General features: G+C 42.8%; 3 protein-coding genes across 7 annotated transcripts in view; 2 read left to right on the top strand and 1 right to left on the bottom strand.

The window, feature by feature from the left end:
• Positions 1-11,916: 11,916 nt before the first annotated feature.
• TMEM213 (transmembrane protein 213) lies at positions 11,917-20,048 on the bottom strand. Its single transcript, XM_017681064.3, has 3 exons — positions 19,904-20,048; positions 16,741-16,812; positions 11,917-15,845 (listed from the first exon to the last, which is right to left on the bottom strand). Exons 1-3 carry the CDS (start codon positions 20,046-20,048, stop codon positions 15,676-15,678), a joined length of 387 nt encoding a protein of 128 aa, XP_017536553.1. The 3' UTR covers positions 11,917-15,675.
• Positions 19,965-90,488, top strand: ATP6V0A4 (ATPase H+ transporting V0 subunit a4). Of its 5 annotated transcripts, none has more exons than XM_017681061.3 (21): positions 19,965-20,099; positions 41,575-41,708; positions 42,732-42,810; positions 43,091-43,185; positions 48,894-49,019; positions 49,473-49,567; positions 51,010-51,136; positions 53,149-53,231; positions 54,343-54,436; positions 56,502-56,714; positions 58,159-58,309; positions 58,843-58,982; positions 60,137-60,294; positions 63,310-63,403; positions 66,820-66,938; positions 68,952-69,168; positions 72,916-73,017; positions 76,962-77,090; positions 79,692-79,809; positions 88,739-88,910; positions 90,091-90,488. In XM_017681061.3, the coding sequence occupies exons 2-21, from the start codon at positions 41,592-41,594 to the stop codon at positions 90,182-90,184; spliced, it is 2,523 nt and encodes an 840-aa protein (XP_017536550.1). In that variant the 5' UTR covers positions 19,965-20,099; positions 41,575-41,591; the 3' UTR covers positions 90,185-90,488. The 5 variants fall into 5 exon arrangements, with proteins under 5 accessions (XP_017536550.1, XP_036850466.1, XP_017536549.1 ...); XM_017681060.3 differs by lacking the exon at positions 19,965-20,099 and adding an exon at positions 20,239-20,348; XM_017681062.3 differs by lacking the exon at positions 19,965-20,099 and adding an exon at positions 39,994-40,199.
• An 11,165-nt stretch (positions 90,489-101,653) lies between these two features.
• Positions 101,654-143,655, top strand: part of SVOPL (SVOP like) — a 62,147-nt gene continuing 20,145 nt past the window's right edge. The window contains exons 1-13 of the mRNA XM_036994492.2: positions 101,654-101,735; positions 101,903-101,994; positions 105,026-105,124; positions 108,378-108,449; positions 110,109-110,233; positions 112,393-112,456; positions 114,573-114,698; positions 116,341-116,469; positions 123,080-123,153; positions 125,915-126,120; positions 126,789-126,900; positions 127,554-127,635; positions 129,560-129,649. Coding sequence (XP_036850387.2) covers positions 101,654-101,735; positions 101,903-101,994; positions 105,026-105,124; positions 108,378-108,449; positions 110,109-110,233; positions 112,393-112,456; positions 114,573-114,698; positions 116,341-116,469; positions 123,080-123,153; positions 125,915-126,120; positions 126,789-126,900; positions 127,554-127,635; positions 129,560-129,649 — 1,353 coding nt within the window. The remainder of the gene's footprint in view (positions 101,736-101,902; positions 101,995-105,025; positions 105,125-108,377; positions 108,450-110,108; positions 110,234-112,392; positions 112,457-114,572; positions 114,699-116,340; positions 116,470-123,079; positions 123,154-125,914; positions 126,121-126,788; positions 126,901-127,553; positions 127,636-129,559; positions 129,650-143,655) is intronic.

Consider the following 143,655-nt stretch of genomic DNA (forward strand, 5'->3'; position numbering starts at 1 on the left):
AAGAGCGCAGAGGGTCTGGGGAGGGATGTAGACACTGGGTGAAGCTATCACTGCAAACGAACTTGATCTTGATCTGCTGCAATACGGGAACAGAATCCCTGACCACACTGTTAATGGTTTCACTGAAACAAGAGGAGGAAGCGGTGCTGTGTGTTTGCAGTGATGCAGTGAGAAAATGACCTGGTCTGGGAAGGGCTACAGAGGAACAGATCGGTCTGGAGGGGAGAAGGGGGGAAGAACTGCTGAAGGACCAAATGTAAAGTCTGAAAAGAGTGATAAGAATTCCATCAAGGTTTATTGCTTAGAGCAGATCTCAATGGTCAGCTGGTCAGCAATGCTAAATAAATCCTTTGTGGAGCATAGTGGGTTATAAATAAATTATTTGACTTCTTTATGGCTCCCTACACATTTTTCTCATTTAATTTCAGAGTATGTTTTTATTTTGGTGGCATGTGACTTTTGAGCAGCAGACTAAGCAGGTTTTTGCCAACCAGATTTTTCAGGGCATGAGGCCTGTGTGCCAAGCATCACAGGTGAAGGTACGCCTGAAGGATTTGGGCCAAAACAGGTAATTCTGTGCTCTATGAGCCTCCCATTTAACTGTGTACAGGGTCAGTGTTTACTGCGTTTGCACAACTTCTTAGTGCTCCAGTGACCAAACCAATCACTGGGACACCAATTTGCATTTGCAGTAATTTACAAGTTAATCATTAAGTAAACTTCTCTATCCCTTTCATTCCAGATTCTTAGACATGAATGAATTTGTTGGTTGGAAGGAAAGCTGGTTAAGGTTCTGGGCAGGTGGGGAAGGGGGCCTCCAGTCTTAGCTACCACACTACTTCAGCTCTAGTTGAGTTTCAGCCATTTCATTCTACCTCTAGAACGCGTCTCCAAAGCCAGTCTCCAGACCCTCCTTACCCACTTTTGTCCCAGGCAGGTGTGTGAGGAAATCCACCTCTGTACCTGCACACAGACCATTTGAAAACAGAACATACTTTTATGGGATGGTAACTTGAACTTCATTTTTGCATTAATTCAACACATAACAGATATTCGTGTTAACAGGTGAGAGGGCTTTCTGTGAGCACCTGCTATAATGTACTGTAAAATGTAATAGACTTAAACACTTACTATCTAATGAACAGGAGTGTGTGTTGCAGGTTCCTTTCGAAATTCATGGAGGTGACTTTGGGTGTTGAATCCAGGACTCCTTTCTCCAGTATTAAGAAGGCTTGAAAACCGAAACCTCATGGTACAATCCTAGTTCCATGCTTGTGTTCATAATAGTACACTTGAGAATTTATCTTAAAAACATGCAATAGCATTGAAATTTAGGAGAAGAATATTAAATGCTTTTGGAGACGTGAAACAAAGTGGGGAATCAGTGAGCAAGTGAGAGAAAGATTGAATATTTTAATCTGAGGCACCTGACTCAAATTGTTTCTCAGGGGTAGATAATTATGCGGTTCCTGCATTGCCTTCTGCCTCCAGGCTTTTCTGCATTTCACATTTAAAGAAAGAGTGACTAGGTAGAAGGGACAGATAAAAGTAAGTGATGTAAGTCCCTGATTCCACAGAACCTTTCTGGACAACCTTCAGCATCATGTATAGTGTCTTCTCATGCCCCCCAGATTTCAAGCATTCGTAACTTGACTCCCTAAGTGTGCAGGTTAGGAATAGTATAGGGCCAGCTTCAAGCCAGACACCCTGCCTGTTCCTCTTGTACATGTGGGGAAAGGAGGAGGATGCTCCATCAATTAATACAGTTGCTCTAACCAGAGGAGAGTAGAGACAACCGTGCCCTCGTCCAGAGCATGGTCTTTGGAGACTGGGGGGTTAGTGGTACTTTCACTGGAAAGGAGGCTCAGCAGAGCTGCTCTGGGATGCCCACCTGCCTCCTCCTACCTTGTCAAGGTCATGTTCTTCTGCCTCTTCGGCACTCTCAGTCCTAGATTATGAGTGTTACTGTACGAATATATGCAGAGCAAATTGAGGCCACCCGTGGCATCAGTACTGCAACTTGAACTTGACAATCATGGTTTGCTGGTCTCAAATGGGCACTTAAATTTCAGTATGGATATATGATTTAGTAATTGAGCCCTCCCTTCTATTTGTCAGTTATGTTTCTACCCTTCAATTAGCTGCACTGTTTTCTAATGTGCTGTAGTTTTGAAATAATTTATGCAAGTGTTTGGTTTCCATGTTTACAATTTATACAGCTTTCCTAGCATTTTAAATGGAAATGTCAATAAATACTATGAATTGGTGTCAAATGATGTTTTCTGTTTATTTCCTTTGCAATGTGATTGTTTTCTCATTCGTAAAATGTAGAAGTTAAATGATATAATCTTTTTGTCCTCTACTTTTTGTGTCCCTGGTGAGAACACCTAGTACTTTCATTTTCCAAGGAATTAAGTGGAAAGCAGTGTATTCAGTGTGTGGAATTTGCAGAATTTTTTTCACTTACGTTGGTGGGTGCCACTCCCTGTTACTCTCTGTGTTCTGCTTTTCTGCCACCCACCAAGCAAATGGATGCATCCACTGAGCAGATTCATTTTAGAATTAAAAGATTAGGACTCTACAATCTAGAAAGATAAACGAGAAGATCAAGTCTGTGCAATCTTGAGAATAGGCTAAACCTGGAGCTGTTTACGAAACCCAAGAAAATAACTCCTTGAAACTGAGAACAGCAGAAGGAACTAAAAATCACAGTGGAATATAATGAAGTGAAATGTGGAAACCTGGATAGGATCCTGGAACAACACTGACAGCAAAAAAGGATATTAGAGGAGAACCTGGTGAAATCCAAATAAAGTCTCAAGTGTAGGTAACAGTATTATGCAAAGGTTAATATATTGGTTTTGCTAACTTTACTATGATTACTAAGACTTTAAAATCGGGAGAAGCTATGTAAAAGGTATGCAGAAACACTTTATTTGTGCAGCTTTTCTGTAAATCCGATTTTTTAAATGTAAGAACAAATGGATTTGGCACAGGTGAAGCCCCCAGTCCTTCTGCAGAGGCTCTTACCCTCTTGGCTTTGGCGTCCACACCCAGTACTTCTCAGGGCAGCCAGCTCCTGCTGACACTGAAACCAGTTAACAGCTGCCAGTCTCAGCAGATAGAAGCCTTCATGAGGGGGTGTTCACAGGACCAACCAAAAGGAGGATTTGAACCTAAAAATTCAGAGAAAATAAACAACTATGAAAGAGACCTTAAAGTATGTTTCAAATGTTTAAAGAGGTAAAAAAAAAACAAAACTATACACACACACACACACACGTTTAAGCACATTTAACAAAACCAGAAATTAATCCTTGAAGGAAAAATAGAAATTAAGAAATATACATACATACATTTACATGTATGTATATACACACATACACAATGGTCAGGTACTCATATTAGACATAGCTGAAGAAATGATTGTGACAGTTTTAATATCTTTATGTTTCAATAAATACAGCAGACTGGTACAACTTGTTCCCCTAATATTTTATATGCTCTGAATGTAGACAGGTTCAAAATGACAGAAGAACAAGGAGTTGCTAGAAGCAGCTAAGGCTTAGAAAAAGGGTTAGGCTGGTCCCATGCTCAGAGCCTGAACATTGAGTTGACATTAGTATGAATTTAAACCATAATTGGTATTTCTTGTCCCTCTCTTCTGCATTGCACCTGCCAAGCACAGCTTAAGGTAAAAAGAAACAGTAGCACATGCAGAGAGAGATCCTTTGGTCCAGCGTCTGAATTAGGTAATCAGTGAAATGTGTCTGTTGTTCTTGGACCACAGCATGTGCTATTTATCTAGTAACCTTCCTTTAAAGACTGCCCATACTTTGCTTGCTACACCTTTCTGGGATTTAATTGGGGCAGACTGTTTGATTTATCTGGTGTTGGGGACTTAAAAAGATACAGCCGTAAGTCCAGGTAGCCCACATTTGTGTAATTAAACTATTGGTTGTTGCTTTTGTGCCAAAGATAGAATTACAGAAACGTAAAACAACATAGGTGGAAAACGTGTAAAGTTCTAGAGTGGCTGGGTCATGGATGATTATATCAGTATCTTGACAATCCACATTAGTGTAAGTACTTAGATTTTGATTTTGTGATGTGATAATATACCTCCAATGAGTGGTTTCTTTCAGCACTTTAAACTTCTGAGATTTTTCTAAAGGAAACAGTAGAGTTTTTTTTTAAATGGCTTAAAAGTTAAAACAGGGTTGTTGCATCTCAGTACCAGTGAATGTTGGTCTTTCTTTTTCGCACTGTGGCTGCTTTGGAAGAGCGGCGGGGATGGTCCACTTTTAGCAGAATCCAGAAGTAGAGATTCCTCTTAGATCTTCCCGAAGCTGCGAGTGAGAGACCAGAGTAATCACTGCCTGGATTTCAAGTCCAAGAACCAGGATGTGTTTAGATTTCTGGTTCATGTTTCCCTGATGCTGTTATTTCTGGATTTCTTGTGAGACAACTTTTATACACAAATTTGGAGTAAACTTAAAAAATAAAAGACATAATTAACCAAATTTAAATCAGAACTTCCTAATACTATATGTAGCCCGATAACCCTCCTTTTTTTGTTCTACCTTTCCTCATCAAAAAGAAGGCAATAAAAACCACCATCACTCCACCATCGGCGATAACTGCAATCAAAACTTTAGTAAGTTTTAATATATATATATATTTTTTTAATCTCAGCTCTTATTCATCTTGCTTTGTGATTGGGACTGAGCAGGAAGATTTGCTTTCTGATTTTACGATAAGCTGTTGATTTGGACTCCAAAGCATTCAAGAGCAGGGACAGGGCTAGGAGGAGGAGGAAAAAGAATGGGAGTTTTGGGATGTAATCTGGAAAAAAGATGGGGAACCAGGCCTGGGGATCATCAGCCATTTTCTAACTGCTGGAGGGAAAGGGCACCATGGCTTTGAGAGACCCTCCCCTTTGGGCCCAGTTCTGCACTCCCGTGGGGGCGGCACTGCCCACTGACCTCCTGGCACATTTCATGGAATTTTGCAAGGGCTTCCTAGTGTTTGTAGCCACGACAGAGGACTTCGTGGATGAGCAGGTAACACTATACCGCCTCACAGGTGGTGCAAGTACCTTGCGATAGAGTTCCAGCTCTTTATATGTTGGTCTGAAACCCAGAAGACATGGCATTTAATTCACAAACACACATAAATGTGTGCCACCCAGACATATAGTTCTGCCACAGTGCTACCCAAGATTGCTCTGCAACTTAAACAGTCCTCAACATTTGGTGAGATTCCTTCTAGGATTTGCCCTATGCATTTTATTTTGTTAAGATGAGGGACATACTATATACTCATTTTCTATCTTTCCTTTTTTAACATTGTCATACACATTTTCTCATGTCATTAAGGATTCACTTTTGCCTATCATGTTATGTCTTATATTGACATTTTTTCTCAAATGCTTGTGTAAGTTATTATTTATAGCTTCCATGCATCTGAGTTTGTTTCTTTAAGAAAAACATTTCTTCCTTTAACATCCTGATTATGTTTGTTTCTTATAAAAATGTTGTAGTTGGCACTTCCAGTTCCTTGAATATTTTGGAAAAGGAATTGCTGATTCCTTGACCAATCTTGTGTAAACACAAACACTGTAATTAGTTCAGGAGTTAGAAGTTGGAGACGAGGTGTGGGCATGGTAGGGTGAGGGGCCTCTTCTGGGTTGTCGACTTCTCACTGTTTCCTCATGTGGTGGGAGGAGCTATATGTATATATTTTTTGGTGTAACTTAACCATTCCCCTAATGTTAAACATTTGGTTGCTTTTGATGTTTTGCTCTTATAAATAATGATGTCCTAAATATCTTTATGTACAAACTGACTAATATTCAGATTATTTCCTTAGACTAACTTCCCAGAAGTGAAATTACTGAGATGAATGGTCTGAGTAGATTTAAAGCATGTAATTCCATTTTATCAATTATTTTTCAGAAATTCTGGGCCAGTTTATACCCAATGTCCATTTTGAGAATACATCTTATTGTAGCCTCACCAGCATTGAGTAATTGAACCATATTTATATATTTAAAAGCTATTTTATTATTAGATCACTAAAAAAGCTTTCATAGATATTTTACACCTATATAACATCCCATAGTAATATTATCTCAACATTCCCTTGTTCTTTGATATTTGGGGTTCTTTTCCCAATATGTTACATTATCTAGAATAGCAAATGATTGTAAACAACTATTATTTTTCCAGACTCCTAGCTTTTTTCCTTTGATTTATTTTTTTATGAAGGCAGTATTTTCTATCAGATATAGGTCATAAGATATGGATGTTTTCTGTACATACGGATTTTAAGGGGTACTCTCATAGTGTGATGAACATCATTTACTGGAAATCAAGCAAAGACATAAACCTTGCCATGTGTTAAGTGGATGTGTGTGTGTGTGTGTGTGTGTGTGTGTGTGTGTGTGTGAGAGAGAGAGAGAGAGAGAGAGAGAGAGAGAGAGAGAGAGAGAGAGAGAGGAGAGGAGGAAATGGAACCCACTGGCGTCTAAGGTCCCTTCTGGCTCTGATTCTGTGACTCACTGTATTGTCCCAGCATCCAAAGCAGTCTTGCTGATGAGGATTTAAGGAATTCCAACTCCTGGAGAGGATCAGAATTTTTTTTTTTAATCCAAGCTGTGCTGATGTGACTTCAGCATCTCCCATTATACCTACAGATGCAGGTAAAAATAATTTATGTAAATCACATTAAATGTTAAGCTAAACATCTCTGGGTAAAAATTTTAAAATGTGTTCACCCTTAGACCATCATGGAGGTCTGATTTGCCTTACGTACAGATTCCTTCCATCCCGCAGATCTTACTCACCTGGCTCCTTGCCATCCCCGCTCCTACACCGGGTTCTTCCAGGGGAATTGCCCTTGGGAAGCTGGAGATGAGAGGTTCTTTCGCTCCTGTTAAGCTGGCTGCCTTCCACGTAACTTTATCCAGAGATGGGTTGGAAGGCTGCCGTCTCTGAATGCAAAGTGCAGGTGCTAGAAGGCTATGGAAGGTTCTGCCAGTCTCCTGGAAGATTTAACTCTTGCAATGGTCGACCAAGTCTGTGACAATTAGTTTAAGATTTTTAAAACTAATTTTTAAAGTTATCAAAAACGCTTGCCTCCCTGGAATTTATATTCTAGTGTTTTATAGAGTAAAAACTGTCTGAAATACCTTGTAGGTCACGACGACTGGGGTTTTCTTACTGTCTTAGCATGGAACTGTTACCAGCCTCAATACCTGCTCCATTGCTTGTCCTCATTGGTTGGACAGACTTTTATTTTTAGAACTGACCAGGAGCTACAGGAAACACACTGAGGTCTCACTCATAGTTACAAGTTCAGTGGCAGAGTTGCTCTCTTGAACAAAACAGTTTGTCCACATTTCCCCAAACCTGGCCCAATCCTGGTGTATGTGAAGGTGAAACATCCACTTTGGAGCCAGGAATCTAGTAACAGTACCATAAATTTTATTTTTTAATTCAGCTAAAATGCACACTTGCCTGGAATTTTATTTATAGATAACCTTTAAAAAATTACATTAAAAGAAAAATTCTAACTGTGCTACAACTCAATAGCAATTCTGTCTTCATATTCAAAATAAAATGAATTCAGTAAATCGAATTCAGTATCTACCTGTAGCTGCTTTGCATATTCTTGGGTAAGGCATGGATTGATGTCCATCCTGGAACAGGGAGATAGACACAATGAAAAGTCAATTTCGATTTCTGGAGCAATGTAATGAAATATCCATATGCCAATTTAAAAAGCAAGTTATCCCATGATACTTAGTTTAATGAAGAATGGGTTTCTCCTGTGACCCAGCATTACTGCACATGGCAATATTTCCCAGGGAAATATATTCACAGGCCTGTAAAGCAAAATGGGAAGGATTTTCATGGCGGTGTGACAGCCAGTCCAGGAGTGCATCTCACAGAGAATGGAGAAGGGAAGTGGTGGCCCACATGGTAGAATCCTGTGCAGCAGCTAGAAGCTCCGGCCATGTGGACAGAGCACGGTCAACAGACCTTAAAAACATGACTGTTGAGTGAACAAAGAGGCAGGATAAGATGGAGTTCATATGAATTCAAAATACTGAACTTTAAGAATTCTTTACATTTTGCAAGAGCTCATATAGAGCCCCGTATGATTACCTCAGGGGTCGGGAGCAGGAGACTGACAGGAAGGAATAAAGAGTAAAATGAGAGGGACCTTGCAGAGACCAGTGATGACAGAGCCACAAGAACTGAGAGCCGTGGCGAACTACACCATCTGCACAAGCATCCAGAGAAGCGGAGAGAAGACAGGCTATAAAAGGAGTAAAACTTCTCATGAAGAAAAAGGCTGGCTCTTACCTTGGCTGTGCATGGTGCGTTTTTTCCAAAATAAATAACAGGTACAGTTCTTTCAAGAATAAGTACTTAAAACTTTTAATTTATTCAGTGATCCAAAAAATGGACTTGGTAAACTAATTTGTGTATTAAAACTTGGTGTCAGTGCATAAGATACCAAAGATATCCTTCCATGCGTGGTCTTTTGTTGACGATTTTAACTTGGTGCATAAAATACCACACTTCTCTGGAGTAATAAGATTCTTCCAGGTACTTGTAAACCAGTTGTTTAAAAAAATAGACTTTATTTTTTAGGTTTTCAGGTTCAGAGCCAAATTGAGTGGAAAGTACAGAGATTTGCTATATACCCCGTGCCCCCCCACATGCACAGTGCCTCCTATTAGCGACATCTCCCATCAGAGTGGGCCATTGGTTACAATTGATGAACTTATATCAGCACATCATGATTACCTGAAGCCCGTAGTTTCCATTAGGGTTCAGTCCTGGTTGTGTACATTCTATGAGTTTGGACATAAGCTGAATGACACGTATCCACCACTACTGTATCCTATAGGATAGTTTTACTGCCCTATACCTCCTTGGTGCTCCACCCATTCATCCTTTCCTTCCTCCTGACCACTGACCTTTTTACTGTGTCTACAGTTTTGCCTTTCCCAGACTGTCATATAGTTGGCCTCTTACAGGATGTGGCCATTTCAGATGGGCTTCCTTCACTTAGTAGTGTGCATTTAAGTTTCCTCCATGTTTTTTCATGGCTCGATAGCCTAGAAATCAGTTTTCAAAAGAATATTTTATCGGAGCATCTCCAAAGTATAATTTAGTTACTCCCTGTATTTCATATATTGCTTAAATAATACAAAATTTGGGAAAGAAGCCACTTGCTCAACTACATGAAAACAAATATTTGCTATTCTTTATAGAACCATTTTGGCTCTTATTCTACTTGGTAAAAATGAACATGTCATAAAAGAAATATGACAATTGTATTTTTGGTCCTGTCTGCTTTATGGGGAAGAAGAAAGGCTCCTGTGTGCACCAAAATCTAACTCCGCATTTGCACAATCAGATGGTAGTGCTGCCTGCACTAGCGCTCCTTGCTTCAGGGCACTTTATCAGTCTGGCCACAATTGATTATTGTTACCAAATAAAAAAAATTTTTTTTGGCCTTTTCAATACAGTTTAAACAACATATTTACAAATATGCTGTGTGTTTTGTACCGGACAAGCCAGTCATTGAAGCCAAGTGTTACATCTTCTGTGCTGTTAGCTTTTTCTTAGGTTTTAGCAGCCCTTAGGACACCTGTACACAACCTTTAAAAGGTGCCCATTCCTCAAGGAAAACTCAGTAAGTGCTTTACGAACACCCTGAGCCAGTTGGAAGGGCTTTGCAGATCCTAGCGGGGAGCAGCCTGGGACCCCCTCACTCACCAGCTCCTGTGCAGCCCAGACCCCAGCACGCCCTGTGGTGTTCTTTACATTCTCCATGTTCCTCTCCCCACTGCCATCTAGACCCCGGGGGGGTGGAAGCTGCTGGGCAGCATCAAGTGGTAGGCCGCAGGTGGGAGAGGGAAGCAAGCTCAGGGACCCCAGAGCAGGGCCAGGATAGGGTGCTGTGCATGCTCCTGAGTCCGTGCACAGCCATGTGTACAGTGTGGTTTATTAGAGGGGTTTACTAGAAGGGGCTTTTTGCTGCTCCAGGACTTGATTGAGAGGCTGAGTTGCTATACCCTTACCCCTACTGCTCCCAGCTCTCACACAGATAGGTCTTGGTGGAATGGCACCTTTGTGCAGGGCACAGAATATGTGTGACCCTGGGGCTGGCATCTGTCACCTCTAGTTGCATTTCCCAAGGAGAGTCCACCCTCTTGTGGTGCCTTTGGGCGATATATGTGATGTGGGAGATGGGCCGCAGGGAGGAGCAGGAAGGCTGCCTGAGTGTCCTGTTGTGGTGGGTGACTTTCCTCAAAGCTCCGTGGGGAGCTGTCCCCAGACCGTTGATCTAATTGCTCCCATGCCTGTGGTCCATATATTGCAAGCTCTTGAGCACTAGGCTATGCTTGGTTTAAAGTTGTAACTCTTTTTTTAAAAAACTCATACCCCTTGTATTAGTTTGCTAGGGTTGCTATAACAAAGGACTACAAACAGTGACTAAGAGCGATAGAAATGTATTGTCTCATTGTCCTGGAGGCTGGGAGTCTGAGATCAGCATGTCAGCAGGGCTGAGTCCTTCTGAGGCTGTGGGGGAAGAGCGTGTTCCCTGCCTCACCCCTTGAGTTTGCTGGTGATCTTTGGGATTCTTTGGCTCAGCCCCATCTCTGCCTTCATCATATGTTGCTCTTCCTGTGTGCAGATCTGTGTCCAAATCTCCCCTTTTTATGAGGACAGATTGGATTAGGGGTCCACCCTATTCCAGTGTGACCTCATCTTAGCTAATTATATCCATACTGACCCTACTTCCAAATATGGGCACATGCTGAGGTTCTGGGAACTTGTACATATGAATTTTGTGGGGACACAATTTAGCCCATCACACTCCTTCTCAGCAGTTTTCCTCATTTCAACCTGGTAACAGGAATCTCCCAGGTAGAAAGATCTCCAAGGTGTGAAGAACAGGACAAATGTTTCAGTAGAGTTCCACAAATAGTCCCTGTGGGAATAACCAGGACTGCCCATATGAGAACAAGCCAAGCTCTTTATTCCAAGCTGGCTACAGGAAGGAGTCAGCCACCGTCACTTACACCTGGCAAGCCTCAAAGGCAGACAGGGAGTGGGGAGGCTTTGCAGTGGGAAAGGGGTGGGCTTCAGGGCTTCTGGGGTGCCCTGATAGGGGGTTGTTGGTGTAGGGCAGCTGACTAACTAGGTGGGCTAACTAGGAGGGGGACATCCTGTCTGGTTGATTAGGATGCATATTTGTCTTTCCCTGGTTGGAAAGTGAGGGCAAGAATTAATTTAACTGAAGCCCCCACCCCGCCCCAGATCCTGCTGTTTGGGCCAATTCCTGCACAGGCTGGTGGCTTCCTGCCTGATGGCTGCAGATAGCAGTTTGCTGGGGACAGTGAGTTAGCTTTCTGACGTGGTTGCAGCAGGTTGTGGGTCAAAGCTCTATTTTTATGTATGGTCTGCCTCTTAATCCATTTGTGAATTCAGTCTCCCACCACAGAATTAACTTGTTGGGTTGAATTGCCAGTTACTTATTTCCACAAATGACTTAAATATGTATAATTATGAACTTATGAAAACAGTAATTTAAATTCTTTCTGACCTTAAGACCCCAAGTTTTCCCAAGAGTGTCCTCCTTTGTCTCCACACCTCTACGGCTTCATTGGTTATGTGCACAGGCCATGTTCCTGGGTCTCCTCCGACTCACTACTTCCTCAAACACCTATTGAGGTTGTGCTGCGTGCTCATGTCTTGGGTAGGCAGAAGGGACCAGAGGATAAAGACACAGTCCCAGCCTTCACAGAGACCAGTGAGAAAGACAAGCAGGTAGATGTTATAGTCCAGTGTGCTTGGCTGTCAAAGATAAACGGAGCTGGACACTAGGCAATGTGGTAAGGAAAGATTTTAATTGTAATAATATAGTATTGCAATAGGGAAGAGTTTCCAGTGTGAACTGAACTTCGATTTGTACAGAGGCAACTGGGTGGTTTGCAGGGAAAATGTGGGAGTTAGGGGCAGGGCAAGCAGGGGCTCAGCAGGGTTCAGGGAAGTGAGAAATTACAGCTTTTCAGCATAAATGCTGGTCAGGCCAGCTGTGTCTGCTAGCTGCAGTCATCGAAGTTAGGAGTCTGTTCTCCCTGGATTGGGAGGCAGAGGCCCTCTCCCTCATGATGATTATATTTTAAAGGTCCTGAATTGCAGATAGACGGATGGATGGATGGATGGATGACATAGATATATACATATCAAAGGGATAGAGACAGGAGTCACAATTGTAAGCCCTTTTCAGTAAATGCTGTAAGAAAAGCTGGTCAGGGCCTTTTGTCAGGTGGTGTTTAGAACAAATGGTAAATTCTTTTGGCAGTCTTGGGTTTTCTCAGGCAGATACTTTAGGGGGGTTAGGGTCATCCCAGGGGTGTGGCCTTGAGCTGCTAGAAGTTGTGTTAGTGTTTGTTTAAGTCTATGGGGTATAGGGGGAGTGAGTGCACAGGATCTGTGTTGAGAGTCTGTGGTTCTTATAGGCCAAGTTTGGACCTAGTTTAGAGGGCCTGGAGGAGCCTGGTTGGAGTGTGGTCAAGGAGAGTGTTGTCACATTGCCGCCCTGCAGGTGAGCACAGGCTGCTGAGGCAGGGGGTGTGTGTCCCCACCCAGGGAAGAGGAGACAGCTTGCCTTGGAGGGCCAACCCCAGTGCACCAAGTGAACCCAGTCAGAGCAGGGTAGGTCCAGGGCGATGGGCCTCAGATGTGTACAGTGAGAAGACCCTCTTTAAAAAAAATGATACAAGGTTAGGAATATAAATTAGGTAGAGGACGGGTGGGAGAATATATGCAGATAAGGGGACCTAAAGGTTTAGTTTCTCTTGGTTCTCAGTATTTTTGTGGAAAAGAGGCTCAAGCCAGCCTAAACTTATTTTTGATTAACCTTGCATAGTATAACATTTCATTTTTAATAGAAAATCATATATCTGGCTTATTTGTCCTTAGGTATCATACATATAAAAGGAACAGATGAAAAAAGGATGATTTTAAAAGCCACATAATTGTGCCCCACCTGATAATCTATTTCTCCTTAGAACATTTTGGTGCAACATGCCCTGAACAGTATGGGCTCTGTGTATACAGTGTGTAATGGTGCAGAGGACAGTGTCGATTGCTAAATGCAAAATTTTTAAATGAAAAGTACAACTACTGTTAGGTGGGTCCTGCTGCTTTATACTCAGAAGCTCTTCAAACCCTCAAGTTGATACTCAGTTTTCCCTTTCAGGTTTTCCTTTTTAATTTATCGACAAATCTTTGCTTTGATAGAATAAAGAGGTTCTGGCTGAGAATAGATGTGAGTTACAGCATCTGGGAAGCATGAGCAGCAACTATTCTTTCCATTTGCAAAGAAAAGAGCAATTGTTTGGATTTGGCCTATCCTTCCTCTTGTGCAGATGAAACTAAAGCAATTCACAAAATGCCTGAATTTTGATTGGTGGCAGTGACTACACATAGTTTGCTTCAGTGTAGTCTAAGGCCTTAGGGACCTACACATCACCCCAGACTGGGGAGGATCTCAGACGCCAACTGGTGCTCTGACTTTCCGCTTTTTAAAGCAGCAAATGAAAAATTACCCAGAGGTCTGACAAATGAAAGAGGTAAGAGCCAGGCTACTTTGCTTGCAAGGAGGGATGGGCCTCATATCCATCCCCTTCCAGGCAGTACCTCAGGTAGCCCTTGGAGCTTCTCAGCTGAGGTGGCACCCACTGATTTGGCCCAGTTAACTTCTCCACTTAGAAAGTAGATGCTCAGCAAAGTAAGTTGGCTTGTCTCTGTTCATGTTGGCCAGAACAATCTTAATTTCCCTTCCTTCTTTTTCTTTTTTAAGCTACCACTTTTACAATTATATTTTGTCACAGTTTTATTTCAAAAATGTTTGCAGCTGTTAAATCAAAGTGTGCTCCTTACCAAATATTTTTATCTGTAAGGAATTAAGCCATCGCATATCATGGAAACTCTCCTTGAATTTCTGAAGAGTTGGGACACATGCTCACATCCACATCCCCAGCATCGTGGGGCACTGTGCAGACAGACCCTTTGTCCCCTTGGTCGGTAACACTCAGGAACAATATATCCATCCTGTTTTACTGGCTGAGCGCCTAAGATCCTGAAGCTATCTGGCTCTTAGGAACTAGCAGAACAAGTGGGCCATCCTTCAGTTCCCATCATCAGGGAAATTTGCTTAGACTTCTGGGCAAAACAGTTGGGCAGCTCTGAGTCATTTGCCACTTCTAGAAAATGTTTCTTCTTATTTCAGAGGCTTCTTACTTTTCTTTTCTGTATTATGATTGCTTAGAGTTGATCCAACCTCATACACATTTCCCCAGAAAGGGCAGAAATTGTCTCATAAAGAGTTATTTTGTCCTTTCTTCCTTCTGATGGACTCACCCTCCTCTCTGACCCCACAGTGACGTGCACATCTTCACATGGTGTGACTCACCGATAGAGCAGGAGCCCAACCCACTGGCTTCTTTGGAGGCCTATTATTTCAACCATTTGTAGAAGAATGGATGATCTGAATGCTGAGTGGTGCCTGTTAAGTTTATCTAGGGCAGGGACTCATTCGTTCACCCATGCATGGACAAACTTATGAGGAGCTTTCTATGCCCAGGAGTGTGAGGAAGTATGAAGTGATCGTGGAGGTCCATTCATGCTGGCTGCACCTCGGGGCAGAGTAGAGTGCCCTAAGAGCACCAGGTCCCCCCAGGACCATCAGGCAGGCTGCAGGCAGAGCATGCACTTGAGCTGGACTTTGAGGAATGGCCTTCATTCTGGAGATGGATTGGAAGGCAGCCACCCCAGCAGAGGGAATGGCAGCAGAGAAGTGGAAGCCATGGGGAGAAGGAGGGTCCACTCAGAGCCCTTACTCTGGGTGTGCCAGGAGACAGACCCGGGTGGCCGATGGAACTCGGGCAAAGAACCTAAAGCCAGGCTGGCATGTTTCTATCATTAGGTGTCAACTGAAGGCTGTCAGCTGGGGAGCGACCACTGCTCTGGCTGCTGCCTGGGGGACTGGTGAGCTCGGAAGGAAGACCCTGAAGGCAGTGAGAACGGAATGGAATATTCCTGAAGTAATGCAGGGATGATGCAGGGAAGGCCAGAACCCGAGTGTGGGCGGGGAGAATGGGACAGGGTAGTCCTGGAAGATACGTTGAAGAATGAAAATGGCAAAGCAGTGGGCATGGCGGTGAGGACAGGGTGAGCCTCAGAGGTGAGTCTTATGTTTTGAAGTGATGGCGATGCCCCTGACTGGAGTGAGGGGCAGAAGACAATGACCTGTTTTTGGTGAGAAGATTATGAGTTTAGTTTTGAGTGTGTGGATGAAAGACTAAGTCTTATGTTTCCTGTGCCCTTCCCTTGGGGCTCAGAAGAACTTCCCGTAGTGGCTCCCTTGAGAAAGGAGATTATTGGGGCTCAGACGGACCAAGGCAGCACCCACCCTGTCTTATTTGGATCCCCCTTTCCTTCCTCCTTCCTTTTTAAATGTAACTAAAACTTAAAGGTGAAAATGACTTTGAAATGCCAGCAGCCACATTAGCAATGCTCCTCTCCAGCTATTAGCCACAGTTTGGTGGCAACAACATGCCTGGGGCCACAGTCCAAAGTCTCATGCTGCTAAATCCTTGGGCTCATCTGGAGAGAGCTTCATCAGTTTATCCACGCAGAGCAAGATGAGGGTGAGAAACCACAGACTCCAGCCAACGGCAGCCGCGATCCAGCCGTATTCATCCACTCCTGCGTGGCAACATCGGGCCGCTTGGGGGCAGAAGTCAACATCTGGTGGGGAAGGGAGAGCAGGGATGACAGGGTGCATCACACCAGCCCCCCAGTTCTTTCTTTAATACTGAAAGAAATTAGTATTTCTTTAATACTTATAATAGCAAAAACAACGAGAATATGATAGCTAACGTTTACTCAAGCATGCACGTACTATGCTAAATGGTCTACACATGCCGCCTTATTTCTCCCCCAAAAAGTGACAGGTACGGTTGTTATTCCCATTTTACAGGAAGAAGGTAAACCTGTAACTTGCTGAAGGTTGCTACATGGCAGAACTAGAACTCAAACCCAAGGCTGAAGGAGTTTAAAGCTATGTTCTTAATCTCTATGTTTTATTGCCTCTTACTGTCCTTTGTAAGTGCCTGGAAGTAAACACATTTGGTCATTTAATGAAGGCAGGATAAAGGGAGCCCGACAATGAATAAAGGAGAACTTTCTGTTCATTAGACCTGCATAACAATGGTTGCTTTGTGAGTATTGGCCTCCTCATGCTTGGAAATATTCAAGCCAACGGATGGACCGAAATGTGCAAAGGGAACTAGAGCAAAGCTCCTGCACTGGGCAGAAGTTGGACTACTTGATTTTTTTATGGTCTTTTCATTTCCAAACTTCTATAAGCATGTGAACCTGGGCCATATCGGGCTGCTGTCCTGGGGAGGGGTCATTAAAGCCACCTTTACCGAGGACTGTGAGCCTAGACTGGGGCAAGGCTTTTTGGATGTGCTCTGCAAGTAATTCTGGGGCCGGGAGCAAACCACCCCGGCGCACAGGAAGGCCAGGCAGGCTTACAGCCCACTGACGACACCTGACACCAGAAGGCAAGGAGGCTGAAGTTTCCCTCCCCGATCCAGGGCCAGCTCTGGGGTGAGGGCAGTTGCCAGGAGGAGCTTACTGGGGCACTGCTCCAGGGTCCCATGGTCTTGGTGGTGGGTGGCCAAGGATGAGCTTTCGCTGCTGTTTGCTTCTGGAAGAAAAGATAGAAGATGGTCTCAGGCAGTAGGAAAAGCCATTCCCAGGCGTGGAGTTTTAAGTCTTCTTTTGGGAATCAACGTCGAGTATTAGGAAAGTATTTCGGGAAGTCCAGTCTAGGTACACTGAGACTTCATGCAACAAAGCTAACCCTCTGTTAACTGAACTGTCTCCCCAAATTCATTTGCTGAAGTTCTTACTCACAGTGATGCTGGGAAGATAGGGCCTTTAAGAGGCAATTAAGGTTAAATGGAGTCTCGTGGGTGGGTCCTAATCCAGGATCAGCGGTGTGCTTGTGGAGGAGGAACAGACACCAGGGATACCCATGCAGAGAGAAAAGACCATGAGGGGTCACAGGGAAGGTGGCCCCATGCAAGCCAAGGAGAGAGGCCCTTGGAGCAAAGGAGCCTGGGGACCCCTCGGGCCTGGGGACACCCAGAGCCTGCAGAGCTGTGAGGAAAGAAATCTCTGTTGTTTAAGCCACCCAGTCTATGATGGTTTGTTACTGCAGCAAACTAATACACTCCTTTTTTTCCTGTCTCCCTGTTCTCGTCAGTTATGTTTTACCTTCACATCTCATTGCTCTTCAGTGACTGAGGGCCTGTGGCAATCAGCTTGCCAAACACTCTACTTTAGCTGCTTTCTATGCAGATAGCTACATCTAGAAAATAGTTTTTCTAGTATATAGTAAAACAATCACTTAAAAATCTCAAGTGCCTCTTCATAACTACCTTCAATTCCCTTCAAAAACTTGAACAAATAAACAATGAAATCTGACCTTGGGTTTTTTTTTTTAGATCTCTGTTGGGGTTATGATGGCACTCCTCAGGCAGTGGGTTATCAAAAAAATTAAACACTGTATCAGCACGTCCAGAGGTTGCTAGAATATTCAGCACTTAGATTTCTCCCTTGATTCATAAGCAAGGAGCATGATGAAAAGAACTTTAGCAAGAATTCTCAAAGTTGTATCAGAGTCTGGAGTGTAAGGTGGGGTCACAGAGATGAACATACCCCAGGGAAGAAAAGCCATTTCCTGTGCTCTCATAACTGAGGTTGAGAAGATAGACTATCTAGGTCCACACTGTCCAATATGGTAGGTGCTTGTGCCTCTTTAAATTTATTTAAATACAAACTTCAACTTCTTGGTCATATTAGCCACATTTCAAGTGTTCAAACATCCCATGCGACTGATGGCTCTCTAGCGGAAGCACGGCCCAGATATGAACATTTCCATCATTAAAAAAAGTTCTGCTAGACAGTGTTGATCTAGGTAGATCAAGACCGAGAGACCCATTTTAAAGAATCATTCTGGAAGTTATATTGTTGTTCTGTTTCTTTGGGAATGCAAGAAAAAAAGAAGTTTGGAAACTCTCAAGGCTCCACCAGCTCTAGGTCAGCCTGTCCTTGAAAGGACCTTGTTGTCGCACAGCAGGACAAGTTAGGAAGAAACTTCTTGCTTAGCCAAAGCCATGAAATTGCTGCTTAGACTGATTTTATGCCACCCATTCCTCAGGCCACCCCAATGTCCTGCCTCAAGTACAATAATTACCTTGATGCAGTCTGATTGTTACTGTAAATTATTTACAAGTAAATGGCTTGGAGCTTGGTCTTTATTTGTTTTGGAGAAACTGATTCCTCAACATTGAATTTCCCTTATGACCCAAATAACTTCCTTGGCCCTGGTTTTCATCTCCCCTACGCCCTAGAGTGGCAGTGGTCCCTGTCTAGAGCAGGTGAGCAGAAAAAAACCTAGTTAATCGGATGCTAGTGTTAGGTTAAACCATATGAAATTGCCATTTCTAGAGGTCAAAGATTGTTCAATATCAGAAATCTTTTATGGTTCAGATGGAACAGCCTACTTAGGAATTCTTAAGAATTTAAACCTCACCCTCCTCCCTCATAAGTAGAGTCAGCGAGGGACCAGTCCCACTTGGGGTCACTTCCAAAGGAAAGGCTTCTAGGAAGTCCCAACAACCTGTGCAGTTGGATTTGTCAAGTTTTTTGAGGCCCTGTCCTAAGCAAGGCACAATGAGGGTAACAGAAACAGAGGACTCTTATGCTGGAAAAAGAAACGAAGATGCTAACAGTCATTGAGTGTTTACCATGTACTAGTCTATTAAAAATTCTTTACATGCAGTGATCTCATTTCATCTACAATGACCCTATGTAAGCCCTGTGATTATCCCCACATTATAAATGGGGAAGCTGGGGCACAGAGAGGTTGTTCGCTCAAGGTCACACAGCTAGTATGTTGTGGAAGCCGAAATGGAGTTGTGGCTCAGTGGCTTGAAAGGCCTCTGTCTGAACCTCCAACAGAGAGATGAGGATGAGGCAGGTACAGACTGGAGGAGGGCCACAAGGACGGGTCTTGAGAGGGGGAGAATCTGTCGGGGAGCAGGACAGACCCTCCGAGGGGCGTGGAGGAGTAAGAGGAGAGCCAGGGGCAAAGCCAGGAGCAGGAGAGTGCAGCTGAGGTCTCTGCGGGAGGTGTGGAGCCAGCCCGGGAGGGGACGGGGGCTGCGCTCAGTCCCTCCAGACTCGGGGAGAAAATGAGGCATTAACCTGAAGGCGCAGTGCAAGGAGGTGGGAGCATGGTAGGCGGGTTCCACAAAGGTTCTGTGATAGCTGATGAGGCAGAACAGAGTCACAGGAGGGGCAGAGGACCTTCGGAGAGGTGTGGGGACAGGGCTGGGCTAGGAAGCAGAGGGAGGGCTGCAAACCGCAGCAGCCACGAGAAACAGCAACCAGAAGATGTCATTTCAGGCCAGTTTGGGCCCCTAATGTGAAGGACTATTAGTACATTGCTTTTTCCTCTTTCTTTGGGGCAAAGGCCAGTAGAGGTGGCTGCTGCTGTCTTAGCCGAAGAGTTGAGTATTTGAACTTGGTCTCAGGTAAACTTAAGACACCTGCACCCCACCCCACCTACCCCCTCCTGCCTAATCCTTCAGATGAGAAAGGACTATTCTCTCTCCATTGTGCAGGACCAACCCTAGCCAAGGAAGCCTCCTCCTCCTTCCCTCCTTCCCTCCCTCTCTCCCCACCCTCTCTCTTCCCAGTGTGGCCACGAATAAAGCTCACAGCTTTACCTGCCAAGCAAGCCAAGCGGAAGGAGGCAAAGATCAGGCTGAGGACCAGGGCAGCCCGGGGTGCAGAGGCTCGGTGCTTCGTGCTGCAGAGGGAGGCGTCTGTCTGCACCATCCCCGCAGAGGTGTGCTGGGTGTTCTGTGCCATGTGTCCCGCGTGGCCGCGTCCTGCAGGGGCTTGAAAGCAGTGCTGTCAGAGGTGAATTTCTGCTCTTGTGTTTGGGGGAAGAGAGGAGGTGGAGCAAAGGAGACTTGGCTGTCACGCCTCACTCTCACCTCTCTAGAAGGGAAGCCCAGCTCTGTTGGCTGGGGAGAGGAAGGGAGGGGTGATTTATCCAGTTCTTCCTTGAACTCACATTTGTCACCGCTGAGGAAAAAGAGAACAGGATCGGAGATTCGTGCCCTGCTGGTTCCCTGAAGATGGGTTTGCGGACACTTCCATCTGCAGGTGTTGCCCTGGATTCCCTATTCCATTTAGTCCAATATTTACTGAACACCTACTGTGTTCATTGCACTTTGCTGAAGTCTGGGACTGCCTGCTTTTAAAGTGCTTTAATTACAAACACAGATTAAAACACAGAGAAGTATTTTAGGATTGACTAGGGAAGGTCAAAGTACTTTGGTTCTTAGCAGCAGGAAGCCACTTCTGCCAATGGGATGCTTCGTGAAGAAGACGGCATTTGAGCTTCAAAGATGGCATATCCACTTTGAAGGATGGATGGATCTTTTTATAGGCATAGAGGGCATTGTTGGGAGAAGGGACAGATGAGCAAAGGCCCAGAGGTAGGAGGTGCTCAGAAGTTCACTGTGACTGCAGCACAGAGAAGCGGGGTGACTCAAGGAGGGTGGGGTTGGGGTGGGGGTGAATGGAGAGTGATGAGGCTGTGCATATGGTGCACCAGGCTGGGGAGTTTGAAACAATCAGGAAGCTAAAGGGAGATTTTGTGAACATTTTGAACTAAGTAGGAACTTGAATGGAGCTCTGCTATCAGTCTGAAACATTTCTTGACTACCTACCTTGTATATGAAAGACATCATCCTGGGCATTTGAGACTCAGAAATGACTAAGACATGATCTCTACTCACAGTCCAGCAGGAAGACCAAGAAGTAAAGAAATAATTGTGATGCAATATTGCACAACTCAGATATGGGTGTCATCCACAGTTAGGGCAACACAAAAGAGCAAGTAGTTAAATCTGCCTGAGAAGTAAAGGGGAAGGATTCACAGAGAAAGTGACATTTGAGCTGGGTATTGAAGTTTGCATCTGCAGATGGAAGTTGATGGGTCTTTCAAATAAAAGGGGTAGTGCACAGAAACATGAGAGAATTACATGCATGTAGGCCTGCCATGTATGGATATGTGCACTGTGTTCCTGTACAATGATGGGTCTGGTTAAGAGGGTGAGAGATAAAGTCTAGCTTATTCAAAGTGATGTGGAAGGACATAGAAACTATGTTTAAGCCCAGAATAGGTTGCCTTATTATAATACCTCAGCCTAGAGGAACCACTCATTTCTATTTTGCCCAAAGGTACAAATTAATGATGGCCTTTACATTCTTGGGTTTGGGGACTGTGGGTAGAAGTGATTTAGGAAGGTTAATCTTCCGGTGATAATACAAAAGTCTAGTTTAGATCTACTGCTTGGTTGAACATTCAGCAATCTCCAAGTAGCTGCTGTGTGCCAGGCCCATGGTATGGGATTGGAGTCTGAGGTGGGTAAGGCAACACAGTTCCTGTCCTCAAGGAGCTCAGGATCCAGTGAGGGAGACAGACAAGCAGAATATTGACAGCACAATGAAGTAAGTGTGGTAAGGATGTTTCCCAAAGAATAGGAAAGTCATGGAGGAGGGTTGGGGTCTAGGAGATTCAGAGAACATTCCACAGTGGAGATGCATTTGGCCTGAGCCCTGAAAGATGCGTAGTTCATCAGGCAAAGAAGGGAACAGTATATATGGGATCTCTGAGGATGGGCATGTGTCCCTCGTTTGGGGAGTAATTACTGTTTTGGGAGCATGGGGTGGGGTCTCTGAGGGTCTGGTTTGACTAAGAACTGATTGTAAGTGGTCCTGAATGCCAGACAAAGGAAACTGGCCTCTCTGCCACCACTGAGGCACCCTATAAGGAACTCATAAATGTGGACACTTTTGTATTTTGGAAACATGGAGGATATGTTTATAGAGGGCAGGCCTGGATTCAGAAAGATCATCTAAGAAGCAATTGCAGAAATTCCAGACAGAGGTCAAAAGAGCCCTGAAAGAAGAAGTTGGGGCTGAGAACAGAGAAGAGAACAGGATCCAGATGCGTTTAGGAGGCCAGAGCAACTGAAGGGAATCCAGGAAAGGGCATCCAGGATGAGGGCAGGTTTCTGGTGGGGGTGAGCGGGTGGCCAGGAGGCCAGGAGGCCAGCCTCCGGTGGAATTCCAGGCCTGCCTCTTCTTGGCTGAGTAAATTACACATCTAAGCCTCAGGTCCTTTATCTGAAAAGTATTAGGACAGTAGTAGCGTCCATCTCAAAAGCTGTTATGATGACTTAATGAAGTAATTCATGTGAAGTACTTCACCTGGCACTAGCCCATGGTAAGTACTCAGTAAATGCTGACTATCATTTTAATAGAAAGGTCATCAAAAAATAGACTCTATGGGAGAAAAGCAGTTTTAGGGCAAAATAATACTATTTATGTATTGATTTATTTGTATCCTGTCTTGGTCCAGAAGTTGTTTAAGGTTGTGACATACAATTAATTAAGCTAGGAAAAATAAGTTTAAAAGAAATGAGAAGAAACGAGGCAAAGAGGAAGTTGGATGAGTGAGTTTAGAGCACAAAACAGCATGTGTGTTTTCTAAGCTTTCTGTGTGAAGAGGGTGACGTGATTACCTACATGATTCATAGGCTCACAAGACCAAGACAGCAGAAGCACAACTGCCCTGGATACTAAAACAAGAGAAAAATTCTCCCCTCGGGCCTTCCCGGAGATGACATTGCTTAAGACGATGAACACTGTTCTTGACATTTTTCTCACAGTAAACCCTGCAGTAAGCTTTGTAGTGTAGGACTGATTTATCCAATGGGCACTAGTGATCCCAGCAGTGCATAGGGTCAACAATATTTTCAAGGGTCTCAAAAATGCTTGAGATCTGAAAAAAATGTTCTTGCAGCCAAAATAAGAACAGCAACAAACTGTGCAATCAAAAAGAAAAAAATTCGATTTCAACAGTGAAGTTATACAATGCGTTTCAAACAGTTAAACAGAAACAATATAGGATGTTGGTGCATTTTAATATGTTTGATTGGAGCAGATTGAATCCTTTCAAAATGATGGCAGCCTGGGGCATAGATAGATTTGAACCTGCCCTGCCTGGAGTTGGGTTGGTGGTTTGAATAGCATCCACTCAGGCAAGCTCACAGCGTCATATCAAATCATATTTGAAAGCAGTTCTGGATGCCGGGCATATAGAGGGCAAAGACTCTGGCCCCTCTCCTTCTTAGTACATTGTTACTTGATTTGGGACTGTTTTAGATTAGATGTTATAAATCAATTAAAAGTCAAAATATTCTCTTAACAGATGAAGGGGTTTTATTATCTTTAAAGGAGGATAGACTTGAGTGGCCTCTGGTAACTCATTCATTCCCTAAGGCGGGGCTGTATGGCACCTATTTTATGAATGTCGTCATTATTAGCTGCTTATTTATTTATTTTTCTGCAAAAAACCCAATTTATTATCCCAGGAGAGGGCCCTCCCTGGGGCTCATATCCCAATAAGTAAATGTCTGTCAGTAAATAAAAGTGGTCTGTAAGTAATGCCCCCTAGCTGAGGGTGAAGGTTCTGGCTTTTCTTGGAGAGTGGGTAGGAGGCAGCTAGGACAGGAAGCCTCCAACCGCAACTTGTTCCTGATTCTCTGGGGGATTCAACCCCAGCGAGGCACCAAAGGGAACAGGGAGTGTTAGCTGCTCTTTAAAAAATATGAGTTATTATGTAACTAATAACTTCATGAAGCTGGTTACCTCATGTGGTGACTCTGATGCATTTTACACTAGGTTTACTTTGGAGAGTGTACCAGGAAATTGCATTGCTCAAAGCGAGACATTCTGTGGGAACATTCTCAAGATTTCCTTTTTTTTTTTTTTTTTTTTGTGGTTGAGATAGGTGTTTGGTTACACATACTTAAAAAAGTCCATACTAAAATGCCAGTGGCCAGGCCTCATGGTGGTAGGCAGGGTGGGGTTGGCTGAGAGGGTGGGGCTCCAGGGACCTCACTGTCTCCAATTTTATGTTTTCCTTGATAAGCTTTCATTTGAAAAAAGAGGAGAGGGGGCTCAGCTCAGTGATTCTTGCACTGCCAGGTTGACAACCAGCATTCGGTGGCCTGGGGTGCCACCTGTGGAAAGGGTACTGCATGCTGAGGAAACCTCCCTTGTGATTCCATTAGGCCCCTCTATTGCCTCTTCATCTCTGGGAAAAGACCCCTGGCCTTTGAACTTGGGGCTTTCATTTCCAGTTCATCTCCTCTGAGGAGGATCATGGCGCTAACCACTACTGCTATTCCCTAACTTGGAAGCAGAGATGGGACCCATTGGCTTTTCCTGCATGTGGCATTGTTTTCACAAATCAATCTCTCATGAGACTGAAACATCCAGATCTTCACCTGAGCATGTCTTAGTTTGTGGAGGAGCTTAACTCCACTCACCGCTGTTACGGGGCTGTCATATGGAAAGAATGAGTGTCCTTTTAAGGAAAATGAAGATCTGCACAGAGTTCAACTCTGAGATTATGCCATGGAGTTGATAAAAGTAACACAGTGAACAAGGACTGGAGCTCACCATTTGGACCGTTTCTGAACAGTTCCCAGGGTGGGTCACTCAAGACTGCTCTTCATTCACAATTACCAGGGGGGCAGTGGGCCCAGGGCCCAGGCAGAGGTGGGGTCAACAGAAAAGAACGGACTTCTTCTCGGCTAAGGCCATCTTCCACCTGGGCCCTGGATCTCATTCTCTCCCATTTTCTCACATTGAACTGTGATCTATGAACACACTTTGATGATTTCTATTTTTTGCTCTTCATTAAGGACCATCATACTGCCATGTTTTATAAATGTTTGGCAGTGCTTGAAAAGAATGTGTCTTGCAGTTGTAAGGTTCAGTGTTCTATGTAAATTCATTGGATTAAGAGTGCTAATGGCATGGTTCTGATCATCTACATATATATATATATATATTTTTAAATTTGGTCTTCTAATTTATTGAACAATGAGACATGATTGTGGATTATAATATTCCGTTTTTATCTCTAGTAATGCTTTTTGCCCTGAAGTGTACTTTGATAATACTGTAACTATGTAGCCTTTCCTTTGCTTAGTTTTTACATGCTATACATTTTTCCATCATCTTTCAACGTTCCTAAATCCTTACTATGTTTTAGATGTGAACTTTATAAAAACATAGTGTAGAATTAAAAAAAAAACAGTGACAATCTTTTTTAAAAGTTTGGCCACTTAACCTGTTTACATGAGAAGTATTTATTTACTGACTTGGTTTTGGTTTGAATCTCCATCTTACCAAGTGCTCTACGGTTTCCCATCTGTCTTATATCCTTTATTCTTTTTTCTCCCTACTTTTGGATTGAGTTTTTTGTTATTCCAGTTTTCAGAGATTACAGCATGCAGTGCTGCCTTATCTAAGTCTAATAATAATTAGACACTTTCAGCGTCTTCATAATGTGAAGACTTCTAACTTTAACTCTACTTATCCACTCCTGATTTTATACCATTAAAGTCATATATTTTAACTATATATGGTTATAACAAATATATAGCTATATATAGGTATAATATTTTAACTCAACAACCATTACTGCTGTTTTATACGGTGAATATTTATTTAAGTTTATCCACATATTAACCGATTTATTGTTCTAATTCCTTTCTGCATGTATGGTCTTCCATCTGGAATCATTTTCATTCTCCTTGAAGAATATCTCTTAGTATTGCCTCAGTGGAGTGATTCATACTCTCAGGTTTTGTTTGTCTGGATATGTTTTTATTCTTCCTTCATTCTTGAAGGCTGTTTTCACTGAGTATAGAATTCTGGTTGACAGATAATTGCTTTTTAGCACTTTGAAGATATCATTCTGTTTTGATTTCCATTGTTCCTGTTGAGAACTGTTCATCTGTGTTCCCTTGTTGGTAATTTATCTTTTTTTTTCTTTGATTTTCAGCAGTTTTATTCTGCTGTATTCAAGTATGGATTTCTTTTTATTTGTCTTGCTCAGGTTTGTAGACAATTGAATATGGAGTTTGATGTCTCATCAGTTTTGAAAAGTTCTCAGCTATCAAATACTACTTATGTCTCATTATTTTGTTCCCATCTGGTACTCTTAATTGCATGTGGTTTAGACTTCCAATTGTATTGTATAATTCTCTTACCCTCTTCTTTATTCTCCATCCTTTTGTTTTCCTTTTTCTTCTTAGTATTTTCTTCTGTCCTATTTTTGTTATTCAATCTTCAATCATCTGTGTCTAATCCACTTTTAGAGCTACCCATTGGATGGTTAGTTATAGTTTGAGAATTTCACTTGTACTACTTTAAGCAGCTTTTTATTATTCAGTTTTGTTTTTTATCATCATCAACAGAGTGAACATAGTTTTTTAAAAATCCATGTTTGATAACTTTAATACTTGCCCAATCCCATTGGTCTCTTATTAAACACAAAATGAATCTGACCACATTCATTCATGTTACTGTGTTTCCTTGTGTACTTGGTTATTTTTCATTGTGTGCAAACTTGTAAACTGCACACAGTTGCTTGTAGAAGTAACTTGAGATATTGGAGGACCTGGGATGAGATGTGATTTTTGTTTTGTTTTGTTTCGGTTGCTTTGATCAGGTGCTTGGGGGCAATTGCGATCTCCATCATGTCAAGCTAGTCTCAGAAATTAAGAAGATTTGTGGCTAAGTCGTAGAGTTTGTAATGGAGACTCTGGAAGGATCAGTTTATTTTGGTCACTTTTCCTTCTATGGTGCAGCTCTTTGGAAATGTTCTTCTTCAATGAAGTAATAGAGATGAATACAAAAAAGTGTATATCCAATATTCTCCATCTCACCATTACAATATATGTAAAAATGGAAGCTTAGGAGCAGTTTATAATAGAATAAAATATAGCAATTAAAGTAATGTTTTAGAATAACAGTTAAGTATTAGAAAAACTTGCTATATAATACAGAGCCAAAAAAGCAGAATATGAAACTATGTATTTGGTAGTTGGTAGTAGGATCCTAGTTTTGTAAAATAGATGCATATACAAAGAAAAAGTTTGGGAAGCCTCCTATCAAGATGTTAGCAATGGTCATATCTAGACTTGCACTTTGAGGTGATTTTTATTTTCTTCTTTATACACTTTTTTATGTTTCTCAAATTCTGTACAATGAATGTGTATTACTCTTATAATTAGGAAATAAAACCAAGTTAATAGATTTAAAAAAAATAGTATTTCACAGGCAAGCAGTACAGTCACAGCAGAGCAGTTAGACTACATTTTACAGTGTCTGGTGGCTTGGGAAAGTTTTTCAATGTCAAGGAATCTTCATTTCCATTAAAAAAATCTTAATTAAGTTTCAAGTTGCATATGGTACAGGGAACTGCCACAGACTGTACAGGCACACCCAAGACTGTTCAAGACATAAAGAAGGCTAGAAATAACAAATAATTTCAGCAAAAACAAATAATTTCAGTGTTGGAAAGGGACCTAGAGGCCTTCTGGCCCAATCCTTAATGTAGTAAAAATGCTCTTCTACAAAGAGATGTTGAAGGGTTTGGTATAGATGTGTTTGACCTCTCCTGCCTCTCAAGGTTGTTACTTGGACTTCTGCTAAAATGCCTCAAGTGACAGGTTTCCACTAGTGGGATAGCTGTGTTAGGAAAGTTAGTGAGTTACTAACATCAAACAAGTAAGGGCATTTTAAGGTGAGTTAATAAATAATTAGAGGGGAGGTCCTGTTCAGTTCATGACTCTCCGATTGGCATTTCTTTCCCTTCAATTCCCTGTCTTACCATTTGTGCAAAATATTTCTGTTGGCATAGCCATGCTTGTGGTCAGATTCATTTTGTGTTTAATAAACAGAGATGTGTGTTCTCAAAGAGCAATTTTAAGCTAAGGTTTTTGGGAAATAAGCTGCATGTTTGTGATAAACAGCCAATTTTTCTTACTCAGTTTTGTCCACATGAAACTGAAAAGGACCAGAAATCCAAGTCAGAGATTGTTAGACCCCCTTCCAAACATCTAACTTTTTCTCTCCTCCCATGTCCTTCTGGCCTCTTCTGTAATATTCCTTCTCATTGTCTCTCTGTTCCTCATGTCTCGTGTCCAGGATGCCCTTAGACCCCTGGGCTTCAACACAACCAACCCTGAGTCAGAAGTCCTGGATTCTGGTTTTCACATTGTCACTGCTTTTGTGTGACGTTGAGGGACGTCATGTAACCTCGGTGATGAGGCTACCCAAGAGATAGGGCGCGGGCTCTCTGGGAGCAGGACACACCGGAAATTGTAGGGCAATGCTGCCTTCAATCCTTTGTGGGCAGATCTTTATCTGGGGTCCTCAGGACTCTCCAGAGGGGATAAATTATCTCCAGAAGACATTTTGCTTCATAGAGAGTCTAACATAAGGGGTGTTAAGTCCCTTGGGAAACCAGCTGTAAAGCTGCTGGAAGAGACCCCTGCGAGTCAGGAGCCCTGTGTTCTGCTCCCAGCCCCACCACCGATTAGCTGCATGAGCTTAGGAAAAGTCCCTTCCCCTACCTGCGGTTGTTTGCTCATCTCTAAAGGGAATTGGATTAGATGATCTCTAATATTTTTTTCTGTGGTACAATTCTATGACTTGTGCTCAGAACAGTTTAAAGTGGAGAAAGAAGAGAAAGAAACTAGTAAAGTCCTTTTTAAAAATTATTTCTGCTGAATCATGCTGGAAAGAACCTCACTAGTGGAGTTTAGAGTAAATATTATTACAGAAAAAGCAAATAACTGCGGAGCTACTCCTAGTTAAAAACTTAGAGATCTGATAGGTAAAATCCATCTGTGTCAAACCTGGAAGCACTCTCTTGTCCTGAAGATGAAATGTCATTTCCCTAAATCTCACTTCCAGTCAGTTTGTGACTTGGCAAATGAAGACATGAAGAAAGGGATGTACAGTAGTTATGCTCTGGAGAGAAGAGAACAGACAAGACCAGGATGTGTTCAGGTGGAGGAAACAGAAGCTGGGGCTCCGCGGAGGAGGGCCTTCTCCTAAGTGCTGAGGGGAAGGAGGTGGGAGGAGGCAGGAGAGGAGAAGGCGGGTGTCAACCACCTGGAGGGCTCCTTCTCTCCAGGCACGATCTAGAGGACAGAAAGCTATAGAACAATCTGAGGGCCAAACTGCCATTGGATGGCACCATTGCGCACTGCCAGCCATCACCGGAGGAGATCATGGCCAGCAGGGAGTCGGGATGTACGTGGCAGGAGTGACCCTGGGTCCAGCACACATAAAACTGTTACCTCAGGATGCTGATAACATGAACTCTGATATTACTGTCAGCAAATTGCATTAAATTGTGTGTGTGTGTGTGTGTGTGTGTTGGAGGAAGTTGAATGTCATTCTCTTTTTAGAAGCTTCAAATCATTCTTTCTGTCTCTAGCACTTTCTATTAGTGCATATTATAAAGGACTGTGGGTGGTGGGCTCAGTGTTTGGCCAGTGCTGGAGAAGGGCTGGGTAAGTGAATGACTAAAATCAGTTATTTGAATGAAGGTGATCTGGCTGGAATTCAGTTCAGAAAAATTAAACACTGATTTTAGAAAATGAGGTTGTTACTTTTGCACCTTCATTACTGTTTTTGGATTAGATTTCCTGCAAGCATTGTAGCTTGCTCTCCACTTATCCCTTTTATTTTTAGACGATGATGCTCTCCTGTAAATTGATCCCATACACCTGAACATGTGGTTGTGCGCATTATCTTCCTAATCCCATGTATAGGGTTATGAGAACAAAGGAGGCCCTTTGTTTAAAGGAATGTCCACTTCCTTTAAAGTATTGAGTTGAGAATTTTGAGAGTATATAAAAAAAGTATTTAATGATGAAAAGGAGAATTGCTTGCTTTTACCACAAATAAGGAAATGGGGGTATACTATCTGGTTTTGGGTAAGTCCCTTAGCCTACTATGCCTCCCCTGCAATAAATGGTTAGGAGGAAATGCTGTCTCTTTCCCACCTGTCACTAGAAACCCTCTTGAGGGTCAGAGCTGCACTTATTTCTTCCCGCCCCTCTCCTCTCCTTCCTTCATGGTTCAGATTCACAGTAGAAACTTAGGAAGATTACTTTGGCTTTAGACTAACTGGACTGTGGCTGCTAACACTTGTAACTGTTCCAACTGCCCATGAATCAGCAGTGCTATGAAATGTTGCATATGAAATATTGAGTTCAGCCAGGAAACTTCCAGAGAAATTTAAAAGATAATATTTGTGTGATTCAAAGTGATCATCTCAAATGCACATAATGGATTAAGGAAAAGGAGAAGTTGCAGTTTTCTAGATGTGCTGTGCCACTGAAGCTTACAGAATTTTAAGGGATTATCAACTCTCTCTTCCCTTGAAAAAAATAAAGAAAACTTCCATAATGCTTCATTTTCTCCTCAGCTCCTGCCGGCTTCCTCTCTCCCTTTTATAGCCTCATATTTTGAAAGATTTATCTGTGTCTGACTTCCCAGTTCCCTGACCTTCTTCCCTACTTCTGCTCTGCATCCTTCATGCCACTGAAGAGGTCCATCAGGGGCACCAGAGACGCCCAGATGCTTCTCCGTTCTCCTGAATGGCCATTCTGTGTATGATGGTCTTGAGACACTTTCTTCTCCTGAATCTTATTCTTCTGACTATCCTCTTCTCTCTGTTCCTTTTCCATTTCCTCTGTCATGCTCCTGCCTCACTATGGACTGAATTGTGTCCCCCCAAAATTCATATGTTAGAATCCTAACCCCAGTACCTCAGAATATAAACTTATTTGGAAATAGGGTCTTTGCAGAGATAATTAGTTAAGATGGGATCATACTCATACTGGAGTAGTCTGGGGCCACAGTACATATGATTGGTGCCCTTCTAAAAAGGAGAGAATTGCACATAGACACACATCTGAGAACGGGAACTGATATAGGCCAAGGAACCCCAAAGATTGCCAGCAAACCACCAGAAGCTAGGAAGAGGCGTGAACAGATTATTTCTCCCAGACCTTAGAAGGAGTCAACCTGGCCGACACCTTAATCTTAGACTTCTAGCCTGCAAAACTGTTGGGTGAAAAATTATATTGTTTCTGGTACATTGTTAAGGTAGCCTAGCAAGCTAATAAACCCCTCATTCTCTCCCCAGGCCAGCAGTGTTAGAATGTTTTGGTCTAGGGGCCCCTTAAGACTCTTAAAAAATTATTGAGAACCCTGAAGAGCTTTGACATATGTGGCACTATCTACTGATACTTGACACACTAGAAATCAAAACTGAGGAATTTAAAAATACTTATATATATTAGCTCATTTAAAATAATGTTAAACTTATTATATGTTGATATAAGTACATGTTTTTGTGAAAATAACTTTTCCAAAGCAAACAACAAATTAATGAGAAGAGTGGCATCATTCTATTTTGCAAATCTCTTTAATGCCTGACTTAATAGAAGACCGCTGGATGTCATTTGCATTTCTGTTTTTGCATTTAATCTGTGGCTATATGTTATTTTTGGTGAAGTACATGGAGAAAACTGGCCTTACGTAGACATATAGTTAAAAAAAGGAGAAAATGTTATTTTAGGCGTTTCAGATAGTTGTGGATATTTTTCTTTGATACTACACTAAAACTTAACAAGTAGTAATTTTGGAAAGCTTATTTGCAGTGTGGAATCTGAAACCAAATCAGTGACCTTCCATCAAATTCCATTTGGTTAGCCGTGCTCTTTTGATGGATCACTTGCCCAAACATGATTTTATAACATCAGAAATTGGTCTATTTGGAAAATATTGGTTCACTGAGTTACACAGATCCTCCAAATGTCACATTTCATTATACAGAACATCTTCAAGAATCGCATTTATAAATATCCCCATAGAAATATCCTCATCAGAAAAGCTTTTAGTATTGGGAAGCTGTCAAGTTCACAATGGCAGATAAAATTCTTCCAAAATGTTAATTGTTGCTTGAAAGAAGAGTTTTGTCATTGGCAATGAACATCATCTGTTGTTTTCCTTTGAAGTGACAGAATTACTTGGATCATTTTCAAGAAACTGCCTGCCGAATGCCAAAGTCTGAATAGTTAGTCCATAGTTAGTCAGCTGTTCTTCCAAGTAAAATTGGTGTATGAAAATAGCAGCTAATCCAGCTTGCAACTCAGTTGCTTTTCCTACTTAATTATCCTGTAGAAGTGCTTTATGTGTACTTCTGTTTTGTCACACAGGATATTAGAAATTTAAAAGCCTTTTCTTCTTTTCCTGGACCACTGTCCTAATTTCATGCCTGATCTGCCTGGGTTCCTCTTGTCTCTCCTCTGATCCACTCTGTTATTAGAAACGCTAGAGTTTTCAAATACTTCCATCCCCAGGCTTCACACCTGTCAAGGGTTCCTGATTGCTCTTGGGATAAGGACACATCTTCAGTATGGTTTACAAGGTCCAGAGTGTCTGCATCCTGCCCACTTCCCTAGTGCAGCCCCACCACCCTCCCTCATTCGCTGCCCTGTTGATGCTACCGCCTTCTGTCCCAAGAGAGCCTTCCCTGGGCCTGGGCAGAGTTGGGTTATGCAGCTCGGAGAGCTGTGTTCCCCCCTTCAGCATGCCCATTTTGGATGTTACCCATTTGTCCCTGCGGTTATTTAATAATCTGATTACTGAGACTAGAGTGTCTCTGCTCCGGAGCCGCACTACCTGGGTCCAAGCCCCTGCTTTACCGCTTACTTGCTGAGTGACTTACTTGCTGAGTGACTTCTCTCTGCCTCCATTTCCTAATCTGTAAAATAGACAGACAACAATGAGGATGCTAATAGGACCTGTTTCTTGGGATTTTGTCTTAAATTAGCCCATAGTAAGTGTCTGTTTATTAACCATCGATACTAGGATTTTTACGTTTGACTCCCTTGCTGGACTTCGTTGGAGCAGGAACCGTTTTGCCCATGTTGTATCCAACTCACCTAGTATCTTGCCTGGCACATCATAGTTGCTCAGTAAGTATTTTTGAGAATATTTTCTTTAATTGTCATTGAAAATATGGTTTAAATTAAATGTTTTATTTTCTTCAAGTGAATAAATGGACACAAATGATAGAAATGACATAGTAGAAAGGGCTTATAAAAAAATACTGAGGTCTCTTGCTCTACTCCATCCACATTTTTGTTCCCCAAGGACTATGTTTGACTTTTGTAAACTTTTCTTCTTGTGGTTACCTTTGAAACCTTCAAATAATATGGTCACATGGCTATTCTTGATTGATTTGCCTTAGGCATGATCTATTGACTTGTGTGCTTTAAATTTTGGTCTCTCCCACCTCCTCTAAAACATGAGCTCCCTGACAACAGGGGCTCTGCTGTGCTTCCTGCTGTGTCTGCAGAGCCCCAAACAGAGCCGGACACATTGTAGGTGCCCCATAAGTAGCCACTGAATGAGTAAGTGGCTGCACCAGGACATGCTTCCTGAAGTGTCTGTAGATGCTCAGCTGTGCTTGGTGTCTGAGAGGCTCTCCATGATAACGGTAACGCTCAGTGGGAATGAAATGGGCACTATTTCTATCCTTCCCACAACCATTATCATCTGTCTATTCTCTCTTCTGATCAGTTTCCAGATCCTTTTTATTACTTACCCAGTTATGAATATGGTGGTGCCCACTCAAGGTGACATTTTTTATTTTTGCCACATTGTATCACTAAGAACTTACATTTTCCCTCAAGTGAGTCTCTTGTATTGTTGTCTCAGTGGTCCATAATCTCTAACCTGCAATCCAGAAATCCATAATGCTCTGAAAACAAAGCTTTTAAGGACCTGGCAGCACAATATGACCTGATTTAACACAAGCCATGTAGAGTTTTTGTTGATTCTCCATAGTGGGAATGTGTATATGTAAGTAAGAAGGATTACCATGCTTTGATTACAGGTTGCTGCCCCAGGGCCCAAGGAGTATTACATAATATGTGGTACATACCTGGCTTACCCTTCTAAAATAGGAAACAGTCTGAAATCTGAAAGCCATCTGGCCTCAGGGGTTTCAGGCCTGTAATACAAGAGCTTTATGTGTTATTTACAGAAATATCAGAAAACAAAGAACAAGACAAAGCCCATAAATAATAGCCCAGATCCTACCCACCGTGATAACTTCAGTATAGCTCCTTCCACATCTCTCTGTGCAGATCACACAGGTAGAAAAACAAATTCAATGATGCTATATATACTGTTTTACAAAATACTTTTTCATTGACAATGTTCCAAGAACATTTTTCTTGTCTAGAGAAAGCTTTTGGTGCTATTGTAATAGCTGTACTGCCTTCTGTCAAGCTAGATTCCTCTCTTGTCCATTACTGATCCTTTCTTCATGCAGCTTTCAGAACATTTTCTTTCTTTCTTTTTCCTTTAGTTTTCAAGCTTGTTTTTAATGGGGAAAGCCTCTGGTCAACCAAAATGTTAGGAAGCAAAGCCATGGATGAAGGTGTCGCTCAGAATGAAGAAAGGCATCTTGATCCTTCCTCTTCTTTTCCCCCAAGTGGTCCCTGAAGAGTGCTCTGCAGAAGTTCTAGGGTTCTGTGCACCAGTGTGGAAACCACTGATCCGGCTCAGTGCCATCATTTTGCAATGAAGGAACTGAATCTGATGGTGGGGAATTATCGTTCCAGGGCTGCTCAAGTCTCTTGGGCTAACTTGATCTAGAACATGCATCGCCAGAGATTTTTCTCTGTGGTCTCTCCACTGTTTAATGTCACCCAAGCACAAGTCATTTTTGCTTCTATGGAAATCTTTAAAAATATCTTTTATTTTGAAATGATTATAGATTTCCCAGGAAGCTGCACACAGGGAGGTCTCATGTACCCATCATGAAACCCATTGGTTTCATCTCATGTAACTATAGTATAGTATCAAAACCAGAAACTGACAATGATATAAAATGTGTATATCATTTTATGTCATTTTATCGCAGTATCGATTCATATAACCAGCACCACAATCAAGATAAAAAATGATTCCATCACCACAAAAATTTCACTCGTGTTGTTACCTCTTCATAGACCCACGCACGCACACATGCACGTACATCACTGTCCCAAATCCCTAGTAACCACTCCTCTGTTCTCCGTCTCTGTAATTTTTGTCATTTTAGAGAATGTTATGTAAATGGAATCATACAGTATGTGACCTTTTCAGATATCCATCCTAGTTGTCGTGTTTATTGATAGTTTATTGTTTTTAGTGCTGATTGTATTCTAATGTATGGATGTACCGTAAGTAGGAAATTTTGGTTGTTTACAGTTTTGGGTTGAAGTACAGATTTTTTTGGTGAACATAAATTTCCTTTTCTCTGGCATAAACAGCCACGAGTATGATTGCCAGACCATAAGGAAAATGCACATGGAGTCTTTTAAGAAACTGGCAAACTATTTTCCGGAGTGGCTGTACCATCTTACATTCCCACCAGCAATGCGTGACAGATCCAGTTTCTTCACATTTTTGCCAGCATTTGGAATTGTCACTGCCTATTATTTTAGCTGTATATATATTGATATATTTATTTAGAGGTATATATTGATGGCTTTAATTGGCATTTCCCTAATGGCTAGTGATTGGAACATCTTTTCGTGTGCCTATTTGCCATCTGCATCCTCGAGGTGAAATGTCTCTTCACGTCTTCGACCCATTCTCTAACTGGATTGTTTGATTTTTTACTGCTGAAGTTCGAAAATTCTGTGAATGCTAGAGGTGAGTCCTTTCTCGGGCGTGTGGCTTGCCCATATTTTCTTTCAGCCTTCCGCTTTGGCTTGTCTTTCCACCCTTTTTACAGGGTCATTTGCATAGCAAACTTTTTAAGTCACCTTTTGGCTTTATGGAATGTACTTTAGGTGTCCTGTCTAAGAACTTGTCACCAAGCCCTGGGTTCTGGCAATGTTTTGCTGTTTCTTTTTAAAGTTCTATAATTTTACATTTTAAATTTATCTATGATCCCTTTTGGGTTGATTTTTGTTGAGGATGTGAAGTTTAGGACTTGGTTCAGTTTTTGGCCTCTGGATGTCTGATGGTTCCAGGACCATTTGTTGAAAAAAGATTATCCTTCCTCCACTGAATTGCTTTCTCACCTTTGTCAAAAATCAGTTGACCTGACTTGGGTTTGTCTAGTTCTGAGTTCTCTATTTCCTTACATTCACCTATGCATCTGTCTTTCCACCAGTGCCACAGTCTTAATTCCTGTAGCTGTACAGTAAGTCTTGAAATCTGGGAGCGGTTTCCCTCCCTCTGCTGATAGCACCCTGGCCGGGAGGAACAGAAGGCCCCTGCTCCCAGCAGCACCTGTGCACGCCAGTGAGGGGGTGGCCTCATCGCCAACACTGAAAGTTCCCATTAGATCTCTTATGACATCATCCAGTGGGAGCTGACAAGGGTGTTTGGTACCGCAGGGTGGGGCTGGGAGTCCAGGGTCCCCACGTGGCCTTCTCTGACACCGCACGGGGGCTGCCACTTTGATGCAGCAAGCTGTCCGTCAACACGCACTCCCCGAGGGCTTTGCTGGCATGTGGGTGTGCGGGACCACCATTTTTTTCCGTGGTATTTGGCTGGATTAGAGTGATTACTATTGTACCCTCCTTTTTTTTTTTTTTTCCCAGGCTGCCCCTTTCCTGGTCCTCTGGCCAGAGAGAGCAGCCTTTCTTTGGGGCTTTTTCACTCGGTGTACGTTGTGAGCTCCTGCAGCACCAAGTCTAGAATATAATAGGCAAAAGAAGTGCCAGAGGACTCACCTCTGTTATCCCTCAGACCCCGAGGTCCGAGGTCTGTCTTTTCCCACCTATCAGAATCTTCTAATATTTCTTGTATATGTATGTATGTATGTATGTATGTATGTATGTATATATATATATATATATATAAAATAAAGTTTTTAGTTTTGCTTGTTGGGAAGAAGAAAGTTTTATACTCCAACTTTCCAGAAGCAGAAGTCAAAGTAATTTTTAAAAAATGTGAATCAAGTAACGTTACTGCTCTGTTTTTCATTTTCCAAGGGCTTCCCAAGTGATTAGAATAAAATCCAAATTTCTTATTGGCCCGTCAGACCCCACATGGCGAGGCCCCTGCTCCACTCTGACACACCACATCCCAACTCTCTCCACCCCTCACATGCCTGAGCCACATTGGCTTCCTTTCTGTTTCTTGAATATGTGGAGCTTTTTCAGTGTCAGACACTATCATGCATAATTGTAAACAAGGACTTTGGTGTCAGATGACCTGTTGTGTGTGGCTGTGTTACTTTGGGTGAGTTGCTTAACCTCTTGTCCCTCTATCTATCTCCTCATGTGTGTAATTTGAGAATAAATATACCACTGACCTCATAGGGCTGCTGAAGGGATTAAATGGGTTGATATATGTAAAGTACTAAATGTGTTCTAAAGTCATCTGAACAATGTCCAGCAGGTGAGAGGCACTGAATAGGTATATTAGCAATGGGGATGGCATCACACCCCTGCCCTTGCAAGGCTGTTCCTGTGGCCTGGGATACCCTTTGTGCAAGACTGGCTCATTTTACTCCTCCAAGCCTCAGCTCAAATGCTGTCTCCTGAGAGGGGCCTTTTCTACTTATCTAAAGTAGCATCTCTTCATTTCCTTACAGCCTATCTTACCATGATTGTACTTTCGCAATATCTTGCTAACTTATTACTTATTTACTGTGTATCTCCTTCCATATGGACATAAGCTTAAGCAGGGGAAGCAGCTCCTCACTGTCTCTTATTTCCTGGCCTATCCTCAGAGCCCAAAACAGAGGAGGCACATGGGAGACTCCCAAAAAATATTTATTGGGTGAAAGAATTCAGGGCATTTACAATTACACACTTATCACAAACAATGCTAAAATAGACATTATTGTAGTTAAATTTTGGTCAGTGACTTAAATTTTATTGTCGGATGAACTTCCTGAAGTGGGATTATTGGTTGAAGGGATATGCAAGTAGCTTTTCAGACAGATAGTACTGATTTCTCGTTCCATCAGTGTCGTGTGTGTGCTGGCCTCCTGCACCTTCAACTCGGGGCTTTAGGAGAAAAAATAAAAGCAAGCCTTAAAATATCCTCTCCCTTCTGTGCTTCCAGATTCTAAATAATTTTCTAATATCCTGTTATACCTTGCAGGTAAGGACGCTGAGACCCTGGAATTAAATAGTTTCCCCAAAGTCACACATAGTAAGTGGCAGAGCTGGGCCCCTGGCTCAGGCAGTTTTCTAAATTTTACTCTTAACCATCCAAGTGTACTTTTCTCTCTTTACGCACCTCAGTGATCCTGGGCACCAGGTCATCTGCAAACGGCTCAATCCACTGCCCAGAATACACAGCAAACCTCAAAGAGGTTGGTGCAAAGAGTGGCGTGAGAGGTGGACAGGGGAAGGGCCTGAGGAGGGAGGTACTGACAGGAGGGAGGTAGCCCCTTCTGGGACTCCTCTCAGGAGAGGCAGGACCCACACTGGTGATTCTTTCTGCAGTTTTCAGTTCTAATCCCCCTGCTTTGCTTGCCAACCCTGAGGTCAGCCTTCGGAGCTTTGCCCCGGTGAGCCTGGACTCTTGGTGATTCTGCCCTGTTGGGGTGGTGGGGGTGGGCGGCCAAGCTCTGGGCTTCAGAGATCGTGGCAGTGCTTTTCCTGCTCCTGCAGAGCCTACCTCCGGCCGCCTGCTCCCCAGAGGCTGCGGCCTCCACCGCCCCATGGTCAGAGCCATTGCATCTTCTCCGCTGGTTGTTTCCAAACTGTCTACACCCTGCTCCCTGCTTCCTCCCAAAGGTGCAGTTAGATTGTTCGCCCTGTATTCCTAAGAGCAAGGGCCCTAATTTGATGATGTACAATTATCGCCTGAGGGGCTTCTTAAAAAGGAAATCTCGGCCTGGGAGATTTGAACACTGAGGGATGTTTGATGTTAAGGAATTATTGTTGACTTGCAGGCATGACCATGGTATTATGTGTGTGCGTATAATGTATATGAAAAAATCCTTATCTTTTAGAGATATTGACTGAAAGGTTTGGAAGAAATAATATAATGTTTGGGATTAGCTTCAAAACAGTTTGGGGTGGGGAGGAGAGGTAGGTGGGGGTGCAGATGAGGAATTCAACAATCGTTGCTGCAAGCAGTCTATACTTGGGGGTTCCTTATAAGGTTCTCTGGACTTTGGCAGGTGCTTTAATTTTTTCCATGATAAAAAGTAAAAAAAAAAAAAAAAAAGCAGAAAGCATGCCTCATTCTAGGTTTACAGACACCCCAGAGGGTGCATGTAGGGGCTCTGGCCCCCACGTGGAGAACCGCTTATTCACGTGACCTCAGGTAACCCCTGGGCCATGGGAAATGCATCTAATTGGCTCACTCTTCTGCTTTTTACTTCCTCCACCAAATAACTGGGAAGACAGAAATCCTCAGTAAGAAAAGGGTAAATATCACATTTTGCTATCTCTTCACCTGGGCCACATCAGAGGCTGAATTTTGGCTACTGGGTATTTACACAGATTCTTCTATTCTCTTTTGAAAGTGAAATGTTTTTGAAAATAGTTGATTAAATAGTGAGTGTGATTTTTTTCTTTTCCAACGTGGCTTCATTTTTACAACGAAAAGGAGTGCTTGGCGTGCTTAGTAGATTCATTGAAAGGGTGTCTCTGGAGCCTGGTGATGGTCTCTAGAAATCAACCAAATCTGCCACTCCCTGGGGAGTAAGTCACTTTCCAGAGAGAAGAAGGTCACTGCTTCCTGGTGGGGCCCGAAGGTCGTGGCCCACGGCGCAGGTGGTGCGGGGGCTGGGGGTTTGTTTGGGCAGGGCCGGCGGGGCAGGTTTGTCCTCACCTACCAGCAGGCAGGTGTTGATACAACAGAGCCGCCTCCGGGCTCTGCCCCCGCCTGCGGAGGAGACGCAGCCGGGAGGAAGGCCGCCTGAGGAATCCCCCAGCCGGGCTGGACCTGCCTGGCCGACGCCTGCGAGCTCCTACAAGCCGGGCTCCCTGCTCCGGGTGGGGCGACGGGAGCCACCGGAGAGCTGCAGCCCCCGGCAGGTTCCAGATCCCTGCCCAGGACCTGCTCGGTGAAGCCGGGGTAGGAAGGGTCTTTGCACTGTGCTTTCTGCTCTGCGTGAGGCTAACGTCTCGGGTCTCTTTTCTATGAAAACATTGCCGTGTTAATCAGAAAGGGCAGTATGAAAAGTTTTGATTCATCTCAGTGTCAAAAAGGCAAACATAGAAGACAAAACTTTGCATTCATGAAGGAGGGATGTTTAGCCTCTCGGCAGTAGATGGGGAAATATTTTTTGAGCACCAGCTCTGGGTGGAGCTAGACCCGTGACAGAAGGAAAAGCACGACACAGTTCCCTCCTCATGGAGTTTACTGGCCAGTGGGCAACACAGACCTAAGAAGTAATTGCAGATGCTTATATTCTGGGCATAGACGAGGGGCTTGTTCCCTGGGGCTGGTGGTCTGGAAGGAAGGTATCCTTACAGGCTGGAATGAAGAAGTATGTGGGTGCAGGGCATGCAGGATGGAGAGGAAGAGATTGAGGTTCCAAATCTAGGGGACAACATTGACAAAGGTCCTGGGGCAGGAGGGCTCTGGTAGAAATTCAGTGTGTCTGGAGAACAGCGTGTGGAGAGATGAAGCTGGAGGGAAGGCAGAGGCCAGATTATGCAGCCTTTCGTTGGCCACATCACCGGTTTTAGACTTTATCCTGTGGGGAATTTGGACATTGGAAAAATGAAAACAGAGGTAGGAAAAACCCAGTGTTTGACAAATAGATTTCTATATGTTATAAAATGAAATGAGGAAAAGGGGCCCACTCTGGAGGTGTGATAATTCTTCCAGAAGGTTGGACTTTGGGGAAAACAATTTGGTTTGGCAGCAGTAGAGCGGTCTAGAGGGTTTTTGACGGGAATGGATTCTAGATGAGTATCCTTTTCCAGAGAGAGGACGTACAGATTTATTTCATTCTGCTGACTCACTGTGCGGGGTTCTGCTTAATCCCCTCACCTGCTGATGGATATCTAGGGGAGATTTAGTGTGATCGTTACATACATGGTTATCAGAAATATCCGTGTGCATCTGTTTCCCTATATACCTCCAAGTTTATCTGGATGAATAGCAGTGGAAATCTTGGGTCATGGGTATGAGTAATATAAAATTGGATAAGTATTGACAAATTGCCCTCTGAAAACGCTGTGCAAATTTACATTGCAACTACTAAGTGTGTAAAATGCCTGCTTTCCCTTACCCTCCACAGCCTGACTCTTATTCCTGTTTTTTAATCTTTTGCCAATCTGATAGGTGGGAAGGAGTTCTATCCTGTTTTTATTTTTAAAATCAGGAGTGATTCCTGTTAGGTTTTCTTCCCTGTTGGATTTTAATTCGAGTCAACTAAAAACATTTTTTATCATAAGGTTTCCACACATTTGTTATGTCATATTATCTTTGTCTCCTACAGACCGAGGCTGGGTCAAGATGGCGTCTGTGTTTCGCAGTGAGGAGATGTGTCTGTCACAGTTATTTCTCCAGGTGGAGGCTGCCTATTGCTGTGTGGCTGAGCTTGGAGAGCTTGGATTGGCTCAGTTCAAAGATGTAGGTACTGCATTCTTTGGAGTCCAGAAGAAGGTGGGGTGGGAGTAGACAACTCTTCTGAACCACCTCCTGGGAGTGAGCCTAGTGCAGGGAGAAGAGCAATAGATGGAATTCCGTGGCTGTAGTCCTCCTGGCTAGGGTTTTCGATAACACTGGGCAAATAAATGACTTCAAACACGTTCTCCCTTCCTCGTTCATGTCTCCTCTATAGGCACGTTTTGAAGATGAGCATATGTTAGATGGCATTGCATTTTCTTTCCTATGTACACTCTTTAGAGAAGTGGGTATATCCAAGGGCAGATTACCCAACCTTGTTCTGAGGACAGAAACCAATTCTTCCTGACTAGTCTGAGGACAAAGTATCCCGGAGTGACTCCAGTGCTAGACTCTCTTGAGTGTGATGTTGGGGTGTCATGTCCCAGAGGTGGTTTAGATTGTTACCTTCCAAGCTCTTTTGAATCCAGTTTCAAAATTGGACTCTTTACTCTCTTTTACTTTCCCATCAAGGTCTGATGGGAAACTGAGCCCCTGCAGGGAAGGGTCACATCTTGTACTTTGGGTCCCTACTTCCTAGCATAGGACCGGACGAGAGCAGTTCCTCAGGAACACTTACTGGGCCAAGCTGAGGGCCATCGGCACAGGACTTTGACTTTTTGTTGATGAGCGTGATGCCTTGTGTGGAGCAGTGTTGTTCTCAAGGTCCTGTCACAGTCAAGACTCCACTGAGGACTTCAAGGCCTATTTGGATGTATATGCAACTAAAAGTCAGGAAACCCTAGCTGTGAGAGGACTTTGTTTCTTAGAAGTGTGAGAAGGCCAGAGCTGAGGCATTTGGGGGATCGAGTGTAAGACAAAGTGTGTTTTTCCTGTAGCTTACTTGTCTTGTGTATGGAAATATCTGTTCCTAAAATGATTCTGGCAACATTCTCCAGCATGAAGAAAAAGAATAAGAAAATAACCAAAGGGAATATGTTGGCAGCTGTTGCTACTGATGCCTACCTTGTGGTTTGTTCCCCCCTCTAGTTAAATATGAACATGAACAGCTTCCAAAGAAAATTTGTGAATGAAGTCAGAAGGTGTGAGTCACTGGAGAGAATTCTCCGTAAGCCAATTTTCTGTTTGCTGTTGAAATGTGAACTGGTGGGGAGGTAAATGGTTTGAAGTAGTTGATTAACAAATATGTCCCTATAAAAATACTCTCTGAGGCGATGCTGGGGACCGGGTAGGGGAAGCTGATGTGGTATCCACATGCTGTGGTGGGTCCTGGGTGCAATTCAGGCTGCTTAGTTGGCCGAAAGGAACCTGTCCTGCTTGACCTCATGTCTTAGGTCTGAGAAAACACAGTCACTTTGGCTCTCTGGGGGGGGTGTTTCATCCCTCAGGTTTTCTGGAAGATGAGATGCAAAATGAGATTGCAGTGCAGTTGCCTGAGAAGTCCCCACCAACCCCTCTGCCACGGGAGATGATCGCCCTGGAGGTAGGTTCTTCCGTACTTTACTAAGGACAGTCAGGAGTCTGCCTCCTGGGGAGCTCTGGGGGCAGCTCATGGATTCTTTATCTGGTTGCTGAAGGCTTAAAGGCGGAGTGCCTGGTTGTCCTGTCTCAGTTTTACTCCTCAAGGAAAACCCATTGTGCAAAATTTCAGTCACCCCTCCTGATCCAGGAGAGAGCTCTTTTTCTCTCCCAACACAGCCCTGGTGAAGCTCGCTCCATTTTGAGGACTGGTTTCCTTAGTGATCATAGGGTCTTACAGGCAGCACAGTCTTGTTTCTGTCCCCGAACAGGCCTTATCCTGGCTCAATGAAACTCTTGCTTGCTTCCTTCCTTCCTTCACCATGCTGTATGCTACATCACCAGGACTTACTTATTTCAAGCCAAAGTTTTTGCTTTTGACCACCTTTACCCATGTTGCCCACCTCCCTTAGCAACCACAATCTGTTTTCTGTATCTGAGGTTTTTTTTTAAGATTCTGCATAAAAGTGAGATCCTACAGTATTTGTCTTTCTCTGCCTGACTTACCTCACTTAGCACAATGCCCTCAAGGTTCATCTATGTTATTGCAAATGGCCACGTTTCCTTTTAATGGCTGTATAGTATTCCTTTTGTATATTGATCACATTTTCTTTGTTCATCTATTGATGGACACTCATGCTGTTGCCATGCCTTGGCTAGAGTAAATAATGCTGCACTGAACATGGGGATGCAGATAGCTTTTCCGGAGAGTGATTTAATTTCCTTTGGATAAATATCCAGAAGTGTGATTGATGCATCATATGGGCTGTTCTCTAATAACCTCTCTGGTGGGAAAGAGCTGATGCATCAAGTCCACTCTAGATTGAGGCCTCTCCTCAGACAGGCTTTTGAGATTAACTGTGCCAAAAGAAGACAACAGTTTTCTTACATATAAAAGGTTTTTTACTTTTACGTAAGAAGTTTTCTTACATATTTCTTCCTATAAAAGGAAGACAGCCTACTTCCTTTTATAAAACACTGAGTGCTGGCCACGCTTAAGGCACCTTAGAAATAAAACATGGCATGCCCTGTTTGACTTTTTAGGGTACTATCTGAAACATAATTAACTCAACTTGGGGAAAAAAACCACACTTGTTACCTGTTTAACAAAAGTAAGAAAATCTCTGTGCTTGTCAAGTTTCAATGTGGTATCAAAGCAGAGTACCTATAATTATTTGAAAAGGCTATTAAAATACTCCTCCCTTTTCCAACTACGTATCTGTGTAAGACTGAATTACATTCTAGAGTTTCTAGAGCAGGTGGTGGAGAGAGGAGCAAGGTGCAGGGTGGGGGTAGCAGGAGAGATTGTTCAAAGGTGGGCAGATGCAGATCAAAGAGGGTCCTATAGATCTTGATAAAGAATGGGGCTTTTTTTTTTTGTAATCCTCAGGAGGAATGGCTCACTGAGGGAGGCTGGCAGGTAGGGGGAACTTCACTGACTGAGCCTTATCTCTGGCTGGATTTGTTTGCTTTTCTTTTAAGGGAACTTTAAACTTGAAAATTTTTAATCTATTGGTAGTATGAATCTAGGTACTCAGTGATATGAAACTGGCAGTTCCTCTAGAAAATATTTTGGATCTTGTCACGTTAACACCTGGATATTTTGGGAGAAAGCTTCTAATGAATACAAATAGGATCTCCATAAAATCCTCTCCAACTTCAGTCTTATTCTTCTCCTACCTACCCTGTAGTGACCCCCTCCCTCCTGCTGCCATCTCCTCCACCAGCCTTGACCCCAAGCCTGTTCTTGCGGACTGTGAGATGTCATGCTGGCTGCTGCTTCCACCCTAATTGTGTTCTGAATTTTGGCAGAAGTTTTCTAGGCTTTTGAGCTGCCTTCTTCACCATCCCACTCTATCCTGCCTCCTGCCACCAGCTTGATTTGTCATGGTGTTGCTTTGTCTCGCTGCTTCCCAGATCAGGAATGTATGGTGTTTTCCTTCTCACCTAAGCTGGGTCCAGCCTGGCCATCCCAGCCGGCCGTTTGCAGCCCTGCTCCGCCTCTCAAGTCCTCTACTCCCCGTGGCTGGCCCTTGGTTGTTCTCTGCCTCCCCGGGTGCACTTCTCATTCCAAGCTTCTCTTCATGCCGCACCTCATGCCCAGAGCCTAGAGCGTCCTTCCTGTTATTTCCCTGTTTCTCAGTCTGAACACACGTCTAGATTCAGTTCAGTTCCCACCTATTCTATGAAACCTTCTCTGGCTATGCCAAGACACACAGATTCCAAGTTTCTCAGAACTATTGGGCTTCTGATCAATATTACAGTAGTTCAGTAGTTCTTAAGCTTCTGGATCTCAGACACTTTTATACTCTTAAACATTATTGAGGATCCCAAAGAGCTTTATTTATGTGGGTTATATTTATATTTATTGCATCAGGAACTAAAGCTGGGGAAAAAAGTAAAACATTTATTTATTCATTTAAATATAACAATAATATTTCATTACATTTAACATTTTTTAAATGAAAAATAACTATTTTCCAGGACAAAAATGGGAGAAAAGTAGCATTGTTTGCAAATTTCTTAAATGCATGGCTTAACAAATATAAGCTACATCTGTTCTCACATCTGTTCTGCTTCTCACATCTATTCTTCTTTGAATTGATATTCATTCTCATTGACATATAGACAGATAATTCAGTCTTGCACAGACAGATATGTAGTTGGAAAAGGGAGGGATATTTTCATAGCCTTTTCAAATAATTGTCGATATTCTGTTCGATATTGCATTGAAACTTGACAAGCATGGAGACTTGTTTTCTTTTTTTTTTAAATTAAGTTATCATTGATACACACTCTTATGAAGGTTTCACAAGAAAAACAATGTGGTTACTACATTCACCCTTATGGAGTCTCCCCCATGCCCCATTGTAGTCACTGTCCATTCTTGCTCTTATTTCAATAGGTAGCAAGGGTTTTTGTTTCCAAGTTGAGTTAGTTATGTTTCCGATCGTACCTTAAAAAGCCAATTCATCCAAATGAGTTTGGTTTCGGCTGTCTGGTTGGTTTTGAAATTCTCCACTCTCACGCATTCGTAGTAATGACCAGTTAGATAAGGGGCAATCAGATGTGCGCCAACAGTTTACTCAGTATGTTCGTTCTGGATATTATTTACTATCAAGATGAAATTAAAGTAACATGAGTTCATGAGAGTGCTACAGTCTTATCACTGATTATGGGGACTGACTGACTGACCTACTCCACTGGTCTGGCAGTTCCCAAGGTTGCTGTGTTTCTCCAAAATCCCTAGAAAGAAGAAACCTTCCTGGCTAGAGTACCCGAGTGGCTTTGGGTCTTTGCCTTGTAGAATTTCTGAAGAGGCTTTCATGACAATTCTAGAGGAAATATTTACCTAGAATAAAAATCTACCCACAAATCCCATATCTCATCAATAACTGCCTTCATTTTTCTGTTTTTAAGCTTTATTCTTATTGCTACATTTTTATATAACTAGATAACCATAATATACATTATAGTTTTCTACTTTTTGCATTTACTACCATATTGTAAAACATTTATTAGATATTGCATTGTTCTCCAAAATATTTTTAATGGCAATATTATTTAAAAACAATCATTAAGTAGATAGAGCAATGGTTAAAAAATGGGAATTTCATTGTTTCCCCAACTTTGTGCCACTATAGCCAGTGTTCAAAACCCAAGGTAGTGATTATCTCTGAGAGGGGAGGGAATGGGGTGCAGCTGAAGCTGGATGATGAATACAGGGTTCATTACGTAGCTCTCCTCTTATGTTTGTAATTTCCTATCATAAAAAATGTTAAATATTCAAATTGGTCTGATATTAATATGCTTTTTGTAGGGAGAAGGGAATTAACATTTGCATGGATATCTTTATCTCTTTGGTAAGAGCGTCTCTTAGGTAGATTTTTAAAAAGCCAGCATATAATTGTCCTTTAATAGGTGACCTTAGTCCATTTCATTTATTGTGGTTACTGACTTACTGGCTCTTTAGTATACCACTTGTTTTCGTGTTTTTCCCCCCTTCTCCTGCCTTTGTTGTGATACCTTCCAACCCTTCCCAACTTCTCTTGGTTTGAAAGCTATAAACTATAGTTACACCTAACATGTCAAGGTACATACTTAGTACATTTTCCCCATAAAACCTGCTGCTGGTTCAAAGGTCATTCATTCCTTTGTAGATTATGCGTCTTTTTCTCCCTAATGTTAAGGTTTTGTCTTTATTATGATGTGTTTGTGCATGGATTTATTTGTAATTGTTTTTATAAATGTTGAATTGATATAGTAGAATTTTTAGAAACTATACTAAGGTACAGAGAATAACGATATAGCCAATACCAAATGCCACCCTATGTAAGATGAAAGGTGACCACAGCTCCTGAAGCCCTTTGTGCCCCTGCCCACTTCTCCCCCTTGCTCCCCTCCCCTCTCCTTCTCATCTTTGTCCTTCACTCCTTGGAGATAATCACTACCCTACATTTTGTAGTTTTCTTTTCCTTGTTTCCTCATAGTTTCATCACATATCTGGTCTTCTAAAAGCATTTGGTTCAACTTTGCACATTTTAAAGTTTTATATAAATGGAATCATAATGTGTATTCTTTTGCAACTTGCCATTTTCTTACAATTTTCTTACATCATTTAATTTTTTTAAGACCATATTGTTTCAGGTTTTTGAAATTGATTCATTTTCACTACAGGGTAGTGTTTCTTTTATTGAACGTACCACACTTTATCCATTCTATTGTGAATGGACAATTAGATAAATGAGAAATGAGTTTTTACATTTTTTAATTGTTTGCTAAATCTCAGTGGTGCTTTCACAAATTGTGCCCAGTAGAGAACTGATCTTCACTTAGTGGATTTGAATTTCAATAGCTTTATTTTACATCTCTAAGGCTCTAAGGTAAATACTTTTACCTTTTCTTTCTTTCATTTTAGGGCATGTTTGTTTAATAATTTCTTGTCTTTATTTTTAGTGGAAATAATGCCTTCATTTATCTCTTTGAACAATCTAAAAAAACTTTAAACTCCTTTTCAGACTATAAATTATTTGTATAGATTATTTCTGTAAAAATAATTTCACCCAATGTGGTTTTGTGTTCTGATTGTAGATTTTGCTGGTGATTTTCCTTGTCATTAGATTTCTTCATGAGCCCTATTCTTTTTTGCACGCTCATCTTGGAGAGAAGTTTTTTCTTTGTTTTTGTCTTCTTGCCTACTGTGCTCATTATTCTACATCGCCTTTTCCATTTGCTTGGACCTGGTTCTGCAGACCCCAACCAAGAACTGCTGGTTTCTCTTTTTATTTTATTGTAAAATATGTTTTGTATTTTATCATTACAGTGTGTTTGGGGCAGCAAGAATTCTCAAAGTGTAAATTACTCCAGCCTCGCTTTATAGTATTTTAATGGGGAGAGGCTTGCAATTGGCCAAAATGCCTTGGCTTCTTCATGAAGCTAACTTCCCTTCCTGCACAGTGTTTTCTAACCTCTCCATTTGAGGTTGGAAGGAACTCTAGAAAGTGTGTGAATACGGCTCTAGCTTAGAGCTCTATCATCACATGGAGTCAGACTGAGCAGGTCACTCAACGCAAGCTTCGTATTTAGCTTTGATATTTAATTATCTGTTGTGGTTAATGTAAACATCATAGGACTTTCTGCCTGGTTTTCTTTTTTTTTTTGCCTCCTGCATAGACTGTTCTAGAAAAACTAGAAGGAGAGTTACAGGAAGCCAACCAGAACCAACAGGCTTTGAAGAAAGGCTTCCTAGAATTGACTGAACTCAAACATCTACTGAAGAAAACCCAGGACTTCTTTGAGGTTGCTTTTTGGGGACTGTTTATTAAAGGGGCCTTTCCCCAGAGTCTCAAATTTCCATTTTGAAAACTAGCTGGTTTGGAATATGAATGAATTGCTGTTTCAGTCCCATGGGAGGCCATTGTTGGGTGGGGGGTAGTATTTTGGGTAGAATGTGGTGCTGGTTGAACTGAATGCAAAAGTTATTACGGTGCTCATTGAAAAGTATGTGCCCCAAATGGCCCAGACAGAAGTGGGAGTCACAACCAAGTACACGGTAGAGTAGATTTGGGATTTTGGGAGGAAGGGATTAAGGAAACTTTTTGATCTGGCAAGGGGCCCTCTACTTTTTGAATTCTGTTAACAATTTGTGGAAAATTACAGCTTCATTAAAAACAGACAATACCTTGATGTGTGGGGTGCTTTTAAGGTAGTCTAAGTACATTTAAGTGAATAAAGTGGTTCTTTGACTTTCAGACAGAAACCAATTTAGCCGATGATTTCTTTATGGAAGATACTTCTGGTCTCCTGGAGTTAAGAGCAGCACCTGTATACATGACTGGAAAGCTGGGGTGAGTGTTAGCTCCAGGCTCTTCACATGAACATAAGGCTTCCATGCAGTAATAAACCCCAATGTAACCTTACCAGGTTGGTAGAGTTGGAGGTAGTGTTACCTTCTTGTTAACAGTGATGGTAACATTCTGAAGCCCAAAAAGTACAGTGTGTGTATTGTCCCCATGTGGGAAGGATGTGGCGATAATTGTTTGCATGGGTTTTCTCAACTATTCCCTGGCTTTGGGACAAGGCATATGGCATATATATTTTTACTTATCTTTGAAATACTGCTTCGGTAATACAATAGATTTGGAGTTTGAAGTTTAAAGTATAATTAGAAATGAGGTGTGGTTATGCAGTCATGTCATCCAGAAGTAGCAGTAATAGATGATGGGATAATACCCATCAAAATGTATGGGGATTCAAAATGGTGGGATTTCATTCAGTGTCCAAGTAACATTGATTAATTGATGAGAGTGATACATTTTGCAGTTTGTGTTTTTCAGTAAATACTTAGAGGCCTACTGTTTGAGGCACTAGATATTGAATTTGAAGTGGGAAGAAAAAATACGTAGTGAAAATATTTGATCAGAGTGTAATAAAGGATCAATGTACATTAAAATAAAAGACAAATGAAAGTAACCATTTTTAAAAAGTTAATATGAAAAAGCTGGGTCAGAAATTACCTAGATACCTGGATGATTGTTAAAGTAGAGATGTGTAGAAATCAGTGTATAGTCAACTCTTGAGCAATGTGGGTGTTAGAGGTGTCAACACCCCTGTGTAAGTGAGAAATCCGCATGTAACTTTCGACTCCCCCAGAACCTGACTACTAAGACTACTTGTTGACAAGGAAGCCTTACTAATAACATAAACAGTCAATTAACATTTATTTTGTATGTTATGTATATTATGTATACTGTATGCTTACAATAAAGTAAGCTCGAGAAAAGAAAATTGTTTTTCAAATTGTGACAAATCTCCAAAAAAATTTCCAATATATTTATTGAAGAAAAAATTTGCAAATAAGTGGACCCGCACAGTTTAAACCTGTGTTGTTCAAGGGTCAACTGTATGTATTCTCTCAGTACATTATTTGTAAAAATGCATAGAGATCATTGTTGAGCAATTTGAACATTTGTGTCCTTCAGCTGCAATGCTATAATGAATGTCATGTTTTTAATTGCAAATAAGTGAATGTGTAACATTGGGATGATTAAGGAAATCCCAGCATGTCAAAGGAAACTGGAGGTCAAAAGGGGCTTGGGGCAAGTAAAAGCGGCATGCAGAGTGGCTTTGTGACCCCTGCCAGGTAGGGCCGTGTGCACCTACTGCTCAGAGGGATGCGGTCCTTCTGGGAAGTGGTCCTTATGGTTGGTTACCCACCATCATGTCCTCCAGAGCTTTCTCCCGGCATCCCCCCTGGGCCGCAGTAATGGCTCCTCTTATGACTGTCCAGGTTCACGGCTGGCGTGATCAACAGGGAGAGGATGGCTTCCTTTGAGAGGCTGCTGTGGCGAGTGTGCCGAGGAAACATCTATTTGAAGTTCAGTGAGATGGAAGTGAGTTTGGAGGACCCTGTCACGGTGGGTATCTCAGGCTGCAGAAAACGTTCTCTTAAACTCCCTGCAGGCTTTGCAGGGTTTTGTTCTCTCAAACATTTGCCTTTAGTTCTGTGGAGCTTATGTCTATTTCTTTTCCTTTCTGTTTCCTTTTCCTTTTTTTATAATATGGAAGATCAATTCAAGGGCTGATTCTTGTTCATTTTCCAAGAAACTCAGCTATCCGTGCTCCTAGAAACTTAGCTGCACCAGTGCTGCACGATGTGTCTTAAGGACAAAGAACTGAGAACTGATGTGGGTCAGTGTGCCCCAGGCTTTAGCGGGCACGTGAGCGGAAGGGTGACCTGGGTACCTTGTTGAAGTGCAGATTCTGCATCCCTAACAAGCTTGCCGAGCTGGTAGTCAAAGGACCACACACTTCAAACAGGGGTTCTGAGGGGGCCGCTCCACGGAGGGCCACACATTTATCGCTACTTATTCCATAGGGTTTTCTGCCCCCACCCTTCCAGTTCATATGTCAATCCATTTACTTTTCAATTCCAAGAAACTGGGCTAATTTCTAAAAGTGCCATCATCTTTTCTAGAATAGAAGCAAAAAAAATTAATTTTTAAGTTTTATTTCATGGAAAACAACTTCATAGTTAAATTTAAAGTAAGAAGAAAGCTTATTTTAAAAAACACAAAACTAATGTCTTTATTTTTATTTTCTCATGCTGTTTTTCTTTAGTCCATAGTCATACCCAGGAATAATTTGATGTGGTTGCAGTAATCACATAGAAGTCTTTTTTTTTTAAACTTCTCTTGATTTTAGATAATATAAACTTCCCCCTATATTACTATGTGTCATTTATAAATATTCTTTTAAAAGTTGACATTGAACATCATTTTTCATAATCATATTTTGACATGTAGTAGTTGAGAGAGTATTTGTAAAGTAAGATCTGGAAAAAGATGACCTTAGCCTGTAATCACTAAAGGTCACCAAGCTGATGTCATGAGACCAGAATGGATTCCTGGTTCTGGTGGATGAAGAGCCAGAAGGACCTAAGAGATTCAGGGAAGAACTCCATGGATGAAGGAGTCTTTGGAAATAATGTAAAGCAGACAGCTCCTCAAATCTCAAAATACCCAACTCCTGCTATGATGAGCAATCGCCAAATGGACAATTCATTCTGATGTTATTTTCAATAAATGCCTGATGTTTCCATTGAGTTGTGACATTAACTGTTTATGGGCATTTTATTTCCAGTTTTTTGAGCATTTTCATGAGTGTGGATTTTTATTTTCTTTTGAATTACGTCCATGATCGGAATTCAAGGAAATGGGACTGCTGGCGTAAAGGGTGTGGCGCTTTCATTACACTTGATGGGTCCCGGCAAATAGCTTTTCAGTGGGGTTGTTTCTGATTCCAGCACCCTGAGTGGTATGTGATGAGTGCGTCAGATATATTACTTTTCCAACAATGAGTGGATTTCATAATTTTACCTTTACTATCCACCCCAAAGCAAATGAGTAAAACAGCATTGTTTTGCTTACAAAGTTGAACATTTCATATATGCTTGTGAAATACATATTCTCCCTTCCTTGTGAGTTACCAAACTTGGATTTTAAAATTGCACTTTAATCAGCGCCTTAAACATGGATGTTGTGTAGAGTTAACTCTTAGTGAGCCAGGTCAGCTCTTTTCATTTTAAGCCTTGCAATATCCTGGCCCCTCTCTTCTGGATGTTTCCTTGTTTATTAATGCAATAGGGCTTAGAGGTGGGCAGGGCTCAGCTGTGGCCAAACTAGTGGAGTCAGCAGTGCTGATGTTGCTCTAAGGCTGCCTTGGCCTCCGGGAGGCTCCCCTATAGCCTGCCTCCGTGGTCTTGCCCTCAACCATAATGAATTAGGAACCTAGATCAACTGGGAGAAGTTGAAGTTTCCCAATTTTAAATTTATAAGTTGTTTTAGACCTAAAAACAGAACTTTCCGTTTCTATTATATTCTAACCAGAAAGGAAAAAAAATTTTTTTTCGACTGTTCTGATTTTCTAGAGAGAAGAAATTAAAAAGAATATCTTCATCATATTTTATCAAGGAGAACAACTCAGGCAGAAGATCAAGAAGATCTGTGATGGGTAAGGGGCTGCTAACGGCTCTTTTCTCAGTGATTGGGGTCAGGATTAGTGAAGAGGTATGCCGGAGAAAGTACAATTGACGGGACTTCTTAGGGGTCCCTTAGGGTTTTAGAATAACATTCCCACATTTGACTGTAGATAGTGTTAAAAATGCAACTGATTTTTAATAATAGTGGGAATAGGAGCAGAGAGGACTTACTTGCATAAGCAAAATGTAAAGGTAACTGAAAGCAGACATGTTAGCCATTTCAGTTTCTTTCTTATCACACCTTTCATCAGTTGCTAAAGAGCAGGCAAATGCATAAAAAGAAAGAAATCCTGCCATTTGCGACATGGATGGATTTAGAGGGTATCATGCTAAGTGAAATAAGCCAGGTGGAGAGAGACAAATGCCATGTGATTTCACTTATTTGTGGAATCTAAAAACAAAACAAAACAAACAAAACAGCAAAAGACTCAGACTGGTGATAGTGGTTACCATGGGGGAGGGTTTGGGTGGGTGAGTAAAATAGGCACAAATTCTCAATCATAATATAAATTAGTCACGGGAATAAAAGTACAGCATAGAGAATATAGTCAACATCTTTCTAGGTTAGTAACTGCACTAGTTGGGGTGAGCATTTAATAATGTATATAAATGTTGAATCACTATGTTGTACACTTGAAACCAATATAATATTATATATCAACTATACTTCAATTTTTTAAAATATCAGAAAAAGAGCAGACAAATGCATGCTAAGTTGTTTCTGTTTTTACAGAATCTCTTATATCTTTTCAAAGCAGAAATTATTCAGTAGAGAAGGGTGTTACCATATTAATAAATTCTTGGGGAAGAAACAACACCTCAAATTGTAGTCTTATTTACCCAGCAGCTCACAGGTTTTATGGGTTGAATGAAGCTCATTCACATGAGCTTTAACTCAAATAGCTAAGTGATGCGTGGGGAACCCTTATGACTGGACTCATTTTCTGACTGCTAAGGAGACAGTTATTCTACGAAAGGGGACCATCTAACCAAAGTGAGCAAATGACGGCTTAGCAGAAGAGGACGTGTGGAATCCTTTTTAGTAACTACCCACACATGTCCTTTGGAATGTGTGAAACACAGGTTTCGAGCCACCGTCTACCCCTGCCCAGAGCCTGCGGCGGAGCGGACACAGATGCTGGCTGATGTCAACGTGAAGCTGGAAGATTTAATCACTGTGAGTGAGGAGTTCAGGCTCAGGACCTGAGTGGGGGCTGCAGATGGGCTCCTCTGCCGCTTCCATATAAGTCCTGTCTCCCAGGGCCCTGGTTCCAAGGCTGGGGAGAATGTTTGCTATGTTCTTCCAGCTATTGCTGCAAAGATTTAAAAATTAGCAAACTGTTCGTTAAGCTAGAGGTGATAATTCTGCATGAGTAATTCTTTGCCTGGGCTTAGAATTGACCACAGACCTAGTCAGCCTTTGAGCGGCTGCCCCAATCTGATAAAAGGAGCCCTTTATTGTCAGCCTGGCCTAGGCCACTCTACGATACAAGTAACTAGCCAATTAAGTTGAATAACCAGTCTGACTGATTCTTTTTCCATTGGATTGCCTGGTTGTTTGAGCCAACCAATTACTTCTGTAAAAACACCAAGTCTTGTTTCACCCTGTGAACACATCCTGAATTCATATCCTCTTGTAAACTCAGTCATCACCCAGGCTGGCACTCAGTGCTTACATGATTAGGGCACTTTCTTCAATAAGCTTGGAAAGTGATCACTAAAAGCAGCCGGGCCTGCGTCAGATTGTATGTTGTAGATCAGCCCTGTCCAGTAGACCTGTGGTGGCAGAAATGGTATATGACCCGGCAGTCCTGTGCCATGGCCGTTCTGAGTCACATGTAACCAATGAGCACTTGAAACATGGCTAGTGCAGCTGAAGAACTGAATTTTAATTTTAATTAAATGTGAGTGTTTGGAGCTGCATGTGGCTGCTCAGCTCTAGATGCTCATGAGTGTCTTTAGGAGTTTAGGGGTGTGCGTATGTTCCAAAACTGTTAGACTAACAGACATTTTGATCTCCCTGGAAGAATCTGTGTTTAATTTCTTTAATCCTCTCTGTTCCCTCTTTGTCAAGGAAACTTATGCTTATGTCTAGTATGACTTGGGCAGCCCCATGTAAAGGTTACTGAAAAGAGTTACTCTGTTTTATAAAGATTAATTCCATTAAATAAATTCTATGTGGGCTAAATTGTCCATTCCTTCCTTCCTTCATTAATTCACTTGTCTTTTATTAGAGAGATTACATATGTAAAGAGTTTTGATAGGTGTGTGTTTCCTATGGCTGCGGTAACAAATGGTCACCAGCAGGGGACGTAAAACGTCAGAAGTTTATTCCCACAGTTCTGGAGGCTGGAAGTCTGAAATCAGAGTGTCGGCAGAGCCCTGCTTCCTCTGAAGGCGCTGGGAAAGCATCCTATCTTGCCTGTTATGCTATGGTGTGGATGTTTGTGTCCCCGCCAAATTCATGTTGAAAACCTCCCAGCCAAGGTGATGGTATTTGGCAGCGGGGCCTTCGGGAGGTGATGAGGACTGGAATGAGATGAGTGCCCTTAGAAAGGAGGCCCCGGAGAGCTCGCTTGCCCTTTGGCCAGGTGAGGATAGAATTTGAAGCCTGCAACCCAGAAGAGGGCTTTCAACTCAGCCACGCTGGCAGCCTGATTCAGACTTCAGCCTCGAGATCTGTGAGAAATCAGTTTCTGTTGTTCATAAGCCCCCAGTCCGTGGCATTTTATTAGAGCAGCTCCTGAGCCTCCAGGGCACACAGGCTATCCGGGTGTCCTCGGTTTGTAGGTACAGCACTGCAGTCTCTGCCTCCCTCACACGGAGTGCACTGCCCCGCGTGCCGACATCACAGGCACTCAGAAGGACTGGTCATGTCGGGCTGGGGCCCACCCTGCTCCATTGGGACCTCGTCTTCCTACTCAGTGACATCTGAAAGACCCTATTTCTAAAGAAGATCATGTTCTCAGCTACCAGGGGTCCAGGACTTCAACACATCTTTGGGAGGGACACAATTCCACACAACAATAGTACTATAAGGAATTTGGAAGAAAAGAAAGATACAATCTTTGCCTAAGGGTTTTAACCTTTAGTAGGGGAGATAAACTGCTCAGGAGAAGGAAAGGCCACAGGGCAGCTGCAGCTAGAGGGGGGAGCCCAGAGCAGAGGAGCAGGCATGGCTGGTGGGCCTCCATCTTTGCCGTGGTTGTTCCTTGTTTTTCTGTGTGGTGTTTTTTGCCCAGGTCATAACTCAAACAGAGTCTCACCGCCAGCGGCTCCTGCAAGAGGCAGCTGCCAACTGGCACTCCTGGGTCATCAAAGTGCAGAAGATGAAGGCCATCTACCACATCCTAAACATGTGCAACATTGACGTCACCCAGCAGTGTGTCATTGCTGAAATCTGGTTCCCGGTGGCAGACGCCGGGCGCATCAAGAGGGCACTGCAGCAAGGCATGGTGAGCGGCCAGTGGGGCAGCCTCATGGCCCCTCCGCCAGGCACTCGGAGGGCAGCACCCCCCTAAGTCGCAGGAACCTCACAAGTGACTTGCTGCTAGGATTGCCTCCTCCACCATTGTATCTTCAGTTCTATCCAGTGCTAGGGCACCTGACAGAAACTCCTTTTCTTCTCAGTGTTTGACAAATATTCATCATTTCTTCATCTTCAGAGAGTATATATTGAGCACTGATGTGTCAGTCACTCTGCTAGTTATGACTGTAGCTACCACAGTCGTGTGACTGTAGGTATCATCCTTGGCCTCACGAAGATCACAGTCCAGCTGGAAAGACAAAGAGCCGGGCACCTGTAGTCAGGGCCAGAGTGAGTAGATTGCTCACTGTATGCCACCAGCTGTGCTTAACTCTTTTGTACCTTACTTAACCTACTGCTCTCATCATTCATCTCTCCAGATGGTCACTGTGCACCGGCACCTGACCTGGGGCTGTCCTGGCAGAACAGAGTCCCATTCTGAGACTTTCTACAAAGGGAGACAGAAAGAAAACATGTCCATAATTGATGTGGTTTAAGGCCGTGATGCATGGTGGGCAGGAGGGAAAGCAGGGGGATAGTGAAGGATGAGGGGACAGGGGCTTCTTCTGATCACCTGACCACTCCATTGGTGTAAAAGGGAACCTCAGACCTAAGTAATACAGGATGGTCAGACACAGGACACCTGACCCTGGACAGCCATTTATCGGTCACATCTGCTCATGGCCCTGGGCAGGCAGATACCACGTGCCACACAGGCACAGGGAGGCTGCCCATAGGATTTGCACTTGGGGGCAGAATGAGTCAGCAGGGCTTTGGGAGGCAGGCTTTGTAGTGACAAGAGGGTGGGGAGGCCGTAGGTTCCCAGGGGAGGATGGGATCAGCTTGTTTGAGTAGTTTTCTGGCAGGAGGTGAAACCTATTAGGTGGAAGACTGGGCTGAGAGCAGCTAGTCTGGCTGAGAGGAGGCCTAGCTGGGTGGGGAGCCTTCCCTGCTAAGTGGGGGGCACATCTGGTGAGAGTAGGCAGCTAAACAAGAAATGAAAGTTGGGGGAGGATCAGGGCCATTTGGAAGAGAGGGATGAGACTAGGAAAGTAGATGGACTCTTGAGGGAGTTAAGTGTTGAGAAAGGAGAAGTGGAGGGCCTAGGATGGGGCATAACCCAAGCCTGGGCAGGAGCAGAAGGAACTGCCAGAGAATCAGGAGGAGCTCTTCTCCCTGGACACCTCTTCCTGCGAGATAAATGAAACGAGTATTAACTGTTACAGATCAGATTGTGAGCCTCAGAGAGAGTTTGCAGACAGGGCTGGGTCCCAAGTTCACCCAGGGAGTGGTGGCAGGTGGTGGACTGAGACCCATGTGCTGATACCCAGCCCAGATCTTTCTTATATCTTGGTCATGTGTTCTTTCTGCAGGAATTAAGTGGCTCCTCCATGGTCCCCATCATGACCTCAGTGCAATCTAAAACAGATCCTCCCACCTTTAACAGGACAAATAAATTCACAGCTGGTTTCCAGAATATTGTAGATGCGTATGGTGTAGGCAGTTACCGGGAGATAAACCCAGGTAAAGGATCTAATGCATTGTACAGCTGGGCAGCTTGAAAATTAAATTGGGTAGAATTTACCCCAGAGGTGGCCTAGGAGGTGATTTATTTAAAACTGTGACATTATGGAAATCTTATTTGGTTTCCTAATGCTCTGCAATGTCTTCTGTATGTGGGTCCTGTGAGTAACTCCTGGATGTGTGTGGTGTATGTGAATGGTGGAGAAACAGGCCAAAGGTGGTGGGGAAAAGAGCCCAGAAAGCACTTAGAACACTGGCTTTAAATCTCATTAAACTTTGTAATCTTGGTCAAGCCACTTAGCCCCCAAACTTAGCTTATCTGTAAAGTGGGGAACAATGACGGCTTACCCATCGATGAGCTGAAATCTGCAGGAGCTAAGCAAGTGTCTGGGGGTGGGCACAGTGAGAGAAGTGAGAACTGGAAAGACCCCAGGGACCGGGTTGTGGATCACAGAGCGCGGTGAGCACATCTCTGATGTGGAGCCTGGAGGGTGCTGAGAGGACTCAGGCTGCTGAGGGTCTCGCCCCTGCAGCTCCCTATACCATCATCACCTTCCCCTTCCTGTTTGCCGTGATGTTTGGAGACTGTGGTCATGGAATTGTGATGCTACTGGCCGCGCTTTGGATGGTCCTGGATGAGAGACGCTTGCTCTCCCAGAAGACAGACAATGAGGTAGGTGTCCGTCAAAGGTCTCCCCTCATTTCCTCGAGATTGAGAAGTAGAATATCAAAAATGTGTATGTCTTCACCATAGACATAAGATATTTTTGTGAAAAGCAATGGAAAGACAATGTAAAAAAGGGCCAAAATTCGACATAAAAACTGGCAGAAGGATGGTGCAGTTCATTTCAGCATTTTTGTATTTTGTTCATTGCTCGGCAAAGTATCAATCTTTTACTTTTTTTCCTTATATTATTTTTTTCTTTGATTATTAAAGTATTGTGTGTTTATTGTAAAATGTGGGAAAATGCAACAATCTAACTACCTACAGAAAAATTACACTTAATGTTTTTGTGTATGTCCATTTTTTCTGTAGTTACATATAAATATATAGTTTTTAAAAATTGGGATTAAGTAGTGAATATTAATTCATACCCTCTTTTTTTTTCCACTTAAAATATCACAAGTATTTTTCCACGGCAGAATCCTTCTCCCATGATCGGCTCATGATCAGCATTCTTATGGAACACTGAGAAATTGTGACTATCCTGTTTTCCTTTACACTCCAAGTTTCTACCCCTTCTGTGAAGTCCCTTTGTTTGAAACAATCTGTACTGTTTCAAAGTTAATCTATTAGTGTCACTTTATGTCCTTTGCAATACATTTTATAAGTTGGAAACAGGCCTTTAGCTATGTTCTGAATTTTAAGAATTTCTGTAAGCTTTTATTACAAATTAACTAGACCTTGTTCCATGATGTCATAGTGAGTTAATCATAAGCAGAGTTATATGTTAGTGGGAAACTCAGTCTAAGACCAGTACAGTTTTCCAGGACAAGCATTTTAACAGAGATCGTTCTTTTATGATAAATATTCGAAGTCTCTGGCAGCTCTGAGAGTGATTGTTACCTATCATCCAGTATTATGGAAAGCACTTTACTCTTCTTTGTGAATGTTCTTGGACAGAGACTCCATTTTTTAATGACAGAACCCAAAAGAAGTGTAGATTTGAGTTGCTGTAGAATTTAGCAGCCCTATGAGGCCAGCCCTCTCAGTGCTTGTCTTGCCACGACTGTTCCCATGGGGCGGGAGACGTCCTACAGTAAACCTTCCCCAGGGGTCTGGCTCAGACCCTGCTGACAATCGTCCTCTCTGTCTTCTGAGGCCAGATCTGGAACACCTTCTTCCATGGTCGCTACCTGATCCTCCTTATGGGCACCTTCTCCATCTACACGGGCTTGATTTACAACGACTGCTTCTCCAAGTCTTTCAACATCTTCGGCTCTTCTTGGAGTGTCCAGCCCATGTTCAGGAATGGCACGTGGAAGTAAGTTTGCACACAGAGCTGGGTCACTCAGTGGCCATCCAGGTCGCCTGGGTGGTAGTTTCCATGGCCAGGGGAGGCTCTATTCACTTTATGTACTGATTATAAGACCTTGTACCATTCCTCAGTACCTGTGCTGATAACTGTAGCACACGGAAATAGTTTCTAACACTTTGGCTCAATTAGCTAGTTATCATGAAGTGCCTGCCATGTGCAGGTGCTCTTGGGACCCGTGGTGGAGCCGGCTGGGCTGAGCATCGTGGGGCAGCCACAGCAGCAGGGCTCCCCGGAGAAGAGGAGGAAGGTGTTGCTCTAAGAAAGGCTGATGTGGTGTTGAGCCATATAAATGGGTAGTGTCCAGTGTTGAAGGTCAGGCTCTCGAGAAGGGCAAGTTCAGAGCGGCTTGATTCAACTGGAGGCAAAGGAGGAGGTGGTCAGGGCTGCAGTGCTCAGTGGGTGTTACTGCCCGTGGGCGATGGGGTGAGGATGGCGGCAGGGAGGGTGGTGTGGGTAGGCTGGGGCCGTGAGGAGGGCTGTCGGCTGCAGAGAAGGCACCTGGCAGCTCTCTACATCCCACCGACCACACTCCTCCATGGTGATGGTATCCAGTCAGTTAGTCATCAGAATGGCAACATGCGCCCCAGGAATAGAGACTTTCGTGGGGAGGGAGAAAGATTTTAAGAGTTTGAGAGGTGGGGCAGCCTGCTGATTCGGAGGAGAACAGGGGGCAGAGGAGGAGGGGGATGAAGAGGAAACAAGATAGAAACGGCGGTTGCCCCGGGACCTCGGGGGCTCTCGGGCTGCTGCATCACCCCTGAGTTAGCCACGCAGCGGCGGGCCTGAAGGCACAGGCGACCGTCTCCGATGTCTCTCTGACCACCTTCCTCGAGGCACCTTCAGATTTCTCTCTCATTCTGGAACTTCCAGTTGGAAGTGTGAGCAGAGAGGACTGGAAGCAGGTGGAGGCCGAGATGTGTAAACGTTTTTGCAACTTCTCCTCCCATCTTGTCTCTCTCAAGCATGGGAGGACTCTAAAATTTCTACTTCAGGCCCTCACCAGAATCCGCACTAAACACCCTGAGTGGGGGGAAAGAATAAATGTTCAATCTCATCCCAAAATGTTCCCATTAGAAAAGATTCAATCCAGCGTTCCTTCCGGCTTGGAGTTTCCCCAGGGGCATTCAAGGGCCTGACGCTGATGGAAGGCACAGGGCAATGATGGTGTGAGGGTGGTACCACAGAGCGCCAGTGCACCCCATCTCTGCTGGATCCCAGGTCCTTGAGGTAGAGGACAGGAACGTGAATAAGTAAGCAAGTAAAAATGAAGAATAACACGTTTTCCAGAATTACAGATGACTATGTTTATAGGGCTTTCCATTTTTGTTTTTTCTTTGAAGAGATTGCTTGAAGAGATGCCTGTAAGAAAAAAACTTTCAGAATTAAAGGCAAATTACTTAGATTTCAGACTTACACTCTTGAACATAGTGATGGACTTTGAAACATGTTAAATCAGCATAATTTTACCGACCTATCAACATGAAATTTCATTTACCCTGGTGTTTGATTAGAAAGGTCCCAATCAACTGGCTTGTCCCTCTGCAGAAGTGGGCCCGATTGTTGCTCTTTTGTGCATATGCAAATTACCTCTGCCTCGATTTAAGGCTCTTGGAGGCCAATCCCGGTCTGAGAGTGGCTCAGCCACAAGCCCAAGATCGATGGCCAAAGCAGAACCTCCTTAGGAGGAAGGCAGAAGACAGATGCGGCCCTCCATCAGTGCAGCAAAGGACACAGCCAGCTAATGGTGGTCACCAGCCACGAGCTAGGCCTTGGGCCTGCTTTCCTTGACCACTGACTGGGGACACTGTTACAGTGTCCTTCCTCCGTAGACTCCCGGATACACACCTGACCTCCCCCAGCCTGGGTGTACTGCCTCAGTGAGGGAGATGGTGCACCGATGGCAATCGCGGGCATGTCAGTCAGTGTTAAAAACAGCCTAGAGGATTTGGCCTCTGAGGGAATGGGGGTAGTTTGGTCATTTTTGTGGCTTGGACAATGTTCATATTTGATGTGTCCATATTTTGATAATCAGATATGACTGTGAAACGGTCACAGGTGGCCTTGTCTAATGCAGGTGATCTGTAAAATTGTTTATGTTCAGCAGCAGGCTCTGGCTTAGCTGTGGGTGCCTGGTCAGTTTCCTCTCATCAGGGGAGGCTATTCCCTTTGTTTGACACACAAACACGTCTCTGCTAATTAACTCCAGCCATTTGCACCAAGCCATGACGTTAGGACGGGGTCTAAGTCTGGGATGGCCCGTCTAGGTCAGGTGTCTCACTGCACCCTGAGGGCCTGGCCAGCATGGTCAGGTTTCCTGACCTCCCTCCACCCCTTTCCCTCACCCACGCGCAGATGCGGGAGTGGGGAGTGTATCTCCAGGCAGTCTATCAAAGTTGCCTGCCCTCTTCCTTATTTCAAATACTCATTCTTGGGCCCCTCCATAGATGTGTTAGTTACCTTGTTAAACAAATTTTTAAAAGCCCTCAAGTTCTTATCCCCTTGGGGCTTGCAGAGACAGTAAGAAATTCCTACCCACTGACATTCATGCTTCTGCATAAAAGGGACAGACTTAGAGGCAGTGGACCGTGACTTTTGAGAGCTGAGTTTCAGAGAGACAGGGCCCGTGTGTGAAAGCCAGTTCATCCCTGCAGAACAGCTCATGTGCGCCCCGTTTCCCTTTACTATACCCCATTAGGCTGAGAGCCCTTTGGAAACCCAGGCTGGGAACCCCTCGGGGGCCAGATGGTACTTTCCAGAGCGTTGGCACTAGGCTGATGCTTGGTACGTGATAGGTATTCAGTACTCCTTCGTGGAGGAATTGATTGATGAGCCAGGTCGGTGAGGTGCACCAGCGGGTAGACTTGACCGGCCTGCATGTCCCAGACTGACGGCGCTCTAGGGTCATTTCCTACTTCTGGTTGACCGTGGGTCTTGTTTTCATGTTTCCCTCTCCCTCTGTAGTATGCACATCATAGAAGAAAATCCGTATTTACAGCTGGACCCAGCCATTCCAGGAGTGTACTCTGGAAATCCATACCCATTTGGGATTGATCCGGTAATAATGTCTTCTTGGGTTAAATATTTATTAAGTAAAATGTCTTGCTGAAGAGATCTCTGGGTAGAGGGGAAGTCAGTGCCAGAATCTGTCAAATCAACACACTTAGGCTGAGATAGAATAACATGTACTGGGGGTTTCTGTGACACACTGCACTGGCCACAAGTAAAATGTCCTGCCTGCACCTTTTACCCAGCCTCTGGGGCATTTTCCATACAGTTCTAACATCTGCCTCTTTTTTCATCAGTTTATACCCCTGGTGGTTAATGAGTGCTTCTTTAAAAGTCCTTGGTTATCTGAAAAGTATGCGCATCAGATAAGCTATTTTGCATCCTAATCAAGTTCCCTACTTTTCTTGTGGTAACATCTCCCTTTTCCTGCAAGAGTATGGATTTTATTTTATTTAATGCTTTGTTTTACTACTTAGAATTAATACAAGTTTTTTTTTTAAAAAGGTGTGTTAACCTTTATTTTTTTTGTTATATCTATCTCAACTTGATTTGAGCCAAGTAAAATAAAAGTGCTTCCTTGCACAGCCTGTAGATGTAAAGGGACTTGGGGAAGACTCACTGACGTGCCTTTTTGTGTAAAGCCATGCACAAAGGAGTGCTCAGTGCATATCGCCACAAGGTGGCGACCTTGTGCTCCAAATGAGCATGAGTGGTCCAGACCCGAGCTTGGCGAGCCGTAAATGTTTCTTCCAAGCGTTCTTTGTGGGAGAGAACTTGAGACCTCAGTTGTAGTTGGTGACAGTTGAGAGGAAACAGTACTGGCCCAAAAATTGTACTCTCCTATCTTGTGGGTCATCTGCTCTTCAGTTTCCCAGGGTATCCCAACTGTCTGCATGCCTCCCCTCCCTTATAAAAACAGAAAGCATCCCCCAGGATTTGTTTATACTTGCCACCCAGGGATACTTACATTCTAGGTTTTATCAAAAAAAAAAAAAAAGGAAAGTCCTTGAAAGCTGGTTTGTAAGCTACAGAGTGCTGAAAATAAATGCAAGTTTAATTTAGTGGTCTGGACGGCTTTATCTTTGGTCCAAGGAAGTTCATGATTAGTAAGCCGGCGGGAGGTGGAGTACAGAAGGGGGTGAGTTAGAGTCTGGCTGACCTCCCCTTGTTTTGAATCTCATCACTTCTGTTGTCCTGTCTCTTCTCTTCACAGCCTACATCTAAGTCATCAGCAAGCACTGTGTGCCCCATTCTCCTCATGGGCAAAGAGTAGTGTATTCACAGTTGAGAACTGGGTGGTCCAGAGTTTATGCTCTACAAGCAATTTTGTCATTGCCCACCAGTTAGAAAAGAAAGCAAAATGTGACGAAGAAGGTGGAATGTTGAAAATAACTAGTTGTTTTCCTAGAAACATTTAGATTTTTGAAATTTCCTTGTCTTTTAATTATAAAATAATATATCAGATTAAAAACCCATCTAATGCAGAATATAATAAAAAAGAAAAAAAGAGCTGTCTTTGCTGCCTCTGCTGTTGTGGCACTCCTGTTTCCCAGAGATAACGCCTCTAACAGAACATTTCTGTGCCTGCATCTCACTTATATGCATGAATGAAGGGCTTGATCTTTATATAATGTAGATAATCTATAGCTAGATTTATTGACTATGTGCAGCATCTGTTTGTGAGTCATATCACAAAATATTTGGCTATCAGAGCTGAGAGGTCTTTCCAAAGTGTTTTTTAAAAATATTTTACAATAAATGAATACAACACAATGGTTAAAGCTCACACTTTGGGATCAGATGGCCTGTGTTTAAATCTTGGCTTTTCTGTTTCCCTGCTATGTGATTTTGAGCAAGTTAACATCTCTGTGACTCTGTTTTCTCATCATAAAATGGATATAATAACCCTGACCCATACAGTTGCTCAGCAGATTAAATGATTTTATGTGTAAAACACCCAGACCAGAAGTAAACAGAGTAAATGCTCTATTTCCTATTATATTATTTCTACCTATGTGTATAAGGAATTTAATCTAAGAGAAATTCCTTTGTCTTTACAAAGATAAATTCCTTTGTCTTTACAGGGCAATACTTACACTTATTTCATAGGGATTTTGTTAGAATTAAATGAGATAAATACACTGAAAGAGCTTAGTATGTGCCTAGTACTTAACCATGAATGGTTTTAATTGACCAGATTTGGCTGTGTCTATAGTATGCTGCCAACCCTGCCCTCACCACGTTATGTGATCCCGTAGAGACTGGCCAACTGAAAAACAGGGTGGAGGTTCAGTTTGGTGCAGCTTAGATGCCAAGGCAGGTGGGGAGGGGAGGGGAGAGGAGGCCCATCAGTGTCTGGGCACCTGTTGCTGGGGTCCCTTTCCCCACCTTCCTGGCAGCCTTCTTAGTGAACGTGCAGCTGGCAGCCACTCAGGGCACTGGAGAGAAAGAATCAGTGGGATGTGGTTCCTGCCCATGTGTGTGCGTGGGGCAGGGGGCAAGGTGACTATGCAGAGAGGCTGGCCCAGGTGGATGCTGACCCCTTACCAGAAGCAGAGGAGTTGGAGGAGGAAGTCATGGGGGGAAGATGAGGAGACCGTTGCAGTTTTGTGGCCTGTGAAATGCAGTATAACAAATCCTCAAGACATGGCGCAGACAGTGTGAGGTGTGCCTTAAGTTCAGGAGGGGTCAGAGGTAGGAGCAAGGACTTGATGCATTTGCACAGGGGTGGGGGTGGAGACCACAGAAATGTTGGGGATTTCTGTGGGAAGAAGAATGTTGGTGCCCAGGGTCATTAACTGGTGTGAGACCCTGACCAGCCCTCTAGCCACGCTGGGCGCTTGCTCAATGGGTCAGTCTAGTTCGGGTAGGGCAGAGACACCTGTCCCTCACTTTGCAAGCCTGGCAGCTCTGTTGAGACAGGCACCATGCAGAAGGCAGGACTATGTCTTAGTAGTCATAGAAGACCCTGTCTTACCCATGGACCTAATACATATTGGTTACAGGAACAGCTTCTTGAAAAGGGCCTGGAAAAATGCTTTGTGAGGTGAAATGCTATAGAAATTTAAGGCAAAAGGGATATTATTATTAAGAAAGGATTGGTTAAATTCATGGGCCATAGACCATTAATAAGGGAACTGAGGCAAGTTTGAGGTCTCTCCACAATGTTTCAGAACGTCTTTTCACTTAGAACAGGGGGAAAATCATGTAGGATTTTTTTTTTTGCAGTCACCTGGTGTTTTACTAATGGCACTAATGGTTCTGCTGTGTTTATCATTAGAGTGGTATTTATAAGGGGCGTGGTCTTTTCCTTTTCTGAGCCTAAAATGCATGCATTGAACTGGACGGAGATTTGAAATTCCGTTCCCAGAGCGACCTCGTCAGGGGAAATCCTACTACAGCCCCAACTCCAGCAGAACTTCTAGACTCCAGTCTCATGTATTTCTTGTCATGTTTCCCATCCAGATTTGGAACATGGCTTCAAACAAACTGACATTCTTGAACTCCTATAAAATGAAGATGTCGGTCATCCTGGGAATCGTCCAGATGGTTTTTGGCGTCATTCTCAGCCTTTTCAATCACATGTAAGTTTCACGATTCACTTTCTGCCCGTGGGTCCGACCACATCAACAATGGGCAGGACAGCCACCGGTTTGGTCCTGTGTCCCTCTGTGCAAGATTTCCCTCCTGGGGGGAGTGCTCTCCCGGATCATGTGGCTTGAGCCAGGACAAGCCGGTGTGCCAGAAATGGCACCTTTATTTCTCCTGAGCTGAGTCACTCAAAGTGAGTGTACTTTTCACAACAGAAGTATTTGAAGGTTCAGAAAAACAAGGAACCCTGTGTCCCCCCAAGCCTGAGAGGCCTCTGTTGGTGGCCTATCCAGGCTTAGCTCCCACTAGCAGGCAAATGGGGTGTAAGTGCATTTTGGCCAAAGTGCCCTCAGATTCTAATTCCATTTGGGGTACCTTCTTCCCACTGGCAGCTGCCTCTCTCTCACTTGGGCCATTAATGTTGTCCTATCTATTCCTTTCCTTCTATCAAGACCCATCTGTGGAAAGTTCTCCAACTTACTTATGCTGAAGGTCTAACTGTTTGAGACAGCTTTAAATGTGCCTGCTCAGAGGTACCTTGTGTGGATATGGCAGCTTGTCCCCACAGTGCGTTGTGTTGCCAGAACCCCACCTGGCGTGTAGTTTAGGAGCATGTGAGGGCAGCATGGTGCCACAGAAACAGTATAAGGTTTGGAATCAGAAGTTTAACAACTCTTACTAGCTATGTGACCATAGGCCTGTTGTTTAATGTCACTGAGATTGTTTTCTTCTATGGAATGGGAATAGGGTAGTCAGAATGGGTTAGGTTATTGTGTAGTAACAAACAAGCCCTACATTTCAGTGGCTTAGGACCACGACACATGTGTACTATGGGCCCACTTGGAACTCTGTTCCTGCCATTCTCACACTGGGTGGCACCTGGGTGGATGGGCAGCCACCATCTGGAGCACTGCCAGTTGCTATGGCAGAAGGAGATGGTCAATTTCTCATCGACTCTTAAGCTTCCTTGGAATGCATGCCCCTTCTGTTCCCATTTCACTGACAGAGCCAGTCACATGGTGACCTCTGACCTGAAAGCCCATAGAAATGTAATTCTGCTTGAAAAACGCATATATTTAATGAATTGAGTAATGCCAAGCCCCTCGGTCCTACTGCCTGCAGGTGCCGTGAGAAGTCAGTGGGAGGCGATCCCCAAAGTGCCCCCTGGACTGGACCCTGACTATGTCGCTGCGTGTCAGGCCAGCCTCAGCTCCCCCCAGGGAGCCTGCTTTACTGTGGATCTCCCTTTACCCTCAGGTCACTCCTGTGCTTAACAAAGGGAGTGGGGGGCCCTTTCTGGCTTTTCAACTTGGGGACCCCTGACTTGGCCTTGTGGGGCCCTCCCTGTGCCCGAGAGCAGGACTTGGCAAACTTTGTGAAGAGCCACATAGTAAATATTTCAGGCTTTGCAGGCCAGAAGTCTCTGCCACAGCTACTCAGTTCCATGGACAATACATAAACAGATGGGTGTGTATGTTCCAATAAAACTTCACGAACACTGAAATTTGAATTTCATGTAATATTCATGTGTCATAAAATATTATCCTTTTGACTTTTTTTCACCAACCATTTAAAAATGTAAAAACTATTTTAAACCTGCAGGCTGCACAGAAATAGGTGATAGGCTCAATTTTGCCCAACGGCCATAGTTTACTGACCCCTGTCTAAGGACATTTTTAGGAGAAAAGCTTCCAAGCCGCCCTTAAATATCTTTGTGCCTTTGATATGCATGAAACAGTGGCCAAATCACCAACTCTCCTCGTGGCCATGACCCTTGCTTCAGACTTTTCCTTCTCAACCCTGGTTTTCTCTGAATCTTTTGTGCAAAATGCTTTCCTTTCTCTTTTCCATCCACACATGATTGCCGCTTGCCAGAAGAGCAGATGCAGTTCAAAGATGTTCAAAATGTTCAAAAAAGGAACATTTTGTGTCTTGGGGAAAATAAGTAGCCACTGAATATTTCCTCAGTGCTCTGTCTTGTACATGTGTGTGTTTCCCGCCCCCAGATACTTCAGAAAAACTCTCAACATCGTTCTGCAGTTTATCCCTGAGATGATTTTTATCCTGTGTCTGTTTGGATACTTGGTTTTCATGATCATTTTCAAATGGTGCCACTTCGATGTCCGCGTGTCCAAGTGCGCCCCGAGCATCCTCATCCACTTCATCAACATGTTTCTGTTTAACTATAGCGACCCTTCCAATGCACCCCTGTACGAACATCAGGTATTTATGGGTCTTTTTTTTCTTCTTTTATGTGCTAAAATTATGTCAAAACCCTCTTATACTCTTGAGTGTTGTAGAGACTAGTTATTTGCAAGACTGACTATCTTGGCACCAGTCAAGGGTGCTATCTCTACATTTCAGGGGCTTGCATTAGATGGCTGTACAGGTGCTGAGAACACTGCACTCAGTGCGTGGTGGGGCTCCAGCTGTTCCTCTCTGGGCCATACGTGAGCGGGGTTACTGCTGTAGGGTTGAAAACTGGGCTGTTGTTATCTGTGAAGAAAGAAAAAAAATCCTTCAAACTGATTGGCTGAAAACTATAAATGCTCTGAAGAGCACCTTAAAATCGAATAATCTTTTATTCTAAAAATAAGCTGTAACTAAAGTTTACAAGAAAGAAAACTGAAATAGAGTCAAGAAGAGGGGTCCCTCCATTCACATGGGTAGTGGTTTTCCGGAGAACTTGGACCAAACTCGTGCTCTCCTGCAGGTTTCCATGGCTTGTTGGAAGTGCTTTTTTTCCTTTTACTCTCTTCTTCCACAGGCAGTACCTCCCAACTGGACTTCATTGCCATTTTGATTTCTTCCATCTCTAGTAGTTCAGCTTAGCAGTTCAGCCACATTATCAACTTAATATTTTATTTTTAAAAAGTGTGTCTCATAGGAGCTGCATGTAAAAATAACTGATGAGTAATTTTTGGTAACACAAATAGTTCTCCTCTGGCTCCCTGCAGTGATTAACCTAATAATATTCCTTGAAGGTAGATTTTTGCTAAAGGAGGGCCCGCTTGTGTAGGTTCTCATTCCTCTGGCTCAGGCTCTTGGGCTGGTTCCCCTATGCCAAGTGGCCCCTGGGGGCACATGTTGCCTTCCAGTGATGGATCATTCTGGGTGTCCCGGTCGTGGCCATGCTCCTCCCGTGGCCACGCACGTCCTCATGAGTGTGATTATTAGTTGTGTTCTCCTCCCCTACAGGCACAGCAAATAAGAAGCAATGCCACGTGACAGGGCATTTTTATGAAAAAATGAGGAATAGTTTTAGATAATAACCAGAGAAGACATACACCTTTGAAAGCTCTTCTGCAGTGGCCCACCTTCCTATTGTAGCGTCTTTTTGTTACACATCTGTTGGTAAATGAAACCGCCCCACAAGACTGTGCCATTAAATGGATGCATTTGGAAGGTTCATTTACTCAGTGCTGGAGCCTAAAGGAAAGTTTACTTGGATTTGCCAAGCAAGTCTTCTATTTTAGGCAAAGGTCTCAGATTCACCAAGTATTTCATGTACTAACCCCTTTCATTCCTTCACGAAGACTAAAGTCCTTCCTTGGTCCTCAGTATGCACCGAGCATTGCACAGTACCTGGCTTCCAGTGTTTGTCCTTTTTTTAAACATTCTTTTTTTTTTTTAACCAAATGTGCATCACAGTGGTTCAAGATTCCTCCCTCCCCCAACCCTGTCTACTCCCCTCCCCCCTGGTGACCACCAGTCCCTTCTCAGTGTCTATGAATCTAATGCTGTTTTGTTCCTTCTGTTTTGCTTTGTTTTCATACTCCACAAACAAGTGAAATCATTTGGTATTTGTCTTTCTCTTTCTGGCTTATTTCACTGAGCATAATATCCTCTAGTTCCATGTTGTTGCAAATGGCAGGACTTCTTTTCTTTTAATGGCTGAATAGTATTCCATTGTGTATATGTACCACCTCTTCTTTATCCAATCATGTACTGATGGACACTTAGGTTGCTTCCATATCTTGGCTATTGCAAACAGTGCAGCAATAAACATAAGGGTACATTTATCTTTTTGAACTAGGAATCTTGTTTTCTTGGGGTAAATTCCTTGGAGTGGAATTACTGGGTCAAATGGTATTTCTATTTTTAGTTTTTTGGGGAACCTCCATACTGCTTTCCATAGCAGTTGAACCAATTTACATTCCCACCAGCAGTGTAGGAGGGTTTTTTTTTTTCTCTGCATCTGTTATTGCTTGTCTTTTGGATGTTGGCCATCCTAACTGGTATGAGGTGGTAATATTTGGCTTTAATTTGCAATTCCCTGATGATTAGCGATGTGGAGCATCTTTTCTTGTGCCTGTTGGTCATCTGAATTTCTTCTTTGGAGAAGTGTCTGTTCAGGTCCTCTGCCCAGTGTTTGATCTAGTTATTTGCTGTTTGAGTGTTGAGGTGTATGAGTTCTTTATGTATTTTGGATGATAACCCTATATCAGCTAAATCATTTATGAATATATTCTCCCATGCTGTAGGTTGCCTTTTTGTTCTGCTGATGTTGTCCTTTGCTGAAACCAAAGTTTTTTTGTTTGATATAGTTCCACTAGTTCATTTTTTATTTTGTTTCCCTTGCCTGAGGAGATGTGTCCAGGGAAAAGTTTTTCATGTTTATATTCAAGGGCTTCCAGTTTCTTTCCATTCGAAAACCTTAGTGGGAGTTGGCTGGTTTGCAGATTCATTATCTTGACACAGTTTGAAGTTTCCAGAACCTCATATTGGGGCCATGCAGCTGGAGGAGACGATGTACACTGACAAAGGGAGCCCCTTCCCAGCCCTGCTCTTAGTGCTGTCTTAGTGCATGTTTGAATATCAAAGGAGAGCAACAGATAAATATAAACCTCCTGTTGTTATGTCCATCATGGGGAGAAAAGCCTCGTGGGAAAATGGACAAACCGTGGTGGCCTGGTGAGCGCGGTGCACGCTCATGCGGCTCCTCTCCCTCCTTTGAGCTGTTAAGAGTGGAAGAGGGTAGAAGGTTGAGTAGATAGGATGTTCCTACTGTTATCAGGGTAAATCTTGTTTCAATAAGGTAATAAATCACTGAGAGCTTGGCCAGAATGGTTGAAGAAATGTGAAGGCTCAAGAAACACTTCCCCTTTTACTCCAAGCACCCAGTCACTTCCACAGCTTTCAGTAGATCTGGCCAAGCCCACGAGGCTTCCCGGTGCATTCGACAACAGCAGCTCAGGGTCGCCCCTCAAAGCTGCTCACTGGGGAGCGTATGATGAAAGAGGTGGGACGTGAGGATATGGAAGGAAACGTGTACCAGCATGATAAGCGGGACAACTCCCGGGCTCCGACAGAGACACAGAGATCTTAGGTGCCTCAGCCCACGTGGATCGTGAGAGACAGTGAAAGAGAGCTCAACAGGCACGTCCCAGACCCCGTGAGGGGACGCACCCACACTGAGTGCACGGGTCAGGCAGAGAGTGTGAGAAACTATTTGTCTGAAAGAGCAAGAGGGCTGAGAGAATGATCTGGTACTGGAAACATAAAATTACCGATGGAGGTAATGTTTCTGAGTTGAGTGACCCGAGGACTTTTGGTCACTCTAGTGACCTGTGAAGTCACGGGTCCGGCCCTGCTGTGCCCAGGGCTGGCAGAGCCACCCACATGGAGCAGCATTAAAGGGACAAAGGACACCTTTGTGGTGTGCCTCATGAGCATTCCTCGTGCACATGGCTGGGCACGTATGGTGCGGGTGTGTGATAAGGGGCTGTTTAGGGAGTGAGGGATAGAGCGAGTTTCCAGTACCCACTGTACTGACACTGGGTACAACCGGACTGCCATTTCTCTCTCTGCAGTAACAGTATTCCGCGATGTGAAAGTGAATGCATTCACTGAAATGCCTTAGATCTCTCACAGTGCAGCTGAAACAATCCATATTTGTCATCTTTATCATAAAAAGTATGCTGTGTGATCACCTTAAAATCATAGGCTCTTACCCTCTTGGTTTTACAGCAAGAAGTCCAAAGTTTCTTTGTTATTATGGCTTTGATTTCTGTGCCATGGATGCTGCTGATTAAGCCATTCATTCTTAGAGCCAATCATCGCAAATCCCAGGTAAGAGCCACTCATATCAATTCACTTACTGTGGGTAGGAATATGGGCATCTTGGAAATAGAAGTCTGGGGTTTAGAGAGCATGTTGGGCTCACCGAGGCATGAACGACTGTGGTGAGGTGGGGAACCGGGTTGCCCGAGGTGGGTTTCTTTCTGTAGGGTTTGATTTTTCCTTGAAGCCTTCTTACTTCCAGCATAATGTTCTATTAGGGAGGGGCAAGCACATTTAAATCTTATGTCTTGCAAAGTTTGTTCAGAGAAAATATTTTACTATCATTTTAGTAAATGAATAATGAAAGTTGTTTTCATCAGGATTATTCATATTGAATAATGAAAGTTGTTTTCATCAGGATTCTAAAGTTGTGAGCTTTTACTATTTTATGTTACAGATTGTATGGAGATGCCCAGGCATTAACAAATTCACATTAAGTCTGTTTTTATTTCTTTGTGGTTTTTCCCTATTTGCTAAATACCAGTGTCAGCCCACCTCTTCGTCTTGTCTGAATTGCTCCTGAGCCTCAGATTTACTCAGCAAGCGAAAGAGTTTGCTGTCAGCCTAAATCAAATAGGATTTGGGAAGATTAACCTTCCAGGGGACATCGGAGTCTAGAAATGACACGCAAGCGCTATTGGAGATTATCAGGCTCTGCTTTCCTTCACAATAGTGCAGAAGATTAAGTGGAATGTGCTCAGATCATATAGGTTTTAAATGGTTGTAGATATCTTCGGATAAATCCTTTTTTTCTAAAAGCTCTGTTGGCTATATTGATCTGGCTGACCCCAGTCAGGGCACAGGGAGGATGAGACTGGAGTTCAGTAGACTGGCCCCTAGGTGGCGCCCTCTTCCTCTGTCACCTACTTCTCCCACTATTTCCCGCCAGCCTTGTCTAGTTCCAAAGCCTGTCTGATAAATACAGGCATATGAATAGGAAGGCAAAGCTAAGAATCCTTCTTTACCCTTTGGTTACTTGGTAAGAGACCAAGGTGGTAAATGTCGGTTGAAGTGGAAGGTTGTCCTTGTCCAAACAGGGGACCAGGTATTTCACAGGAAGGTGGCAAATTCCTGTTTGCAGAAATAGATACAACTCTCTTTACTAGAAACTCAACCTGTCTGTAAGTCCAGGGCTAGCGGCTGTCTCACCTGATTCCCAGGCCTCTAAAACAATCGCTCGTCTTGCTCTGTGCCCTGCAAAAGCTGTTTAAATCGTTGCTGACCTCAAAGTGGTAGATTTCTCCCTTTTCCCCACAGACGACTTGTCCACCAGGGAAGGACGTGGAGAGGTCGTCGTTAGTCCGCCGTGGTGGATGACACCTCCTAGACTGACTGTGGGAAGCAGGAGCTCCCCAAGAGCCTTGTCTCCTTGGTCCTCGGGATGTGAGGTGGTCCCTTAGGCTGCTGCTGAGGGCCCTGCTGGTCCTTTCCACATCAGAAACGTTTCCACCATCTCCACCCAAGAGATGATTCTAAACTGGTGGTATTTGGCCCTCTCCCAGTTTTGCCTATGAAACCTTAAGGAGGCCCAGTGCACAGAGATTATAAACAGATTTGTTCTGATGGGCCTTAGGGGATATGAGCGGAGTTCCCATCTACTCAGCTCCTCTCTGACCCGCGGCCCTGCAGAATGTGGTTTGGATCCCCATTGGTAGAGGGCCACGTCTAGTGGTATGGCCTTGTGGCTTGGGCCGCACAGGGCCAGGGAGTGAGTACTCATCTCGCACCCCTGGGGCCTCTCGCCTTCTGCTTCCTCTTCTGACTTGCTGCCATGGACTCAGGTGTCTCTCATGCCCATATTTTGGGTCACAGTGAAGTAACTTTGTATTTCTATATAAAGTCTTTACATTTATATATGTACATTTTAGGGTATTGTTTACTGAAGTGTAACATACATACAGAAAAGGGCACAGATGATCAGGGCACAGATCATGAAGTATCACAGAGCAGACACATCTGTGTGACGGGCACTCAGATCAATACACAGAACATCCTCACCCTCACCCCTAGGGCGGCCGTTACCCTGACAACAAACACTAGTGGGTAGCTTAGCCTGTTCTTGAACTTCATGTAAATGGAACCACGCCGTATGCCCTCTTTTGGATCTGGCTTCCTTCATCCAGTGTTAGATATTGTGTGTGACTGTTCTACTGTATCCCTAGCATGAATTTGCCACAATTTACCCATTCATGACTGAGATGTTTGCACTCTTGATAATTATAGGTGGTGCTGCTTTAAATACCCCGGGCATGTGTTTGGCACGTGTGTTTTCAGAAGGTTGCTGACACCGTATTTAAAGTTGGTCTGCTATCCATTTTATTTCCCTGGGCACCAAGCTCAAACACTGTCAGCTGTTGAGTAAGCAGAGAAGATAGGCCCTGGGATTCAAAGTCCAATATTGTGCTTCTGCAAGATTATTCATGTTCATTTTAGCCAATTCTGGGTTAATAACCAGAGAAGGCTAGAGTTCAGGCATGAAAATGGAGAGACTATCTTTTATTTCTTTTTTGAAACTTTCTTCCTTAAGTTGGGGGGAAGAAATTAGGATTTCAGGAAGACAAAGTAATGTTAACATGTGCCACATCCCTCACCATGGGGCTGGAGCCATGGGGCTGGGAAGCAGGCTTAGGGAGAGCCCCTCTCCGTACCGGGCACCCTGGAGTTCCTGTCCACGTGGACTCAAGCCCACTTCCAGGCTCTGCCCAGGGCCAAGCACACAGCGGTATGGCTACCTCAAGACCCTGGCATGGCCGAGGTGCCGCTGCTTGTGGGGAATGTGGGTGGCCATGGAAACGGCAGTGGCAGGGTCCACGCCGTGGGATGAAAACAAGGAGGGAAGGGAGGGCGGCATGCCGTGGTGCAGGGCCAGCAATCCCCTGCTGCCGCGCCCCAGCGTGGGACTCTGGATTCGAACCTGGCCTTTCAGGTTCTTCTGAGGATTTATTTATTGAAATAGGAGGCTCGAACCTATTTTATTTAGGAGTTTATTGACTTGATTTATAACTTATAAATATTTAAACATATAGCATAAGGACTTCCTTTTTACCTTTGCTTGGGCCTTTCCAAGTATTAGGTGCAGACCTGCTAAAGAAAGAAAGTTAAGATACTTCAATGCCTAATTTGCAATACCCCACCTATGAAATCATTTTAGGAGAAACTTTGGATGGAGGTATGAAGTTTCACATTGACTTGAAAGACATATTCTATTCAGACTCAGGGATAAAACCAGGCCAGATTCACTGGGGACTATACCTAGATTTTTTTTTCCTTAGCTATTTTTATAAAGTGATGTTTTATTTTTAAAAAGTATATTTGTGTTGGAAAGCTCAGTCTTCATCTGTCCAGGCCGCTATAAAAAAATACCACAGATACTATCATGGTATAATATAATACTATAATACTAAGGTATGATGGAATACTGTCATCTTTGGGGATTAGGATTTCAACATATGAATTTCAGGGGAACACAAGCATTCAGACCATAGCAGTCATTAATCTCTCCTAAGTAATTTTGCCCATAGAAATCTGACTGTTCAGATCACAAGGCTGTGTTGAAGTACCACTGGCAATTTTATGACTGTATTTTTGACAGTGGGAAGACACTCTGGTACAAGCATGGGTTTACTGTGAAGATTGTGATTAATTTGGCACATCCCAGAACACCATGGAGAAAAGCACCTGCTCTGGCATCAGAATGCCTGGGTTTAACCAGCCCTACCAGCTTTGTGATCTTGGGCACATTTCTGGACCTTTCTGTGCTGTTAAAGTGGGGTGATAATTATGCATTTATAAAATATAAAAAGATTATTATGAAGACTAAATGAGATAATATAGAAAATCTAGAATGGTGTTTGGTATGTAGCTAGTATTTGACGAGAACCTTTATTTTATGTGGAATTGTTGTACAGATTCTAAGGGCGAATTTAGTGTCTCATTTCCTTGCTTTCTGACAGCTGCAGGCATCCACAATCCAAGAACACACCACCGAGGACATCGAAGGCGCCACCTCGAACCTGTCCACGAGCCCTGGTCAGAAGGCTCCTGCAGGAGCCCATGGGGCCCAGGACGACCCTGAGGAAGAGGTGCGTGGCCCTCACCACCCAGCGGAGGCCTCCCAGGTTCTGGAACAGGGCCTAGTCAGGCGCGATAGTCAAACAGTTAGCAGCCAGCAGGGCGTGGACCGCAGCCCTGAACGGACTTGGGAGGCAGAGCTGGGAGGGCTGGGAGGACCCTGCTGGCGGCAGCCCGGTAATGGCTCAGCTGTGGAAGCTGGGGAGGCCCCAGGAGTGGGGGGGGGGCACCGGTGATGATCAGAACAACAGCTATGTACCAACCGATCTAGGAGTATTTTAATACTTTAGCCCAGGTGCTGCTGTTGTCTGTGAGTTTGAGGTGAATGTCAGCCTTCAGACCTAGTGACATAGGAGGTCCTAAATGTTAGTGAGGCCTCCGTAACTCAGAACCGTGCCCCTGGGAGTCAGCTACATTTATTTTGAGCTTTCCATGCAGTGTCCCTCCGACCATGAGAGCAGAGCCCAAACCTAGCCCTACCATTGGGGCAAAAAGTGGACTCTTTGTTCCCAGCTGTTCTTCCCCAGTGGCAGCCTGCACAGCCATCACTGCCCCTCTGTTCTCGGCCTCAACCCTGGCTCTGTGCTGGTTGACTTCTCTTTGTGACACCATCTGCCTCTCCTGTGAATTCAGGAATTGTTCCGTTCCCTCCTCCCTTGCTGCCCCTTTCAGACCAAGGACAGCCACTCCCCCCTTAGGAATGTACCACATTTTCTTAGACAAGGCAGCTGGCTGTTTTTATACCGTGATAGACGTCACCCACAGTCCCCAACTGGCTGGGGGTTTTAGCTGATCTAATCTAATTATGGAGTGGGGACAGGATTCCTTTGGGGCCTGAGGGATGCTGTAAGTAGCTACATTTGTAGTGTTAATTACTAATAAAGATACTCACTTGAACTAATGGAAGGTCAGTTAGAATTAATGAAAAATCTGGGTCATGGACAATTGTTTCCAACGTGATTTGAGGTATAGAAAGTAAGCTGTACTCGTGGTTACTGATATGTCTGAGTCTGTCAGACCTGCTGGAATCCAACCCATACATCTTGCTCATCAGATTCCAGCCTGTCCAGGGCAACCTCCTGCGTTTAATCTTTCATGCCCTCAGTATATACCCAGTCAGTGTTCACCATGAACTGGCTGCCCTGCTCTGGACAACCTCAGGCTCCACGGCTAGGCTCCCTCCCCAGGTCCGATCATGCATGGGTCTCCCATTGCAAGGCAAACACAGGCTTGACTCTGTTTCTACCTCAAAATCCTCTGCACCTCTCTCTTCACCAGGGATTAGTCAAATTCAAGGTTAAGGACACAGTTCTCTGGACTGCCAAGTCTGCCCAAGACCTTTGACACTAGCCACAAGTTTAGTGTCCCTCAGGACCACCCTCACTCCAAACCAGCCAGTTACATATCAGAATCCACTCAGACTCCTTCAGGTTTGATAATTTATAGAAAGACTTATAGAACTCAGGAAAGTGCCATACTTAAAATTATTGTTTTATTTTAGCAGAAGTATATAAATCAGACTTATAGAACTCAGAAAAGTGCCGTACTTAAAATTATAGTTTTATTTTAGCAGAAGTATATAAATCAGAACCAGCCAGAAAAAGAGGCATGTAGGCAGAATCTGACACTCAAGGGTTCCAAATGCCAAGCTTCTAGGTCCTCAGCACCGGCATGTGGCGATAGGTGCACAGTGTTGCCCACCCAGGAGGCTCATGTGAGCTTCAGTGTCCAAGGTTTTATGGGGTTTCATTATGTAGGCATGACTGAGCACCCTATTGGGTGCGGGGCCCTTCCCTCTGTTCCCCCAGCACTGCTTCGCTCTTGACTATTGCACATCCATAATGTTGTGCGGTGTCTGTTGGCATTTTCTCCCTACTAGACTGTGAGCCTCTCTGGGGCAGGGGTGGCCCCAGTCAGACCACTCCCGCCGTATCAGCGTGCGTGGAGGAGACACTGAGCTACTGCTGTTCTGGGCCTGCATCCCCACCCCGCCCCCGCATACCTGGGTCAGTAAGCCAATCAACGAGTTGGGTTCTTTGCTAATAGGCTTTCCCTTCACTGGTCCATTTTGTTGCCAGATTAATCTTCCCCCAAATATTTATTTCTCCCCGCCACTTCCTATGCAGGTGCTTTCCATGGTTCCTCCCTGACTCCAGCGGCCCTTGGTTGGCCTCTCCTGAAACTGTCACTGTTGAATGCTTTCTTTTGCTCCTCACCACAAAAGCTTCCAGTTGCAGCCAAGTTGTTTCTCCCTCAAACTTGCCTGTGTGATGCTCCTTTGCCTTCACAGGACTCGTTTTCCTCACTTCCGTGTCCTGGCCCTCCCTGGCCCTCACGGGGCAGCACTGGTCTCACCTGGGACACCTGGCCTTACCAACCAGTGTCTCTCCTTCGACCTCTTCTCCAACTATTTCTGGAAAATGTCGCTGCACACACTCGCATCCTCCTTTGTGCTGCTAATTCTCTTTCTAAAGTATACTGATACTTAGTTTCCCCTAGTTCAACTGGAAATGTCTTCCCAGAGCCCACGTCTCATTCATCTGTATATCCTTTGTCATACTTTTCATGTAAAAAAGTACTGAATGAGCAGTATAAAAACTTCTCTCTTTCAGTTCAACTTTGGAGACATCTTTGTGCATCAAGCCATCCACACGATTGAGTACTGCCTGGGCTGCATCTCCAACACAGCCTCCTACCTCCGCCTCTGGGCCCTCAGCCTGGCTCATGCACGTGAGTGAGCCCCCCACCCCAGCAGGGGCCCGGCCACGTCCCCCCTGGGAAACAGGCGCAGTGTGCTTGTAGGTAGAGGTGCCTCCTCTAGATCATTCCGGTGCGTCCTTCAGAAGAATGGCCCTTCTTTCTTAGGAAAAGTGACTTTTTCAGTGTGTCTGGCTTTCCATAGCTGGAATGGCTTCCCTCTATATCAGTTTCCTGTTGCCTCTGAACAAATTGCCACACCTTAGCAGCTTAAAATACTGCAGGTTCACTATCTTATAGTTCTGCAGGCTGAAAATCCTAAAACCAGGGAGTCAGCGGGGCTGGTTCCTTCTGAAAGTTGGAGGGGAAATCCCTTTCCTTGCCTTTTCTAGTTTCTAGATGCCTCCTGGTGCTCCTTGGTGCCACAATCTGCTTCCAGCATCGCACCTCCTTTCCTCTGACTGATGCCGCTGCCTGCCTTTCATAAGGACCCTTGTGGTTACACTGGGCTTAGCTGGATAACCCAGCATAACCTTATCTCAGCATTCTTAGTCCTATCTGCGAAGCCCCTCTTGCCGTATAACGTAACATTTCCACAGGCTAGGATTCCATGACTGTCTTCAGAGGGATCACTTTGAGAGAAGGTCCGCCATGATTGTGAGCACTGGTAGGAGATGGGCCAGTTGGCACCTACTGAGCTGTCCTGCAGCAGGTGTTCACCACCTTGGTGAACTCACAGCTGTCCAGGCTCAGGCCAGCCCAGTAATCCAGTTTTGGTGACAGTTCAAGCCTCGGGGTTGACTTAAGTCTGGAATCCTGATTCCCCACTTGCTTTGTAAGGCCCTTCGGTCTCTGCCTGCTTCTCCATTCTAGTCTCTCTGTATCCCTCAGCAGCTCCCAGCCCGCTGTACCCACCCCTTCATGTGCAGGACCTGTATGAAGGCTCCCGAAGATGCCATGGTCTCTGGGCCCCTCCGTGTGTTTGCCCCACAGCTCCCTTGCCTGAACTGTTCCTCCTTTGTTCGACTCTCTCCCCGCCTGATATCTGATCTCCCCTCAGAACTCAGCCGCACAGTTCCTCCTCTGGGAACCTTCCCTGTCCCCCAGTCTAGAAGGTGCCCTTTCCCTGGGCTCTGGCAGCACCGCTATCCTAGCACCAGGTGTAATTCTGTTTTGATTAGCCTGTCTCCCTGTGAGGCTGTGAGCTCCTGGAAGGTGAGGACCCCGACGTTTACCCCGGCATTCCCAGCACTAAGCATAATTCCGGGCACAGAGAAGCCAGGCCACAGTGTGTGCTAAATGGATAGAAACCAAAGCCGCGAAAGTGAGTTTGATTATCGATTTACAGCAGAAACACAAGTGCATTAGTCTCCACTGCTCAAGGGTGTTCATTTCCTTGCATTAACTCCCACACATGTACTCTTCCACGTGTACACAGATGCTTAGTTGCATGCATCCCACCTGTAAGTATCTGCACACAGATGCCCATAGGCACCTGCGTATGATGTTCACTCATGGGAGCTGGTTGTCCAGGGGCCCAAAGAGGATCTGTGGGCTTCGTGTCATCAGTGGTGTTGATGTCAGCTTTCAGCTCCAACTCAGCCATGGTGTGGAGGACTCGGGTCACAGAAGGGCTGAGTCTAGACAGGACAGGAGGAGTTTCAGCATTTTCAGCGTCTGGGCCAGAGTTTGACATGAGATGTCGGAGTCTCCTCTGGCTCTCTCATGTCCTTTGAGGACATAGTTTGACTCCAGAAAGCCCACGTGGCTCACAGCTGCCTGGCATGTTCCAGTGTTGGATCTTCCTGGAAGTTCCTGAGAGGTATTGCTCCTGCTGACACCTTCCACTCCATGCAGACTTGCCTGTAGAGGCAGTTTGGTGGAGTGAAAACAAACTTTAAATACTGATTTATGTTCCAGTTTCCATTCTGCCACTTTTAACTGAGTGGCTCAGGCAAGCAGCTGAACCACGGGCTGCTCTGCAGTCGTTTGCTGTCCATGTCAGTCAGGCTAGGCAGGAATATGTTGCGGCAACAGCCGGCCCCAGATTGCAGCAGCCTAAAGTAAGCGGCAGTCACACTTAATCACGTTTGTGTCCATCAGTGCCAGGCTGAGGCCCAGCCCGGGAGGCTTTGTTTTGACACATGCTTCAAAATCACCAAGATGAGGGGCGGGTAGCCAGAGTGACACACTGGAAATTAGTGCCTTCCTTCCCACAGGTGTGTGGGAGGCGCTCATGAGGTTCTGTGTATGAAACGCTTCCACTCAAGTGAAAATAGGTGGTATGACTGCCTGTCAGGACTGGGGACAGAGGAAGACGGCCCTCAGAAAAATTCTCTGACTTTGCCCTATCTAAGGGCCATGGGGTCCACAGCACAGCACAGAGCACATTGCTGTCAGTTTTTTTTGTTAAAATACCATTGATATACAATCTTATGAAGGTTTCAACATTCACCCATATTATCAAGTCCTCACCCCCTCTACTCCATTGCAATCAATCTCAATCAGCGTAGTAAGATGCTATGAAGTCATTACTTGTCTTCTCTGTGCTGTGCTGCCTTCCCCCTGACCCACCTATATTGTGAGTGCTCATTACAATGCCCATGAATCACCTTCTCCCTCCCCACCAAACCTCCCCAACACCCTTCCCTTAGGTAATTGCTAGTCCCTTCTTGGGTTCTGTGTGTCTGCTGCTGTTTTGTGCCTTCAGTTTTGCTTTGTTGTTATACTCCACAGATGAGTGAAATCATTTGGTACTTGTCTTTCTCTGCCTGGCTTATTTCACTGAGCATAATACCCTCTAGCTCCATCCATGTCATTGCAAATGGTAGGATTTCTTTTTTTATGGCTTAATAATATTTCATTGTCTATATGTACCACATCTTCTTTATCTATTCATCTATTGATGGATGCTTAGGTTGCTTCCATACCTTGGCTATTGTAAATAGCGCAGTGATAAACATAGGGGTGCATATGTCTTTTTGAATCAGGCATCTTGTTTTCTCTGGGTAAATTCCTAGGAGTGGAATTACTGGCTCAAATGATATTTCTATTTTTAGTTTTTTGAGGAATATCCCTATTGCTTTCCACAATGGTTGAACTAATTTACATTCCCACCAGCAGTGTAGGAGGGTTCCCCTTTCTCTGCATCCTCTCCAGCATTTGTTGTTGTTTGTCTGTTGGATATTGGCCATCCTAACTGGTGTGGGGTGATATCTCATTGTGGTTTTAATTTGCATTTCTCTGATGATTAGTGATGTGGAGCATCTTTTCATGTGCCTGTTGGCCATCTGAATTTCTTCTTTGGAGAAGTGAGTGTTCAGATCCTCTGTCTATTTTTTTATTTGGGTTATTTGTTTTTTGGTTATTGAGGCGTGTGACTTCTTTATATATTTTGGATGTTTACCCCTTATGGGATAAATCATTTACAAATATATTCTCCCATACTGTAGGATGCCTTTTTGTTCTGCTATTGGTGTCCTTTGCTGTATAGAAGCTTTTTAGTTTTATGTAGTCTTGTTTGTTCATTTTTAGTTTGTTTACCTTGCCTGAGGAGATATGTTCAGGAAAAAGTTGCTCATGTTTATATTCAAGAGATTTTTGCCTATGTTTTCTTCTATGAGTTTTATAGTTTTATGACTTAAATTCAGGTCTTTGCTCCATTTTGAGTTTACTTTTGTGCATGGAGTTACACAATAATGCAGTTTAATTCTATCACATGTAGCTGTCCAGTTTTGCTAACACTATTTGTTGAAGAGGTTGTATTTTCCCCATTGTATATCCATGGCTCCTTTATTGTATATTAATTGGCCATGTATGTGTGGGTTAATATCTGGGCTTTCTATTCTATTCCATTGATCTATGGGTCTGTTCTAGTGCCAGTACCAAATTGTTTTGTTTACTGTGGCTTTGTAGTAGAGCCTGAAGTTAGGGAGCATAATCCCCCCAGCTTTGTTCTTACTTCTCAGGATTGCTTTGGCTATTTGGGGTCTTTTTGTGGTTCCATATGAATTTTAGAACTATTTGTTCTAGTTTGTTGAAGAATGCCACTGGTATTTTGATAGAGATTGCATTGAATCTGTAGATTACTTTAGGCAAGATGGCTATTTTGACAATATTAATTCTTCCTATCCATGAGCACGGGATGTATTTCCGTTTATTGGTATCTTCTTTAATTTCTCACATGAGTGTCTTGTAGTTTTCAGGGTATGGGTCTTTCACTTCCTTGGTTAGGTTTATTCCTAGGTATTTTATTCCTTTTAATGCAATTGTAAATGCAAATGTTTTCCTGATTTCTCTTTTTGCTAGTTCATTGTTAATATACAGGAATGCAACAAATTTTTGTGTATTGATTTTGTATCCTGCAACTTTGCTGAATTCAGTTTTTAGTTCTCGTAGTTTTGGGGTAGATTCTTTAGGGTTTTTTATGTGCAATATCATGTCATTGCACGCAGTGTAAACTTAACTTCTTCCTTGCCAATCTGGATGTCTTTTATTTCTTTGTGTCATCTGATTGCCGTGGCTAGGACCTCCAGAACTATGTTGAATAGAAGTGGGGAGAGTGGGCATCCTTGTCTTGTTTCTGATCTTAGAGGAAAAGTTTTCAGCTTCTTGCTGTTAAGAATGATGTTGACTGTGGGTTTGTCAAATATGGCCTTTATTATGTTGAGGTACTTGTCCTCTATACTCATTTTGTTGAGAGTTTTTATCAGGAATGGATGTTGAATTTTGTCAAATGCTTTTTCAGCATCTATTGAGATGATCATGTGATTTTTATCCTTCTTGTTGGTATGGTGTATGATGTTGATAGATTTTTAATTATTGTACCATCCTTGTATCCCTGGAATAAATCCCACGTGGTCATGATGGATGATACTTTTGATGTATTTTTGAATTTGGTCTGCTAACATTTTGTTGAGTATTTTTTCATCTGTTTTCATCAGGTATATTGGTCTGTAGTTTTCTTATTTTGTGGTGTCTTGTCTGCGTTTGATATTAGAGTGATGCTGGCCTCACAGAATGAGTTTAGAGGTGTTCCCTCCTCTTCTACTTTTTGGAAAACTTTAAAGAGGATGAGCATTAGGTCTTCTCTAAGTGTTTGATAAAATTCAGTGGTAAAGCCATCTGGTCCAGGAGTTTTGTTCTTAGGTAGTTTTTTGATTCCCAATTTGACTTCATTGTTGGTCATTGGTCTGTTTGGATTTTCTATTTCTTCCTGGGTCAGTCTTAGAAGGTTGTATTTTTTTAGAAAGTTGTCCATTTTTTCTAGGTCATCCAATTTGTTTGCATTAATTTTTCATAGTAACTCTAATATTTCTTTGTATTTCTGTGGCATCTGTAGTGATTTTTTCCTTTTCATCTCTGCATATGTTTACATGTGTACACTCTATTTTTTTTCTTGATAAGTCTGGCTAAGGGTGTATCTATTTTGTTTATTTTCTGTACAAACCCAATCCTGGTTTCATTGATTCTTTCTATTGTTTTATTCTTCTCAATTTTATTTTTGCTCTGATGTTTATTATGTTCCCCCTTCTACTGACTTTGGGCCTCATTTATTCTTCTTTCTCTAGTTTCATTAATTGTGAATTTAGACTCTTCTTTTGGGATTGTTCTTCTCTCTTGTGGTAAGCCTGTATTGCTATACACTTTCCTCTTAGAACTGCCTTCACTGTATCCCACAGGTTTTTGGGGTGTTGAGTTGTTTTCATTTCTCTCCATATATTGCTTTATCTCTGTTTTAATTTGGTCATTGATCCATTGATTATTAAGTAGCATGTTGTTAAGCCTCCATGTGTTTGTGGGCTTTTTTGTTTTCTTTGCATAACTTATTTCTAGTTTCATATCTTTGTGGTCTGAAAAGCTGGTTGACACAATTTCAATCTTGTTGAATTTATCAAGGCTCTTTTTGTGGCCTAGTATGTGATCTATTCTGGAAAACGTTCCATGTGCACTTGAGAAGAATGTGTATCCTGCTGCTTTTGGTGGAGTGTTCTGTGCATGTCTGTTAAGTCCATCTGTTCTAATGCATTATTCAGTGCCTCTGTCTCCTTACTTATTTTCTGTCTGGTTTATCTGTCCTTTGGAGTGAGTGTTGTGTTGAAGTCTCCTAAATTGAATGCATTGCATTCTATTTCCCCCTTTAATTCTGTTAGTATTTGTTTCACATATTTGGGTGCTTCTATATTGGGTGCATAGATATTTATAATGGTTATATCCTCTTGTTGGACTGACCCCTTTATCATGTAATGTCCTTCTTTGTTTCTTGTTACTTTCCTTGTTTTGAAGTCTATTTTATCTGATACAAGTACTGCAACACCTGCTTTTTTCTCCCTATTATTTGCATGAAATATCTTTTTCTACCCCTTCACTTTTAGTCTGTGTATGTCTTTGGGTTTGAAGTGAGTCTCTTGTAGGCAGCATATAGATGGGTCTTGCTTTTTTATCCATTCTGTAACTCTATGTATTTTGATTGGTGCCCTCAGTCCATTTATATTTAAGGTGATTATTGATAGATATGTACTTATTACCATTGCAGGCTTTAGATTCATGGTTACTAAAGGTTCAAGGGTAGCTTCTTTACTATCTAATGTTCTAACTTAACTTGCTATTACAAACACAATCTAAAGGTTGTTTTTTTCCCCCTCCCTTCTTTTTCTTCCTCCTCCATTCTTCATGTATTAGGTGTCATATTCTGTATTCTTTGTGTATCTCTTTGCTGACTTTGTGGGTAGTTGATTTAATTTTGCACTTGTGTAGTAATTTATTGGTCTACTTCCTTTACCGTGGTTTCATTTTCTCTGGTGACAGCTATTAAGCCTTAGAAGCACTACCATCTGTAGCAGTCCCTTTAAAATACACTGTACAGTTGGTTTGTGGAATGTAAATTCCCTCAATTTTTGCTTATCTGGAAATTGTTTAATCTCTCCTTCAAATTTAAATGATGATTTTTCCAGGTAGAGTATTCTTGGTTGGAGGCCCTCTGTTTTATTATATTAAATATGTCATAACACTCCCTTCTGGCTTGTTAAGTTTCTGCTGAGAAGTCTGCTGATAGCCTGATGGGCTTTCCTTTATAAGTGATCTTTTATCTCTCTCTGGCTGCTTTCAGTACTCTCTCCTTGTCCTTGATCTTTGCCATTTTAATTATTGTATGTCTTGGTGTTGTCTTCCTAGGGTTCCTTGTCTTGGGAGATCTCTGCATTTCCATGACCTGAGAGACTATTTCCTTCCCCAGATTGGGGGAGTTTTCAGCAATTATTTTCTCACAGAGACTCTCTATCCCTTTTTCTCCCTTCTTCTTCTTCTGGTACCCCTATAATGCGAATATTGTTCCATTTGGATTGGTTGCATGGTTCTCTTATTATTCTTTCATTCCTAGAGATCCTTTTATCTCTTTGTGCCTTGGCTTCTTTGTTTCCCTGTTCTCCAATTTCTATTTCATTTACTGTCTTCTCTACCTCATCTAATCTAGTTTTAAATCCCTCCATTGTATGTTTTATTTCAGATACTGTATTTTTGTATTTTTCAAAGTTTCTATCTCTTTGTTGAAGTGTTCCCTCAGATCTTGAATATTTTTCTGTAGCTCCATGAGCATGTTTATGACTTTTATTTTGAAATCTTTATCAAGAAGATCGGTGATTTCAGTTTCACTAAGCCATCTTTCTGGGCTTTTTCTTATAATTTTGTTCAGACCAAATTACCTTGCTGCTTCACTTTTTCAGTGTTTCCTATGGAATAATAACTTTGTGTAGGTGGCACCCTCTAGTGCCCAGAAGCTCGATTTCCTGGGCAGGGTCTCCAGCTGTTGGTGAGCAGTGGGAGTAGGCCTTTTTTTTTTTTTTGCCTTGTTTGTAGTGAGCTCTGTGGGCTGTCAGCTGATTGTGGGAGCAGGGAAAATACTTTCTGGAGCTGCTGTGCACCTGCAGCAGTGGTGGGGGTCACAAGCGAGAAGAACCAGCATGCTTTTCTGTGGGGTCTTCTTTTTCTCCAGATGTAGGCAGTCTGTTCTGCAGTCTTCAGGTTGCTTTTTCAGGATTAGTTGTATTTGCTGTATTTTCATGTTCTTTGTTTTTTTGGGAGGAGGTTTCTGCCTCACTTCTTATGCTGCCATCTTTTTTTCCTTATTTCAATAATTTAGTCATTAAAAAGCCAAAGAATCCATCCAACTTGCAGCACGGTGGAATGGCTAAGGAGTTGGAAGTGAAGCTGCACCCATGGGGAAGGGCCCCACATTACTCCAGCCAGGAGGATGCCAGAGCTCAGGGGGCACAGAGCAAACATGGGGGTTCCTCCTTGAGTTCCTATGAGTCTCTGATTTCATCCTGTCCCATTGGCTTCTCGCAAATGACAGGCTTTTATCTCTCCTGGCCAGGTCATTGTGACCTTTTAGTTGGTGCTGTCAAGTCAACACAACAATGTAATGATAGTGTCTCTCTGGAAGGAAGAGAGTGGAAGTGAGCTCTCTGGTTCTCTTCTTATCAGGGCACGAATCCCATCACGGGCTCCCCTCAGGACCTCATCTAACACTAATTTCTTCCCAAAGGCCCACCTCCAAATGCCATCACTTTGAGGGGTAGGGTTTCAATATATGAATTTGAGGGGTGCAAAGACACAAACATTCCATCCATATCAAATTATTACCTATATGCTTTTGTGATTTGCTTCTTTGGTGTAATATCCTGTTACTCTGATTTATTCTCAATGCTGCTGGTCGCTATTGTTTGTTCACTTGCATTGATGAATAATATGCAACCACATATTTGTCCTCTTACTGGAACTCCTGCCCTGTGAACAAAGCTGCTGTAGACAATCTCCTACAGGTACCCTAGGACACACGTGCCCACACCCTCCACCTGAGGGTTGCTCAGATCATAGTTACTGGATCATAGGATGTGTACACCCAGGATTGCAGCATAAAAATAATCTTCCTGTGCCCAATCTTGCCTGTGGTTGCATCTTGCAGAACTGTCTGAAGTGCTGTGGACCATGGTGATGAACATCGGGCTTCGCCTGCGAGGCTGGGGAGGACTCATTGGGGTTTTTATCATTTTTGCGGTATTTGCTGTCCTGACAGTAGCCATCCTTCTGATCATGGAGGGCCTCTCTGCTTTCCTGCATGCCCTGCGACTGCACTGGTAAGGCCGGCTGCACTGCAGAAGCTCTGGGTGCTCTACCGAAACAGGACAAACTGTAGGCCCAGCCAGCTAGGTTCAAATCCTGACCAGTGGCATGACATCGGCAGCTTACATACCTTTATGGGACCTTAGGTGGTATACCTGTTGGTGTAATATTAAGTGATGTAATGCATGTAAGTGTGTACACATACAATGGTGGCCCTGTAATAAGTGTTACTTTCCATTTACTCCTTTCAAAATGTTCATTTATTATATTACAGCTAGCTTCAAAATAGGGGACATCTCCACGTGTTGGTAGGATGAGAGATCTGAAACAGGTTCACAGAGGGCATGTGAGCGAATTGGGGCATTTGGTCCTTGTGATGGCAGGAGTTAAACCAACAGAACAAACTAGTAAACTCTCTGCAAAGTGGAAACAGAAGGAGGGCATGGGCATAGAGGCTCAGGACTGTCAAAGGTGTGTCTAGAGACTCAGGCATCACTAGGTTTACAGATATGAAGACATTTGTTTAGGCTTCTCTTTCTCTCCCAAGTCATATTTCAAGCCAAGAATTTTGAGTGACCGTGCATTCCTTAAACCACACAGACTGCCTCCAGCTTTCTGTGATGGCTCCTTCTGTGCCCGCCAGGCATAAAGAAAAGTTTACACTCCATGTATGTAGTTGAAAATCCCAGCAGCCCATGCCTCAGGTGGTAACATCAATTTTGCCCATGCCACTAAGGAGAAGAACCGTATAACACAATGATAAATGATCATATGGTATCTGTTAGGTAAGTTATCAAAGTATAAATCAAGGTTCTGATTGTTCTAAAATAGTGTAAACCCTGCAATTTAACATCAGGATAGAGATGAAAAATGGTGAATAACCTTGAGAGGCATTTTCTCATCACTAGGTCGTCAGACAGGGCTGCACCAAGAGAGCTTCTTTGCTTGTGGGGAGCAGGGGGAAGGTGGTTATGCTGTGCCCTGTGAGGCTGCTGGCTGGGGCCGGGAGGAAGTGTGGTGGGAGCGGAAAGAGAAGGTGTAAGTGGAGGCAAGAACGGGGTTTACAAAAGCGTCAGAGGCTTTCTGGGGCGGACTTCCTGGGCTTGTCCTTCTGACTGTGCTTGATTTTACAAATGTTCGGCAGCTGCCGGCCTCTAGCTTACGTGTTTAATCCCTTTTTTCTCAACCCCCAAGGGTGGAGTTCCAGAACAAGTTCTACGTCGGGGCTGGTTACAAGTTCTGTCCATTCTCCTTTAAACACATCCTGGATGGGACCGCTGAGGAGTAGCTTCTGGATCAGTCTCTGTGCCAGTGAAACAAGTTCAGTCTCATGCTCAGCATCAACCTGTGCAAGGTGTCAGTGGGGTGATTGTTCTTGGCTGAACGGAGGCAGGAAGCCATGGATGATTTAGTTATAAGCCTTGGGATCTGATGTGACTTAACCGTGTCGCAGAGGAACTATGCTGGCAAGGGATTCAACCTCACGTGGGGTCTTCATTGTCAAACACTAAAATAATTGAGAATTGTGGGGCACTGAACAGGTATTTCCTTGCAATATTTTAAGTATTATATTTAAGAAAATAAACTTCTGAGCCATTCACCTTTTCTTTAAGATGTCTTTATTTAAAGTTTTAGGCCAAAGCTAAACAATAGAGTTACACAAACTAATCGCAGAGAAGGATTATGTCTATTTCATTCCTTTACTTCCTGCTTCCTCAAACACCCTTTTTCCTTGTCTGAGGTTAAGCTCTACAAGATTAGGAACTTTCTCATGAATTTTCTCTCCAGGTGGAAAGAATGGGCATCTTCTCTGTTCCTCTGGCTGCAGTGTGGCTCTCTGCCTTGTTAAATCTGTGGAATGAAGTATGACAACATGACATTGTCAGTGATTCTGTTTACTCTCAATGAACATTATGCCAGAGTAACTGGAGAAGGAGATTTGAAGGCTTAGGCAGGTTGTGGAAAACGGCCCCCCAGCAAGGAGCCCACCAGGCGGTCTGCCCTGATACTCTGGGTCAGCAGGCCCCAAAGGCATGTCTTAGGCACCTGAATCAGCACCTTCTAAGAGCCAGGTGTAGAATAAGATTTGTTCCATTAACTGTTTAGTCTGAATGACTTTTATTCACATTAATTATAATATCTATGGTAACTATACTGGTAGGATTTCATTAACATTATAGTGCTTTGTGATGTATGAAGCACTTTCATATAGTATCTAGTTCTTAATGAGATTCCAGAAGATCTGACCAAATTCAAAATCGCCTTTTGGGTAGATAATGTTTTCACCTCCCGTCTGTGCTTCTGTGCGGTGGGGTGGACTGGTGCTCATGCTCACACCCAAGGAAGCTTCCGTGTCACCTTCCACATCAGTGTTGTGGCTTGTCCGGTACGATTAGAGGCACGTTCAGATGCTCAACAAATATTCATTTAATGACTGATACTTAATAGTTAAAACAATGATAACTGAACTCAGATGATGTATCATTGAGTTCCAGTGCTGACGCTATCAGGTGTGCCCATGGGCAGGACATGGAGTTGTGCCCCTCAGGGCCAACCAGGGACAGTGATCCCCACCTCTCTGGGCCGTGGAAGGGGTCATGAAAAGCTGGACATGGATGAGGTACTCAGTCAGTGACACTGATCAAAGGACAGACAGGCTAACGCAGTCTGTAAATGGTGGTTGTCGGTTCCTAAGTCCTCCATGCCTCCAGAGCCACTGGGCGCTTTCAAGGTTCTCAGCTCATTACTGCCCTTCTCAACAACTATCTAAAAACATGCTGATTAGACGGGTCACCAGCATTTCGCTCTTGAACTCTAAACGGTGATGTCTGTGAGAGAATGTTTGAAAGGGCAAAGCTTCCCTCTGTCCCTTCCCTAGACCCTTGCTCTTCCAGTAATCCCTCCGGCCTTCCTGAGAATCATGTACTGGTTTCTTCTGAGGTTTGCAGCCTCTTTCTGCCGCAATGAGAGATCTAATTTCCCCATTAGAAATGGATCAGGTGAAAGGCTGCTGAAAAGGAGGTGTGACCTGGATGTCACTCATTCGCCCAGGATGCAAGGTCGTTCTTTAAATACTCCTGCTCACAGAACTGGGCTGAAAGGGGAGGAGAAGACCTGCGGGGCCGGCTTCTTGGGAAGGTAAGTCTAGAAGCCATGAGAGGCCATCGGTGGTCCAGCTTCTGTGTGAGAGTCGGCTGCAGTAAGGGGGGAAATGAACCCCAAACTGGAAAGCTTTCTAAGGAATATCAGAGGTAAGAAATTTGATGGGCAACATGGATCTGGATTTATTTTTCCTGCTTTGGGAGTTGGAGGGGAGGAGTTTGACCATTAATGCTTGACTGAAGGCGACCGGAATGAAAACTTCACTCTTGTTGCTGATGATGTGGCAAAACAAATTATATCCGACTCAGATGTTCAGTTTTAGAAAGACTTGCAGAGGTCCAGTTATTTCTGCCTAAAAAATTCAGTATAGCAAAATGTAATAGAATAAAATGTCCATCAGTCCATTAGAACTTGTTTTAATGAAGCTTGAATTCCCATCTGAGCCTTTTGAGTTTCACAGTAAATCCCCAGTATGTCAGCTATTATCAGAGTTTTTTGGAAGGTAGGGCATGAGTTACTCTCATCGTAGTTTCTAAGAAACTGTTGGTGAGGGATGTGAAGCATTTTTCCCCAGGTTATTCCCATTTTCTTGAATCGGTCTGACTGATTGTCCATCCTTGCCCTTCCCAGGTTTGAAGGAATTCAGACTGACTTAGGGAACCCAACCCAGAAAATGTCAACCCAGCTGTCCCAACATTCCATTTCAGAGTTGAGATTACAAACTCTTATCTCAATAATGTACTTTATTATCCATCTCTGTAAAACATTTTATCCTGTTTTTTTTTTGTGAAAACTTCTTTATGAAACTTTTGACTGAAACTCTAGAAGACACTAAGAGAATACTTCCATATCAGTCAACTGTGAGTTAGTGTGTGGGGGCCCTTTTAATGACGTGGTGTGTAAGCCCTTCTGCAGTGCACAGATATGAACACCCAACTCTGATAACCTCCTGCCATTACCTCTGTGCTCCCCACCCAGCATGCTCCCACCCAAAGAATCCTGTTCGTGAAAGCCTTGTATAACCTAACAGGGCAGGAATGAGAACTTTCTCTGATGTGAGTGATTGGTACATTTGTTTCTCCCATCCCTTGGCCACCTCCCGTGATGCTGGGAACCCACCGGGGCCTTGACTATCTGAGGGCTGGTGCTAAAAAGATTGATGTTATAATTGGTGACAACGAACACCGCAAGGCCAGCCCTGTTCCTCCGAGTGGAGCTAGAGTGAGTCACACTTCATTGCCCCCCTTTTTCTCTACTGCCCCCTCATTCCTGCACCAACTGCAGTTTGGAGGGTTTTCTTTCTGTAAAATATGCTGATTTTACAATAAAGCAATGTAGAAGATTACAGGCGTGTTTCAGTGGAAATTACCCATTTCATTGTGCCTTTTGTAAGATGAGGTGACCAGTTTGGATGAATGTTGGTGTTATTTATCTGGTTAGAGAGGTTTTTAGGTCTTTCCAATAGTGCTGTAGCCTATTGGAAATGTTAAGGTTTCCTAACACCACTTAAGTGTATCCTTGAAATAAAATCAGTCTATTTCAGAAAACAAGTAACTTTTTTTCCATTTGGGTAGCTTTTCACTTGAGCCCAAAGTATTCTAATGTTAGTGGCTTCTTAATAATAAATGCCTTTGGAGAGCCATACATTTGATCATTCTGAAGACACTTAAAAATTTACCCTGAGTGTATCTGTTTTGTGATTATGTTGACGTTTCAGACATTTAGTTGATCCCTTTATTCAGAGATGAGAGAAGTACTCCCACGAGCGCTTATGCTGCAGTGGGCACTGTGCCATATGATACAGACATTACTCCATTGAACCCTCATACCGTGCTTGAGAGGAAGCTTATCAGTTAAGAACTGCACACGACTGCCTGGTCCAAGGGCAGTGGCACTTACAATTGATTGACCAACGGCCAGTTACAGATTTTCTTGTTCATTCTCCACTCCTACTACTTCACTTGATAGCCTAAAAAAAAATTGCACACAACTGCAAGTAACAGACCAGAAATAGCAGCATCTTATGTGAAGAGAGCTTTATATTTTTTTCCCATGTAAAAGACACCTAGAGGTAAGCAGTCCAAGGTTGTAGAAGAGGTCCCAGGCTTTTTCTAGTTTACGCTCTGCCAGACTTGCCCAAAGGTTCCATCTTTCCATCCTCCCATTTGTACCATGACCCAAGATGCCTGCTGAAGTGCCAGCCATCATGTCTCTGATCCAGGGAGGAGGGAGGAGGAAGGGGGAGGGCTGGGCAGGGACGCGTTTTCTCAGAAGCCCCCTCCCCCAGCCACCTCACCTGCATCTTGGTGACCAGTAAGGTACAAGGGGAGAATTGTTTCTGGGAAGGCCACCAGAGATTTCTCCCACAGGGGGCTAAGTATCATTTTTTTTTTTCAGATGAGGAAACAGAAGGAATGAAATCTGGAATCCAATGTCAGTCTCACCAGGGCTACTGATTTCCTTCCTCCCTTCTTCCTCTTTCTTCTCCCTCCTTATCACCTCTTGTCCCTCTTCCCTTCTTCCCTCCCTCTCCCTGCCCTTTCTTCCTTCTTTATTTGTTTGTTAATTTAATAGGTATAAAATAAGATTTTTTTATTATTTAATGCCAGTAATTACAGAAGATGAACAACATTCCAGTTTTGTTTACAATTTATGTATCTTCTTATGATATATAATTAATAAATTAGGATCTTAGTTTTTTCTTGTAATTTGTGGTTTATAACTACTACAGACATTTATGTGGTACATGTATATGTGTGTGTGTGTGTGTTTGCAAATGGCTTTTCTTGTTCTAATTTTTGAAACTCTAAAGTATAAAACTTACCATTGTATCAATCTTAAAATGAACAATTCGGTGGCACTGTATGATTTATTTAGTTATGCAATGTTGACGACCACCAGCACCATCAAACAGAGCCTTGTGTACCAGCCCACCTGGCAGACTTCTGTCCCATCAGCGATATGATTGTCTCCAGGTCAGATGCCCATCCCTCACCCAGTGGGTCATGGCCAGTGACGGAGGGCAGGTGGGGGCATATGGCACAGGCCTGCCTAGGACAGTGGCCTAGGGAGCAGTGAGAGCACATGTCAGCTACACACTGGCTCATTTTTTTTCCCCAATAAACGAAACAGCCTTTTTAAAAATTCAAACAATGCAGAGAAGTATAAAGAAAGGGAACAAAAGCCCTACATTCTATCTGCCATCGTAATTCTTTCCTCACCTTTTCCTCTTGGCCAGATCCTACTCGTCCTCCGGGTCTCAGATTAGGTTTGCCTGCAGAAGCCTCTCTCGGTCCCAGGACTCGTTAGAGCAGCGCCTGCCCTTGTTGCCAGAGCAACCTCCGCTTAACCCTGGGACCACAAGGTTCCCGCAGGAATGTGTACCTTCCTTGCCCATGAGACTGTGCATTCTTTGGGGGCAGGGGCCCTTTGCATTATATTTTATTGTCTGATAGTGGTAGTGCTCTGCAAATATTTGTCGAAAGACAAAACCGAGTTCCAGACATCCTTCCTGAAATCTCTATGTGGTTATGTATTGAAGTGAAATTTTAAAAGCTGGGATCCTCCTGCACATATACATTATGGATACACGTACACGGTATGCATACATATCGGAAAATGTTTTCAACCCTAACCTTTTCACTTACGAGCTTTTGAATGGTGTTCTGTTATAGGAATATATTATAATTTGGCCATTTCTCTACTGGTGGGCATTTAGGTTGAACCCAATTCTTCTGGGTGAAAGAACAAGAGATGTTAAAACAATAGTGTGGTGACTGTCCCTATACGTATCTTTGTCCATTGCATTGACTATCTCATCAGAATGAATTACAGGTGTGAAATTGCTTAATCGACATTCTTTCATCTTTGCCTAATGGCCTTCTGGAAAGGTTGTAGCAATGTATCTCCCTACCAATAGTTTGAGTGCCTATTTCCCTTACATTGGATATAATTAATATTTAAGATTTTTGAAAATCTAATAGAGGAAAATGATAACTCATTTTAATTTGAAGGTATGGTAACAAGTTAGGCTGAACGTAACTTCTCAGATTTATCAGCCACTGTGTTTATTCTTCTGTGTTGGTCCATCGTATCTTGGCCTCTCCGTTGTTCTCTTCCTTGTCACACATGTAGGTTTCAGATACTCTGGCTTTGTTTACATTATTTAATTTTATAATGTTTTAATTGAAGTAATAATTGCATATGACACCAAATTAAATCATGGGATGAATTTATAACCAAAAGGATCTCCTGTCTGGACTTTCTCTATCCCCAGAGAAATTATTTTTGTTTTTAGTTTCACTGATTATCTATATAGTTAAAACAACATAGTTGTACCTTATTTTTTCATTTATCAACTTAAGACAGTATCAATCCATCATTGCCTATGAAACACGAGGGTTTATTGTCATAATTGCCTCTTTGCCGTATTCTCCCACTATTTTGTAAATATCTGTTTCTAAATCCAATAACAAATGTTTTTCATGTCAATAAATCTCTGCATAAATATAATTTTAAATGCTGGATGTATCCTTAGTTTATATAATCATTCCCTCTTTACATTTAGGTTGTTTCCAATTTGTCATTGTTAAAGTAGATTTGGATAAACTTTTTTGAATAAACATGTTTTCCATGTTTGGGATATTTCCTTGGGACAGATTCCTAGAACTGGAACTACTAGTTCAGATGATACTAGTTTTTAAAGCTTTTGATACATTGCCAAGTTGACACAAACTATTTGAAAGGCATAGAATAATGGTTTTTCAGGTGGGGGCTAGTAAGACACTCATTGTATCAGGATCACCTATAAAAATTTTGCAAGCCACACATGTCCCTCTATACTACCTCCTACTTCAGGTTGAAAATCACTACTAAGGAAGGAACAATATGGGCTTTGGGGCAGTGGTGTGCTGGTAAATATTTAATAACAGGCTCTCAGAAAAATAAAGTGCCTTAATTTGCAGTGTTCACCAGTTTTCCTGGTGTAAATATTTCCACCATGGCTGGCTTTAAATGATCAATGTGATGTTATTGAATACAGAATTGGGAAGAGACGGGCACAATCAGCTCTCAGAGCTGGTGGGAACTGGCTCCAGCACACCACGGCACCCTTTCACGCCTGGCTTGCACACCATCGAGTCCTTCATGCATGCGTGTATTCGTTCCCTTTCACCCACATCCCAAGTTCTCATTCCTTTACCCCATAGGTAGTCACTGTAATTGAGTTTTCATGTATCTATGTAAAACATAAAATGTATGGTTTGGGGTATGTATTTTTATTTTGCATAAGTGGTGTTATGTCGATTTTTCCTTACTCTTAGTTATTCTCTTATATTATTTTTGGAATTGTAAATATTGGGGTTCTGATGCTGATTCTGTAGGTGGGATGCTGCCCCCACCTCCATCTTTTCTCACAGCCTTCTACATCTCATCTTTGTCCCCTGTGATTTTACTGTCACATTGTCACAGGGATTAACATTTCCATTCACTTCTGAAATTGCAATCAAGTTTATGTGTTTTATTCAAATACTGACTCTAAAGTTGTAAATGAATAAGCCTTTTTGTGTGACCATGTAAATATTGCTCACTCTAGGGCCAAGTGTTATATGCAAAGATTACATTTATTTCTCTGGAGGTCCGATGTCATGACCAAAAGGAATTCTCTTTTCTTTATCTCATCACATGCGTAAAAACATGTCACATTTTAGTTTTCTTCATATTATGGAAACAAAATCATATGAGTCTCCTCTTCAATCAAGAAAAACATGAAATCACAAATGGGAATCTCCCTTTCTGGAATCAGTTTTAATTCAAGAAAACTATGAAGCAATTATCTTGGACCTCACACCTTTTGCCAGGCCCTCTGTGATGAATCACTTATCTTTGCTGATAAGAGAAGGGAAGAATGTAGGCTACTTATGACCCAGGGAGCTACCTGATCCGCTTAAAACACACATATTAAAACTTGTTCTGCTCAATGGTAAGTGGAAGATGCCCTAGGTTTCTTGTCTTGCCACTTGATACAAAAAGAAGACTTGCTGAAGACTGTTTTATTACTGCTCTAAAACTTAAGTCATTATGACTGTTAAAATTGTAAAACATGTTTAGGTTGTTATGAGAAGTCATAAAACTTCACTGGTAGAAGAGATTAAGTGTTGATTGAAGACTGAGCTTCCTGTTAAGCATTTTTGTTGTAACTGAACTTAAAATGAACTTGGATTAAAAAAAAATTATTCTCCCATCAGACTAAATTGTGTAATTCTCTAACCCTGTAAATGGCTAGAATTACTTGTGGTTTTTAAGTTTGTTGCCATGATTTGCATTGCTATGTTTTTTGGGGAAAAAAATTGATATAACTGACATACAATAAAATTCGCCATTTTAAAGTGTGTAATTCAGTAATTTTTAGTATAGTCACAAGGTTGTACCACCATCACCACTATCTAATTCTCACTGAATGGTTTTGTTTTCATCTTGTGATTAAGTTAGATCTGTTACAAGGTTCATCTTCCATCTAGAAATGTGATATTCAGTCATTGCCAATTTTTGATGTATACTGAAGTACCTTTTGCAATCAAGAGATGATTTTTCTCCAGCTACTGTACTAAAAGTGTTAATTATCAGGTAAAGAACATCCCTCCAAAGAGTGTTTGGACAGTGTCTGGAAAGCAAGTAGTGGAGGTTCCAGAACAGTATGCATGACTTTCAGGCTCTCTGATGGGCTGAGAGACCAATTATTGTTACTTTTTACACTCTGTAAAAATAAGAATTTTTTGTACTTTTCATAGTCTCCCTTGGGAAAGAGGATTTCACGAACTTATTTCTGAGCATTATTGATCTGTCTCCCATACGGGAATATTTTTGTCTCTGACAGCATTTTAAGAAAACAAATAGGTATCTGCTTTACAGTAAAGTGTTTTTTGTGTGTCTCTTTGCTGTCCCCAACTAAATTAAAAGCTCCTTAGGGCAGGAAACATGTCAGACCTTCCTTTGAAGCCTCCACAGGAGCCCACACAGATCAAGGCAGAGAGCTGGCACTTAGCAGACATTGATGACCTTGACGTACCGCTGCGCATCTGCTCTGTGGCTATTTCTATGTTCTGGGAAAAGGAAACCTTTGAGTTTGGATTCTGCTACTTCCTAGAGGTTTGACAATGGAAAAGTAATTAGAGAATCTCAGAACCTCGTTTTTCACTCTATTTTGAAAGATGTTGCATACCTCCAAAAGCAGATCCTCCTTCAATAATTTTCAACATATGGCCCTTCTTTTTTCATCTAGACATCCATTTCTTATACACCCTATTTCCACTCTACCGTTGAATAATTTTCAAATGGAACCTGGACATCATATCATTTTCTCTCTAAATGTTTTAGTATGTATCCCTAAAATACAAGCCCCAAGGTGGGCTGAGATATTGTCTTCTTGCTAAAGAATCTTGCCTCTTGAACTTCCTGGGTGTTAAAATGCAGTCTTATCTTTAAGGTGGAAGTCTTCCTGCCTTTAACCATGCCGTCTACAGCTGGGTCTGCAGCTAAGTTAGTTGCTCAGTTTGCAGAATAACCTCATCAGATCTGAAGGAGGAAAGACAGCACATAGGCCTGGACCTTTTAGCCTGCTAAAGTGAACCTTACACAAAGTTACAAATGATTAGCATAATAAAACATGTGCTACTCTTCTTGATCTGGGGCACATTAACTGATTTCACTGAAGAATGATTCTAGAGCTTAATGTTTAACATAGAGTTTTAGCAGGGGGATTTCTTTGCATGTAGTTACATTGCTCTGACTGCAAATATCCTACCCTGCCCCCTCCGGAGGCCCTCACCCTACTCTGACTACATCCATGGTCCCTGTCTCACTATCATGGCCATAATATCATTGTCACACCTAATGATGTTATTAGAAATTCCTTAATGTCATCAAACTTCCAAACTTGTATACATTTCCCTGCTTTTTCCCCCTCATCTCTTTTTCATGTCTTTCTCTTTGTTTTTGTTTTTTTTTTTGTTTATTTTACAGCTGGTTCATTTAAATAAGGATCCAAATAAGGTCAACTTATTTATTTGGCTGATTTGTCTCCTTTCTTTTAGTCTATTGATTATTTTGCCACTTACTTATTGAAGAAGTTGGGTCATGTATCCTGTACAGCTTCCCACATTCTGGATTTTTCTTTTCACATCCACATGGTGTGGTCTAACGTGTTACTCCTTCCCCTGTGGCAGCTGGTAGAGCTAGAGGCTTGATCAGATTCAGGTTTGATTCTTTTTATGAAACTGCATCATGGGTGATGTTGTATACTTCCTTCCTATTGCATCTCAGCAGGGGCCATGTGCCATCAGATTGTCTGTTTCAGTGACATTATGGATTTGTCAATGGGTTCAGGTGTGATCAGTCTTACCCATCTCTCAGTAAAGTTCTCCACTAGGCTTTCACCTAATAGTTGTTCAGCCATTGATGATTATTGCCTAGATCCATTATTTCACTGGGAGTTGCCAAATTATAATTTAATTCCATCCTTCTTTCTAAGTGTCCTGGCTGAAATTAAAGCATAGTTTTCTTTTACCAACTCTTTGGTTACCCTAAAGTACAGACAATTTGTACAAGAAAGGCAAGATATTTACTAGTTTTCCTAATAATGATTTGTTTTTTTTAGTATTCTGCAAAGTGATTTATGAGATTTTCATTTTAGTGTTACTATGAACAGTGGATTTTAGTATCATTGATGTGTTTCAATTCTTTGCTTTCATTATTCTTTTTGATGATCAAAATTTCCATCTTTTGCCAATGGAAATATTTTCAAGTTGAATCTTGTAATTTTGTTATAACCCCAGCAGTTTTTTACATATTCCTTGCTATCTGGTACGACAAGATTTCCAGGTCCAACTTATACATTTCCTGGCCCAGACCCGGAATTAGTCATTTATCTATGGTGCCAGAGTTTCTTTAAGTGGGCAATAGGAAAAAAAAATCTAGACTCTAGGAGTGCACAGGGGTCGTTTTTCTAGGCTCTTCCAATAGATAGTTTTAGGAGATATACATATGAAATACACATAATGAATCCATATTGATATTTCCAATTCAAAATTAGGATTGTAAAGTTTCTACATAACTCCTTTGATTTTTGTATCTTTTTTTTCTTACACTGAAAATCTTCGTTCCTAAAATATTGATATAATTGCTATTTGCTTTATCTTACAATATGTACTAGTATCCAAATAATACCAATATTACTACTAACAATGTAATTACTGAGAACAGATTAGGGTTGTTTCTGTTTATCCCACTAGGGATGTAGAGTTAAAATTCTGTGTCTTAAAGTCATTTGAAAAAATTGGTACTCAGCATTCTTTGTTATTCTTTTCTTCTGATTTTTAGGATTAAGAATCCTTTTTAGGGCTAAAAAAGGGGGAATAAAAAGCAGTGCCCTGTGGGTTTCTTCCAGAATTAAATAAAAATAACACATACCCAGTTGTCTCATTTGGTCATTTAACCCCTCCATGTCTAGCTTGTTCATATGAAAAGGGGTGATAAATTATATTGTCTACTTGACAGATTTTCTGTAAAGAGTAAAGAAGAACATAGACTTTATTTCTTTCCTCTTCCCTCTTCTGCTTTCATCAGGGAAGTCGTGTGGGGAATTTGAACCATTCAGAAGATGGTGACCAAGAAGACAGAGCCGGTCACCGCCATCAGCCTTCGGAAGCTGAGCCTGGGGACCCCAGAACCACAGCCAAAAGGTAAGTGACTGTAGAAGTCTCTGACCCTCATGCTTAATTTTCCCCCTTCTATTTACTAGTTTGGGTAAGAATGGATTGTTTTTCCAACATCCTCCTGGGTGAGCTGTGATCTGCACGCATTCCTGTTCCACAGAGGCGATTCCTTTCATTCTGGCTTTGCTTGTTAGAGTCAAAGACCTTCACCGTGGAAGATGCCGTGGAGACCATCGGATTCGGACGTTTCCACATTGCCCTGTTTCTGATCATGGGCAGCACTGGGGTGAGTGCCCCTTGGAGGCTGTTCGAATCTCAGGTGGTGACTCATCATGAGCCATGTAGAACCTTCCACGGAGCTCCAGCTCTGGCGCGTCCATTCAGGGAGGGGCGTGAAAGGGAGCAGGAGCCCTGGGAGGCGGAAGACCTAGAAAATCATTTTCCATCAGCATTCTGGCAGGTGTTTGGTTTTGAGCAAATGAATATCTGTGTCTCTGTGTTCTGGGAATTCAACACTCATTTTTAAAAGTGGCTTAAATGGAGGTATGGGGAAGAGAGGTGACAACTCTGGTTCATTCTAAGTGACATTAGACACATGGTTCTCAAACATTGTATGCATAGGAATTTCCTGGGACACCTGTTGCAGTTCCAGATTTCTAGGTCGTTTGGCCCTGCTGGAGGCTTGTTATTTACCATCTGCTATTTTGAGAAAAAGAGTGACAGCTCAGCCTGAGGGCGTTCACACCCAGCGGAGGCGCACTGGAAACCGCGGCCGCGTCCTCCGTTTGTAGGTGGAGTGCGAACATGTGAAGGGCTCATAATATCAATTATTTTCCAATAAAATGTAATTTGATTTAAAAAGAAAAAGAACCCATGGCAAGGTGCATCATGTGATAATGAGACAGAACGGAAAAGCAGAGACAGGGGGTCAACACAACGATGATTAGTTTAGGTGCGACATAAAGGGAACTAAGAGGGAGGCCAGTAAGTAAATACTAGAGAGCCTGACCCTCACTGCTCAGCTAATGGTGGAAGAAGGGTGATTGATGTGAGCTGGAGGTAGCATGTGACAAGTTCTGGGGCATCTCTCAGAAGGCTTGTGCTCTCAGGAGGCAGTCTAGTATCCGAAGAGAGAGAGAGACAAGACACTCTAGTCCTACTTGTACAATAACCAGTAATGTGGTTTAGAACATTTCTTCATCTATGAGGTCTCACCACGCTCCAAAGTTTTAAGACCCCATATTTCCATGGACAAGTAGATGTTAATGGGTAGGGTTTTCATATATCTTTCTTCCACTTTTAACCAGACCATCTCCATTTCTGTTTTGCATATTTAGTTTCTAGCACGGTTTCATTTCTTGGTCCCCTTGGCTTAAGAAGCGTTAAACTCTCTGCATCTTTTGCCTTCAGATATGTTGGGAGCCTTGTCCTTTCTCCCGTAACAACCCTCTAGCAAGTAAAAAGAATATGTAGAAAGCTTTTAACCTGCCCAAATCAATCAAACCACCTGTATGAAGGAAGTACATCTCTCTTAGTTATTATCTGTGTTAGAAAGATGGGGCCTTTGTGCCCCCTTTCCAAAGGACAGTTATCACCCCTCTATAGGCAACCCAGATGTCCATCTCCATATCCACACCCATGGAGATTGTATGTCTATTGCATATTTATGTGGTTGCGAAACGTCCCTGGTCTTCTTTAAGTGTTTAAAGGCTGCTTCAATTTTTCCCAGTAAGGAAGGGCTGTTTACCAGGCCTCCCCCTCCCTATCTCACACACAGAGGGAAAGAGAACCATTCATTTGGGTGTGGTAACCAAATCCCTCCTTGGTTTCAAGGTGCTGCTTTGTGAACCAGGATCTTCTCATGAGAACTGATGTGTTGACGGTGATGAGCACAGCCCCTCCTGGGCTTGGCCTGCCCAGGCTCTTGAGGCATTTGCAGCAGTAGCTGGGTTTCAGGCTTTGTGTGCCCAGGACGTACAGCAGAGCAACTTCGGGTTGTGACCAGGACTCTAAGCCCTGGTCTTCTCTAAGGTCTCTCATGAGGTCTTCTAAGACCCTTTTTATGCCAGCTGTTTCTCTATGCCTCCCTCCTAAGCTCCTTTCCCCTAAGGCTATTCTATCAGAGTGAGTGGAGCCTTATCTCTAAGACCCTTCAGAGGCATGGAGTTCTGATTGGTATTGACTCAACTGTTCTGTATTACTGAGGGAGGTGCGTTTAATAGCTCAAACATTTTTCTTAGGTCATCACATTATCTCTTATTTATGATACTACTTTCTGGGCTAAAACATACTAGCTATCTGAACTCTGAACATGAAACATGACTATAATACTCTCTAAGGGGAGATAAGCCTTTATGGTATACTTTGCATTTCCACATCACTATACCTTTTTCAATCCATACCTTCAAGTCACACAAATGCAAATAGTACTATAATAAATACCCCATACAAATATCCTATTGTTCTTAACAGGACATGTCTCAAACAAATACATCATTTCCCCTTTTCCCTCCTGTCATCCTTATTCCTGTCACTGATGTCATTGCTCATCCCTGCCTCCAGGCACAACACCTCAGAATCATCTTTGACCCTTCCTTCTTTATCCTGTGTGAATTTCTATCATCTGTTTCTATTTATTCTTTCAGTTCTTTTCTAGTATCGACCTGTTCCTTTCCCTGGGACATAAACTCACCCTGTAATGGATTATGAGATGTGGACAGAGGATGCTATTTAAACTTTCTATTGAGAGATTTAGTAGCATATCTTATATTACATTTGATAAATAAGCATTCTTTCCTGGTGACAAAGTCATATTGTTTTGTACTTGTTACTTTAATTTTCTAGTTTTCATGAACCTTGCCTCCCCAGCCCAGCTTCTTGAGATCAAGGACTAGTTCAAAAATCCTTTTGCAAAGGGTGCCCTGAGATCTCCACAGTGGCGAGTATAAACAACAAAGCTAGAGAGATGTGGACACTGGGGGTTAGCTAGGTTCACTCACTAGCTGGTTGATTGCCCCCCACCCCACAACATCCGCATAGTGTTACATTGCAAATGTATGGATTAGTATCAACGTGAGTGAGCATGTGTCATGAATCTTTGGGGACACTCTCAAGTTGTTCAAACCATAAATGTTACATCCATGAAAGGCAACATTCTATACTTTATCCAACTAGCAGTGCAGAGAGGGTGCACAATAGGTGCTTCCTAAATGGGGGAGGGGAAGGAGGAAGTTACGGTTGGAAAGATGATGGACTGGCAGATGTGGGGAGAGGTGATGAGAAGCTAGCACTTAGTATGGTGTTTCCCCTCCTTTAAGGTTGCCGAGGCCATGGAGATCATGTTAATAGCGGTTGTGTCTCCTGTCATCCGCTGTGAATGGCATCTGGAGAACTGGCAGGTAGCATTAGTGACCACGGTAAGTGCCTGCTATCTGTGCTTTGAATGAGCTGACCGAGACCCCAGGCCTTCTGCTCCCCTTCCCCCATCCCATGGGCCGAGAGCCAAAGCAGATTCACCACTTGACGTGTGGGCTTCCAAAGCTCATGGGTTTGCAAGCCCAAACTGCCATTGGAAGCTTTCTTTCCCTTTCTCTTTTCCCACAGAGAGCACAACCTTGGACTGCTTATTTTCCAGCCCCCAGCAAGAACCTGGAAGAGATAAACGCAAAGCAGAGAATATGACCCTGAAGTCATGGGTTAATTGTAGTTTAAGTCAGACTGCGATTTAGTTGGCCTAGGGTGATTTAAGTGATCACCGGGGCACCCTCACTGAATGGTACTGTGTCACACCTTCAACTGAACTCAGAGACATTTATTAATAGTCTTACGAGTTGTACACTCACCAAGTCTCACTCCAGTGTGGAATTAGGAGTATTAGCCATCATTCTTTCAAAAGGTGTTTATTAAGTACCAGTTAGTTGCCAGAGGACCATGTGTGTGCACGTATCCCAGAGGCAGTCCAAGCAGTTCCATGTTGCTCCACTAGAAAGGGAGGGCGAGGCAACCGCGGGCAAGGCTGCAGAGACGGGCATCCAGAAGCATGTCACTCTGTGGACTGTGGGCGGACCCCACGCTGTAGACCCCAGGAGTCCACTGCACCCCAGCTTGGGCCAAAGTGCAGAGACCCTCTAAGCAAAAAACAGTGCACACAGAGATATATGACAGTTTCTCAAATTACTGTTTTGTATAATAAAAATCAATTTTACCTCAACACATCACTGACTTCACAGTCATTATGTATTTCTCATTAGGTGGATATTAAAGTACACCTATCATGCAGAGCTCTGCTAAATCTGTTTTTTTTTTTTATCTTAAAAGGGGCTCTTCATTCATAAAAATTTTAGAGGCCACACTGTGGATGATGGGGAGGTGTTGAGGGGCTCTAAGGAGGGACATGGTTAGTTTTCCAAGAACCCTGAGGAGAGAGGGTTGGAGGGTAGATAGGCTGTGGTGGTGGTGAAGTGGCAGGGGGCGTGGAGTGTGTGTTCTGGAAGGGCTGACGTGGTCACATCTGCTGAGCAGGTCAGAGAAACACAAGGTGAGGGGCAGGGAGCCATCTGCTTAGGTATCAAGCTGGTTTTCATGAAGGCAGAACTTGCTAGAGAGAGGCCCAGACTAGTTTAGCAAAGAGGCAGCATTTCCCCATCTCCCAGGCTTCCCATCTCTCAATCCAATCCATTCTCCGGACATCCTGGCCTGAGCAGTTGTTAACTGAGAAAGCTTCAGAGCTATGAGTCAATCATGTCCCTACCATTTTGTGAGTAAGAGTTAATGCTGAAGAAACAAAACCTCATGCGGTGCATAAATCAGAAACAGAAGAGTCATTTTTTATTGAACAATAAGTGCCTGCAGAAAACAGGAGACCCTCCAAGGGAAGGGATGGAGAGAGGAGAGAGAGAGAGAGGGAGAGAGACAGAGACAGAGGGAGAGATAATATCTCTGTGCCTCTATGTGTTTCCCCAACAGGACTGGAGCTCACAAGCTTTGGGGTTCACGTGGGCTTTGGTTCAAGGTTTGTGCTCCAGACAGGCTTCATAGGAAGCAACTCGGTCTGAGGAAAGTCATTTCTTTACACTGATTGGAGAGAACACAGCAAAGAAACGTTTCGCACTTAGGGGGAAGAACAGAGTCAACTTGATATTTAATTTTATTTGACTATTTCTTTCATTAGTCAGCTAATTTAGTTTAATTCAGTTGCCATGTAGTCTATTAGCACAGTATCTCAATAAACAAAAGTATTTTCCGTTGAAAGAACGAGTTTCCTCCCTGTCCCAGACAGTTTGTCTGTTGTCTTTTATTCAAGTCTGGTTAAAAAGAAGAAAACATATTCACCTCTCCCTTCTTGGAGGGCATTTGATCATTTCTGATTCCACAATAGAAACTGTTAAATTTTAGAGGCACCCAAATTGTGAGATTCACCAACTGATAGGATTTTTTTCAAAAACTGAGTAGCTGACATAGGGTTGGCATTAAAAGATAGGTATTTGACAAGTAAGTCCATTAGAAGAAGGGAAAGAGGCAGAAAACCTTGCCACCCACAGCCACCAGCTTTTCAAAAAGGGAAGAGCACATTAATACCAACAATCAGAAAATTATTTCAGACTGAAAAGAGCCCTTCATATTAAATAACTCTAGAGTTATGCAGAATATATCACATTGTCCTTATTTTGTACTGTTTTGCTGAGGGCCGATTAGATTTCATTACAGTGCAGCATCTGTCCCAAGACTGAAATTTTGAACACACTGGCTTCCCCCTGCCGCCGCCAAGTCCTCCAGAGAATAGTGCCCGGAGGAAAAACATGGCTTTTGTCATTCAAGAAGAGACAAGACGGTTTGTTTGTTTTTATAGTTCCCTGTGAAAGAAATGTGTTTGAGTCTTCCTTATGAAGAGTACAGAAGGGAAAGAAAAAAGGAGAAAGCAAAGCAGGGGGCAGAGAGAAACAGCTTTCTCATTGAAAAAGTGTTAGAAATGCATGCTGACGTCTTCCCTTTGATTCCTCTGGAAGCAGTCGGTCAGGGATCTTACCAGAAAGGAAAGCAGGTGAAGCTTGGAAGGGCTCAAAGGCAGAAAACAGTACAGACATCAGATTACAGCTCAGGCTGAGTTAAAATGCTGCTATCATATGCAGATTCTTGACTTTTTATCAAGGTAGGATAAGCCACTGTGAGAGCAATTAAGGAAAAAGAGTAGGTTTATGTGACTTCGTAGAGTGTTTAGAAATGAATGATTGGTTTTGGTGTTTCACGTTTGTGTTTACATGTATACAGAAAAGAAGGCTGCTTCTAGAAGTCTCAACTTGTGTGTGGAATAAAGCAGAGCATGAATAAATACAGTTTTTTAAAAAAGTATTAAAATGGAAATTGACAATTACACATCAGGGTAGAGTGAGGCCAGTGCCATCATCTTGGATCAGAGGGAAAACTTACCTGCTCCTTCCACCGCGTCCCCACCAGGGGGCAGTGTCCCAGGTGCGGCGTCCGCCGAGGAGAGGCACAGGCCGCTGAGAGTCTGGCCGTGTTACCTGGGAGTCAGGGCAGAGCTGCATGAAAGCCCTTCACCCTCCACCGTTTCCAGGCTATTTTTAGTGAACTTGGATGAAGCTTAGTGCAGTAAGTTAGCATATTATAAAAACTCTGCTTAGAGGATAATTTCTTCTCACCCCACTCTAGATGGTGTTTTTCGGCTACATGGTATTCAGCATCCTTTTTGGCCTTCTGGCTGACAGATACGGCCGCTGGAAGGTAGGTTGGCCCTGCAGGAGGATTTGGAATTTTCTTCTGGGGCAATGTCACCACTGCCTCTCTTCAGTGGACATTTCCCTATCAATACCCCAGACAGGAAGTGTCCTCTGACATCACCTTCTTGAGCTCCAGGCATGTCTTCTTGCCTTCTCATCTTTTCCCAAAGTACCTGACCCACTGCCCAGGAGTGGAGGTGATGGATAGTTGTGCATAGATCAGATCAGAATGTGGGAATTTGCATGTAGAAACACAAGCAGCTTCCCATTTTACCTTTGGTATAGCTTTGAAACAAAGCCACTTGCTTGAGGTCACACACTTACAGAGCTTAACCGTCAAGATGTAAATCTGTCTCCTGATTACAAGCCCCGGATCTGTCTGCTTTTCCTGTCGGACGTCTGGTGGGGAAAGCCTCTCGGAGCGTAAACACAGAGGAGAAGCCCAAAGGAATACATTCCTGGAATTGGCTGTATATGTTTTGAAATACACAAAGTAAATATCATAGACATTTATAACCGGATAATGAAAACACAAGTATCTCAAAAATTTTTAAGGACTATAGGCATTTTACAGAAGAAATACAATCAAGAAACCTTAAAAAAAAGTTCAATCAAGGAGTCATCGAAAGTGAAATTACATAGTAAGATATATATTTTTTCTTTTTTTGTGTGCTTTTATTTTTTCCTTTTTAAAAAATTTTATTTTTTATTAAGGTATCATTGATATACACTCTTATGAAGGTTTCACAAGAAAAACAATGTGGTTATTACATTCACCCTTATTATCGAGTCCCCCTCATACTCCATTGTGTATTTTTTCTTATCCATTTCAAACATCAAATCCATGAGGAACTTTTCTTTTTCTTAGAGAAAACTGCAAGCGTATGGACACCTTCACAGATTATTGGTATAGTTTCTCTGGCCATCAGTCTGGCAGCATGAATCAAGAACCTTGAGAATATCCGTTCTAATCGTTGCAGAAATCTAGCCTACTCAGATCATCAAAGAGCCACAGAGATTTGTTCACAGACATTGTCTCAGCTAATTTTAATTGCCAAAGAATGTGAAGCCACCTCAGCGTTCAACAGCAGGGAAGGACAATGCATTGTGGTACATGTATTACAGTGGGTCTTTCCACTGGAATAGTTTGCAGTCAATTAAAAATATGTTTTCTCTTACAAACAGGGAAAAATGGGGTAAAATCCTATCCCATTTACTCTGATTTGGAGAATCAAGGAAGATTTAAATATTTAACTTTTGTTTTTCCTTCCATATCTTCTACTATGAACTTGTATTATTCTTATAATTAGAGAAAAAGCAAATACCTGAGATGGTCTCCTTATACCCATTCCAGCACAATGCTGCACGGCGCTCCTTCCGGCCATCCCTGCGAGCAGGGAGGGCAAGCTTTTGCATTCTGATCTACATGTCCAGGTTCCTGCCTCCGGCTAGGGTGGACGCAGTTGGGTAGTTTTGAAGAATGGTCTGATCTTGGAGCATCTGGGCTTTCGGACCCTAGAACAGGAGGGGGCGTAGCATTTGATGATCTTGAGAGATCAGAGAGCTCGTGTTGTTCCTCAGCAAAGCAAACCTCAGAAGTTGTTTCCTCCCCGACCTTCCCCTGAGGGCAGGCCCATTAATAGGTCTCTTTTCGTTGCTTCAGATTTTGTTCATCTCGTTCCTGTGGGGAGCCTACTTCTCCTTGCTGACCTCTTTCTCCCCCTCGTACATCTGGTTCGTCTTCCTGCGGACGATGGTGGGCTGTGGCGTGTCTGGCCATGCACAAGGGTAAAGACTTCCCCTAGAGCAGCCTTGAGAGAGAGCTGTACATCCCCAGCTACTTACACACACGCACACTGCGGATAATGGACTAATAGCGTCAATACGTTGCAGACTTACAGAGTTTGTTTCTGCTAATTATATTTTAGCTTTTTTTTTTTAAGTGATTGTTGCTTATTCTACTAGGAGCTGTTTGCTCATTAAAATGATGGTTGATGGTGAGGCTAGCCGAGTGCTAGACTGAGCATGTGTCAACTTTTTTTTGTCAAAGGCTGATTGCTATTTTTTAGATGAATAATAGTTTGTTAGGCTAAATGCTAACAATAAGTGTGCCATATGAGGTAGGTAACAAAAATGTCCACCCAAACACAGCCTATGATTGTTGGAATAGCTAAATTGAACATAAGCACCTTTAACATTTAGGAATAAGCGTTTGAAAGTGCCATTGCCCTGTACCTTAAGACTGTGCTGAAGTGAATGTGTGAAGCAGGGTGAGATGGACTGGGAGATCTGCAGCTGCCTGTCTGTCTCCTGCCCTTCGGAAAGTGTGCAGCATCTTAGGGTGCATGTGTGTGAAGGGTGTTACACTAGATATTCAGCAACTTGGGAGCCTCCCTCAAGTTAACAGGTCCCCAGCCTCTTCTCTCCTGGGCAACCTGGAACAAGATACCCTTAGAATATATTAGGAGATGTCAAAGCACCCTATTATTACCTTAATATATAAAGGAAAGAACTGTCCTTTCCTGGGGCATAAATTAAGCACCACTCTGAGCTTTGGAGCTCTAGAGGAGTGGAAGTTAGGGAGAATTTTTAAACATCCCTCAGGAAGCAGCCCAGTCCGTGTGTTAAAGACTCCAAACTGGCTAATAATTTTGACAAAGATAAGCAATTGGAAAACTAAGGGAACACCATTCCATTCATGCCTCCATTTACAGAATTAATATGTACTTAGTTAGAAATCTGTGCTTTGACTGGCAGCATTAGTTGGGGAAACTATTGCTTTCTCTTGGGTGTATTTTAATTAATGTTTCGGAAGAGGGAATCAAGCTTGGCAAAACATTTTGCCAACATTTCTCTCAGCAAAAGAAATAAGGCTAGTATCTCATAAATGGTAGAAAGTTTAACTTTGCGAATAAAAATGCAAACAGAGGAATAGTTGTAAATTTATTTTTTACTGTTTTCTTATGTGGATTTTAGCTGTTAGCTAAATTATATTTTGGTGTTTAATTGTGTAGGAAGAACTCTCTTCTGTTTTTTTTTACTTATTAACACTCAATACTTCTGACAATCCTTCACTTCTGACGCCAAATGTTGTGGGGGTTTTATACACCAATTCTCCAACACCCTCTGGGTGTCCTAAAATTCAGTTCCATTCTCACCCTCACTGGAGTTAGTGCGGACACCGCAAGATTGGCTCCCGCTTCGGATGCCAAGGACAAGTGGTAGGTCCCCAGGTGACCACAACTTCTGTCCAGCTTGCTACGGATTGAAAATTCCTGCAAACTCCTCCTTGCGGTCAATACTTTTCTAGAGGGGCTCATACAATCCAGGAAAACTGCTCACTTACTATTGCAGATTAGAAGGATATTTTAAAGGAAACATGAACAACCAGATGAAGAGATATACACAGGGCAAGGTCCAGAAGAGTCCGGAGAGCAGGAGCTACTGTCCCTGTGAGTTTGGGGTGCACCACCCTCCCGAAACGTGGAGAGGTTCACCAGCCTGGAAGCTCTCCAAACCCTGGATGGTAGGGATTTTTATAGAGGCTTCATCACGTAGGCATGACTGATTGTCGACTCATTTTCCAGCCCCTCTTCCCTCTCCAGAAGGCTGAAAGTTCCACGATTCTAATCATGGCTTGGTCTTTGTAGACCAGCCCGGCTAGGAATTCACCAAGAGCCTCTTTATCAGAACAAATGATGCTTGCATCATCAGCCAGCAAACTCCAGGGGTTTTAGGAGCACTGTGTCAGGTACTGGGGTAAGATATCAGCGGGTATTAGCAGGAACCGAGGGCTGAGGACAATATATATATTTCATCATTTCACAGTGATGAACATCTATGTTTTTGAATTCTTTAACTCGGTGACAAAAGTTATGACTGTTAAAAAAAAGTTATTTGGTTTTATAGAAACAGAATTATTGAGTTTATCCCCTCTTTCTGTTTAGGCTAATCATAAAGACTGAATTTTTGCCTACAAAATATCGAGGCTTTATGCTTCCCTTGTCTCAGGTAAGGTAAAATAGGGATTCTAGCCAGTCTTCTGATTGTATAGGGAATGATTGATGCACATGGTTTTTCTCCTGGTCAGTTGATTGTTCTTTGATTAGCACACTGCCTGTTACTTGGCATCAGTCAAAGAACTCCGGGCATGCTTGATAAGAGGTCCAGTTCCCAGGTTTACTGAGCCAGAGCTTCTGTCATTCAACAGTAGCATTTCAAACACATACCCCTTCCTCAGGAACCAGGAAACATCCAAATGACTGGTTTCAGTGGAATAACAGAAGCCCGGTATGCATGTGGGGTGAGCTCTCTCTCCCCAGGAGGTTCTCACTGGAGGGACACAGCAACGACCCCTTGTAGGGCCTCCTTGTCCCCTCCAGGAATCCTAGCATCTGCAAGGCCATGAGTGGCCCATGCCTGGGGGAATGTGCCCTAGGTACCTCCTCCCAGCTGAGCTATATCCAGGTGAGAATATTGGGATGCTCCGAAGCCCTCCTCGGACCCCTGCTGGCCAGCGATCAGAGGTTTTGTATCCAGACATTACATCAATCTAGACACCCTTGTACCTTCTTTGATACCATCATTATCTAAAAGGCCTGACCTTCAGGGGACCCAGAAGAGATGATCCTTCCCCCCGAAGTGTTATATATTTGGCAATAAGTAAGGCAGCAAGAGACTCTCTCTAAATTAATTTTTAATTTTTCTGATACTAAATTTAGGCAACAAAAGAATTAGAACCAACAAACACCGAATGCTGTGTGCCTCCCAGCTTTCTCCTTCTGATCTTTGTTAAGATGGTTGCACATACTTTTAATACTTAGCATTTGGATTTTACACTTAACATTATTTAACAGGCATGGTCCTGGTGCAAGCTTCTCTGTGACTATTTTCTCTTCCATCTGCCGCTCAGCCCTTGGCATGCTTCCTGGTTATGTCTTCCCCTTGCTAGTCTCATTTTCCAGGTCTCCTAAGGCCATCTAATTTACTCCAAGGCTTTAGCTACCTATATGTATATGACCCCCCAAATTCTTTATCTACAACCAAGAGCACCTCCTTGAACTTCAGACACAGGTGGCCAGTAGACCATCTAATAGTCACTCGACTATCCTACAGGCTCCTCAAATACAACATGCATAGCCCTCATCTCTTCATCTTCCTCTGAAACCTCCTATTTCCATGTTTCCAGTCTCAGTTAATAGCAAACATTGTCCCTTTAGTCATCTGAGCCACAATCTCAGCCATCCCCCATGTAATCAGTCACCAAGCCCTTACTGATTCATCCTTTATTAATGGACCCTTAGCCTCCAAAATGTGCACCAAATCCATCAGTTTTTATACATTTTTTTGGGGGGGTCTTTTTACTGCTAAAATCCTTCTCAGGGCCACACCACCTGTTACCTGGTCTACTGCAATGGCTCATCACGGGCCTTCTTATTCATTGCCTCTTCAGAAAGGTTGTCCTTGATCACTCAAGTCCCTCTCCATCACAGCCCTTGGCACATTCTCAAATCTTTTTTGGTTTGTAATGGACTTTTTCGTGATGAAATAATCACCCCAAAGGGTCTTTTATGATATTGTTTTCTCTACAACTCTGTGAAGTGGGATTAAGTTGCCATTTACCCTTCATTTTCCAATGGGGAAATAATACTCACACCAACACTTGAAATTATTCTAATTCCCAACTCATGGGTCCTGGCTGCCACCGCCTGCCTTCTTATTTGTTGATATAAAATGATCTCCAAGATACATTTTCATTATAAAAAGCAAAATGTAGACCAATATTTATACTATGGTACCACTTATGAAAAAAGAGTGAATGTATTATTTATTCAAGGGAAAAAAATGTCAATGCCTTGGGTCCCAGATGTTTAAAACCTCAGCGACATTACCGACCCCATCTAGCTGAGTCTTCTATTTGTGGATAAGCAAACTGAGCCGCAGAGAAGGAAAGTGGTTTCCCCAGTTCACCCAGGCCCTGGAGGTAGTACTGCGGGGTAGAATCTGAACTGGCACCTTGATCAAAGACTCTCCCACCTCACCCTCTTATGCTGGGCAGACAGGCTCCCAGGAAAGAAAATGTCAAGCACATTTGTGAGGAATTCTCATCTTCCATCTCTCTCCCCAGGTTTTCTGGCTGGCTGGCTCTCTGCTTATCATCGGCCTGGCCTCAGTGGTCATTCCCACCATCGGGTGGCGATGGCTCATCCGCATCGCCTCCATCCCTGGTATCATCCTCATCCTGGCCTTCAAGGTGAGGATGCTCATGCGGCTCTGTCTTGTCCTCCCCTCTAGCTGACCCTTCTGCCCCATGGATGATATTCCTCTGAATATTTAAGAATCTAGCCCAACCAAGTTTCCCTCCTCTACACTGAACAATGCCATTATCTTCACCTCTCTCATGACACCATTTTTTCTGGAGAAGCCCAGCTGGTCAGTGTCTTCTCTGGATCACACGTCTCCCAGAATCACACAGAGGCCCCCAGGGGCCCTGGATGCAGTGGCTTGGTGGTTCTGTTCCTGCCCGGGAGCAGGCTGTTTACCTCTGTGATGTAGTCTAAGGGTGTGTGGCTTCTTAGCAGGCTTCGTCCCCCAGGTGGGTGCTGTTGGGCTTCAGATCTGTTCGACATGAATTGTTTCCAAGCCTAGACACCTAATTGGGTAGCTGATATGTTTTCGTAGGTATAATGTAGGACTCTACTTTCAAACACTCAGATTTCCTCTTCAGTGTCCCACCTTACCGAGGTTTGCCTCTAAGTAAGCGTGGTCTGCTGGCTCTGGACTTGGGCTGTCCACACCAGAGTCCTGGCTCCGCCGCCTGGGGCAAGTCATCCCACCCCTTTGTGCCTAATGAAGAGTATGTATCTCATTGGACTTTTGAGAGGATTAAACAAGATAAAGTGTAAAATTCCTTTCATGTAGTTCTTGCAACGTGAGCGGCGTTCAATGTGTTAGCTATGAAGTTCTGTTACTACTTTTTAAAAAATTATTTTGAATCTTGATCTTGTCATTTAATTCATCACATTCATATTGAGTACATGCCAGGCTCAGCACTAGGTTCCAAGGCTAAAAAGATGCATAAGACACAATGCATTGCCTCAAGGAGCTCCAGCCAGTCAGCGAGGGCTACATAGAAATGCAAAAGTATAGTTCTAACTGGACTTGGGAGGCGCTGTAACAGCTGATGTTCTGTGGCAGCCCTGAGGAGAGAGGATCTATGCTGGTGGGGTGGTGCTGTTGAATTTGGAACCATGGGATGGAACAGACTGCCTCAGGATGGCCAGAGAGCATGGAAAGGTGCTTTTCTGAGAAAGAGTCATTCACCTTTGGTCAGTGTGAGACCTGAGGGAAGGGTGCAGTCCCAGTGGATTCTCAAGGTCCCAGCTTCCATGGAGGCCTGTATTGTTTTCCGTGTATGGTGCTCAAAATAGTCATCAGTCAGTGGGCTGAGCACTGGACAATCAGGACTGTTCCCCACCTCCGTGGGTGCTAGAGGCCTCTGCTCTTGTTCCCTTTAGGTTGTTGAACTGTGGGGAGACCCCAGGGTTCCTGGGGTGACGGAGCAGTGGAGAGGCCTTGGGTGCCCTGTGGTGGCAGCTATTTGCCAATTGGATGTAAGGATTTTGCTGTGTTAACCAGTTGGTTGGGATGAACTGGTGCAAAGCTCAGAATCAGCCCGCCAGCATCCCAGATGGGACTATAATCAGGAGAACACGACCCTTTTTGTTCCAAATCCATTTGAAATGCAAGAGACGCCTGCTGTATTTTGTGCCTTTAAGCTCACTGCTCCTTTCCCATCTCGGGAAACCGGGACATTTGGTGTATGGGGCAACGAGAGCCACACCCCTGGGGGCCACAGCAGTTGCAACTCTGATGGTCTTTGTCATCTGTGCCAGTTTATTCCTGAATCTGCTCGCTTCAATGTCTCCACCGGGAACACTCAGGCTGCCCTGGCTACGCTGGAGCGCATCGCCAAAATGAACCGCTCTGTCCTGCCAGAGGGGAAGCTGGTGGAGCCCATCCTGGTGAGTTCCTGGCCGGGAGGTCCCCCGACCAAGGGCCGAGAGGAGAGGGAAGGGGACTTAGCTCTCTAGCCCAGCCCCTGGAGGGACTAGAGGAACCTGAGCAGAGTGAACGGGGACTAAATCCAGCTCCACAGCGAGCCGGTGGCCCTGGGTGTTACCGACCTTCACTTTCCTCATCAATGAAAGGGAACAATCCCTAGCTTGCAGCACTAGTTGCGTGATTTGGCATCATTGTTTAGAAGTGAGAGATGGCTTTATAATTTTATTTTCTTGTGCAGGTCTTGTCTTATTTTGATATCAAACTTATAAGCCTCATTGCATGATTTTTTTTTTTGACACGGCATCTCTCATTTATTGATCAAATGGTTGTTAACAACAATAAAATTCTGTATAGGGGACTCAATGCACAATCATTAATCAACCCCAAGCCTAATTTTCAACAGTCTCCAATCTTCTGAAGCATAACGAACAAGTTCTTACCTGGTGAACAGTGCAAGGGCAGTCCTATCACAGAAACTTTTGGTTTTGATCACACATCATGAACTATAAACAATCAAGTCAGATATTATTATTCATTTGATTTTTATACTTGATTTATATGTGAATCCCACATTTCTCCCCCCTTTTTTTTTTTAATAAAATGCTGAAGTGGTAGGTAGGTGCAAGATAAAGGTAGAAAACTTTGTTTAGTGCTGTAAGAGGGCAAATGTAGATGATCAGGTCTGTGCCTATGGACTAAGTATTAATCCAAGCTAGACAAGGGCAACAAAACATCCACGGATGCAGAAGATTTCTCTCAAAACAGGGGGGGTGAGGTTCTAAGCCTCACCTCTGTTGATCCCCAATTTCTCACCTGATGGCCCCCCTGCGACTGTGCCTGTCTTAGGTTGTTCCTCCCTTGAGGAATCTTACCCGTCTCTGGCTAACCAGTCATCTTCCGGGGCCATACAGGGAAATGTAAAGTTGGTAAGTGAGAGAGAAGCAATATTCTTTGAAAAGGTTAGCTTTTTATTTCTTTGCAGATTTATGCCCTGTGTGCATGATTTTTTAAAACAAAATTTGGCATCCTAATTCTAAGCATTCCAGGATTCTCAATATGCAGTCAATATGCAGTCGTTTCTCACACCAGCTCAGAGCACCCCTGGCGGGTGGGTCAGCTGCAGGCTCCTGGGAGAGTCCCCCCAGCACTGCCTTCCTCACCTGCCCCACCACCTCGGCAGCAGTTTATGTAAGTTAGGCATCAACCTCTTTGAATGCTTGGTAAGACTTGCCTATAAAGTAGTTCATGTCTATGTTTATTTTGACTTGCCTATAAAGTAGTTCATTTGAGATGAGTAGTGGGGGGATTTTTTAGGGGGTGGTAGAGAGAGGAGCTTTGAAAATTATGATTCAATTTATGTAAAGGTTAGAGGCTACCTCTGTTTAATACTTTTGGTTGAATCAATTTTGGTAATGTATATATTTTAGAAAATTTCCCAATTCATTTAGGTTTCCACATTTATTGATATAAAATTGTCCCCAGTGTTCTCTTATGAGTTTCAAAAATCTGAGTGTCTCCTTTATCATTTTTAGTGTTGTTTTTTTGTGCTTTCTCTCTTTTCTCTTGGTCCTCTTCCTAGAGGTTTGTCCATTTTATTAAACTTCAAGAACAGGTTTTTTTGTTGTTCTCTTTATTGATGTTTTTGGTGGTTTCATGAATTTCTATTCTTTCTTTCTTTCTTTATTGCCTTTTGATGCTCTCCTAGCTTTTTGAGTTCAGTATTTAGCTCATTTATTTTCTGTCTTTTTGATTTTTAGTAAACCATTTAGCTGCATCCAGCAAGTTTGGTTACTGAGTAATTTTATTTTCATTTCAATTTTGTAACTGTTATGAGTTTCTCTTTAACCAAGAATTATCTGTTAAATTGTTTCTAATTAATCGCCTTTTGGTCAGAAGATGTTATTGTTTGAAATTTATTGAGACTTATCTTTTGTTCTGTGTATAGTCTTTTTATTAATGTGCCATTTGTCCTTTAAAAAATGTGTGTGTCTGTTATATAGTTACATATTGTTCATTGTGCCATGTAAATATCTGATACTTGTTCTAGAGTTTGCCTGGTTGCACTAACAGGTTTTCCACAAGGTGATGGTTTTGTTCATTTCTACTATAGGCCTGACAGTTCATGTATTTTGAGGATATCTCACTGCATCCTAGCATATGATTGACTTATGCAGTGTGTAGATTCATCTTATTATTTGAAGTATTTCTTTATCTTTATACTGCTTTGGGCCTTAAGTTTATTTTCTCTCATATTAATATATTAAACTAGCTATGTAGTGTTTCCCTTTATGTGTCTTTTTCCAGGCCTTCATTTTTAGCCTTTCTGTTGTGCTTTGCTACATATATATATACATATATATATGTGTGTGTGTGTGTGTGTATATATATATGTATGTGTATATATATATATGTATGTGTATATATATATATGTATGTATATATATATATATATATATATATATGATCTTTACTTTTTCATTCAATCTGATATTCTATGTCTTTTAATAATGAGTTTGATCCATTTACACCAATTACAATTGTGATTACTAATATATTCAGGCTTACTCCTGTCATTTTACCTTTTATTTTCTCTTAACCGTGTCTTTCCTTTTCTCCTTTCCTACCAGCTATTAGATTGATTAGGTTTGCTTTTTCCTGTATGTTTTGTTCCTTCTACTGCCTTGGAATTTATGCAGTCTCTTTATTTTATTATAGAGGTAGTCCTTAAATATTGAAAACATGCACCTACCATAGCTAATGCTGTTTGGTATCTCTATCCATCTTCTGAACAACACATGGACTTTAAAGACGTTAATTCTGTCCCAATCTCATCTTCCAAATCATTTTTGTCTGGTATTTTAGCTTCATGTTGTTCGTAAGTTTTCCTAAATTAGGTCTGTTACTTTAAAATCCAGGATCTATTTAGATTTTTGACATTTTTACTACTGTCTTTCTTTTGGTTTCTGACTTGATTTTTACAACCACATTATTTTTTTCCTCTCCTATCTACTGGATTAATTTGGTTTCATCCTTAATATATAAATATTGGCTTTCTCTGGGTTTAATTGGGTATAAGAACATGGTAGAGATCTAGCTCTGTTGTATCCAAATGGCTAACGACCCAGTTGCACTCATATATTTTCATTGAATAATCCATCCCTTGTATACTTTAATCTATTTTTGAATACTCTTTTATGTTCTGATGATAGATTTGTAGATCAAGTATATATGGGGATTTAAATTATACAATAAAGAGGGCATTTCATGTTGTTGGGGAAAGTCTACAGGTTAACTGTTGGCCCAATGTGACACTGTTTACCCAATGTGACACTGTTTGAATTACAGTATTGTGCAATACGCTTTTCATATCTAGTAGAGTAAGTCTCCCTGGTCAAAGTTCTTTTTCAGAATTTCCCATTGCTATTTTCTCAGTCCTTTTTTTTAGAACAACTTTGAAGTTACCTTGTCAAGATCTTCTCCCAATTTCCCCCAAAACCTGTAAGACTTTAATTGGGATTGTGTTGAAGTTATAGATTCATATACTGAGAATTGGCACTTTCATAATACTGAGTATTCCTGTTCTGATACAAGTATATTTCCCCACTTATTCAAGTCTTTTTATATTCTTCAGCATTTTATAGCTGCTTATTTACTTCTTGTATGTTTCTTATAAAATGTATCCCTATCTATTTTATGTTTTTAAAATAGATTTTCTAAATGGAATTTCTAAAGTTATCTTTTTATCTGGTCCGTCCTTCCTATTTCCTGTGCTGTGTGGCTCATTTATTTTTGCAATTGTCCTCTGAAATATTTTTATAGGTTCATAACCCTCTTATCAACAGTACATGCCAATTTCTTGCTCTCTAAGTAGCACCTACACTAATAAGATGCTTTGTGAACCTGCTGAAGAAGACATTTGTTTGGGGAGCAGCAGGACACACCCTCAGCATGAACCTTGAGCACATCTGGGAATGCGGAGATCCAGACCAGCTTCAGGACTTGACCTCTGCCGAAGGGGCCAGTTCCGCCCCCATTCGAGTCCCCTATCTTTATCTCCCCATAGGGTATTGATACTTGGAATTGATAAGAATGTAAATCTCACATTTACCATGCTTAAAACTCCATTTCTTCCTCCGACCAGCTCTTTCCCCTGCTTTCCTGTCCACTCTTCCTCCTTTATTATTCTGATAAAATACACATAACATAAAACTTACCATTTTAACCATTTTTAAGTATAGAATTCAGTGGCATTAAATGCATTTGGAACTTTCTCATCATCCCCAACAGATACTCTATACCAATAAGGCAATACCTCCTCATGCCTACCCACCTCCAGCCCTTGGTAATTCCTACTTTCTGTGTATGAATTTGCCTATTCTAGGTAAATTGCAGATAAGAGGGATCATAGTATTGTGTCTAGCTTATTTCATGTCATATCCCCAAAGAGGTCTTAGTTAACACATGCCAGTTCTTACTAGGGCTGGCATGGCTGTGGAAGAACCTGTTCTTTTTTTTTTTTTTTAATCCCTCTCTCCCAACTTTATTGAGATATAATTGACATACAACACTGTGTAAGTTTAAGGTGTGCAGGTGTTGATTTGATACACTTACAGTATTGCAAAATGATTACCAACATAGTGTTAGTTAATACCTCCATCATGTCACAAATCCATTTCTTTTTTGGCAAGAACATTTTAGATCTATTCTCTTAACTACTTCAAATATATAATACAGTATTGTTACTGTACTGATTTTCGGGGTCTCAGTTCCCATAGCAACCGCCCTCCCTCCTCCACTCGTCTGCATTCTCCACCTTCCCTCTCACACCCTTCTCTTCTTCCTCCCTCATCGTCGGGCTTTCCTTTTCTTGCCAGTTTACAGCCTCCACCCATCATGCCTATGAAATGATCTTGTCCTTCTCCAAGGTCACCAATCAGCCAAGGCCCTGGAGATGCAGAGCTACAAGTAATAACCCCGCCTTCGGGTCTTACAATCCGGTTAGTGAGCTTAGGCCCACATAACAAAGAATCAGTAACAAACAGTCCAGATGCGCAGAGCCAGGACAGCGGCGCCAACAGCATACGTATAGGATCAGAGCAGAGGGCAGTAGGAGCCGCCTTCAGGGGGTTAGCGGGGCAGAAACTGAACACTGAAAGGAGAGGCAGTGTCAGGAGGGAAGAGGCCACGGTGAGCCAGGGCGATAGTGTGAGTGGAGATGAGAGCAGGGCTGTGCGCTCGGTTTGGTCTCACTGGCTGCCGTGGAGGGGCAGAGTGCCTCATGGAGGCTGGCCAAGATGCCCAGAGGCAGCTTCACTCCTGATGCAGAGACCGAAGGCATTTGGGGGACTGGCTGAGGAAGGGCCACACCATAGACGAGGGGAATGAGTCCACCAGTTTGGATTGTGGACAGCCAAACACCAAAGGTTTACAACCAGAGGGTAAAATTTGTGATTCATTATGATTGACTGCAGCCTGAGCTTTCTGAATCTCTAGTGACACTTGGAGAGGGGAGGAGACCATAGTCACATGTGAACTCAAAGGGGCATGGCAGAGAGGTGAGGGGCAAGTCTCAGGGCTGGTGCCCAGAAGACCAGGACTCTAGACTGGCTCTGCCTCTGAAAGGCTGTGTGACCTTGGACAAGTCACTTACCCTCTCTGTGTGAAAAAAAAACAGGAGGCTAGGACTAGCTCAGAGGTTTTCAAATGATGAACAGCCAGATCCCCAACATGTAAAGCAGATGAAAGGGGAGTGTCAGTTGCTCCCCTCCACCCACAGTGACCTCCAAGAGCTAAGCCTAAAAGTCACTGAGCACAAGACCTCTAAGGTCCACTTAAACGTGAACTTTCTGTGACCACAAAATCTGGACCACTGAGGGCCACACTCCTGGTCTCTCTAGAGGGGCCTGTGATCCCGGGTCAGTTTGTGAGAAAAGAGCAATTGGTTTTCACCTGAGCCTGCCCTGAAGCGTTTCTAGACTTATATAAGAATCTATTATTACCCAATCTTGTATGACCCATCCCCCATCCTCACTTGTTTATATCCAAAAAGTATTTAATAAGCCTGACTATAGATAGAACTTTTTTTTTCCTCCCCAAAGGACAGAAGTTTTGCTAATTACCCTGAAGATATAAAAAGCCATGGAGCATTTTATCATCTTTCCAAATTTATGCCTTTTCTCTTTTCATACACAAGCAATGCACCCTCTTTAAATATTAGGTCTTTCACTTTAATGTTAAAGTCCAAAGAATCTGCCATCAGCTTTATGGTTACCTGTCAGGAACCCTCCTGTTTTCCATATTCCACCCCACTGATGCTGGCACTGGTGAGGAGAGGGTGTGTGAAAGGATTAGAATCTTCAATTCAGGGGGTTTCCATCCTTGCCAGTGACAACGAAAGGTGCACAAAGACGGGCGAGCTGGGATGAAGGTTGCAGTTATTGTGGGGTGGGCTGAGGTGTACTCATGGGGGCTGTGCTGCCCCACTTTCCCATGCTGTTCTTCTGTTATCTAAAATATTAGAGACGCTTTCACCACTGAATCTATCCTGCCTCTCCCTTTTCACTACCCCAGGAAAAAAGAGGAAGATTTGCAGACCTGTTGGATGCTAAATATTTGCGGACCACATTACAGATCTGGGTCATATGGTAAGAATGTAATTATTTCAAAACAAGTTTTAAGTAAACAAGCATTTGGAGAAAGCCTCTGAAAGTAAACACACTCTGAGTACTCCTGGGGAGAGAAGCACAGAGCCAACTCCAGCATGTCTTATTTTTCTTCTACTACCGCCAACCAGCCAACCGACAAACCAATAGACAAATACATATAATTTTTTAAAAGGAGAAAGAAGTTGTCTACAACTAGTTTTTTATTTTTCATATGAGCTCACTTTCTAACCTTCTGTGGCCTGGTCATTTTTGTTGCCACATGACAGAACCTGATCTTTTGAAGTTAGCGCCAGTAATCAAGTCAATGTAATGGATGCTGGTGGTCCTCTCTGTGCTCCATTTCTCTGCAGCCATCACCTTGAATAAGCAAAGATTTTCTAAACAAGACATAAAAAGTGCCAAGTATAAAGGAAAAGATTGATGAGTTTGAATATATTAAATTAGGAACTATGTCCCATGAGCTGGCAGGAAGGGTCTGAAAGGTAAGCCATCAACTGGGAGAAGACAGTTCCAATAAATATATCCAACAATTTATATAATAAAATACATTTTTTTCAACACGAAAAAGATGCACAACCCAGTAGAGAAATAGACAAGAGACTTGAACAGGCACTTGACCAAAAATGTATAACAAATAAACATGAAAACATGCTCAACCTTAAAGTCACCAGGGAAATGCAAACTAAAACTAAAGAAGACACCATTACAAATCCACCCGAATGGCTAAAACTAAGAAGACTATATCAAGTTAGGAAGGATGCAAAGTAACAAATTTGCATACACTGCTGATTTGAGATCAAATTGTACAAACACTTCGGAAAACTATTTAGCGATGCCTAATTATGGTTGAAAATATGCATATTGTTTGGTTCAGCAATTCCACTCTGAGGTTTATATCCAATAGAAAAGCACACATGTTTACAAAGGCATTTACATGAAAGTCCATAGTATTATTTTCTTTGTATCAGCTCCAAAAATACAAACAACCCAGAGGTCTACCAACTGTTTATTGGTTGTGTTATGTTCATAAAGTAGAATACTATACAACAATGAAAAAGAAAACTAGTGCTCTACATGCTACATGGCTGAATCTTACAAATATAATTATGAGCAAAGGAAGTCAGACATACAGAATACATATTATGTGATTCTAGTTATGTAAAGATAGAAAATATGCAAAATCATAATGTTTTAATTCAGGAAAGTAGTTGCCTTTCCCAGATATAGTCACTGTTAATAGGTTGGTATGTCTCCTCTTGAGACTTTAAAAACATACATAATATTGGAAATAAAATAAACTAAAGCTAATAACAAGAGGAGGTATTGTGATTGTTTTCTTTTTAAATATTTCATTTTGCAAACTTCCAAAGGCACATGAAAGTAGAGAGGATACCATGGTAAACTGTTTTACTCATCACCCCCACCTGATAACGGTTGATATTCACTCATATTTGCTTCAGCTGTGTTTTCCTGGGTCAGACTATTTCCAGGCAAGTCCCAGGCCTCCTTCATGTCGTTTCATCCCCAGATACTTCACTGAGGAAGAGCCTCAACTACTTGAGGACATTGTCTTAGCTGAGTCCAATCCCATCATCACACCGACAAGACTAACAATCATCACGTTAATATCATCCAATACCCAGAACATACGTGATTTCCCAATTGTCCAGGTGTCTTTTACAGCTGGCTTTTGCAACTATTTCTGCTAAACAGAGAAGCCCCAGGGGAGCTGCTGGGAGGCTGATATTATTCTTTTTCTTGACTTTGTTATATAAACTTTTCTGTATATTGTTATTATATTTCAACAAAAATATCTATTAAAGAATAGGCAGGGGGAACAAGGGGAGAAAATATAAAGCAAAAGCAAAAACCTGTGTCTCCTCATGGTCTGCTGAAGACATTTTGTGATAGGCAGAAATCTAAAGATTCCCAACCCTCCAGATTCCCAACGCATATTGATTCAACCAAACACCAATTGGGGTGCTGATGTGAAGGGCCTGTGTAGCTATAAAAAAGTTACAGGCCTTAAAATAGGGAGGGCATCCTGGATGGAACAGGTGGGGCCAATCTAATCACTTGAGTCTTTAAAACTAGAGAAATTTTTCCAGTGGGAATCAGAAAGATGGAGCTGAAGAGAAAGCGTGAGACAAGGGAGAAGGGGAGATGGGGCCGAAGCACGAACACTCGCCCCACTGTAGCTGGCTTTAAAGGCAGGGAATGACGGGAGCCTGTAGAGGCGGGGTTCAACGGGTCAGCAGCCAACGAGAAGTGAGAGCAGTTCTACAGCCACATGGAGCTGAATGTGCCAACCCTCTGGGTGAGCCTGGAAACGGATTCTCTCCACCAGAAATGCTTGAGGTCCTGTCCTGTGCTTTCAATTTCTGCTTTGTGAGACTCGGAGCGCAGAAAGCAGCCAGACCTACAGGACTTCTCACCTGCAGAACTGTGAGATAATAAATGTGTGTTGTTCAAAGCCACCAAGTTTCGGCTAACTTGTTATAGCAGGGGTAGGAAACAAGCCCACACTTGAACCTCCTCCTGGCTGAGGGGTCCTCCACGCCCCGTCCTGCTCTTGCAGATGGATTGCCCACCGCCTAACCTCCGGGAAGGCCACCCTGCAGTCTCCCGGTGTGTGACCCGCCCCCTTCCGGTCCCAGGCAAGGGGCCTGCACCTGGGACGCGCCGCCCCGCTGAGGCCCGGAGACAGCTTTTCCTAACGCCATTGTTTTCTCGCTTGCAGGCTGGGGATCTCTTTCGCCTACTACGGGGTCATCCTGGCCAGCGCGGAGCTGCTGGAGCGGGACTTGGTCTGTGGTTCGCGGGCTGAGTCCGCGGCGGCAGTGACCGCGGAGGCCGCCGGGGGGAGCCAGAGCCCCTGCTACTGCCACCTGTTCGCCCCCTCCGACTACAGGACCATGATCATCAGCACCGTGGGCGAGATCGCTCGTAACCGTCTCTCTCTGTCGGGTCCCTCTCTGGGGTGGGGAGCCAGCAACTCGGAGCCTCGGGGGAGGGAAGTGCGACCCTGTCATAGACGGGGTCTTGCCCGGTAGAAGTGAACACGTCCCCCAATCCTGCTGCCATGTGTCCGATGGATTGGTGTGAGGAGGAGAAATCTGGAGGACAGCTTTGAATTCCTACGTTGTATCAATTCTAAGATGCATTGTTTTTTTCACGTCCCAACGTTTCTGCAATTGGGATGTGTCTTACAATGGCTTGCTGGATTTCAATTTGAAGCACTTTCTGTTTTAGTGGACATAAAATAATGGTACTTAAAATTAAGGCACCTTGAACTTGATGAAAAACAGTATTAAACAATTAAAATGTAGGTCTAGCAAGCTGGCAATTTGCAGTAAACCTAGATGATACAATGAACATCTTGGGCATAAATATCCTTTATATGCACCAGTGCTTGCCGTTCTTGGACCCACGAGGGGACAGTGCACTGAAGCAGTCGTGAAGTTGATGGCAGTGTGACGGGCTGAGCTCGAATATGCATGAGGTTTGGATGAAGAGGCTTCTTTCTGAAATGACAATGAGGAATCCGTGCCAGTGGTGATAAATGCCACTTGCTTTCAGGGTTCCAGCAGCTGTCTTTGTCCTTTGCTTTCTAGTGAATCCTTTAAATATCCTGGGCATCAATTTCCTGGGCAGACGGCTGAGCCTTTCTATTACCATGGCAAGCACGGCTTTATTCTTCCTTCTCCTCAATATTTGCACTTCAAGGTATTTTCTCTCTAGTTGCTTTGAAACAATCTAGTTTTGTGCGGTGGTTTTTAAAACACGGTTTCCTGACCCAGAGTGTGCAGCGGGTGTTGGGGGCAAGCCCCTTTCCCCGGGAGAGCAGAGAGCGGGCTGGCGTTTGGCTAGAACCACCTTGCCTGGTACCTGCCGCACCCTCTTCCGCTGACCCGGCCCCTCCCCGGCTGTCACGGGATATGGGTGCCCCTGTTGCTGTACTCACTTCCCCCACCAGGATATTTAGGATCTTTCCACAAAGCTACCTGGAGAATTAGGACTCAAGAATTATCTGGACCATTGTCAAGATAGTTTAGTGATATAGACACCTGTGGTGTCAGAATTCATTTCACTCTTAAATTTGCAACCCCAGAGTGGCTTCAGTTATGTATCACTCGGGGGACAAAGGGTGAAAGGTGGGCTAATCTGGGGCCGGACTGGCACGGGCCCTTGGGGGAGTTGGAGGCCAGGGAATAGGATGGAAGGTTTGAGTCGGACATTTACAGTCCGGGCAGTTGACAGCAGTGCCTCCCAGGGCCTGGCTCACTGGGGGTGGGCGTTAGCGTCTGGAACGCGCTTGGTCAGGGCCATTGGAGGCTGCCCGTGTGGCCTTCACACTCCCCTCCCTTCGTGCTCCGTAGCGCCGGCCTGATAGGCTTCCTCTTCGTGCTGCGGGCTCTGGTGGCAGCCAACTTCAACACCATCTACATTTACACCGCGGAGGTCAGTTCTGGGAAGGGCTTGGTTATATCAAGGTGTGCAAGGGGCACCACTTCAGGTGTCCATGCATAGATAAGGCCTCCCTGGCTTCTGCTGACTTCTGACAATCTGCTGAAAACATCCCGTTAAAATGACTCCGGGAGGTTTGTCCTGATAGGGAGTTTCCTCTTCCTCAGTGAGCCCAGTGAAAGCCCGTCTCTGAGAGGAAAGAGTGGCCCTTTCTCACCAAACAGCATGCATGTCAAGAGCAACCCATTGCCCTGGCATCACGCTTCCAGAAGAAACAGGCCGGGAACAGCGCGTCGCTGTTAAAATGTAAAACTCCTTACTTCCCTTTTTCAAGTTAGAATGTATTTTTTCACCTTTATTCTTTTGAAACATCATTTCCCCCTCCATCTGTTATTTGCCACATGTAGCTTAAATTTGAATATAATGATGCATTCTTCATTAATGTATGTATTGAATTAATACATCTATATGCAAGGTACTACCTGAAGGAGCTTAAAGGATTTCCTCCAACGCCCACTTTAAAGACCTAATATTTCTAGAAATGAATATCTGAATAATAGGAAACTTAGTAGTATTTTAACTGGTTTTGTCATTCACTGAGCTGGGGAAGATGGAAAGAGAGGGAAATGTGGAAGTCTGTGCCGATTATAGATACGGCATGTCAAAACGGTTAAAGCCTCAGAGAAAAATACCCCCTACACAGTTTACAAATAGGAAATGATGACATATTTGACATACTATTATGTTCCATTAACAAAGTCTTTTGAAACTATTTTGTGAATTTATAAGCCTAAAACATCTATGTGTAATATGGGGTGCCGCTTAAATTCTGTTTGGAATATCCCATTTAGCGTATTTTGGAATGTTCATTTAAAGGGTCATTTCTGAGTATTTTCTCTGATATTTATTGTTTTAAAGAAAACACAAGGATGTGTACCTAAAGGTGGTCATTTTTATTCCACTTCCCAGAATTGTCAAAACATAAAAGACTTTTATTGATACTAGAGTAAAGAAAAGAACATCACTGTGTTTCGGAATCCATTCTTTTTGGTTATGGCCAGAAGCCTCATTTTTCAGGGAAAGGAAAAAGCCTCCTTGAAAAGGCCCACGGCCCCCAGCTCTTCTCACAAATACAGGGGCGGCCACTGAGGCAGGAAAGCATCTTGCCTTTGCATTTGACCAATGGCGCCTAACAAGACGTGACCAAGTAAAGGCTACGTGCTTTGCTTTAGTGAATTGCTTAAAAACTGTTTTATTGGTATTACACAGCATCAAGAGAAAATTCTCTAGATTTATGAAAAACCATTCTTTCAATATGAAATAGTCTCCGTTCAATCTTTATTGATAGTATTTGCTTACTTATTAAACTTCTGAAGGTTCCTACAAGAATTCTAAATGAATGGAGTACAGATTAATGAGGTTTTACTATAAATCTAAGAAAGTGGCAGCCAGAAAGTAGATTATACCATAGGATGTTGCAGTGAGGACACAGCCAATGGTGTAGCATGTGCCTTGTGTGCTAGTGAGTGATTTACACTGTATGTGTGTTAAAGATCAGCGTTATTTAGGGAGTACTTCCTTCCCTTTCAATGGAACCACCCTGATACAGTTATAGCCTTCAAGTGAACATCTTTCATCTGATTCCAGAACTTATCTTTCTAAAAGTATACTTGGAATATTCAATTAAACAGATATTTTTGAATTTGGTTACTGAAAGGATAATTTCTAAGTGTTTTTTTTCTAATAGTCATTACTTAGAAATTCAAAGTTGTATACTGAGAAAATGAACATCTCCTATTGTGTTTCCTGTACCCCGGTATAATCATCGTTATTTTATGTGAGCGGAAGCCTGGCCTGGGGTGGGGAGGCCCAAGGACAAGGCGGAAGAGGCCTAACTACGGGTGCTTCCTCCCCTCAGGTCTACCCTACGACGATGCGAGCTTTGGGGATGGGGACCAGCGGCTCCCTGTGTCGCATTGGTGCAATGGTGGCACCCTTTATATCCCAGGTATGGCCCCGGAGTCTCAGCTGGCAGGATGAGTCTCAAGGAGGTGGAGAAAGAGGGACCTGGTCCTTTCAGGCTCAGGGTGTAAGCAAGGGGTTCTGCTTGCTTCGTGTTCTGGAGGTACAGAACTGGGGGAACTGGGGTGGTGAAAGAAGCTAAATGATGCAGCTGGCACAAGGGCCTGGGGATGGGACAGAAATTGGTATGTTCTGGGAACAGAAAAGAGGTTTGGTGAGCAAAATGAAGGGAATGTGCCTTGTAGGCCTTTTGAGGACTTAGGAGCAATGGGTAATAATTGAAGTGTTTTAAGCCGCTGGCATGACCTCTTATAGTATAAACATACAGGAAAAGCCTACATAAACATTTTAAATTTCTGCACAGAAAAAAATACCCTACCATAGATAAGGATGAAAGACAGACTTTTATCTATAAAGGGTCTCAAAAAACCCTAACTGAATTGTTGCAGCTGAGCAATGATTTTGTCCTGTCAAATACCTGACGTTTTCCAGAAACACGGAAGCCCAGTGACTCAAAACAAAAGATGGCACACAGAACTTCACAAGGAAATGGGAATGGGAAGTACACCCATTTCTTATTTTCACAAATGATTTCTAGTGAGCAGTAAGCTTAATGAGAAGCTGTGTGCTGTCAAAGATCAACAAAACTGCACACTCGTTAAAGTGGTTAGGACAAATTTTAATCAGTAACAACTCTTGCAATAGGGAAAGTCCTGTAGGAACTGAATTCAACTGATTTATATGGAGGTGACTGGGCATTTTAAAGGGAGAATGAGGGACTAGGATGAGCAGAGTCTCAGAGCCAGGGAATGGAACAACTGCAAAAACCAGGACGGGGGATGGTTCACGTGAAACCCAGATGGGCCATTTCTTTCCGTGTCAACTGGAGCAAACAGGGAATGTTTTGGTAGCCTTGGGTTTCCTCCTGTAAGGAGACTAGGGTCATCCTGGGGTTGCAGCCTTGAGTGGTGATGAGACTTCATGTGTGTTCCCATTTTTACAGACCAAGGTTGAGGCCTCGGCAAGAAGAGGCTCAGAGGTGCCTGGCTAGAGTTTGGTTAAGGAGAGTGCCTTTGTCAGTGTTAAATTTGGCCCATAGATATGTTTGTTTGTTGTATTTTCAGTGATTTAAGAGATGCCCAAAGGCAATTTTGACCACACGTGATTTTTTTTTTCTTCCACAATGGAAACATAAAAAACTACAAACTAGAACTAAAATGTTGCACCTAATATTTTGCTAGAGATAACAAATATAAATAGATATTGAAAGAGCTTCGTTAACATAAGTATATGTACATACTTACATATCTTACCCAAATGTGATCACAGGTCATATAGTTTTTAAAAGTGAGGTATCATTGTTTCAGGTGTACAACACGATTCAGTATATGTACATATTGTGAATTGATCACTGCAAGAAATCTAACATCCATCTTCACACATAGTTACAAATTTTTCTTGTGAATGAGAATCATAAGATTTACCCTCTTAACAACTTTCAGTTATGCAATACAGTATTATTAACTATAGTCACCATGCTCTCCATGTATCCCCATGACTTATTTATTTTATGACTGGAATTATGTACCTTTTGACCCCTTTACCCATTTTTCCCACCACTAGCCACCATCAATGTTCTCTGTACCTGTGGGTCATTTCCGCCCTCCCTCCCTCCCTTCCTTCCTCTTTGCTCCTGGCTCTTTGCTGCTGGGCCCTGTGGTATAGCTGGTTAAGAACACTTTCTCTGTTTGTTACAATTGTGTGGAACCCGTGAATGTAAGCCCTGCTGGCCACCAAAGCCAGGTGCTCAAGGGGGTGTCCCCTGGGTTTTTAGCCATAAAACCTCCAGATGTGTGCACAGTCCTTTCTGGGGGATGGATTTCATCTAGCATAATGGTCTGTCCATGCTGCCACAAGCGCTAGGATTTCAGTCTTTTTTATGGCTGGGTAACGCATATCACTTTCCTTCATCTATTCATCCATCAGTGGGCACTACTGTTGCTTCCGTGTCTTGGCTATTGTACATAATGCTGCAGTGACCTTGAGAGTGTGTTTATCTCTGAGTTCATTTTTTGGGTTCTTTCAGATAAATATCCAGAAGTGGGATGCTGGGATATGGTAGTTATACTTTTAATTTTTTGAGGAACCTCGGTACTGCTTTCCATGGTGGCTCTGTCAGTTTTATATTCACACCAATGGTGCACAAGGGCTCCATTTGCTCCACGTCCTCACTTGTTATCTCTTGTCTTTTTGGTACTAGTCATTCTAATAGGTGTGAGGTGATATCTCACTGTGGTTTAAATTTACATCTCTGAAAATTAGACGTGTTGAGCACCCATACCTGTTGGCCATCTTTGTCTTCTTTGGAAAAATGTTTATTCAGATCCTCTGCCTATTTTTAAATCACATATTTAGGTTTTTTTGGTATTGGGTTGTATGAGTTCTTTGTATATTTTGAATATTAACCTCTAATGAGATACATGACTTGCAAATACTTCTGCCCATTCTGTTTTTTCATTTTGTTGATGGTTTCCCTTGTGCGGAAGCTTTTTAGTTTGATGTAGTCCCACTTGTTTATTTCTGCTTTAGCTGCCTTTGTGTTGTTGGATTCCCCTGAGGAAGGCGCCGCCCCAAATCACTCACCAAAGACGTTTCTTGATGCAACAAGCAAGAGGAATTTATTCAGAAGCCAACTAGTTGGGGTCCAAGTCAGCCCGTCGCAGCGGGTCTCAACGAGGACCCTGAGCACTTACAACTAAGTGGTTATATAGGATTTTCTGAGGCATTCAGCCCTAGAGGATTACCATGGTTACAGATTATTTTGTAATAACAAGATAACAATACTACATAGCAAGATAACAATACTACAAAGGCAGTAATTTTTCAAACCTACGATTTCTGGGTTAGTGCCACGTCCTGGGGGTGTAGCAAGGTAGGGTCGGCATTTATGATTAACTAACCGAGAGGTTAGCGCTGCCAGCAGTCATGATTGATTAACTTGTTTTTCCAGAGGAGTTACCTGGTTTCAGTTGTTCCCTCTGAGTCATATATCAGAATGGCTTTTTGGGCTTCAAGATGGCCACTCTTAGGCTAACTTATTTCTCAGGGAGGTTGGGGTCCTACATTCCCCACTTCTTTTTCTGAACATTCTAATCATGGAATGTTGGTTTCTTCTTGTTGTGTGAGGGTATGATACTGTTGTCTCAGCATTAGCAGCTGCACAGCACTTACTCTTTTTCTAATAAAGGTTATTACTCGATTTAAAATGCAGGGACTTAAGGTGAGGAGCAATATTAAAATAAGCAGGGGTCCTGCCAAAGTGGATATTAGAGTTGTAAGCCATGGGGATCTAGAAAACTAGGATTCAAACAGGCTCTGGTTAGCTTTTCGTTCTCGCTTTCGCTGATCTAATCTTTCTCTTAATTTAGACATTGAGTCTCTTACTACTCCAGTATGGTCTGCATAGAAGCAGCACTCTTCCTTTAGAGCTGCACACAATCTACTTTCTTTTAGAAATAGTAAATCTAACCCTCGTCTATTTTGCAGCACTACTTCAGAGAGAGAGGTTAGGGACTTTTCAAGTTTAGAAATAGACTGTTCTATAGTTCTCAAATCTTCATTGATAGCTATTCTTAGTCCTTCGTAATGTTGGTTTCCTTGTGTAATTGCAGCTGCCCCTGGTCCTACTCCGGCTGCGACTCTTACTCTTAGTAATACAGCTAGAGTGAGTGAGACTGGCTCTCTTTTATACCTTAGTTTAGGTTCTAATTCTGCCACGAATGATAAGTCATCATGATACATTAGTCTGGGAACTAACTGGACTATGATACAGAAATCACGGGAGGAGTTGAAGGCAGAAGTAGAGACACATGGGGTCACTCCAGTGTTACAAGCCCACCATCCCTTGGGAGGAGGGATTAAATACTCGTTTTTACCAGGGAAGGCTATGGGTATGGTCTCATTCTTTCTTCTACAGATAGAGACTCTAGCTGCTGCTAGGGAAAAGGGGCGATGACCGCTCTGGCTGCTTTGTGCTGAGAAGGGGGCGCAGTAAAGGGTGCAGCTAGGTCTCCATCACTGGTCAGTTGAGAGGGCTTCAGAAGGCTGGCGCTTCTATTCTGGGTTTCATTTTTATTACTATTTGCAGTTTTGTGGCTTCTAGGCAAGATAAAACAAATTGTGTTATTAGGTTATGTAGCAACATCTGGAGTTGGATTTTTTTATTCTGGAAGGAGGCTGCATTATTGAAACGATACTTCTCTCTAAAATCACTCTCATTTTTACTAGAAGTAACTAGGTTAAGAAAATAATTAACAGCCGGCTTGATTATTTGCACAGGTGCAGCAAGAAGAGCAATTGATTACACAGGCTCTTTTAAATATGCTTTGCTGGAACTTTTTGTAAGGAATTTCAGATTGAACTTTTAAAGGCCTCTTGAGGCCAGATAGCCAAGCCAGACTTGCCATCAGGCTTTGCCTGCAGTACCTGTACATTTGGATGAATTCTTCTCTTCTCGAGGTCTCTGCACCTGCCAGGAAGTGACCTTCTTTACTCACCTGGTAAGGCTGCTGGGAACTCTGTAAGCAAGGTACCAGGCCAGTTCTTCCAAGGGGCTTTGTTGGCTTTATAAAGTCAATCTTAGTTCCTTAAAGTTGTTCACATCTGAGTCCATACACATGTCTCTCAGGTATGACATTCCAGTCAAAGCCCCGGTAGTATAACCAGTGTTTTTAAGTAGTCTTCTCACAAGGAAAGCAGATTCTTATTGAACTCGTGCAAATAAACATACTGCCATGGAATACAAAAACAGTCACTGAAAGTTTTTAAACTCTGGAGGGATCAGGTAGAGAGAAGGATGTCTCAATTCTGCTCATAAAGATAGTCATTTACTAAACTGTTGTCAGTTTAAGAGAACAAGGTTAAAACACTTTACCAGCAACATTTGAAACAAAAAGACACAAAATCATTTTCTTTAGTTTATGTAATCTTATGTAACTAATACCTGTTCTGCTGAAATCTAGTTCTTTACCAGTTTAGGGATAATACTATAAATGACAAAAGACTTACAAATGACAATGGTTAAAGATCTGATGAGAGCTTACTGTAAAACAGTTGACATAAGGAAATTCTGATATTTCTGTAATACAAAACATTCAGTAACAAAGTTTAGCATCATTCTCTTTGACAGTGCTTTCTTGGTAAATAAATATATATATATCAGATAAATAAGCCAAATTAGTCAAATACTTTCTCTAGTGAGAAAAAATTCTTCTGACATGTTCCAGGGGCCCTCTGGAAAATATCAGAGTTAACTAGAGGTAAAAGCACCTTTTTGCATTTAATTTTTTTAGAACTATCATTACACATTTATTGTCTATATACTCAGCACAGTAAACGAGATATCTTAAAAAGTGGGGCAGCAGGGGAGACTGCTGCTGTCAATTTTTAAAGACAACATACAGAAAGTCAAACTAATTCTAGGTTACTAAGCATTCTTGAGAGAATGGTAGCAGATGGTAGATTCTTCTGCTTTCATCTTCAGGAGGGGAAAAAAGCTACAATAAAAATTCATATTTAGCTGAAAGAACTGTCTAAACTCAAGGCAGAGTATAATATCACCAGGCATACAAAAGACCTGTTAGAGATACATACAAAGAATGAATATGGCTATAGTCAAATTCAACTTAAAAGTTTAAGCAGAATCTCAAATTTAAATGTCTCTTTCTTTTACACAGATATTCAGATATGACCAGAAATATGATTTGAGATGAAAGAGATCAGGCATTTTACTTCTTCATTTAGGGACTGAGAAATGATGACCTTTGGCTTACAATCAATAGCTTACAAACAGTGAAAATAATAAGAACATAACTCAGCATAAGTGTCTAAGACCAGATACAAAAAAGCAGAGAAAGTGCTTAAGTTTACAGGTCTTCCCTGAAAGCTTCAAGAATGTTTTACTCTTTAATAGTAGATATAAGCTGCTATGCAAATTCTATTAAAAGCTCTAAGATTATTTGCATTAAAAAATATGGAGAGTCCCCCATGTTTTTTTTTTTTTTTAAAACATACAGCATATAAATTAAACAAGAAGACCTGGTGGTTCTCAAAAAATCTATTACAACTTTTCTCAAAAGTGGTCACACGTTCGTCTATCTAAACCTTTACAGTGAAACCTGTTTTTCTGGGAGAAACATAATCTTGTCCAGATTCTACAGTTTAATAAATTTTGGTTTGTTAACTAAGTGCATTTAATCAGCTGAAAAAAGCTTTGTTACTATTCTGCTTAGGAATTCAATTTTTCAGGCCATGCAATCATTTTTAATAACAAAATATTTCAAAGGCAAATAAAGGTTATACAGTTGTTAACAAACTTTAGCTTTTAGTCTCTTTAACATTACGATTTCATGGCAACTCACTGAGACTTTAAGCATGAGAAACTGCTGTGATCTTTCAACATAACATAGAGAAATGCCCTCTCTATCACTTTAAGCAGTTCTAACCAGAACTCAAAACTATTAGAAACTTCAAGCTCCAGTGAACACTGAGAAGCAGGACACTGCAAACTGTCAAACCAACATTTCCTAGACTGACAAACTTACGAACACATTCTACAATTTCTGCAACTATGAGCTTCACAGCACAATCTCCCAGCAAACACAGAGCACATCTTCTCAACTTAACAAAACTCTAAGGCCTTAAGTTACTACAAAGATTCTCAGGCTGCAGGTAGGCATACACACTGCAACACACAATTAAAAAGGTGTTCACTTGCCACACTTATCCAGTTCACCTACCTGCAACAACTATGCTAGCCTACTCACAAGACCCCCACTGAACACTAGACAAAGCCAAGCTTCTAAGCATTCTATTCTTAAAAGATTTAGCAGATAACATGACTCAAATGACTCTAGGTAAACTCAGGCAGCCGACAACTACCAGGACATGCCCACCTCAGGCAAACTCAAATTAGCATTAATGCTTAACACTTTTTTTATCAGGTTTTCTGGAAGTTTTAGAACACTCAATTTTCACAAGCGCTTGTCTTTAAATCAATTTCATTAATACCATCCGGAGGTAGAAAGATATATTCATTTACACATTTAGGGGGTTGTCTGAGTCTGTCCCATTGTCAGTATAACAATTATTAGGCACATGAAAGACACAAAAAACAGAGACACACACAGATTAGACACACAGCGGCCGCTTTTTGTTTTTTTTCTCAGATTTTCAAACAGAAACCGAAAGGAATCAGAGGGTTGATATTCCTGGCGCCTGAAAATCAACCCTATCTCATCAGATTTACCTTGCCAGAAAAACAGACGGGAGGCTACCAGGCGTCCCTGGCCTCCCAACCTCCCCGAGGCGTCCCCCAGGGTTGCAGCCTGCGGTGCTCCTAGTACGTCTACCGACCGCAGTCTCGACCCCTTTACGGGATCGGGACAGCTGCCAGACAGTGGGTACCCCCTTTCAGAATTCTGACCGGTCTCACTGAAAAACAGAAAACAGAACACAGACAAACCAAGGCGCCACTAATCTTACCTCTTCCTCCAAGAGCGACTTCAGGAGTGAAGCGGGGTGAGCGCATGATCCCGGACGAGCCCCCAAATGTTGGATTCCCCTGAGGAAGGCGCCGCCCCAAATCACTCACCAAAGACGTTTCTTGATGCAACAAGCAAGAGGAATTTATTCAGAAGCCAACTAGTTGGGGTCCAAGTCAGCCCGTCGCAGCGGGTCTCAACGAGGACCCTGAGCACTTACAACTAAGTGGTTATATAGGATTTTCTGAGGCATTCAGCCCTAGAGGATTACCATGGTTACAGATTATTTTGTAATAACAAGATAACAATACTACATAGCAAGATAACAATACTACAAAGGCAGTAATTTTTCAAACCTACGATTTCTGGGTTAGTGCCACGTCCTGGGGGTGTAGCAAGGTAGGGTCGGCATTTATGATTAACTAACCGAGAGGTTAGCGCTGCCAGCAGTCATGATTGATTAACTTGTTTTTCCAGAGGAGTTACCTGGTTTCAGTTGTTCCCTCTGAGTCATATATCAGAATGGCTTTTTGGGCTTCAAGATGGCCACTCTTAGGCTAACTTATTTCTCAGGGAGGTTGGGGTCCTACAGTGTTTTGGTGTCAAATCCAAAAAATCATCATAAATGTCAAGGAACTTATTACTTTCATGGTTTTGGGCCTTACACTGAAGTCTTTAATCCATTTTCTGAGTTGATTTTTGAGAATGGTTTAAGGTAGTGGTCCAGTTTCAGTCTTTTTCATGTGGCTGTCCTGTTTTCCTACCATCATTTATTCAAGAGACTGTCCATTCCCCATTGTATGGTCTTGGCTTCTTTATTGTGAATTGACCACATATGCACATTTTATTTCTGGGTTCTCTATTTTCTTCCATTGATTCATGTGTCTTTTTAATGCCAATATCATACTGTTTTGATTACTACAGGTTTTGTAATATAGTTTGAAATCGGTGTGATGCCTTCAGCTTTGTTCTTAAGATTGCTTTGGCTATTCACATCTTTTGTGGTTACATATGAATTTTAGGAATCTTCTATTTCTGTGAAAAATGCCATTGGAATTTTGATAGGGATTACATTGAATCTGTTGATTGCTTTGGGTAGTGTGGGATTTTTAGCAATATTCTTTCAACGCATGAACACAGAATATCTTCCCCATTTATTGTTGATCATTTTTTTCATTAGTGTCTTATAGTTTTCAGTGTACAGGTCTTTCACCTCGTTGGTTAAACCGATTCCTAGGTATTTTATTCTTTCTGACGGAGTTGTTGATGGGTAATTCTTCTTTCTGATAGTTTGTTATTAGTGTATAGAAATGCAACATATTTGTATATATGTTTATATTTTGTATCCTGCAAATTTACTTTATTCTAACAGTTTTTTGGTGCTAATAGTGATAGTTTTCCTTCTTCCTTTCCAATTTGGATGCCTTTCATTCCTTTTTCTTGCCTAATTGGTCTAGCTAGGACTTCCAATCCTATGTTGAATAAAAGTGGCAAGAGTGGGAATCCTTTTCACTGTTTAGAATGATGTTAGATGTGGGCTTGTCATATATGGGCTTTATTATGTTGAGATACATGCCTTCTATATTTTGTTGAGAGTTATCATAAATGGATGTTGAATTTTGTCAAATGTTTTCTGTGTATTTTTTGAGAATGATTATATGGTTTTTATCCTTCATTTTTTGTTAATGTGGTGTAGCACATTGATTTGCAGATGGTGAACCATCTTTATATCCTTGGAATAAATCTCACTTGATTATGGTGTATGGTCCTTTTAATATATGTTGAATTTAGTTTCCTAGTATTTTTTTGAAGACTTTGGCATCTATGTTCATCAGAGATATGGGCTTGTCATTTTCTTATGACAGCCTTGTCTAGTTTTGGTATCAGGGTAATGCTGGCATTAGAAAGTGAGTTTGGAAATGTTTCCTTCTCTTGGAAGGTTTTGAGAAGGATTGGCATTAATTCTTCTTTAAATATTTGCTAGATTTATCAGTAAAGCTGTCTGGCCCTGAGTTTTTGTTTATTGGGAGGTTTTTGATTACCAATTCCATCTCCTTGCTAGTCATTGGTTTATTCAGATTTCCTATTTTTTTCAGGATTCAGTTTTGGTAGATTGTATGTTTATAGGAATGTTCTCATTTCTCCTAAATTGTCCAGTTTGTTGGTGTATAATTGTTTTGAGTAGTCTTATGATCCTTTGTAATTCTGTGGTGTCAGTTGTAATGTCTTCTCTTTTGTTTCTGATTTTTAGTTTTTTATCCTTTGTTCTTGGTGAGTCTAGCCAAACGCTTGTCAGTTTTATCTTTTCAAAAAGCAGCTCTTAATTTCATTGATTTTTTAATTCTTTTTAGTTTCTATTTTATTTCCACATGGTTATTTCCTTTCTCTACTAACTTTAAGCTTTATTTGTTCTTTTTTGGTTCTGTGAGATATAAAGTTAGGTTGTTTATTGGTGATCTTCCTTGTTTCTTGATGTAGGAATTTATCACCATGAACTTTCCCTCTTAGAACTGCTTTTGATGCATCCATAAGTTTTGATATGTTATATTTCCATTTTCATTAGTTTCAAGGTATTTTTTTTATTTCTTCTTTGACACATTGGTTGTTCAGTAGCATATTGTTTAATCTCCACATATTTGTAAATTTTCTGGTTTTCTTGTGACTGATTTCTAGTTTCATACCATTGTGGTCAGAAAACATGCTTGATATGGTTACAATCTTTTTAAATTTATTAAGACTTGTTTAATAAAGTCTTGGCCAGTCATGTGATCTGTCCTGGAGAATGTTCCATGTGTGCTTAGAATATGTATTCTATTGCTTTTGGATAGAATGTTTTGTATATATTTAAGTCCATCTGGTCTGACATGTCATTTAAGGCCAGTGTTTCCTAACTGATTTTCTGTCTGAATGATCTGGCCATTGGTGAAGGTGGGGTATTGAAGTCCCCGACTACACTGTTGCATTGCTGCCTGTTTCTCCCTTTAGGTCTGCTAATATTTGCTTTGTATATTCAGATACTCCTATGTTGGGTACATAAATCTTTACAAATGTTATTATATCCTCTTTTTGGATGACCCCTTGATCATTATGTAGTGATCTTTATCTCTCATTACAGCCTTTGTCTTAAAGTCTATTTTGTCTCATATAAGCTTAACTACATCTGCTTTGTTTTGGTTTCCCTTTGCATGGATATCTTTTTCATCCCTTCCCTTGCAGTCTGTGTGCATCCTTACATCTGAAGTGAGTGTCTTGTAGGCAACATACAGATGGGTCTTTTTTTTTCGGCCCATGCAGCTAGTAGCTGCTCCAGTAGTTACTCTTGTCTTGTGTTTGGAGAATTAGTCCTTTTATATTTAAAGTAATTATTGACAGGTATGTACTTATTGCCATTTTATTCATTGCTTTCTGGCTTTGTTCCTTTCTTCTCTTGCTCTCCCATTATGACTTGATTATTTTCTGTAATGGTGTGATTGGATTCCTTTCTCGTTCTTTTGTTTTTTGCTTTTATAGGTTTTTGCTTTCTGGTTATCATGCAGCTTACATAAGACATCTTATATATATGACAGTCTATTTAAGTTAATACTGAAACAGGGACCGTGGGTGTAGTCAGAGTAGGGTGAGGGCCTCTGGTAAAAGCAAAGCAGGATATTTGCAGCCAGAGAAATCTAAGTACATGCCAGGAAAGCCCCTACTAAAACTCTGTGTTAAACATTCAGCTCTAGAGTCATTCTTCAGTAAGATCAATTAATATTCCCCAGATAAAGAAGAGCAGCACATGTTTATATTATGTTAATCATTTGTAATCATGTGTAAGGTTCACCTTAGCAGGCTAAAAGGCCCAGGCCTGTGTGCTGCCTTTCCTCCTTCAGATCTGTTGAAGTGATTTTGCAAACCGGGCAAACTAATCTAGCCTGCAGTCTGAGCCATAAACAACACAGAAAAAGGCAGGAAGGACTCCACCTTAAAGATAAGATTGCATTTTAATACCCAAGAAGTTAAGACGTTAGAAATTCTTAACTTACTCTTTAGCAAACGATACCTCAGCCCACCTTGGGGGCTGGGCAGGTGGCCTTCTTTCATATACCCCCAGACCAAGATGCTGGTATATTAGGGAGAAATCATCAGAGCAGGAAGTTGCTTGTGTTAAGTTAATTTTAAATATTCTGGGACCACTTAATAAGTCCACACCTGTCTCGACCTGCAGGACTATCAACAGGGGTCGACGACCTGGAGGAGAGAATGAAGGGGCAAGAGACACAAAGAACGGACAGCAAGACAGGATGTCTGATCAAGCTGACACAGTTTATTGTTTGTAGGCTCAATTTATACAGGTAGCAAGGAAGGGGTGGGTCAGAAGGTGATTGGGCCTTAGGTGGTGCCGGCGGGAAGGTGTAAAGGGGTGATTGGGCCTTGGCGGGCGCCAGCGGGAGCAGAGGACCCCGAAGAGAAGCAGGGAGTTCGCCATCTTGTGGGTGGGGGCCCTTGGGAGGGAGGTTTCAAGGGTGGGGCTTTCCCCTGGGGCAGAGGGTGTTTCTTGATTAACAAGATGTTGGAAATATTAATAGGCCAGTGGAAAGAACAGAAAAGCACAGGTTGCTAGGTAACTTAACCACTAGTTCCGGCTTAGGAGTTTGCTAAATGCGTTTCTTGGTAATGGGGCAAAACTTGTTTCTAACGCGTGGATGGATTCATTGTTTCTGATTTTACAGGAGAGACTTTACTCAAAGGTTGCTGTTGTCTTAAGGCTTTCATAACCGAACCTGCCTAAAGGCCCACAGGTTTGCTCCCAACATCTTCCCCGTTTTTCTTATATTGGAACAGCCAGCCTAGCTCTGGCTGGGTCAAGGCCTGTGCCTGTCTTAGGTTGTATGGCTGAAGGAAATCGTTACCCATCATGGGGCCATAGTCCTCTAACGACTATACCCTGTCTTAGGTTGGTATTCCCAATACAACCATATCTTACCCGTCATTGGCTACCAGTCTTGACTTGATTTGTTGTAAGAATTAATATTTTTCAGTGAGGATTCTGTAAAGCTGAGTACTCCAAGGGGGGAGGGTACAGGGGGTCTGATCCTCAGTGGGTACCTGGCGTGCGAAGAGAACTCCTTTAGTCCTACAGACCGTGCTGAAGAGAAGGGAGTTCCTTGATTATGCACGAAATGTCCTTATTTTCTGAGGAGAGGGAGACACTGGACACAAACCTTTATGCAATCAGACATGTCCCTCAAGGCAGGTTTTTTGCTGCCGTTACCCTTGGTACTCAGCCAGCTTACTCAAGGACTCTTAGAAGAGTCATACTGACGTTCATATCTGCTGGAGGAGGGAGCTTCCTCATCATCGCTATTGTGAGCAAGTTTGTGATAGTGGACTTGAATAGGCTTGCCAACAAGGGTGTCTATTTGCTTCTTTACAAGGCTCGTCAAATGTTTAAGAGCCCAAGGGCCAAAAGACAAGAGCAATGTTAATCCTATGAGGGGGCCTAAGAGAGAGGGTAAAAGAGTAGTAAGCCATGGAGAGGTGGAGAACCAATTTTTGTACCAACTTTCACTCTGCTCTCTTTCTCTTCTCCTTTTTTCCAACCTTTCTCTAACTCTTCTCATACTATCTCTGACTACTCCTGTTTTGTCAGCGTAGGCGGCACAAAGCCTGCCCTGCTGCAGAAAGAGCAGATCTAGCCCTCTGCAATTTTGGAGAACTACTTCAGCGAGGGACGAGATCGAATCTGTCAGGTCAGAGATTCCTTTCTGCAATTCTTGGATATCTTGATCTATAGTGGCACTGAGCTCGTGATAGCGGGAGTTAGAAAGAAGCAGAGAAGATATGCCTGTGCCGGCACCTACAGTCCCTAGGCCAAGCAAAACAGCGATAGTAACAGCAGTAATGGGTTCTCGGAGGGAGCGTTTAGGGAGGGAAGGGTCTGAAGATTGTTCCCAGATATGGAAGAACTCATCAGGCCGGTAGTAAATGAGCCTGGGTATAACTTTTACGAGAACACAAAATCCATGTTCTTGTAATACGGGATTGTAGGCACAGGGGGTGAGTCCATCTAAGCAGGCCCACCAGTGTCATTGGGGGGAACTATAAATTGGGGTCCCTGTTCAATGGGGAAGATTTCCTGACAGAGGTGGGTGTACTTATGAGGGATCGTTTGAAGAGTGTTAGTTATACAAGTCCCGTTACCGACTACTTGGGCTAAGGTTAGGCCTTCCCAACTAGCGCGTTCCCAACGGCAGTTGTAGGTATCATTGGAGGTAGAGAAGTTGCCAGGGATGGCGGCACCTTCATAAAAAGGGGTGAAGAGTGGTAACATAACCAACATTCGGCGGTAAGCTCACGCGTGGTGGAATTAAGACTAAGGAAGGTTTGATTTATGAGAGTGAGGACAAGGTCTTTAGAACTCGCTAGGGCGGGCACTGGCAGTGTAGGGGAGGGTTTAAGACTGCTAGTTGCA

Source organism: Manis javanica, chromosome 6, assembly GCF_040802235.1.
Source record: "Manis javanica isolate MJ-LG chromosome 6, MJ_LKY, whole genome shotgun sequence".
NCBI classification, from domain to species: Eukaryota; Metazoa; Chordata; class Mammalia; order Pholidota; family Manidae; genus Manis; species Manis javanica.

Bases quoted from the DNA above. Each gene is read 5' to 3' on its own strand.
- ATP6V0A4 (XM_017681060.3), top strand. From the start codon at position 20,321: ATGGGTTTGCGGACACTTCCATCTGCAG. The intron at 54,437-56,501 runs GTGAGTGAGGAG...TTTTTTGCCCAG, and splicing joins AGCTGGAAGATTTAATCACT to GTCATAACTCAAACAGAGTC. The intron at 63,404-66,819 runs GTAATAATGTCT...TTTCCCATCCAG, and splicing joins ACCCATTTGGGATTGATCCG to ATTTGGAACATGGCTTCAAA.
- TMEM213 (XM_017681064.3), bottom strand. From the start codon at position 20,048: ATGGCACAGAACACCCAGCACACCTCTGCGGGGATGGTGCAGACAGAC. The intron at 16,813-19,903 runs GTAAAGCTGTGA...CTTTTCTTCCAG, and splicing joins CCGCTTGGCTTGCTTGGCAG to AAGCAAACAGCAGCGAAAGC. The intron at 15,846-16,740 runs GTAAGCTCCTCC...CTTCCCCACCAG, and splicing joins GACCCTGGAGCAGTGCCCCA to ATGTTGACTTCTGCCCCCAA.